Consider the following 143,708-nt stretch of genomic DNA (forward strand, 5'->3'; position numbering starts at 1 on the left):
CTATAATCTGTATTTAATAGCTCTGAAGGAATACCTATTTCCATCTGCAAAGTCCTCCAACTATAGATTTTCTTGGGGAATGAAGGACACTGGGGGACATCTCCTTTCTGCAGCAGTGGTCTGTCTTTCCCTCGGCTACCAAGAGCTCGGGGTCTTTACTGAGTCCCTGATAGAAGGGGAAGGCCAACGGTTGCATGCACCCCATCCATGCTCCTTGGAAAACCTTTGAGCAGGACAAGTCCCATGGTGGAATTCTTTTATCCATGCTGTGGGAAGCAATATCACATCCTCCCTTTGGGATGGGTCTCCTCCTGAATTTTTAATTTTTATACACAACTTCAAGACCTAAGATGAGAAAAATCATTTCCGTGTCGGGCATGGAAAAGAACTGCACTGTCGGCACTTTTTCTCTAGATGGCTCATCCAAAGACATCCATTTATTTACCAAGGTGCTTTTTCACTGGAGTGTTTAATACTGTATTAATAGGGGAACTGAATACTTCTCTGGCAATATTTAAGAAACATCTCCTTACCTGAGACAGCACATGCTTCTCTAAGGCTCATTAAGCAACACCAACTTCTCTCCACTCATCCCCAAGAAAATGATGTTATCACCAGGCCTGCAGCGCAGAGGCTCAGATCCTGCTTGCGAAAGCATTGCCAGGGAGTTTGTCTCACCCACTGTGAGTAATGATCATAAAATGACATTGAAACGTCACCCCAATTCCCTCATCCCCACGCCATGCTTCAGCTGTGCATCCCGAAGAGAAACAAACCCCGCTTGACTAACACAGGAAAAAAGGGGAACTGCAGTTTCAAAATGATATTGCTCATTAATTTCCCTGGCTGGAGACAACTTCTTAATGCCAGGTAGGGTTTTTTTAAGCAACATCACCGTTTCGTTTCAAATCTCTCTTAAACGACTTCTGAGTCACCGCGATAAATACTCCCTGCGCTTTCTTTCTGCTTCAGATACCTTATAACTGCTGATGGATAAATTGCTCGAGTTACCCAGGATAAATCACGCAGGATAGCCAAATCTGTAATTAAAATGTCTCTCAACTCCTCCATTAACTCTGACTTAGCGGGACCAGATGCATCGTGGCTGCAGGGAATAACCCGCTTGGGATTCGGCTCCGAAAAATGGGTTCTGGGAGGGAGAAACTGGATCTGCAAGTGCCGACTCCACGTGGTTCACTTGGGAATACCGTGGCGCACTTCATCGCCCATCAAAACGATTTGGGCACCAGGATCAATGGTACAAGTGGAGAGTTTTTCACAGCCTTTTCTTTTTTGCCAAAAAGGAGCTTTTATGCATGCCAGCACTTTGCATGGGCTCCGACTTGCCCATAGAAAGCAACTTCCCTGAGCAGAGCTGGCACGGAGCTGGGTGGTTTCTCCATCCCAGTTATTGCACTGGGAGGAAACAAAAGGGAAATAAAATGAAAACTGTTTTGTTGTTGGGTTTTTTTCTGGATTTTTAGACAGATTTAAATCTTTTTTGGATGTTGCTTCTCAGGAAAAGCTACAAGAAGAGGTAGAAAGAGATCTTTAAAATTCTTTCTCCCTAAGACAAGTTCCCCCTCAGGCTCACAGCCCTGGCCTCAGGCCTTTGCTCCTTGCTTTCATCAGCTGAGCCACAGGAAGACCCAGCCCTGGGGCTGTTTCTGGGCTCTGCTTTCCCAGAAAGTCATGTATTATGTTTCCAGGGGCCTTAATATCAGAAAGCTTCTCAGTCAGGTTGCTCTGAGCTTTCCAGCTGAATTTGGGTCTGGCCTGGCAATTTGGAGGCCAAGAATTGAGTATTTGGGGACAGGGTAGGAGCCGGATCCTGCTCATCCTGATGAAGGACACATCACCCACGGAAACATGCCCATGTAGAAAATGGTGCTTCTTGCAAATCCTTCATCTCTGGAAAACAACACTGACCCACACCACAGGGCAGGGGCACCCAAGGGTGCCGGGCAACCCACCTCTCAGGGTTTCCAGAGCATCCCCGCTGCCTGCAGGGACACAGCCCCATCCGTGAACCAGGGCAGGACAAGGGGACAACAGGGACAAGCACCAATGCCACCTCAGCACTGCAAGGGCATCACCCAACCCATCATCCAGCCCGTGCAGTCCTCAGGGGCAGGCAGCAACACGGCTCAGCATCTCTATCCTTCCCACCCTCCAGAATTAGGTCAACAGAAGAAGCAGGAGCCTTTTATTTATTATTGATGGGAAGAATCAAGCCGCCATCGATCGGCACTGGGGAGAGACTCACCCCGGCGCTTTCTGAAATAACCTGACAAATGTGATTTTTATATTGTTTTCTACCCATCAAGGGTGTTTGTATGAACTCACAGCCTCGCCTGCTCCCGAGAGGGATGAGAGCAAACACAAGCAACCTCCAGCAGCTGAGCTGCTGCCAGCTCTCAGGGCCGGGTCCTGCACGCTCTGCATCCTTATTAAATCCCACTTTCCCAGCTGCCAGGTTCACTGTTACCCAGGAGCGGGTGGAGAAGGATATTGGGGCTTTTGGGGAATGGAAAAATCCCTGCAGAATCACACCACAGTGTGATGGCTGACCAGCCTTGTCTCCGCCTGGGTCTCACCCACAGCATCTATAAACCAGTGTGTTGGATTAAGGAGACCTTGAAGAATAAGATGGAAGACTTCCTCCCCCAAAAAGACCCATCCTCTGGACAGACTCAAAAGCAGAATGGCACCTGGGGACAAGGGGACAACTAAGCTCCTCCTAGGGTGCTTTATCCCATGCTAAAGCACCCACCCCAGGACAGCAGTGAGCTGCTCAGCCCCAAGAAGCAGCTCACAATTCAGTACAGCTCATCAGCCTGATCCAACCTAAGCAACGTTTTCCCTGGGCTGACATAGCTTAATTATGATTTTCTCCCTTGTCACGCTCAGGATCTCCCTTCCCTGCATGGCCCAGGCTGCATTTTGCAAAAAAAACCACCTCAAATCTGCCCAGAGAAATGCCCCAGAAAGCTCCCAGCTGGAGGAGACATCCCCAGGGATGCTGGCACCATCTCAGGACCCTTAAAGATGTTCTGGACATGTGGACAACTCATCCTGCTGCCCATCAAGGAGCTGGGGGTGGTTAATGGCTTCATTCCCCCAGCCCAGCATCTGGATGATAAATAATATTAATGGTACCTTCTGGCACCTCATTAAAAATTGCAGCAGTGCTTAATTCAGGCTGTAGATCAAACCTTCTAAATGAAATCACCATCCATCCCCTCCCTAATCTGAGTTTGATTCCAGCATGCTTTCCCTTTGCTCACTTTTAGACATATTTTTCTACTGAAATGGAGAGCCTGGCTTCATGCCTGGGGAAGGACAAGTAAAAATAACCCTCTGTGGATGACTTAGGAAGGTCCCTTCCCCACCAGCCCCCATCAGACCCCGCTTGCATCCCATTGATGGGATTAACCAGCCTGAATTTTGGAGCGATCTCAGATGGATGACAATGTCCTTTTGGGATTTTGCTCTTCATTCTGCTGCTTAAGGTACTAAAATAAAGAGGAGGGACAAGGGCAGGCATCTCTCCATCACTGGAGCAGTTTTCTCCCCATGCTGGGTGATGCATGAGGGTGGCAGAGTGCAAGGTGCCACAGTGGCAAAGGGGACCAAGGGACAAACAGGACTGGGCTGAAAGGGGAACACAAAGGTTTCACTCTGGGAATTTCAATATTTAAACTATTTACAAGCAAAGTTGCATTCTGGAGACCACACCAAGCCTTGAAAGCATTGTCCAAAACAACCCCCAGATTTATTTGTCAAAGCACAAAAATCCCTTTCAGATTTTGGATTTTAAATAACAACAAAAACCTGAAGAGCCATAGAGGGGCACAGAGGGGACTTCTCCACCCACCAGAGCGGGACCAGGGACACACCACCCTGTTCACCCCAGGAGCCTGGGTGCCCCCACGCACCCTGCAGGTACCCAGCAGTGGAGGGAGAACCCCCAGAAGACACACCAGGGCAAAGACCCCTGATCCCACGGGAAACATGAGGGCTCAACCCCACACGCTGGCCAGGTCTGCCCCCACCAGTGCTTTAGCCCCTAAAGCATCAGCTTCGTCACCATGAGGAGGACAGGGGGGCTTCACCTGGCCGGCAGGTCCCCCCAAAGCCCTGCCTTTTGACCCCCCTCCCTCAAAAAATCCCCCGGGTTAATTCAAGGCAGGGGATAACTGTCCCGATGGGATTTTGCATTTAAGGCAAAAATAAAAGTCCAACAGGAACCACAGTGGTGCAACATGAAGAAATAATTGTCCCCATATGTCCCCAGAGCGGTGCAACCATCCGGGCCAAGAGCACCAAGCTCTGTCTCCTGTGCCTGGGGGTCCCACAGGTCCCATCCATCTTCCCAGAGCCTCCTGGGCTCCATCGGTTGCTCCCAAGGACCTCGCTGAACCCATCACCCCTCTCAAGGTCTCTAGGCTTGGAAAAGGCACCGAAATTTGCCCTGGAAGACACCTGGAAGGTGGCTGGGCTCGGCTGCAGCCATGCAGGAGCAGGCACAGAGGGGGCTGGTGGGAATAGTCGACCCTGGCTGCTCTCAGCCCCACATGGGGATGGACAGACGGCCAGGGAAGAGCATCCACCCCACGCACACCGTCCCCGGGCAGGATGCACCCATCTTCGGGGCTCACCGGGGATAAAGAGACTCAGCCTCTCTCCAGCCCCAGGGCGCCCCAAAGACGTGGCTGGGGAAGGAGGGTGACATGGCCAGGGACAAGGGGTGGCAGCAGGTCTGTGCCCTCCCCAGGGGACCCGGAGTTCATCCCCACTGGGGACATCTCAGCTGGTCCAGGGCACAGGGCGCTGTTTGGGGGTGTCCCAGCTCCCGTCAATCAATTTCTTGCTCATTATCTGGGGAGAAAAAGAAAAAAAAACCCTAAATAAAAATTGGTTAAGACATTAAAAAAAGAGTAATAATTCGCGGGTCCAAATAAACGGTCCAGTTAATTTGGTTGCTGGCAGTTCTGGGCCATCCTTGCCCTGGAAAACTGGGATCCCCACTCCCAGGGCTGATGGACCCTCAGGAAAATAAAACTAGCCACATGTAGGTGTGTTTTTATCCCTCCATCCATCCTTCTGGCTAGAAAACCCCCTGCAGCCAGAAAACCCTGGGAGATGTTATTATTCAAGTTTCATTTTCTGATGAAAAAGTGGTCGATGAGCAAGTGGGTGATGTCTCGCACATGGAGTTAAGCAAACAGGCTGCATCAGGGATGAAAAGCCAAGGGGCTGGGAAGCCAAGCACAGGCTGTGGAGGCTTGTGAGGGGGAGATAAGGGCATGAAGGAGGAAAAAAAAAAAAAAAAAGAGAAAAGCAGAGTCAGTTGATGCTTCGCTAAACGTGTGAAGGGGAAGGAAGAAAAGTCTTTTAAAAACCTATCAGGATGGGGGGGAAATGGCACTAGTGAAACAACAGGGCTGTAAATAAAAGATGGAAGGGTTAAATTAGCAGCAATTCACCAGCAGCAGAGGCCAAGTCTCCGCCTTTAATAAGAAAGGAAATAAATTAAAAGATTGAGATCTTGGGAGAAAGATGAGTCGGGGAGGAACAGGGCTGACCAAGCATGGAAAGTGCTGGAGCCCATCACTGGGCTGGGATGGGTGATGGGCTGGTGGCAGCATCAAGCCAGGAGGCTGGGAGCAGTTACTGAAAGGCAGAAACGGGAGCTAGGACTCTTAATTCTTATGAATTTCCACCATAAATTTGGTATTGGGCTGCTAGTGGGGAATTTTGCATAGGGAGGGATGAAGCTCACGCTCTCCGCAAGGCAAGGACAGACCCCAGCAATTCCCCTCCTGTTAGAAAACTGATGGCAACGCTCAAAACTCCCAAGTTCCTTGCAATGACCCAGGTTAGTGGCACAAGGCTTTTCTCAGCCCTGAGCTGCCCAAGAAAAGGAAGGATAAGAGAAGAATGGCCATATCAGAGCTGTCAGTCTCATTGCTCCATTGCTGCTGGGAGACAGGAGCAGCAGCCAGAGCAAGCACAGCCAAAACTGGAGTGCAAACGGGTGCTGGGAAATAATTGATCTGGGAAAATGTGATTGAAAACTGAGGGGAAATAAATGAGAAAAACTGAAAAAAAGGGTGTGGGGGGTGGGGAACCCTACAGAACCCCAATGATGGATGATGGAGATGCAATAGATGCTTTACACTTAGATCTGAGCATCATCTCCAGCGTGCTTAGGAAGAAACCTTGACCACGAGCCAGGTCATGGTCCTGCGCTGCTGCCTGGCAAACGCACTCACCGTCTTTGCTCTCTGCACTCTTCAGCGGCTGCAGAGCTGTGAAAAGCAAAAGAGCACATGGTCAGTCCCCACTGCGAAGGACAGAGGCTTGCAAGGGGATGTCTCCCCAGAGGAGCCCCATTTTGGGGAACCAACCCCAACAACTGCACCCACCAGTTTCCATCACAAACCAACCCCTGGTCCCTATATCTCCCCGGCAGAGAAGGAGTTGGCATTCCAAGCAGGTTTGCTCCTGCACCAGCAGATAAAGGCAATCACTGGGCATATAATTAACCCGTTTGATGACAGCAGAGCATCACAAGTGCTTTTTTATTAAGAGATAGGGTGGCTTATCAGAGAGCTGCCAGCCTGAGGGGGTGCAGCAAGAGCGGGTAAGCACGGGGAGGGCTGAGCACTGATGGAGAGTGCAAAGCACGCCAAGGTGTTTGCTTACGTAGGGGACAGTGGCATGAGCACACTTACAACGCACTCACATATATAATAAACAAGAACCACGCACCCACCTGTCTTGGGTTCTTCCCCCTCCTCATCCTGCTCCTCTGTCCCTGCAAAAAAGCAAGCCAGAGCATTGTGAAGCATCTGCCAGGCTTCACCCCAGCACCCACCCTGAACCCCACAGTTTGGTGGATGCTTCTCATCTCGCCGCTGTCTCCGGCTGCTTGGAGCCACCCACGATCACCACATATCCCGGGGTCTGCTCAGGACCAGGCGCTGCCAAGCTACTGGCAATGCTAGGGGAGGAGATGACCGGTACCCACCTGCACCCAGCACCCCCCTCCAGCACCCCACGGTGGGTATTTCCCCCAGCACAAGGCTGTGCCGGGGTGGCACATCCCCTACAAGACAAAGCAGAAAAAGCCACAGCTCTGGGCGACGCAGCACAGCCACTTGCCTCCCTGTTTATAGCACAGCCACCATCTGGAGCGGCGCTCGGTGAGGGGCTTAGCGGGGAGACCACGGATCCCCCAGCATCTCCAGGACACCCCATCAGCACCGAGGGATGAACGTCCCCTTCTCCCTCCTGCAGCACCCACCATGCTGCCACCCTGCCATGGAGCCCAGGAGCTTTGCACCCCATGGGTAAGATCTGCTATGATGCTGTTCTTGGCCAGAAAGACCAGAAAAAATTGCTGTTCCTGTTTCCCGTGGCTGCCAGGCTCATGGGCAGGGTGTCTGCCTTGTTGCTGGCTACTAAGAGTCACAGCAAAAGGTTATTTCTAAGGGTGTGAAGCCATCGGGCTGGGAACTGTGTGTTGATGCTAAAGGACTGATGTCAGCTTGCCCAGGGCCATGGTTGAGCATCACAGCACTGAAAATCCCCTGACTAAGGAGAAAATACTCTGTCACAGAGGGAAAAAATATGTTGGGTTTTTTTCTTTTAATATATCCTGCAGATGATTCCCTGGGATCTGCCAGAGAAAACCCTCTCAGTCCCCACCACGGGGGACACTCAACAGCCAGGCATCATGGTGATGGCATTGGCACCGACACCCTCCCGGCAGAGAGCGCCCCTGGGGAGGGAGGCTGCGGGTCCCAGCCCCACAGCACAACGCTGACAGGGAAAGGCTTTGGCAGAGCAAGTGCCTCAGGAGTCAGCGAGAGAAAACAACCAGGGAACGCCACTCTGCAGTCAGTTTCGGAGCACGGCAGCTTTTTTAAAGCAACAAAGCTCCCCCTTTTTGTGCAAACACGTCTTCACAAGAAAAAAAACCCACACATCGGACAGAAGGAGGATGCAGAAAACAAGAGCATGGAGCACCTCTCATGCTATTTCTGCTGGTCAAAGAGTTTGGCATTTCCACAGTGGCAAGCGCTAGAGGCACCTTCTCGAAGGAGATGTGCCACACACACTCGGTTGTGGGTACCAGACACGCAGAGGATGACCGCAGCAACAAGGTGAAAGGCAGAGATGTGATGGGTGGCAGAATAACCAGGTGTATGTTTGAAAGAGCGTCCTGGAGCACTGCATGCAGCCAGCACAAGCTCTCTGGCACAGATCTGCTGGTCCCTGCCAACCTTAGCAGCTCCAAGCATCCCTTCAGCCTTTAAAAGGTGCCACCAACCAAGGCAAACCCGTGGCGGTTAAAATTTGCGCCATCTCCCCCCATCCATCACTCTCCATCTGTCACCCCTGGCAAACCCCATCCCTTTTAGTGGAAGGTACCCACCACATTACCTGCATTTTCCTCCTCTTCCTCCCTGCTCTGGCGGATTTTCTTCTGGCACACGTACAGCAGGACAGCGAGCAGCCCCACAACGCAAATGGCAAGTCCCACCGTCAGCCAGAGTGCCACAGCGGGGAAGGCGAGGTGTTGGCCTTGAGGGAAAGACAAATACCACCACGGTGAGCACCACTGCCTGACCAGGGGGACACGTGCCCAGCATCCAGGACCCCACGGTGGCAGGGGCACGTCCCCATGGAGGGAGTCAGTGGCACCAGGGGTGGCTTTGAAAGTGAAAACTCATCAGTGCCTCTAATTATGGCCTCCCCCAGCTGGTCTGGATCCAGTCAGGGAAGCAGCAAGTCAAGTCACTCCCTAAAATACTTTGTTAACCATTTAAATAATTGCACTAATAAAATCAAATGGCAGGCTGACCCATGACTTACTAAGAAGCTCAAAACCAGCATTAGATGACCTTCTACCCGCTCCCTTTCCCCTCTCATCTCATGCCACGAGGTCAGGAAGGATAGGGACACCTTCCCCAGTGTCTGGGATGGCCTGGCAGGGACCACCAGGGCGTGGGGTCCCCAAGTGCTGGGAAGCTGATTTTTCCTCATAATATTGCTCCTTCTTCAAATAAAGTCTTACTCCAAACCCTGCCCGTGCACTGACATCACCCCAAGGCTGACCACATTTGCTCGTGTGCTTGGGAGCCCAAGTAAAAGCCACTGCTCTGTACCCAACCAGCATCCACATGAGTCTTCTGCAAGAGTTGGATGCATCCAAACAAAAAGGTTATGCTCCACTCAAGAGGTTATAAAGAGCTCCAGGAGGGCAGTGAGAGGAGCTTGGAGTGGAGCAGTGAGGCTAAAGGTACTTGATGAACTCCTCCAGCCTGTATTTCTGAAGCAGGATTGTTGAAGCTGGAATGGAGAACCCCAAATTGTGAGCATCCCATGGCCACATAAGGAGAAGACAACTACCACGTGCTATGCCAGCTTTCTGGGGTGGTTTAGACTGGAATGGGGCAACTAGCAACTAGCAAAGCTAGAGACTAAGAACTAAGGGTGCTGGTTCCAGCTGGGAAACTGGCATGAGGTGACAAGGGAGGACAGAACAGCCTCAAGTCACCCGTGTAGATCCCTGGGGAGAGAGGTAGAGCGGAGATACAGGCTAGCCACCCCCAGGGGGGCTCTGTGCCATGGATCCCAATGCCACCACAGTCACCATCTTCAGACAGTCCCGTGGGGTTAAAAATAGCAAACTAAACTTATTTATGCAAGCAAAATAAAAACTTAATCATAATTGATGTGGTGTGACGAGACCATAATGGTGTGATTAGACCAAAGGACATTAACCAGAACATCTACTACACAGTATAAAAGCTATAGCTATTATTTATTATAATTATCATTCCCTAAATCAATAGTTCAAAGCTAGCTTGGTAAGTAATTATTTTATAGAGATTGATGTTATTCACCCATGTTGATGCCTGTGGGAAGCTCTCTTTCACTCAGCCTCAAGGGGTAACCTTGAGGGGTGTCCCCGCTCAAGGGAGGAATATCCAAACACGCTCCACAGGGAGAGGGTGTGTTAGAATCCCTCCTGTTCAAAAGCAGGACTAGGCTTTTATAGTATAAAGCGATTGACTGACGGTCACTTGTTGCCAAGCCAAATCTTCTAGCTCAGCAAAACACTGTCTGTGTATTTTTTTTTCCCCTCTTCCTCTTTCTAGGAACCACCTGGTGTCACATCTTACCCCATAACATTTATTCTTGAGGTTATAATTGAGGCTAATCTTCAATGCTAAGGTAAGCGTGACCCCTCATGTCTGGTAGTTTTCTACCAGAAGACCCATACAAGTGGGGCAAAGTTTGAGACAATGTTCTTATTTCCCCCCAACTTAGGCAGAGCATCCTGCTACACAGACTACCCATCCCTTCCTTGCCCCAGTTTTGGCCCTCGCTGGCTCACCCGTGATGGTGACGGAGGCGTGGGTCTCCTGCTGCAGCACCGGGTTTCGCACCAGGCAGGAGTAGGTGCTGCTGGGCTCCACCAGCACCTGGAGGACACTGTGCACATCAAAGAGACCTTCCTCGTTGGCCACCTGGGATGTGGTGATATTTTCAGTGATGTTGCTGCCCTGGCTGTCCTGCCAGAGGACACTGGCCTCAGGGTAGCCGCGGGAAGCGTGGCAAGTCACAGCCGCCAGATCTCCCGGCTTCAAATCCTTGTTGGGCTCCAGGTTCATATTGGGCTTGGAGTAGGGAGCTGCAAGGGAGAGGACAGCCAGCATGAGGCAATGGAGAAGACTAAAGGATCAGGAGAAACCCAACGAGGCTGGGCAAGCCCCAGGACCGACTCTTCCAGCTGATCAGACCAACCAGCTGAAGCCTCTCCAGCTTTGGTTCATTTATGCCAGGCTTCCAGGTGGCCTCTCAACTGAGACCCTCTCCATCGTGGCAGGGAAGGGACCACACACCCCACAAGCAGTATTCTGGGGAGATGCAGCTGGTCAGTCTCTAACAGAGAGTTGAATTATTGGGGAGACCATGGCAAGGGTGAAGAAAGAAAGACACTCCATGAAGGACCAAAGCATGATGGAGAACCCTTTTCTTTGGGGGATACATGCCAGGGCACCCCAACTTTTCATCTCTCACCTGCCACCTGCAACGTTACGGCCGCGCTGCTGTAGTCCCGGACCCGGACAAAGCAGGTGAAGCTGCCCTCATCCGAGATCTCCACGCGCCGGAGGAGCAGCGAGACGTTGCCCTGGGCCAGCTGGTCGTAGAAGAGGGCTGTACGGTTGGCATAGCCCCCGCCCTGGTCTGCCAGTTGGTCCTGACCACCAGAGAAGCTGTGAACCAAGCGCTTGGTGTCCGTCAGCTGCCAGATGAGGCTCAGGTCATCGAGGCTGAAGTTGGCCTCTGGGGAGAAGGAGCAGCGCAGGGTGGCATCTCGGCCAAAAAGAGCCACCACGGGCTCATCCGGGACCTGGATCTCCATGGCACCTGCAGGAGGGTGGTGAGGGTAAAAGCACATGGTGGCAAGAGCCTGCAGAAGCACCTCCTTAATTCTCCATCTGGATAACATCTATGCAAATCGAGAGATGTCCATGGGAGGGACCCGTGGGCAGATGGCACCTCGGAACCCTCCCCAGCACCAACCCCCAGCCAAGCCCACCCTGCCAGCAGGGAGACAGTCCCACACCCAGCACAGAACCTGGGGTATTGCTGCCCTCAGCTGCCAGCTGCTGCCACAGGCACCCAAACCTGCACCCAAACCCACCCAGGACACGCAGTCTGGTTTCTCCTCACAGGGAGAGGAGGTCAGCAGGTGACGGCAGCAGGGACCCAGTCCCGTGTACCCAGGACGAGCCAGCTCTGGGCAGCGCTGTGGCCAGGCTGGAAGGCGCTAGATGGCACCAGTGCTCCAGCGTGATGCCAACCGGCGTGCCACAGCAAGCTGCCAACCTCGTCCCAGTGCCATGGCACCGTGCCAACCGCACCGCCGAGCCACAGTGGGATGTCTATCCTGCCACCGTGTCAGGGAGCAACACCAACCACACTAGGGCTACCCGATCCTCCTCCTGGGGTGCCCGTTGGCAGCAAGCAGCAATGTCCCCCAAAACAGACCCAGGGCACCACCAGTGCTTCATTCACCAATTCTTCCCAACCCCTAAACAGGGAGGAAAAGGGGGAAATCCTAGCCTTAGACCAAGGATTTACTTTGTATTCTGATGTCAAAACTGTTGCAGAACACAGCAAAGCCATTAACCAGAGAAAATACCTCCCTGGGGACGAGGGCAGCAATGAGACATTAAATTTCAAGCAAGAGCCCAAGCGGGGAGGATGAAGAGCTGCGGGAAGGAGCCGGGCTGGAGGAGACCTGCCAGGGGCTGCAGATGGGCAGACAGGCAGGAGAAGAGGACTCAAGCTGCCTGCCTGGCTCTAGGCAGACTCGAAAGCATCACATCCCCCTCTGGCTAATAATAAATAAACACCAGCAGGTTTTAGGAGCATTACCCAGCCTGGCTGGAACCGCTGCTGACTGCTGAGCATCCCGAAAGGATTCAGTGCCAACATCTCTCCCAGGTTGGGGTGTTGCAATGCCAGAAGGCCAGGAGGTGCAGCGCATGGGGACACACCCAGGTAAGTCAGAAAGCTTCAAGATTTAGTCCTCCCAGGGCTTTGTCATTCAACTATAGCACACGGGAGGTGGTGTCCCCTGCTACGAGGGTGGCCTGAGTGCACCAGAAGCCATCACACCCACGGGGTGATGCCCTGGGCAGCTGGAGGCCCACAAAACCAGGAGAACCATTTTGTGGGCGCTGCCACCAGGAACCACAGGTCAACGGCAGCTTCGTTGGGATGAACGTGGCATGCAGGATATCTCCTTCGGAGTGGTGACACACAGACCACGCCAGCCCCAAAGCCCCCCCAGCCCCACTCACCTGCCAGGCTGAGTGCCAGCACTCCCAGGGCAAGCAGCGGGCAGCAGGGCATCCTCGGCGCGAGCAAAGGTCGGCTAAGAAAGCAGAAGCAAGCACGGCCCCAGGTGACCTTCTTATGGGGAGTCTTCTCTCTCACCACAAGTGCCCTGACCTGAGGAAAAATAGAAGAAAACTCTAAGATGGTCCTGGGAACCAGGAGCAGAGAGCAAGAGAGGCCATGAGACCAGCATTCCCCAGGGCATCAGGATCCCATGCCAGACGTCCCCTCCAGCTGCCACATAGCAGTCAGAGCACCCACCCCATCACAAAATGCAGGAGGGGTTTTGCCTCCAGCCTGGCACCAGCCAAGGGACCGGTGCATCCCCTGCACCGGGGACATGACAGACCCGGAGGCAGCACTTGTGCCGGAGGCGCTGGCTGGTGCCCAGAGGAGCCACGTGAGCCTCTTCCCTTCCTTGCTGCTTCTCCTCCCCTTTTGTTTCTTTCTTTCCCAGTTTTTTCCTGCAGCATTGGGCTGTTACATCCCTGTCCTCCAAGAGGAGGCAACTCGCTCCTGGTGTCCAAAACGGCTCAAAAAACAAACAAAAGACGTTTGCAGATTTCTGGCTCCACCAACGGCTCAAGGGGTGTGAGGTTCATCCCTGCTCACCACAGGAAAGTCTCCGGCATGAGGTTGCCCCAGAAAATGAGGAATAAAATCAGAGCATCTAAGAGCTGGCTGTGGGGAGAGACGAGGGCAAGCTGCCCAGAACCGCTGGCTACTGTGGTTTGCTTCCCGAGCATCCCTCCCCAGCCATGCCAAGAACTCACCAGGCCCCTCGTGATCCGCGTTCCTCCCTCAGAGCATAAATGAGCCCCATATATCGCAGCCAGCGCTGCTGTTTCCGTGTCCCATCCCTGTCCCAGCACATCCTAGAGCCCCACTGTCCCACCTGGAGCTCTTAGTGCCGACGGTTTTCAGTGCAGTAGTTGCATTTGCAATAAATCCCAGGCTGCAGCAGGAACGACTTTGGGTGTTGGTGCCTTCCTCCTTTAACTCCTTTACTGGAGGAAACAGCAGCCCCGAAGCTCTGCTCAGCTCAGCGCCCATGGGGGAAACTGAGGCACGGGGGGGTGGAATTGAGGCACATGAGAGGGAAGAAACTGAGGCATATGGTGGGGTGGAGAAACTGAGGCACACAGAGGAGGGGGAACTGAGGGGGAAACTCTGCCCTAAGAGCTCTGGGGAGGCTTCCCCTCTCCTTCCATCCCGAGCACAGGGCTCCTTTGGGGACAACAAATTATGCAGCTTGTTTTCTTAAACCAAATCCCTGACTCTCGCCTTTTCCCAAGCAGACGAGCCCAGAGCCAGCCTGGTGCCAAACCCCAGGCAGCTGGGAAGGGAGGGAGCCACGGCGGGAGAGGGTGACGGGGCATCACTCAGCTGCCTGGGCACGGGAAACCGTGACTCATCTCCCTCACGCTCACCCTTGGAGCCCTTTCCTTTTCCTGGTGATGCTAAAATAAATTATATTTTTATAGGCTTCGTGACTTATAAGTCCTGCCAGGCCGTCTCAGAGGTGTCACAGGAAGGGGCACCCATGTCCCCCACCCTCCTTCTGCAGTCGGGAGTCTCAGTGGGCCTCTCACCTTTCTGTGCCTCAGCTTCCCCACCCCTGTGGGCTGAACCCCAGCCGAAGGACAGGCTCAGCCCCAGACCTGAGCTTTTGTCACGGGTGGGATCTAGAGAACCCCACAAACACGTCCCTTGGAAGAGGGATGCCCTTGTGCATGGCAAGAAGCCTCCCAAGGGTTATACCCAAGGAATACCATCTACTGTTGCAGCAGGACCCCAGGGACCATATGTCACCCGTTCCCCATTTAATATTTACTATCATGCAGCCAAAATGCTGCTTTTTTATAATATCCAGATTCTCAGCTGTCAGATTGTCACCCTTAGATGGCTGGAGGTGTGAAGAAAACATCCACTGGTCCAGGGAAAAGCCTCACTCACCAGTCCGGGTCAGTCTCAACTTTTGTGGGTGCCTGGGCTGAAGTCCCCCGCTTTGCTCCTCTCCCACCCAGGGTTTGTGCCAGCAAAGAGCCCAGCTCTGCTCCAGACTATTTTTAGTCCCCGCTTAACTTCTCGGCGCACAGCAGAAGCTCCCCACTTGAAAGGCAGGACCGTGCAGGGAAGGGGGGCACGGCAAAGGAGGGGTGGAAAAAAGGGGTGCAACACCCAGATCCCAGGCTGGGGTTTGGGGTGCGATATTTGGCGGTGGAAAGGAAAGGATGAGTTCTCCTTTTGCTCATCCCGAGGAAAAGGGAAACAATCGCTTCCCCTCGGAGCTCGGGCTTTTTGTCCCACGCGCGGGGTGGGGTTTAGCTCTACCCATGAAATCTGGCGGTTTAAACCGGGCGGATTTAGGAGCCCCCGGGGCCGGTGCCTCCCCTGCATCCGCACGGGGAGCGCTGGGGACACCGTCCGGCCCCCGAGAGCCCCCCGAGAGTCCCCCGCTCCCCCCAGCAGCCAGAGAAGGGGACCCCCACCCCGGACACCCGCCGGGGGTCCCCGAGCCCTCCTCCCCCCGGCTGCCCCGGGCTCGGGGGGAGCCTCATTCATTTCGCCCTCACGGAGCCGTCCCACGGGCGGGGAAACGGGAGCGGCGGCGGCTCCTACCCCCCCCCGCCCCGGCACCCCCCGAGGGCCCCGCGCCCCGCCACGTCCCCAGCGCCGCCCCCCGCCGGGCCGGGCCGCGCCGGGCACTTACCGGAGAGGCGGCGCGGGACGGGCGGGAGCGCGCGCTCCGCCGCGGGCGGGCCGGTCCCGGGGCGGCGGCCCCGGCCCCTGATTGGCTGCGGCCGCTTCCGGCGGGGGTCCCGGCGGCGGGGGGAGGAGGAGCCGCGCCGGGGCCGGCCCAGGGGCTGGGGCGGAGCGGGGAGTGGCGGGGACCGGGGAGCACCGAGGCTGGGGTGCGCGGGGCTGGGCGTCGGGGGCGCCGAGCCGGGAAGCACACCGAGGCTCAGGACCAGCGATCACGGAGCCAGGGGACCCGGGAGCACAGTGCTGGGGGGTCGGGGTGCACGGAGCCTGGGGGCTTGGGCGTACGGAGCTAGGGTGTGAAGGCCTCAGAGCTGGGAATGGAGTGGGGTGCACGGAGCCAGGGATTTTGGAGACCCCTCGAAGCAGGGGGACTGGGTGCCCAGAGCCAGGGGATTGGAGCACTTGTACCTGGAGGGCTTGGGGTGCACAGAGCCAGGCCGGGGGGAGGCAGGGGGGCTGAGTTCTCTCCTCCGGGAGAACAAAAGGCAGCGGGAATTTCCCATGTGGCGACACCGACTGCTTCCCGGGGGAAAAACTGGCTAATGATTTACACACCACCAGCTGCCCACATCCCGCTCAGCGAAAAATGCTGCTGGGGCCTAGAGGGGGACCCCCAAAGAGCTGGGAGCTGCGGTGCTGGAAGGGTACAGCCAGGAGGGTGCCCCGTCTAGAAGAGGAAGACTTCAGGCACATGAGGCATCCGAGCAGGCTCCCTCCTGCATCAGCCACCCACAGGGACTGCAGTTTTCTTGGAAAACCCATCTCACTGCCTTTTGGAGTTGGCTTTTCTGGGGGTGCAGCCCAGCTGGGCTCTGGGGGGATGCTGCCATCACTCCCACAACCCACTGGGTCACTTTTGGCCGGGGCAGGGCTGCAACGCTGATCTTCCTCCCACGCTCCCACACACAATATCTCCTTTTATACGGCCTGGGGCAGGCAGACACTCAGCACCACTCCTCGACACCCACGGGGGTGTATCGGGAGAGAGACTGCGGAAGGGAGCACGGCAGGAAAAGAAGAGGAGGAAGAGCTGTGCTCTTTTCAAGGGTGATTTTTTCAGCAGCGCACACACACCGGATGCTTCCCCAAAGGAAGCAGCTGTTTAACCTGTTTTTCAGAGAGGGCCCCTCAGCAGGGCCAGCTCTCGCCGTGTCCCCGAGGCTCTGGTGGCTGCAGGCTGCGCCCCACAGCCAGGTGCTGGCGTGGGAGGTCTGGGTCTTTCATCACCCCAGAGCAAAGGAAGCTCCTCACCCTTTTGATTACAGAGGAAAGCTGGAACAACCAAACCTGGAGAGCTTAAAATTAAAAGGCAAATAAAAATAACCTGAAACGTGCTATATTTAAAACCATTTGATTTTTTTTTTTCCCCTTGCAGGCAAAGGAGGATTTTGCAGTGACAGAGCTGGTAATAAGGCTGCACGCCTTGACCCAGGCACCATCGGTGACAGCAGCAAGAACAAGAAAGGATGAAGTCGATATACTTCAAATGCCTGTGACTAAATTGGGAGCCCTGTGCTCGATTTGCAGATGTGCCCTGCAAGTCAAGAGGATTTCTCTTTCTGTGCCCAGCATGGCATGGGTAGTACTGGATGTGCAGAGCAGCTGCATGATCCCAGCCTGTGCTGGCTCCATCTGAGGAGCTCCTGCAGACCAGACATGAGCCATGTCAACCCTGCTGGCACATCATCCCCATCCTAATTTTGGGGGCTGATGGAAAAGATAGAGCCATAAGCCCCCTGATGCTGCAGCAGGGAGACAGGAGTGGGTTGGAGGGACCCTTCTGCGTGAGATGATTCCCTCTCCAAGGAGCAGTAGGCCCATGGGCATCTCCAGCATCAAAGCTCAGCAATGCAAAAAAAAGCAGGTGGAACCCAAGGTCTTTCACAAAAACTCCCCCCCAAACAAAGAGACACAAACTCCCAGTACTGCCCAGGGCAGGGCTTCACACCATCACAGCTTCATCACTTTGTCCCTTCTCCTAACAGCTCATACGATAAAAGCAGCATCACAGCTTTGATATCTTAACTGCAAGTGCAACTCCACTCCTGTTAGTCTTTGAAGATACAAAGTGAGCATCTGAGCACTGGGAGCTGTCTTAGTGTTAAATAGAAACACACACAAAAATGTAAAAACTAAGGAGCTTGGAAATAAAGGCAGATTTTTCAACATCAAAACTAGCTAAAAATGAAAATACCTGCTGCTTGCAAGCCTGCTCATAATTAACAATGAAAGGGCTTCCAGGAAAGAATTTAAATATGAGGAGTTCTCCATCCCAAATGATTATTTTTGGCTAATTTTCCTTCCTCACACCCTGCAGTACCCAAGGTATGTACATAGGAAGTGTGCATAACGATGACCAAAAAAATATAGAAAGGCAATGAAAAGGGCTGCAATTTGCAAGTTTAATTTCATGCTCAGCCAGAATTTGATCAAGGGGAGGAGGGATAGCCAGAGAGGCTGGATGGAGGTGCTGGGGAAAATCCAGAGCCTTCTGACAAGGTGTCTGGAGCACGTGGGTCAACTCTGCACATCCCCGGGAGGTTTGCATGGCTGCTTCTCCTTCCCATCAACAGCATGGAAATACTGCACAGCCCCAGCAGTTACCAGCTGCTAACAGTGTAGAAATCAAATATGCAATGCCCAGGAGGATCTCCTGGTAATTCCTTCCAGCACTGGGCACCTGGCACACATCATCTTCATGATCAATTCAGTACAAGGCAGGGGGTGGAGGGTAAATCCCACCTTGGCTACATGCAGATTTCCATCCCCAAAAAGCTGTCAGGATCATCCGTTTTGGAGCACTTTGGAACTGAACATCAGCTGGATCCATGTGGTAGCAACTGTGTTATCTCTATGGGTGAGTGGCTGTAGCTACTCCACTGCAGGATCCTTGGACACAGGGAGAACAGCTGCAGGCTCAAACGAGTGCAAGGAACAACAGAGTGGCAAAAAGCAAAGGATCTGGAGGAGCAGGGAAGGGGGTTTTGAGGCTGCTTTGAACCAAGAGGCATAGCAGCGAGCCAGTCCTGAGAGAAAACAATCACCACAACGCTAACCTGGGACTGCCAAGCCTTTTTTTGATGAGGCTGTGCTCACTCAGGAGCAATAGAGCTGAAACACTTTGGATGCGGCCATCCCGAGATGCAGGGTCAGGGCTGGGGACGGTGAGTCACTCGCCACCGCCCAAGTGCATATGTTTTAGGTCTGTGCGTGTGGCAGGATGCTGCTTTGGAGAGAGCTCAGCGTTTTTGCAGCACACAAGGGTCATTCATAAGCAAAGAGCTCAGCAATGGACTCCAGATGCAGAACCACCCCAGTGGGATGCCAGCAAAAATCGGATGAGTTCCCAGACGCGGGTGTATTCCTGGCCAAGCCCTGATCCTGCACATGGGTGGCATCCAGGTATGCACCAGCCCTTTCCCCTGTCCTTCCCAGGCACAGACCCAGCAAGTCCCCCCCACCAGGAGATGCTCAAAATGCGGGCTCCAGAGCCTTCATCTGTCCTTCAGCTAGTGCAAGTGGTTCCCCTCTAAATTCAGGGGGGCTTTACCCATCCTAAAAATCTGGATGGGACATAGCTAAAAGTGCTAGAGGGCTGGGTTGCCAGTGTGGTGCTCCCACAACTGCAGATGAACCAATCTTGCTGACTTTTATTTGAAAAGTTAACAATTTATTAGGATCAGCACTCCAAATTCTCACCGGGGAACCCCAGTGCAGGGAAGGGGGGGGAGCAAGCACTGGGGAGTAGTTTGCAAACACTGCAAAAACTTTACTTAGTTTTGTCCAAACTGTTATGAAATTGCCCTGAGGGGTCTTCAAGGGGTCATAAGGGAGGGTGAGCACAGGGTTGCCACATGACATGGTGGGCTGCACGCCCCCCGGGAAAATGCTTACGAAAGCCTGTGTCAGGAGAGCTCTTCCAGCACATGTGCGTGCCCAGGGCAGGTATCTGCCTGCTGTGCTCACCAGTCAGCCAAGCTCACACAGCCTTCCCAGTCACAGACCTGAGGGTATTTATTTTTAAAAATGGTATTAAATTTGCAACAGTGTTGGAAGCAATCCTTGCACTGAATCCCTTCGCTAGACCCTATCTCTGCTCTGCTGGGCACAGCTCAGGCGAGATCCCCGGTGGGGCTGGCCACTCCCCAGCACAAAGCTGGAGCACACTGAGGGGGTTTTTGCTCAGATCTGGGCTCCAGGGGTGTTTGTCTGCCATTGACACCCTGAAACCATGTCACTCCCTGCCTCCCCACTTAACACAGGGGCTCTCAGGAGCAGGAAGATGGAGCTGCCCTGTTTGCAGAGGTTTTTCTGCAGCCTGCTTTGGAGCAGACACTGCAGGATGAAAAGGGTCCTCTTTGTTTCAGCTGCATTGCCTTTGAGGCACATAGGGACAAGGAGCAAGCTCTTAGGCTGAGCTGTGTACCAGGCCCTGGGAGGACTTCCCCTCCCCCAAACATGGAAAAATGAGGCTTTTTTCCTCCTCCTTTCTTCCCCCTTTGCTTCCACATCCCTTCCAGGCATCCCCCAGTCCTTCTACCCAGCCTTGCAGCTGTCAGCATCTACAGCATGAAGCACCTCTCCTGCAGCCACCATCTCTGCTCTCCAGCAACCCCACTGGACTAAGGGAGGCTGGGACTCACCAAACCAGCAAGGACAGTATGAAGAAGGAAAAAAGGTTTTTCTCCCAAATCTAAGAAGTGTGAGAACTGCTTCCCTAAAAGGCATCAACCCTCTGTGCTCACCTCCTTATCTGTCCCCACAGCATCATCTGCTGTCCCAGAGCCTCATAGTGGGATAGCCAGGGCCTGTCCCCCCACACACTCCTCCAGCCAGGCTGTGGGTACATGCAAAACCCAAGGTCAGAAAAATACCCCCAAGTCTGACACTGACAGCTTTGCAAAAAGCACTGCCCTGTCCTGCAAGTGTCTGGGACCACTGAGCACCCCAGCCCTGGTCCTGCCACATGTCCTCTTTAATGTATGCTGAGCTCGAGGTGCGGGCAGAGGTGGGGAGCTGCAGAGTCCACCCTAACATGGGGTGCAGGTCCCACAGCACTGGCAGCTCCCTCTCAAATTTCACAGTGCAGAGGTAGAAGGAATCTCACAGCGGGGTGTCCCAAAGGTCACATCCCTACATTTCTCCCCTTACCTGATGGATACTCCCACTAACCCCCACAGCTTTCATTGCTTTCCAACAACAAAAAGCAGATGTAGCTTTCCAAATACTTCCCCCGGCCACATGCTTGCCATCAGCCCTAGCAGGCATATTGACCTGGTGTCCCTGTACCCCTCATCACTGTCTCGTGGGCTCTGTCTCCCGACCACACCAAACAAATTGCCTGTTCACAGAAAAGCAGACAAGAGCACAGGGTTTCCTGTTCATTTACAAAGCATGTACTGCATTTTGATCTCCCAGGAAATTAATTCAGTTCAGAGCAGGCTAGCTATCTGTAAATATTAGTAAGGTATTTTCTTATCAGAGAAAAGTCACAAGGCTTTTCTTTTCCCCAGTAACAACTCTGCAAGATTACTTTCACTATGACTTTCATCAATTCATGATTTGGGAAAAAAAAGTTTTATCTGTAAAGCCTTTCCTTAAGGTGTTTTCTTCAAGAAACTCAAAACCCCACATTGCAACAATAAGCAAACTCCACGTCAGCAGCACAGCAGCAACAGCACAGCCAACCTCAACTGCCCCCAAAATGGAAATCAAACAAAATAAATACCTGGGCAGTGCCAAAGTGGAGCCACAGCACGGGATCACCACGTCCCAAGGAAAGTCGTGACACCGCATTCCAGCCATGCAGAACTTCAAAAGATCTTGCACTGATAAAGAACAAACCATGTCTGGGCCATTAGCTACTGAACCCACTTACACGCAAGATAAGCTGCAACGGATACATGGTGCTCCCAATTTGTGCACACACAAACACCAGGTTTGCCTAAAAACTGCACAGACTCTTAAAGCAAACTCTTAGCAGTTGACTCGACACTTCTGTTTACAATTATGAGGTATGTGAATGTGGCTGAACCTTGCAGCAGGGCACGACTGAGCTAACGCAAAGCTTTATGCTATTCCCCCACAAAATATAACCTTAATCATTCATGGGGCTGACTTGTTGTAAGCAGTGGGGAGTCTGTGGCTGCATTACATTCTAATACTCTTTGGATCTCAGCTCCTGCCCTGGAGATGCCTACCAGAGACCATGGTCTCGCTCGACAGCCTCCACCACCCCCTTGTTGCTCACCATCTGCTGTGCGAGCTCCTAAGCAGAGCAGCCCAGACCTCTCCTGAGCAGCATCCCCACTGCTCCAGCAAAAGCCTCCACAGCACAGCAGCATCCCTAAAGTCAAGGGATCATGATGCAATTAGTGTCCCTGCTGCTAGACTTACCAAATATCCCTTTTAAGCTCAGTTTCCTAGTTTAAGCTAAGTACCGATCACATTGCTGGCTGTCCCTCTTCTCCAAGAATGCACTAGCACACTTTACCTAAGTCTGAAACGAGGTCAAAGCCTAAGGGTAGTTTGGTTTCTACCAGCTTGGGTAGAATTTCAGCAGAAGGAGCCAGAGGAGCGCACACGGCCTGGGGTGGCAGCCAGCTGGTGTTGCAGCACATGTCCTGGCTGCCCATCAGCTGCTCCATCCTAGCCATAATCTGTGTCATAGCTGTCCCAAGACATCACAGGGGGGGAAGGAGCTATTACAGAAATGGGAAAGGGATGTTCTGAAGGAAAATGAAGCCTTAAGAGGGAATAACCCTCACACTGCTGCTCCTGGAGCTGCTGATTTCAGGAAGCTGAACACTAGTGCACCACATTCCCAGACTCACCCACAGATTTTTGGAGCCCACCCTGTGCTGCACAGAACAGAGGCTTTTCCAAGAAAAGCCCTTCCCAAAGCAGCTCCATCTCGGCACCATCCTCCTCCTCCTCCTCCTCATTCTCCTCTTCCTCCAAGACAGCTGCCAGCAAGGAAGAGAGTACAGCAACTGCAGAAGTCACCATGAAGCTTGTCTGCAGCTGATGCTTTAGGCTTATAAAGTGCAGCTGTCCCGTGGCAACGTGTCAAATGCATCACGCACAAGATGCTGTGTTCGCACCATTATCCCCATCGCAGTCCTCCCCACTACCATCTGTTTGGAGTTGGGCCCCCTCGACAGGTGGCTGGTGGGACGGCAAGTGGAACCATCAGCTTTTTAGGGGATTTTGCAGCACGGGATACACCGACTTTCTCCCAAATATCCTGCTGCCTGCTTAAGAGCAGTCCCACAAGGAGATTCCCACTCGCAAAGCCAGGCAAACACATTGTCACGACAAGCTGAAGATTAGCTGCTCGTTCCCCCACACTTTTGCGCAGCTTGATGGGCCTCGGGGTAGGTTTGAAGCACAGACTCCCTTGACCCACAGCAGAACCCACCTGGGGATGCGGCTACAGGTCCTACCTGCCCTGCCTGACCAGAGCAAACTGCCCAGGAAAAGCCCCATCAGGAATACAGGTAGCTTCGAGGCATTTATTTGAGCTCGTGCAAACACACTCCTCTAGCAGAGTTTTTTTTTTTTTTAACCTTTAGCCTGTGGTTTGTTTGCACTGTGCTCCAATCTAGCCCAAAGAAGGGCAGATGTCAGCAGAAACCTGAAATAACTGCATACCTCTGTACCCTCCTCATCTGCTTTTTCTGGAAACCATGTGGCCTCAGAACTGAGATTTAACCAAAGTTTGGGAACCATTCCCAAAGCCTACCAGCATCGTGGTGTACAACCCCATGTGCTGGAGCCTGGAGACCCTGGGGAGGGGATGGATGGTGAAGAGAGATGCTCCTGGTCGCAGCTGCACAAGCACCTACCTCTGCTCCTAGCACCCCAGCTTTGCCAGGGTACAGCTGTCCTCCACCACCCGCCCAACCGCAGGCTTTGAGAGGCAAACCAGCCAGGACTGCTGGCAAGGGCCTCTGGAGATTTCCAGCCCTCCTGCTACTCTTCAGCCCTTCCCAGACTTGACTCTTGCTCCCTGCAAGTTCAGACCTGGTTCCCTTTCCACACATACATCCCCCAGGCTCAGCATCTCTATCTAAGGTCCCTTCTAACACATCCTTTGTTCTTCTTATGGGTTGCCCTGCCCAGTTTATCATCTTTTTTTCCAAAACTAGCTCTGCCTTCTAAAAGCACAAGGGAAGGAGGTTTCAGACTTTCCACTGAAACGGGCTTTTTCTTCCACCCCTGCTTCCCTAAAACTGCAATTCAAACAACTTTAATTGTACGTTATTTTCTCTCTGAATTGCCCCTATGGACAATTTATCTTCTTTTAGTGTAGCTGTAGGGAGTACAATCTTATCTTTCAGCTCCAGCAATGACGACAATTTCCTATCTTCTGATGCCTTCTGCTCTTCACTATGTTGGGGCTTTGTTATATAGTTGATTAAAGCAAAATTGCTTTTTGCTGCAATTTTACTGCAGTCTAACCCAGAAATGCCCAAAGAATCATAGACATCTTTCACAATGCTCATCTGTTCACTGCTATAAAAGTCATCTCTGCTCAGTCTGGAGCGTCTCTACTTCTGTACCAGACATAATGTTTGCCATCAATTAAACCTCCCCTATTGACACTCCTCAGAGCTTTTGTAGGTGAGATACTGAAGATATTCAGCTGAGCCCATGGTCACTCACTGCTATCCCCCATTGTTAATTTTCTCCTATCGATAAAAAATTCCTCTGCTCAGAAATTACTTTCCTTTTTGCATTTGCACCCAGAAACCTTTCCCAAGCCCTCTCCACCACAGCTTCCTCAGTAGCTTTTGTTTCTCAAAGGCACAAAAAGCTCTGAAGTCCAAACATTGTCCCAAACACACACAGAGCCTAAACCCTCCATGAGAAACCCCTAATTCTCCCACTCCAGCTCATTTCTAGGCCTTAGCAGGGCATGACACTACCCAACACAGCCCCAGCCCTGAATCCAGTTCTTGAGGGTTATACTTTTTGGCTACTCTAGGTGACTCAGACTTTGGCTATCCCCAGCCACCTGGGAGAAGGGTTCTGGAGCTGGATACTTGATACACTTGAGTTTCTGGAAATTTTTCAGCTGCCCCATGCTCCATCCCTGCTCTTCCACCAAGGCAGGGCAGCCAAGCACATAATGAATACAGCCTTTTTCATTACCCTGACAATGCCATGGAATCTCACTGGGTGAGACTATGCTTGCTGTGATGGAGAGCCCAAGCTCCCACCTCCAGGGAAGGGGTACAACAGGCCCCTTGCAGCTATACTGGGGGGCACAGCTTGCAGACCAAAAAACAGAGTTGAGACTGCCCCAGGGCAAGATCCTAGCAAGGGCCTACCAGCTAGGAAGGGACATGCAAAGCCCCATTTCAGTCACCAGCATGTTCCTCCTCACTGATCAGGCAAAATGTCAAGTTCAAGGAATAGCTCCTGTCTCAGATATGAGGGTTGAGGCTACAGACAGCCACCCAGGCCCCACACTAAGTGATGCCCATACAGAAGAAAAGTTGGCCTTTGAATGACAACAGACTCCCTTCCTTCCCCAAACTCCAGTGAAGAACCAAGAGACAAAGATGACCTCACCAACAGGGAGCATCCTGCAGGATCCAAGCAGCACCAATATATCTGTGTTAGGTGTCTAGGCAGGAGCAGCAAGACAGAAAAGAGAGCTACCTACAACAGACATCTAGATCTCACCCCAGAAAGGCCAGCCCAGGAACCTGAGCTAGGACAGACTCACCTACACTCCACCACAAACCAAGAGCAAGTACCTGGCTCTGAGTTTATCCAGAGCAATGGGCAGAGGGTGTGTGGGTGGGGGTCCCAGGTGAAGCTGTGCAAGGTCATTAAAGCCTATTAGTGCCTGCATGGCCGAACCCAATGCTTTCTCATGACTGGTATTTATTTTAGGTGTTTTACACTCAAGGGAGAAGGGAGCTTCAGGTTTCATCAAATCACTTATTAAACCCTTGGAACGTTGACTAAAATAAATGTGCCCCAGGCCAGCACAGAGAGCCCCATCTCAGAAAGCCTGACCAGAGCCGAGAGAACCACTGAGGCTAGAGAAACCCATGTTTAATCTGACCTGCATCACACAGGATTAGGAAAATTGTATCTAATTGTATCATTTACAAAGGCCAGCTAATACCTTTAATTTTGATTTATCTAGTAAAGGATGACCTGCAGAGGATGCTGAAAATAAGCATCATGTACAACAGATACGATAACCAGCACATGTGACACATGTCCTGCCATCACAAGCAACCTGTGCTGCCACAGGCTGTGGTTTGTCAGCTTAATAATGAACTCCTGGCTGGGCTGTTCCCTCTGTTGTCCCCCAAAGATCCAAGCCGGATTGTCTTCATTTCATTTTAATCATCAGCATTTAATCAAAAGTATTGGTGTTTCCGCCTGGTTGGCTGCACGTGGCTGGGACCCAGGGGGAGGCAGTGAGAGGACTGTGGTCGATGTGAAGCCATGATAGCACAGCTGTCATCACCACGTGGGTCACTTGGCTGCCTCCAGCCCCCTGAAACCAGGCTTGAGCACACCTGCAGTGACACCCATATGTGAGTGCTCCTTTAGGAAGAGAGACAGATCGTGGGGGAGCTGGGACCAGGCACCACAAGTCCAGGAAGGAAGAGCAGAGAAGCAGGGTGGCACCGTCACATACAGCCCTGAGGAGGAGACGAGGGACCACGTGGCTCACTGAGGTGTCCCTTGATGCAGAAACCACCGTGCAGTGATTTGGGGATGGCACAAGCTCTTCTACCTCTTGAGAAACCTATGCCTGCAGGCTGGGAGTACTAACAGTCCTCAGCAGCCCCACCTGGGACTCCCACCAACCCCTGCCCATGGGCTTGGGAGCCCATTTAAGCTCAGCCTAGGTTTCTCAGTCCTTGTTTGAGCTGTGCTCCTGGGGTGCTGGTATCCAGTTCAGCCTCAGATATACTTGTACCTAACTATGACTCCTGTTGGTCTGAATCCTGATCCAGACTGATTTTTTTTACCTTAGACCTCTGTGGGGGTCACCTGGCCATGTCTGACCCTGGTTTGATACTGACACCAGGACTGATCCTGACCTATGGGTTGATTTCTCAGCTTGATCTCAAGCCTACCGTATTGCTGTGAACATACCTGATGATTGGGACCCTTAGCTGACCCTGGCTGCCTCCTGCTCTCCTTACTCAAGTACCTTGGGTCTGTCCTTCCTGACCAGCCATAGTGTCCCCCTTGCTTCCCCGTCCCTTAGGGAGCACAACACCCCTCCTTGCTGTGGGCTTGCCTTGAACAAAGCCAAGCCTGATCCCTAGACTAACAAAATGTGATAGGAATAGCTTGGGTGATAAAATGTTTTAGGACACCCGATGCAGAGATGTCCCTGTATGCAATAAAAGAGCCCCTTTCCCTGCTCTTCTACCTCTTCAACAAGATGAAGCCAAACCCTAGCCACAGGTGTTGCCCAGCGTGGCTTGTGCTCACCTCGAGCAAGCCCTGCACTAAGCCATGGGTGCCACCTGCCGTCTACTTCTGATGGCATCATGCAAATTGCTCCAGATGTTCAAATTTTCCCCTGTGCCTACTCGGATGCCTCCTGCTGGGACCTGCAGTGTGTGAGAGCGAGTTGGGGTGCAGCGTGGCTGTCCCTGTGCATCCTGCCCGTAGCAGGATGGAGCTGCTCCCAAAGACAGCAGGAGGATAACGTTATCCCTTTCCTCAGGATAATGAGGTCAGGAAATAGCTCTTGTGTATCTGTAACTAAGATATTGGACCCAGTTCCTTAAAACACTGGGTGGAGAAAAACATTACCACATGGCTGAGCTGGATGAAAATTTTGCAATTGAGAGAAATAACTTTGGGGTTGGGTCACAGAGAGAGGAACAAAAGCATGTTCCTTTCTTTTTGTCTTTCTTGCTCCTTTTCTGCAGAAAATAAGGTTAGGCAAACTTCAGATTTTTGTCAGAACAAAGATGTAATCAAATATGCTGATATTTCTTATAGGACTATTTGTTTATATTGCAAATACTTCTGACCACAATTACCCTTTCTGTCACAATGTTTGTTTTGCGTGAAAAGGCGTTTCTTCTCAGAAAAAAAAAAAAAAAAAAAATCTGTTACAATATTTTGACCACTTCTGACAAGAACACTTGAATGTGTAAGAGGATGGGAGATTGCTCAAAATAAGCAAACTACTGTTACCCAGCAGGGTTGAGATGTGTAAAGCCAGCTTTCTGCAAAATAAGAGAGAATATCTATATTCTCTTCTCATCACTACCCTAGGGTCTTTCCTCTTTTTTCAGAAAGCCTGTTTCTCTGTTTTATGAGCTTTTCCTCCGCCTCTCATTCCTCAGAGTGCTACTTCTTTTTCAGTACAATCTTTCTCTATTTAGGATGAAAGCTTGTAAGCAGTCCCCTGTGCAGCATACCCCTGACTGCAAGAAGAGCCAGAGAGCCTTTCTGGTGACTCGCTGGGATGGGGGTCACCTCTGTCAGGCGGTTCCATTCTGTTATCTGATTAGGTTAATGGTGTTTCCCACCTGCCCTTGTGCCTTTGGGGAGGTTTATAGATATTAATCATATGTATAACGCAAAGGCCAGAGCTACCTCTTGGGTTGCTGTACACCTCTGCCATGCTGCAGGGCAGGCAAGGTCCGCCAAGGTCCGGCAGCTGGAGTTTGTCTGGCCTTATATAATGTATATACATGCACACACTGATTGCATTGTGTTTGTTCATTCATCTCTTCCCCCGAAGGCACGAAACAAACACAGCGCATTATCTTGATCGTGCACTTACCAATGCAGCTTTACAGTGCAGAGATATTCTGGTTTGCAAATACACCATGTGCATGTCTGTCTACAAGCTGATTTGAGCCTGTTGGATATGGATCTGTGTTTTCCCTAGCATGTTGCCCTCGAAGTATGAACCGCTGTTATTCGGCATTTCTCAGCCCTGAGAACAGCTGCAATAGCTGAGTTTCACTGCTAGACGTCAGCAAGCGTTTCATGCTCTACCCTATATTTTCACCTTGCCAATAATAGATTTAAAAGAAGGTGGCTGCAAGTGAGACTTCTAGAGGCAAAGCCTTCTTCAAGTGCCAAAGCATATCAATACATACATTGAAATAACAGGGATCTCTTAAAACACTTCAGTCACGAGAGGCTCAAAGATCATGCAGAAAAAAAGGATGATGCCTCTTTGCTGCTCTGCAGTGTGAGAACTGAAACTCTTTCCTAAATTTGCTGATTATGTTTTGGGTTTTTTCTTCCTCTTTGCTTGTTTTGAATCCAAGCTCTTCTGTCCTGCTCTTGTTGAAGTCCTAAGGAGTAAGCAGAGAATAATCAAAATTAAGACATCCCAGGTTGAAGGTGAGTCTTGATTGAAGGGAAAATGCAGGGATTTTGAGTTACTGTATTTGGAAACTTTGACCTGTCTGAGTTCCCCCTGCCATTCGTGAGGTGAGGAATCACCATACCCACACAAGCAAAACACATCACACGCGAAGACTCAGTCTGGTGGAATACCAGTCTTTGTCAGAAACCTCTCTCCTCACTACCAAGCCACTACGTTGAATCCATTGCTGCCAAAACCTTTTTTTTTCTCCACAATTCCACCAGTGTTAGTGCAACCTGTTGCAAGAGGATGCACTTGTGCATGGTTGAGCAACAGGTTTTTACCCTGTACTAGCCATGGCTGGATACCTGAATACAGCAGGAAGGGATCTCACTATATATATTAGGGATCTGTAGGAGCCCTGTTTATGTTCGCCAAAAGACTCTTGAAGGCAACAACAAGCTTCAGATCTGGTCTATCTGTGCAGTTCTCTTCTGGCCACAGCGATCTTCTGCTTTGGTTTCTTGTGTTGTATGTTCACAGCACCTCTGCATCAACCACAAACCCACAGGTTAGCTCAGTCTGTGCAGTGTGTTTGTTAACCGCTCCGGGTAACTATCTCTGATCAGAGCCTTCGAGGGAAACCCTGGCAGCCACAGACCCACCCTCCTGCAGAGCAAAGCTCCCAGCGAGGGCAGCCACCAGGGTGAAACCAGTGGTAACAGGGCAGCGCATCCCAGGGTTGTCCCCAGGACACAGCCAGAGGAATGCAAACGTGATGGGTGAGTTATGCAATTGTGGGGAGAAGATCTAGCAAAACAACAGTGTGCTGAGCTGGTTACAGAGGGAAAAAAATAAGCCTTCTGCTAACTTCGGCCCAGGCCTCTGGCAGTGTGAGTCACTGTGAGCTGCCATGGTTACAAAACAAGTATTACTGTGCAGATACCAACCATGCTCAGAGGCAAGTACATCACTAACTAGTTCCAAACTTGGAAAACAGTCGAGTGTAGGTAAGGCCTAATACCGAGTGGGTGTTTGCAAAAAGGAGAGTTACAGCAAAATCCTCTGGAGCTAATATTCAGCAGGCAAAGCAACATGCAAAGAGCAGAAAGTACACCACTGTGTGAAATCTTGATTTCTGGATCTTTTTGCCTATTCCTTCTGGTTTGCAAGGGCTACTGTCAGAACTGTTCCATAGAGAGCAGAAAAAGGATGTTTCTGCACCATGGCAAGAAAACAAATAGTAGTGTCAGAGATGATTCAGCTGGCATGAATAGTGAGTCATGGAAATGCACCATGGAAATTCTCCAGCACAGGATCCACAGCACAGTGGAATATCTGAAGCGCATCAAATCTAGCACCACGGCATCCTCGGAGAGTTAGGGGCAGCCAGGATTAGTACAGCACTAGCACATGCCCAAACGTTTCTCACGTGTGACCTCAGCCCTGTGAAGCTGCAGTTGTTAAGCCCACGATCATCATCAAAAGTCCTGAAGTGCTCAAGCAGTGGTTTCACTGGCTTCAAGCCAGTAGGAGGGTTTTTATGAAAAAGGTGTGTCCGATCGTCCTTTTCAGTCTTTGAGTCACACCAACAATAAAAGGACTCTTGGAGTCTGTTTGCTAGCGATCAGCTGAGAATAACCAGGAAAGGGCAAAGGCTGAGGGACGCAAAGTCAAGTGGTTGCTTCAAGGGATGAGGGGGAGCGAGGGCGCGATCTGTGCAGCCGCTGCAGGCCGTGCCCTTGTCAAACAAGCTTCTGCTGCCACCGTAGAGCGGTGTGAGGACTTATGACTGTTTTGGACGTTACCACCATGAGGCAAGCAGGTGCTGCACCCACTCCCCAGTCCATCGCATTGTGGGTTCACCGATGCCTGCAGAAGATTGGCAACAGAAGACTTGGCAGAAAGCAGAAAATCTGGTTTTGAAGTGATTTTCTGCCTTTTTTTTCCCCAGCATCCTCCTCTGATGATCCCCCAGTCTCCTGCAACTCTTGTATCTCCCCACTTTTCAGTGTGTGTTAGAACAAGGAGCAGAGGCTGCAGCCGCCTGTGCCATCCCATGAGAGGGGGAGCAGTCAGAAACCTGGCTTCAATAGCTCCGCTGGGCTTACCAGCGCCAAAGCAACCACAGCGCAAGGAGCAAATCTGTGTTTTACAGACAGGAAAGGGAAAACCCGACCAAAGCTCATCGGCGGTTATTTTTCAGGACACTTGGCAAGTCTGACGAAGCAGGAGTGAGCTTCTGTGCTTTTGGCCCCCAACTCCACCACTAACCTGGGCAAAGACCTTCGCTTTTTGTGGCCTTGATTTCTTACCCATGTGAAAAGGGCAGGGCCCTTGGAAAAGCACATCAGCTGTTTGCTTTTTATATATAAACCTGTAGCGGTGATTGATAGAATGCTTTAAATAATTTTGGTCCTTCATGAGCTGAGCGCTTCGGGGTGGATTTTGCATTCCTATGACACCCTCTGACGCCCGCAGAACAGCACATAAAACTCCCGAATTACCCTTGTGACCACGACCGGAGGCAAAGCATCAGCCCTCGGCCTGCCCATCCCCACCTGCCGGTATCTGAAGCGCCCGAAGAGCAGCAGCGTGGCGCAGCGCGGCGCTCCCCAGACCGCGGCCCTCCCGGCAGGAGGGGCTCCCCCTTCCCGCCCGCAGCGCCCCCGAGGGCTCCGCAGCCTCACGGCGGGGCGCTGAGGGCCGGCGCGGGGCCCGGGATCTCGGCGCCTCAGGAGCGGAGGCCGCGGGCTGGCGGCCGGGCCCACCCGCCGCGGGCGCGGGGGTAACGGCGGCAACATGGCGGCGTGGCGAGCGACACAGCCCCCCTCCGTACCCGCACCCCCCGCGTCGCCCCCCGCCCCGCACGGCGCCGCCTCCCCCCTTCCGCCCCCGCCAACTCTCGCGAGAGGCAGCGGCGGCGTCGCGAGAGCGGGCGCTGCGCTGCGGTAGGAGGTCGGCGGAGAAGGACGGAGCCGCTTCGCTCCCGCCGCCGCCACCCGCCTCACCCCGCCACCCCCTTCCTCCTCCCGCTTCCCCTCCCCGGCCGCGGGCAGGAGGATGCCGCGCTCCGGGCCGCTCCCCGCCGCCCTCTCGCTGCTGCTGGTGACGGCCGCGCTCCTGCCGGGACCCGCCGCGGCGCAGAACGGTGAGGGCGGCGGGGCGGGGGGGGCGCGTCGCTACGGGGGCGGCTGGTAGCTGCGGGGGACGGGGGTCAAACCGGGGGTGCACTCGGAGCCCCGCGGCCGTGCCCGGAGCCTGGGGGTTGGGGGGGCAGGCGCTGGGTGCGGGGGGAACCCCCCGTGTGTTGGATCCCTCAGGGAAGCGGGGGGGGGGCTGACAGGGCCGCGCCGCGGCGGCTTCTCCCCCGCCGCTTCTCCTGAGGCGTCTCGTGCTGCCGGTAAAATGGAACATCTCCTCCCGCCTACTGAACCCGCATCTGCCGGGCTCCCTTAAATCATTTATAATGCAATAAAACCGTAGTTCCTTAGCAACTAAAGAGGTCTCTGATAGGAGCGTAAAAGAAGGGGAAAAAAAAAAGAAACCACCACCCTTCTCTCTTCCATGTAGGATAGCATGAGCTAAATCTAGCGCGGCATGCCTCCTCCCTGATGAGTTTGCAGCCAAGTGCATGACAATTAGTGGCAGGAGGAAGCGGGGCCAAGAGGCTGGCCTAACAGGCTGCGAGCCTCCTGCTCGAAGGAAGGTCCTGCAGCGCGTATAGAAACGCATGTCTGACCGTGCCATCCGAAGGCGAGTGCGAGCCCTGAAGGCGGGTTTTGTCTGCTCCAGGAGGTCCCCAGCGCAGCCTTTCTGGGGCGGCCTCTTATGCAGCATCATGGTGAAACTAATGTCAGGGATGCTGTGGCCTGTAAAAGCTGCAAAGGGCAGGGATCTTGGCTCGCAAGAGCCTCCGGTCTATGTGTGTTGGGAATATTTACCTGGAAAGGGAGGAATACCTTACCAATATACCAATCTCACGCAAGTTTTCATCGTCTCATCCTTCTCTCTCCTTCCTTTCTGCTCTGCAGATACTAGCATCTTCCTTCTAGTGAGGTGAATTTTGCCTTGCGGCATGAGGTCAGCTTTGTTGGCTGTTTGCTCTAAAAGAAACATTGAGGTTTTCAGCAAATTTGGAATGATAGAGAAGTTGTGGATGAAAAAAATACTGTCCCAAAGATCCCAGATCAGAATTATTGCCTTAGTATGTGCAGATTTTGCAGTCTGAAACCAGAACTGAGCCTCATGTCTGACTGTTAACCAAAAGAAGCAGCTTTTGGCATCCACGCTATATGAATGAAAACTGTAGGCTTTCTGCAATATGACGGACTTTTAGTGGTGCCTGAAAGAGTCCGGGAAAATTCCACTGGACTTCATGGGAATTAGGGACCTGACTTCCCTGAGCTGGCAGGAATGTGCTGGATTGTGGATAAAGTCTGGTTCTCAGTTGCAGAGGTGCTGTTTGCTTCCTGTGATAGCTGTGCCACCTGAGCATCACCATGGCAGGGCTAATCTGCCTGTGCTGTTTTCTCCTTGTATTTGGGTGGAGCGAGGTGAGCAGTCTTCTGACAAGTTAAATGGGTCATGTGCCTGAAGCTGTTCCTGGGCAGAGTTAGCAGGCAGGGTGTCAAATGCCGGCAGCTAGTATAACAATTCCAAATAGCTGGTAGGCAGTGCAAACATTTGGTGTTTGACAGTAGTTATATGTCTGGAGGTCAACAATGAAATAAATCTTTGAGATAGATGGAAGGTTTTAGCCTCATGACTTCCATTCCAGACATGAAGCTAACCAGGCAGTAGCAGATCTTGGTATGAGGACTGTGGACCCCAGGTGTATCTTGAAAGCTCATTCATTTTTATATGGTTAACTAGGGTCACCCAAGCAGTTAAATGGTAAGGGAGACTCTGAGTATTTGTACTGCTGTAGAAGTTTACACAGGTGAGTGAAAATCTGCTTTGAAAGAAGTGGAGCACTTTCAAGCCACGTGAAAAGTGGAGATCCTTCTGAAGAAGGTTTGTTGCTGCTGTTGAGTTTTTACCCCAATTCGAATGCTATTGTAACAGACGGAAATACATTTAAAGATTGTAAGCCCTGCTGCAGAGGAACTGTTTTCTTTCAGCAAATAATGGCCTATGAGACGCTTCATGAAACAGAACAATTCCTCTCTTGCTTTGCCATGAAGAATACAACCATTTCCTGAATTGTCTATGCTCCTTGTAAGTCTTAAGAAAAATGGTGTTGTGGTTTGAACAGGCATGTGCAAGTATGTCAGTGACAACTCCTTCAAAAAACAAAACATCTAACACACAGGCGTGTGCTTTGAAGGTATATGGAAGAATGCCAAAGTGTACATGCAAGAATCACATTATCTATTATTGATATGGAGCTGCCAGTGTAGGGAAAGGTGATAGTCCAAGTAGCACCACGTGAGTTTAGGATGATAAAGGAATGGTAATTTACTTGTTGAAACTGCAGGGCAGGTCACTGCTCACCTGGCACAGAAAATGCTCAGTGGCATCCTGAGTGTCTGTGGGAAGCAGCCTTTTTTCTGCTTCTGACAGGAGATCACTGTTGAATTACCAGTGATTTCTCCAGAGTTAATGTAATGCAGAATATTTTGAATCAGACTCACCTATAGATTTAAGCTTACTAAAACTGGAAGTAGGTTTTTGACACTTGTATGGATTATTTTTAAAGCTCTTGCATAAATACCTAAAGATCACAGAAAAATGTGCATGTCAGAAATTTAACTTTTCCTGAACATTCTTCTGAGAAACTTGTCAGGTTCTGTGAGGCTGCGTTTCTGAGGCACGCTAGCTTGTCATTTGTATCCAGAGCATAGTTTAGACAAAGTGACAGAAAGGAGGGTTAGAAGAGAGATGAGGAAGCATGAGGAGGAACAGCTGGAAAAAGTCAGTCTGTCAGGAAGATCTGTGTTAAACCTGTAATTTCCAACTGGTATTTGTTGGAAAATCACTTTAGCGCTTCAAAACTGACAGCATCCTCCTTATGGAATGGTGCTTGACTTGCTGTCTGGTGATGAATAACATGCCTTTTCCAGTTGCTGTTTTTTAACCTTTGCAATATCTTTGTTTCTCCAGCTACTTGTTTAAGAATAAAGGCTTCAGTGTACGAATACTTTCACCTTAAAGTGTTTGGATTTAAAGGAGCATGGCTGTATTTTTACTGTTGTCTAAAATAGATGCTTGGACTGCCCCCGTGAAAGCCACAGTGTTTCTTCAGCACACCAACATGTGAGTTGAATTGCTAGCAGTTCTTCAAGTTCTTCCCTTTTCAGAGCTTTGGTCTGGCAGAGTGTGCTTAAAACCAGATTTTATCATGTATTGTGTAGAGGAGGGAGTTCTTAACCATCATCGCTTTTTTAAAACAGAAAGCTGACTTAATAAAATTGCTTGGGTTAATCAAAGCTAGACATAAGTGGAAATAAAACCAAATTAAGTTAGGTGGCACTTGTTTAGCTCTGCTCTCTTCATTTTCTGTTTGGATGAATGAGAAGGAAATAACTAGCTGGCTAAAAATAGAATGTGGCTTTTCTGTTGGCAGAAACCAGTACAGAAATGACCATAAAATCAGGAAAGACTAGCTTCTTAAAATGAGTTGTTTCTTAAAAGAGTAAGTGAAAAAACATCCTTTTATCCTTGTAGTATTGTTTCTGACTAGTGATTCTTATCTTTTTGCACTGATTGTATTCTGACAGGTTTTTAATGTTCCCCAGATAAAACTAAGAAACAGTTTCATACAGCATTTATGGAGCTGAGTGAGTGTGGGCTGAGGATCAAGGAAAATATTCAAAGTTCTGTTCTTTTTCCCACCGTTGCTATTTCCCTCCCACAACTGCATAGGAAACTTAAATACAAGCAATATGACTAACTTGGATACACTGGAAAATTGCACGTAATTCTGACAGATCTCAGCTAACAGGTAAAGAGGCGTTAACTGCTAGTACTGACATTTTAAACAATAGTTTCAATTACGTCAAGAAACAGTTCAAAGCAAGGGCCTAAGTGGAACTGCTTTTCAGTGATGAAATACACTGGGAGTGTTAACTGTCCTTACAACGTCCTACTGTATGAAGATGACTTCTTGTTACATTCATGAATGAGGTGCATTCTCTCCTTCACAATGAGCTGTTTCTTTTGCTGTAAGTACTACTTTAGAGGAGGCAATTGTAAAAACTTGCATTGTGAAGGACAATGCTAGCCTGTGATTCATCCTTGGGTTGTAAAGCCGGAGTGTTCAAACTCTTAACTTCAAGTGCTGGAGGTGCTGCAGCTCCCTGTTAAGACTGAAAGTCAGATAAACCGTTTCTGCTTATCTGTTCGCTGGAAGGTTCTTCTGTAAATCTAACCTAAACCTGCTTTCCTATCGTTTTAGGCTTTTTATACCTTTTATCCATGCAATTTAGAGCGGGGTGGAAGGTGTTACATTCCCATCAGCAATTCCTCTCTGTACTTCTCCAGGTTAATTGCCATGGTCATTCTTGCTAAGTTGTAGTTTCCTGGCTGTTCCTGGTGCTTTTTGGAGCATTTTAAGTCACGTTTTCTGAAGTGTGATGTGTAAAACTAGATACACTTCCAGTGGGGACCAGACCAAGATTCAGTGGAGTGGGAGGATCACTCAATGTGTCTTGCGTATGGCATTCCCGTTTGCATCACAAGACAAATGGTTTCTTACAGCAAAACATTTTTAACTCATGTCCAGTGGGATCGTTTATGGTGGTCGGTACTGCTACTTTGTTATTCCTTTATGGCCTAAATCGAGTAGGTCTTCAGTGTTCTTATTTAGTGGCATCTCACCTACTTCTGATGTCTTCTGCCAGTTGTCAGAAGTTCTGACTTCTGGAGCATGCAGGCCTTTAGCTTGCTATGGGTTTATCAGCTTAGGAGACCCTCTAGCCCATCATCAGTCTTGCTTCTTTCTGTTTTCCATCTACTTGTTGGTCTACTGTATCACATAAAAACACGCACATGGTACACCAAGCTACATTAATGAGATTTTATTTCTGGTTGTGAGGCTCTTGTATAGGGCAGTATTAAAAGCTTTACTAAAATTAGGAAAATGCGTCTGCTCTTTCTCCTCTAGAGTCACCTTTGGTTTTTATTAACTTTATAGTAGAAGATCAGATTGTCACGGACAAGCTGGATCAAACCACACATAGGCAATACAGCTCGGTTCTTTCCTCCCTCAAGCTTTTCTCTGTTTTTCAGCACTGCCAAGCAGATTTCTTCTGTTCCGTCTGGAGACTGAAATTGGATTGTCTGGTCTGCGATTCCACAGTCTTTCCATTTTAATGTTTTAAACATGGGCACTGCCTGCCCTTTTCCATTCACCTATATTCCACAAGTACTGCAGAAGGCGTTGAATTAAACTCGGCAGCTTGATGCCCCCAGACTTTCCAAAGCAACCTGTCGTCTGGTTTTAGAGCTCTTCCCTGAGACTGTTTCTCACTATGATCATACTTCGTGTTGAATGACGGTGGGATCTTCTACCAGTCTTTTCTGTGCACCTGAGCTTTCTGCCCACACCAAAGTTGTGCTGAGGTTGTTTGCAGAAACCCACCAGTGCTTAAGGTGCTGTTCTTGCTGCCGGAGCTGGGGGCTGAATGTGCAGATTTAGTATCTGATCCTGCATGCAGTTCATTAGATGCTCGAGGACAGCTTGTATATGTTTAGTCAAACTTCTTAAAACAAGCTGCTTATCAGTATTTCATAATGATTGTAGTGGCTTGTATTTTTTCACAGTTAATTCTAGAATATGAAACCTAAATTCCATAAAATTAGAGGGAGAATGGCTGTTGAAACATAACTCGGGAGTTGCCAAAGCTCCATATCAAATATAATACCCAGTCGTTGAAAGATAATTATCTGAAATGTTATTTGCGTGCCTTTAAAAATCTTACTTGATATGTTAAATCTGTTTTCACCCTTAAGTTAAACACTTTTTTAATGTCTTCTACTGCATGGTCTTTTTTTGGTGTTGGAGGAGATTGAGTCTAAACTAAAAATAATTAATTTCAACCTTAATTGAATGTCTGTAACTTTGTCAAAACTTGAAGGTATTTATCCCCTAGTGAGATAACTGCTGTAGACTTTTAAAAACTCACGCCCCATTGGTAAGGTTGAAGCTTATCTGGGTCATCCATGTGGTTGAAGTCACCACTTAGGCACTGACGCAAGCTCATGCAAGGAGAAAGACAATAACTTTTGAAGCTGTGAAGGGTTCCTTATCATATGGTGTCAGAAGCTGTAGATCTCTGCTATAATTAAGAATGAGAAGGCTTTTGAGAGCAAGATCAGATTTTTTTCACCATCCCTGTTCAGAATGCACCATCGTGTCAGTGTCAGTGTGGTAGTTCAGCTGCTGGAAGGTGCGTATGTGTGGGGGAAAGCGTGAACAGTGGGCTCTGATCCTGGGAAGCAGATGTTGAGTAAGTATGACCCCAAATGGTAGACTGTTGAAGAGCTGTAGGATAGGAAAGCCTTTATCCTTAATGGCTTTGATGTTGAAACAGGGTAGGATAGTAGAGATTTTTGCTTTGCAGCTGCTTTTGAAGGAGGGAAGAAGAGGCATTGTGTCTGTCTTCTGCTCTTCGAAGGTGTAGTTCTAACTTGGATATGTAAGATGGAGTCTCAGGGACACAGTGATTTTATCAGCTGCGTTAGCTTTTGATATCATTTTGGAAGCCTTTTGATACATCAAAGGAAAAGCAGGGGCAGGGATGTTCTGAAAGAACAAATTTTCCAAGTGAGGAAGAAAGTGCCCGAGACAGTAGGTGACTAGCTAAATGGATTTGCATTGTGAGACCTTTTTGTAGAGGAAAATTAGATCATAATGTCCCGTTCTGGTTTGAATAAAGCATAAAAGAAGGTCTTAGATTGCGCTAATTTGTACAGGCTTGTTTTACATTACATGTTTTAAAATCCTGCATTAACGAATCTATTGAGCCAAAGTGCTACTTAGTGTAGCTAAGTAGTTGTAGCTACTTCCCACATTTTGTGAATTATTGTTAGCTTTGAGTACACATAGGGATCATGGTAGCTTTCCCTAGAGCTTGTGTGTTTGTTTGGAAACCTAAACTAAATGTATTCTCTAACAGGCATATAGAAGACATGAGAAAATAAGAGGAAGGGGAATATAATGGACTAGAAAAGGGAAGGCGTGAATAGATGCAGTCAGTCCAAAATGTCAGCAGTCAAAGTGGGTGGAAAAAGAATTTCATTCTGGGAGGTTGGTAAAACTGACAAAGAATATATTTTAAATTTAAATTTAAAAAGAGAAAATTGAACTTAAATGCCTAGAAAAGAGCTTGACAAGGATTTTGGCAATGCAGTAGGCTCCCAACAGACATCATGGCAGACCAAAGGCAGACTGAAATAATTCAGTGAAGGCATACAGCAGGAGTTTGAAAAAACAGATGCTTCAGTGCATTTTTAAAAACTGAGTAGATACCATATTGACTGATCATTCTTGGAGATTTTTTTTTTTCTGGCCTAGTTAGAAAAGCTTTGTGGTGGTTAACTAGGATAATCTACCTTAGCAGGTTCAAATTGTAAACGTAGAAGTATTTTAATTCCTCTCATATTAATTCAGAACTCCTAGTTAATGCTAAACTGTTTTAAACAATTGTAAATTGGAGTTCAGCTGCACTGTTTCTGTTTGTTTTGTTAAACTCATGCAAGTGTTAAGCTCTTTTCTTTCCCTGATGCTAAAAATAGTATGTAATGACTGACATAAGCATTCAAAATATTACATGATACCTTCTTGCTTGAGGAAAATCTGAAATTAATATTACAGTCCAGATCTTAAAAGAACAATAAAGGTTGCTCCAGAGTTGGTTTGGTAAATTAGGGTTGCTTGAGTTGGAAAGGAAGGGAAGGTAGGTGCCTTGATACAGGATCTGAGATTGTAAAAGACATCATGAGACTTGGATATGGATGGGTTTGGTTTTGGTATTTGTTTAAATTGTCAGTACAGTAAAGGATAATCAATAGAACTGTAGTCAAAATGTACAAAATAAATGCTATGTAGGCATTACTTTGGTCTGTGATACATAGCTTTTCATGGCACCGTGGAAACTGGTCTCTTCTCTTGGGCACAGGACTGACAAGATTAGCCAGTCTGCTATGTGTGCAAGGATTATTTTTTTCCCCTGAATTATTGGTGGGATGAGGGTAACCTGGTGCTAAAAGTCCATAGTGTTACAGAAGGTGGACTGGTTTTAATTCCCTGTTTGAGCGGGTTAGAATTATTGTTATGGGGAGGTAATGCAGGCTGACAGAGCAAAAAATTAGAATATCCATGTCACACAGTTTTGCGGTATGTTGTTAATCTTGTCTTCTGTCTTTCTTCAAGCAAGGGTGACAGATTTCTGTTTGTTGTAGTTAGATTGTTGATTTCTGCTTGAGGTATTTTAACCTGTCTATACAGATAGTTTGCTTAAAGCAGCCTTTTGCAGGGAATTTAGTATTATTTCATCCTCTCTCCTTTGCTTTGAGCATCCAAGGTTGCAGGCAGCTGACTCCCACTCTCACATTTTATAGTATTACATATGTGTATGATTTTTATAGAAGTGTGATGGCATTAATTGACATTTTGGGGGTCTAGTTTGAAACGCGAAGAACTTATATTGCAGTACATAGCTTGAAACGTTTCTTAGCTCTGGACTGATTCTTACTCTGTGCAGTCCAGTGTAACCTTTATTTAGAAAGGGGAGGGTATAGCAGGAAAGGATTGAAAACTATTCCAGTGAGATTTGAGGAGAGTTAAGATGTTGAGATCAAACAAAGCCAGGAATAAATGACACTGAGGGGAAAAAAAAAAAATATATATATATAAAGCAAGTCTGCTGGATTTAGCATAGTAACAAATGTGGTAACAGGATGTACAAATTGCAGTTTTAAGCCAGATAGTCACTAAATAAGCAACCTTTTATTCTGAGCGTGAGGCATTATCCTATTTCTCAAGTTTGTAGCTTGAGACTTGCAGTGTAGGTTCTATCAGGCAGTTTAGTTTACGCTTGTGATTCCCTTAATGACTGTGGGAAATAAATAGGAAGCTCATTATTTGGAGATGTCATTTTATTCAGTGTTTGCATATGGCAAGACAAGTTCCGCAGCTAACTTCTTCCTCTTGGTATGACTGCCAGGCTACGTAAACAGTGAGTTCAGCAGTAAGTTGAGGCTTACCACTTCACTGGAGAGTTGCCTTGGGGGAGTGTTTTCAAAATCCTGAAGCAGTTGAGCATCTTGGTTTTGTGACTCAGCCAGTCTGCACCTGGTGTTTGGAAGTCTCCTCTGGGTGGACTCTTCCCTATTTCTGTATGGTTGGAAGGCTAAGGCATGCCTGGTCAGGCTTCCCCCTGCCCTCTGCATTATCCTGCTGAGGGGAAGAAAAACCAAGTCTGACAAAGTGAGCAGAGCTGTTACTGTCTGCGACACTGTATATGACCCATCCCATTAGAAACAAGTGACTTTTATTTAACCTAATGGTAAAATCTGAGTATGTCTCATACTAGATGACTTGGTGCAGATATATCCAAATGGCAGGTAAAAGGATTGTCTTTGGCTGTTACTTGAACAAATAGACATTTTGGTTATACTTGGAGAGCTTTTCTTTTGTACAATTCTTTTGCTTTAAATCTGCACTAACAGAAAAATACCTTCAGGTTGTCATCTCCTTTGTGCTTCATTTTACTTTAAGAACTAGTGTGGTGCCTGTTTGGTTCCCATAATCTAGAAATTAACACTGCCAGTTATCTCTATCTGGTTCCATTTGGGGCGCTTGCCCTTCTGCACTTGCAAGCTCCACCGCTTTGCACAGGCCTGGGGGTGACCATTGGTCTCTGGGCTGACACCAGTGTTTTCAGAACTGCCAAAAAAAAGTTGCATTTCACAAAATTGTCTTCTCTTCCTTCTACTACATTTGGGTTTGTGTTTCTGCTGATGACTAGCACCCATCATACAGTGCTTTAGATTGCATTCACCTTTTGGATTTCCTCTTCCAGTGTAAGTGCTATCACTTCTGATTCTTGTATTTTTGGAAGTATTTGAGTTTTATCCTATTTGTCAATTCTTTCTTTATGGAAAATGGTTGGGAATGATGCTTGAGTACCTGGCTATAACCATTCGGTACTGTGGAATCTTTTCTGTTTGTTGTCAAATGTGAAGGTAGTATAAACGTTTTAATTTCCTTTTGTTTTGTTTTTTGTGTTCAGATTTGTTATGGTGCAACTCTCCTCCTTTCTTCCCCTGTAACTTTGGGAGAGGGGGCAGCATGTGGTAAAGCATTCCCTTCCTGGCTCTTTGCTTCCAGAAACAAAACTGCTTGATGTAGACGAGACAGTTCACATCTCTCCCCGGTTTTGAGGGTACTGAACCTAATATGACACTTAGATAGAAGTATCGATGGTGAACTTTCAGACTTACTTGTTTAATTTTTAACTGACAGGTTTTTCAACACTTTAGTGCAAGTTCTGTTGTGCTCAGTAGCAACTTACAGTCTTAATTAAGGGTATAAGATAGTTTTAAGCAAAGCTGCGTGTTTTGAGTCTCAGACTTCCAAAGCTCCTATTTTTATCAATATGAGGATCAATTTAGTGACCCAAATATTGAGCTATATGGAGTAAGAAAAAAAAAAAGTAGTTTTTGTTTCTAGGAGGGAAATTAGTTGGGAGAATGGAGCAAAAATGACAGGACAGAGGGAACTAGCTTTTAAGGAGCTATAAATAATGACCAAGGCAGGAATGGTGAAAGGGTGTGGGTGAATACAGGCCTGTTCAGAGTATTCTCTTTCCCTGTACCTTCATCTTCTCAAATCTTGCTTTAAGTAGCTACAATAAGGTATGTGGCTTCTTAGTACACTATTAAGCATCTGGGAGTTATAGTTGTTTGTCAGTGGCCTATGTTCCTGGCTTTCAGCAAAGCATTACTGCATTCTTTTTTTTTTTTTTTTTTTTTTTTGTCCCATTATTTATGCTTCTTCTAGGCAGCAAATTAACTGCAGATATGATTTAGCCTTTTGACAGCACCTACCAAATGTTAACCTGCATCGGCTGCCCAGTCAGTACCAGTATGAGTGTGCCTTGCTCTGTGTTGCTGTTCTCCTGTTTTGGGGCCTCAGTGTGACAAAATGAGATGGATTTATAATTCCCAAAGGGTTTACTAAATATTACGTTGTCATCCTCTTTTTGCAAACTGAAACAGAGCTCTTGCCTCTCAGAGATGAAAAACCACTAAATAAATATTTTTTTATTTCTTTGTGGAAATGTAAACTTGCTTTTAAGATGGCAATGAAAACATCGCTTTTGGTTTAGGAAAACCCTCAGCAGCAAGCTCTTGAAGGCTGGCAGAAGATTATTACATGTTTCCCCTGTTTGTACGTTCTTGCCATGACCACCACTGTTAAAGGCCTGCTACAGGATAAATTCTTTCAGGGCTTTTGTCTGGTCTCTAGTAAGGCATTTTAAAAATATCTTTTAATGGTGTTGTAAAATGACTGCACAATTGAGTGTAGTCTTTGGTTCAATAGCATGTGAAAGTCTTCTTAATGTTGTCATCATGTTAAGTGTGACAGCTCTTTAACAATGCTGATACAGAATAGGAGTACCTTTTCACTTGAGTTCAGGTAGATAATTCAAATCAGGTTTTAACCAAATTGTTTAGGTCACCATTTATACTCTTCTTAAACGCACACACAAAAAAATCCCTAAAATGTAATTAAACACTCTTTATAAATACGTCTTGTCTGTGGTTCTGGATTGCCTGATATCTTGGGTAGGCTGGACTTGAGTTCTCATGGTTCAGGCATGCCTGATCTTGCCACTGACGTCTGTGTAGTACTTCTTTTATATCTTGTCAGTTTTATAGTGAAGTCATCTCAAACCTTTGCCTTTCAAGCTTCTAGCTTTCACTCCCATCAAGCTGTCTGCATAAATGTATTGTATCGGTGGTGTGGTGGTACTGCTGCTGAGTTCAAAAAATCAGAAGAAATTCTGAATTAATGTTTAAAGTCTGCTTAGTGACCTGTTAGGGGGCTTCACTTGTTTCATTCTTGCAGGAGCCTTATAGCAGATACAGGTTTTTGTTGGTGGTTTGTTGTTGGCTTTTTTTCCCTCCTATAATTAGTATTGGTAGCATGGTGGTGGTGTTTTGTAATTTTTTTTATACTGAACAAAGGAACAGGTTTCAGTATTTTATGTCAGCTCCCTTTTATGCTGAGTCCAACTATGCTTGGCCTTAATTGGATTGCTTCTTTTGCTGCAAAAGAACTAGGAGTAGGGCAGCCTACTCAAGAGGTCTCTAGGCTGTTTTTAAAGCTGTAAGACTGACTCCCTTAGCTGTAAAACCCAGAAAGTGAACCCCTTTATCCACAGCTGGCATTTCTGGAGGTGTTGTTGCCCTTTCACCACGTAATTTGTGAGGCGTGAGGGCAAAGTCGGAGATCAGAGTGGCTCGGTTCCCTGTGAAGAGCAGCCTTTTGCTGCAGGAAGGTGGTTTCTGTGTGTGGGTTAGGATGCACAGTGTGGGTTGCATTAATCTTGGCTGATACTGAACTTGAATTTCATGTCATAAACAGTGATATTTGATGCTGTAGAGGAGCTGCCCTCAGAAGTGTATTTTTGTACTAAGAATCTAAGCAGTGTCAGTAGGCCATCAAAGAAATCAAACCCTGAGTCCAGGGAAGGATCTGATTTATAATGTAACCCTGATGCAGCTGCGTGTACTGGCACAAAGCGGTGGGAAGGGCAAGGCTATTTATGTTGGCACGTCCTATATACAAGTGGTAAGTGTTAGTAGACAGCTTGATGTGGATGTCCGAGCTAGCAAAGCTTTCCTGTGATCATGCATGCTTTAGAGTAACAGACGTGTCAAAACAGAGAGAAGCTGACCTGTGTTGTAGAAATGGCTTGGGATAAAGGGTTATTCAAAAATACAACTCAGAACAAGCATCTCTCAGTTTGCAAAGGAGTGTAAAACTGGCAAATTATGGCATCTCTGCTGCTTATTAATATATTTCCTTCCTGCCTTCCCCTTCCCTGGAACTGGAATGCTATAACGGTGCTCTCCTGGAGGAGAACAGGCTCTTTGGGCTGTCGGCGGCTGCTTGTGTGCACTGCATAGCTTGTCTGACCAGGCAGATCGAGACCTGACCTGCTAGAGATGTGTTACTCTCAAGTTAGCCATTAGTAGGCAGTAATTCTCTCCAGTCGCAGAGAGCGTAACCTATTGAATTAACGCATCTCTCCTCTAACCCCATCTCCTGCAGTGAGGCCAGTATTTTACATATTGTTATTAGGCAGATCTTGCACTATTAAAAGTTGAACTCCGATTTATATTTGAAATTGTATTGTACCTAAAACGTATTATACCTTCTGCAAATAGCATTTCTTGTGCACAAAAAGGAATTTTTTTTTTTTTCCCCTGAATGACTTGTTCTCAGCCCTACCTCAGATTGCATGACCTGTTACATAATCCAACAATTCTGCAAAGGGCATTTCTTTTAAAAGGTCGTTGTATTAAAATGCTGCTTCATCACGAATGAGATGGAGCAGCTCGTACCTGCAGAATGCATAAAAGGGAAAAAAGAGGCTTGCCATTCAGTATGTGTTTCCTTCATGCTAGAGAGAAATGTAATCAGTCTCCTTACAAACACACGTTTGTTGGATCAGGAAAGGTCAAAGCAAAATTGAGGAATACTTTAAACCTTTAGCTCTCTCTAATGGCATAGGCTGAGGATTTTAAATAACTAATCTGAACGCTAGATATTTATGTTATCCTCACCAACATTTTGTAGTGTTTTCAGTATTTTTAAGATGCAAATGTAGTGCTCTTAAATTTTTTGACATCTCTAGCATGTAGGCTTCAGTTGCTGTGTTACATGTGAACATGGGACACATTGCTGCATTTCTGTGTTAGAAAGCTGAATTTCTTCCCCCTTATTTCCAGGGAGTGGGTTCTTAGTTATTAACAAGTTATTTTTTGGCAATATATGAGAGCCTCTTCTGCTCCTGTGTCATTCTCCTTTAGAGAGATTCTTGTATATTCCTTAGCTGCAACAGTAATATTTCTGTAGTGACTTTAAAAAAAGTAATTAAAACTAATAAATGCTGGCTTATTTAGGTTTTTTTGTCTCCCTGCATGGATGACTGAAGTCTTTATGTCCCTAAGTTGTGCCAGGGAGAAGCAAAAATGGAAAGATCAGGATAATAATGCCTGCCTTTTCTGAGGATGATGCCAATTTAATTTTTGGAAAAACACTTGAGAAAGTAGTCTGCACATTCTCCATGGAAGGAAATCTCTTGCCATAAATGCTTCTTGATGTGCTCAAACCGGCTTCCTGACAGCATGTGCTCTTCAGAACAACCAGGCATGCAAAAGCAGCATTTGCCACACAATTACATAGTTTTGAAAAGGTGTGGTGTAGCATCCTGCGCCAGCCAGCGTCAGGTAAGCAACAGTCCCAGCTCCTTTGGGTGATGAGGTTGGGTGCCTGATACCAACAGCCAGTTTGAGTGTTGTTCTGTAAGTGTCTGTGGATAAGGGGATTTTTTTGCCTTTGGATTAGAATAGTTTATAGCTCAAGGTCTTACTAGAGGGAGAGCATGAATACATAATGAACATGATTACCACTTACATGTCTGCTCTGCATCCCTAATCAGTTGACTAGAGAATGAAAACTGCCTTGAGTCACTTGACTCTTGCAGCAGTCCTCCAACACCCAGCCCTTCAGTTCTAGTCAGCCCAGGGCAACATTTTCTAGTCATGTATGTAGCACTCGGGAACCCGATGATGACAAGCCTCTTTGGGTTTTAAGATATTTTAATATTAAGAATGGTGCGTCTTGCCCTGAATTGAGATGCGTGTCCTCTGTGAGGAACAACTTGCTGTTTTCCCGGAATCGCTCAAATGGCTTTGTCATCCACATTTAATTGCTGTTACATAAGTTGTTGGTCTACATGAACTGCCAAATGAAGTTACCCGGACTTGCTTTTTTTAAAGCACGTGATTGACATGGTACATAGCTAAATATAATTCTGTTTAGGATGTTGTCTTCTGTGCTACTTGCAGTGCATGTGAGCTACTTCAGAGATGGCTAGGAGTAGTTCTTGAGCGATGTCCTTTAATATTTTCTTTGAAACATGAAGAAATGTGCTTTTTTTAAGGCATTGAACAAGTGCAGGGACTTGCTGTTGATCCAGATACCAGTAGCTGTTTCACAGGCAAGTTAACACATGCTTCAGATTGATCAGAGCTGGCTTCATAATGACTCTGCCAGCCTCTTGTTTGTTTGGAGAGTGTTGGTCCAAGCGTTATAAGCGAATGAGAGATTTTTCCATACTTCCTATAGAAGTGAATGCTTTGATACCATGTCTGCAATGATATTTAAAAATGTCTCCCCAACCAGGATGTCTGAAGCAGAAAATCACTTTAATACATAAACTCACAGGGCAGAGAGGCTTGGAGCATCCTAGTTTATGCTCCTTCAACTCCTCTAAGTGGATGGGCTTAAAACAAAAAGCAGGATTTGATAAGGAAGAAGCTATAAATTGAAGATAGAGCTTGCACTCAGTAGAAAATGAGCGATGATAGAGACTGCAGAACATGCTTTGGGGATAAGCTTGTGCAAAAATACCATCTTTTTACCCCATGTCTGCTCCTCACACATCATCTGAATAGTTTATACATGCGAAACACTGCTTTAGTTATCAGCATGTCTTAAGTCCTTTGCAGAAAGATACAGGAATTGGCAAGTTAGAGATCTTTAACAAAGACAGCAATTTGATATCGAGTTTGCTTACTGTTTTAAAGTGGAATGTAGTACAGTTTTGTTTCGTTTTTCCAGTAACTGAGCGAAATACCAAGTTTCCCAGCTGTTTGTAAAAGACCTAAGTCAGTGTTCCAGTTACTTCTTCAGACTGTGCTCTTTTATAGCACCAGAGAACTAGAACTTTGTTTTTTCCTAGTTTTTTAGCTAGAAAGAAGATCTGCGGTTTCCTACACTTCAAAATGTGGCTATAGCCAGCAGGCTGACATCAATATAGAGCTAAAATGAGGGGATAGATATTAATTTATTGATCTGACTTTTCTTCTTTTGCTGATATTCCAGGCTCAAATCTATTTTCATGCCATCTGCCATATGGTATCAAACATACAGGTATGGGCTTGTGGCAAGAGTAGAAGAATTGTAAACACTGTCCACAAGTCATGAAATTGTGTGTGAATGAGAGAGATGTCCAGAGAAGATTTCTGAACCAAAACAGTTTATATAAATGAGAATGTATTTGGGGTGAAAGTAACTTCCTGAAATTGGAAGTACTTAGCTGTAATTGCTATGACACGCCAGTGTCTTTTCTATCCAGTAATATTTCTATGAACCATGGTTTGATGCATTTTTTTTTAGTGAATTATGGTTACTGAGATCAGTTTTTGCACAATAAAAGCGACCATAAAATGATAGTTACACTTGAAAGTCATTGCAGTGTGAAGTTAAGCATTGCTTTTTTTATTCGGAGGAAACTCTTGAATAAAAGCATCCATGGTGTGAATGTATGTGGGAGAAGATGAATGGATAGCTTTAGGGCCTCAACCTGATCTAAAGGTTTACGTTTTGGGGAGGCAGTTGTACCAGAGGACCTTCAGAAATCCTTTCCAGTCTGAATTCTCTGATTTATAACCCAGAAGCTGATCCTGTGTCCTTTGTCCATCCGTCTGTGCAGATAAGTCACATGGGGCATATTTCCCCAGTGAGGGCTGTGAAACCATTTAAGGACTCTGAATTTTACTTCAGCAAACGAATGACATTAGTTTGTCCATAAATCTTTTTGCATGTCAAACTAATCAAGGTTTTCTAATGCGCAGAGAAATGAGGAATGTTGGCCTGAATCCAGAAAATATTAATCCTCATGTCTGTGGACCCTGGAGAAAGTAATCCTTAGGTTTCCCTCTCTGTGAAATGAATCTAATACTGTATCGTGGGCTCATGCATTATATGATGCTCTCTGGGTAACGTTTTGTGCTGTAGTAAGTCATAACCTACCTTCAGCTATATAAAGCTGTAAAATGAGATTGCAGGAATTACTTTCATGTATTGGTCCAGTTCTCAGTATGCTTATAGACAGTATAGACTCATCTGGATATCTGATACACATGTCAAAGTGCTCTTTTTAAAGCTGCTTCTATAGTTGGCTAAAGAATAGGGCAAAACAGAGCAAGAAAATTAACGCCAGTTTTTAGTTTATGGAACTGGTGTGGGTGCATTTTGGGGACTATAGCCAAAGGTGGTCTGATGTGGCATGTGATGGTTATGGGCGCTGTGGCAGTGGGTGAGTCATACCCAGCACAGAGGAGAGGGAGGTGCTGCAAAATTTAAACCCAGCTCTTATCAGTGGTATTAAAAATCACTCTCTCTAGTGAGAAAAGAATGGGAAACCATCAAACCTGCTAGCTGATAGGTGAAAACAGGCAGGATGCTTTAAGTGCTTTCCGTGGAATTGAGGTACCTTCACCCTTCTCCTCCAGCTGTGTGCCAGCTGTCACTTTTTTGTAGATTAGACTAATTTCAGATACTTTGGTTTAGTAAAGGTGAGCATTGGAAAAAACCTAAACATTAATTAGGTTGCCTTCCCCCCCCCTCCCTTAAATGAAGTAAATATGCAGTACTTTGACAACGTGATGGTGGGTTTTTTCTGCCCTCAAAAAATTCATCACTTAATTAACACCCTTGGCTGAAGAAGATAAAGGTGTTAATTAGACAGAGTACCAGTTTAAGTAGCAGACACCTGGTGCTCAGGTTTTCAAAGTCCCGATGATGGGTGCAGTAGGAAAATGGAGAGAGGGGAGGAGGAGGGCAGATTCTTACTGTAGTTTTCTTTTGATGTTCTGATGAAAGTTATAAGTGAGACTGTTGCCATGTAAAATAAGCTAAAGTGAGGGCAGAGCAAAGCCAGCGGAGGAGTGCAGTGTGGACTGCCCAAGATCGTCTGTGCTTTCATATTTTAATAAAGTCGTTACAGCTAGCATTTAGTTTCATCCCCTTTTGTGAAACTGCAATAGGTTTGGTCATTCCCTTAAGTTCCAGCCCCACTTTGAACCCCTGAGTCCCTGATATGAGTCCCTGATATGGGGACCAGACTTCCCTTGGAAGGAGGTGGTTGTCTCTGAGATGGTACAAATGCAGCCTTTGAGGAGCATGCGAAGTGTTTGAATCTGCTTGTATTATATTCTTCCCTTTTGTATCCTAATAACTGCAGATTTTTTCTTAATTCCACTACAGAAGATCAAGCAATTTATCTAGTTGCTCTGAAGCATGTGCCTGTGGTGGTAAAGCTTTGTTTTGTTTTACCTGTGAAGACCTTAAGGTACTTGGAAAAGATGGAAGATTTTTTTTTTTTAAATTAAAAAAAACAGGCTGCATAATCCAGAATACCAATTAAGAAAAAGGTGTGAAAACACTAATGAAGAGACCTCACTGAAAGCTTCACCCCTAATGCCTGTTTTTGGTAGCAGAACTTCAATACCAAGGGTGGTGACATTTGCTAGAGAAACATCAGTATCTCACCTAGAGCATTTTGCATAACACTGATCTATAGAACACATAAAACTTCACTTTGGCAAAGATATTTGACTTTTTGCTATTCCATTTAGGAAGGGCATTCCTGAAGGCATGTATTTATGAAAATGAATAACACTGTATTAATAAGGAAATTTAAAATGGGTTTTCAGAGGTGAAGAAAAACAAAAAAAGGGCTATCTTAGCTCTATTTTATTCAGTCTATAAATAAGTGGAATTGCAGGCAAAGGTCTCAATCAGTGCACAGAAATAAATTCTCCAGAACTGTGCTAAAGGCCTGAGAGCAGTGGAGAAGCAGTGAAATGCAGACAGGTGGTGGGCTAATAGGACAAATAGGAAACAGCCTCCTCCTGTGTATGTGATGGTCTTCATGGTAAATATAGACAAGCTGTAAAGTGTTCAGTCCCTAAGCAGTCTACACTTAACCTGTGTTTTGTGGGTTCATACTGAAAATCAGGGTTATTTTTGCACTGGTTTTGCAAACTCTTATTTTGACCTTTGAACCATGTTTTCTTTCTTCATATAAGTGTAATTGACCACAAGCTAAAGATGGATCAGGATAGGATAGGAGACTTACCTTGCTTGATGGAGATGTGCACTGCTTTGCCCTGACTGTAAAATTGCTTTGTGACAGCTATACTTCTTCTGGTTGAAAACGTCCTTGGAAATACACTGTTTCCTTCATTTGGGTCACCTCTGGATGTTCTTGTGCCTGTGTCCTGCTTTGAACCTCTCCAAACAGCCCCTTGTGCGCTTGGGCTTCTTGTTTCCTGATCTTTGCAGACTTTTTTCAAGAGAGTCTCCTCTTGCTATTTGGTGTTGATGGTCTTGCGCTTGTTCTCAGCTTTAATCATGCTTGATATACATAAAGCGGAGAGAAATTAGTTTGTTCTATGTTATTACAGCTTTTTGCAGTACCTGCATTTCATTTAAACCTGGTTGTTTCTGTCTTTGCTGGGACTGCTTTAACACTTCCTTTCCTCAGCTAGCATTACCTATGTTTGCTTAAGGCAAAATGCAGCTTTATTTTTTAAACCCCTTTCTTTAGACCAGACTTTAACTTGAGGAGATCAATATATTCTCCCTGCTTTGCTTCTCCAGTGCCATTGTCATTGATTCTTTTGCAAGCTGCTGCATCTTGTGTTAAATTTCAGTAACAAAAGGATATTTAAATCAATAGCGCAATCATTTCTGCAGGTCAGGGATGATTTTTTTCATGTATTGCTTTCTATATATTCTTAGACTGGTAGATCACTGCTAGCCTATTTTATAATAACTGTTCATCTCTCTATCAAGATCCTATTTTGTGTGTTTATTCTAGCAGGCGAGGAAATTGGCAGTTTCTTTGGTCATTGCAGTAGTGGTTTTAAGCTATTTGGGGGGGGTCCAGCCGAGGTGGAACACAAGCTGCTCTACAGCCTTCAGAATTTGGTCAGAATTACAGTGAAGTATTTCTCACATGGTTCTAATATGTATAAATTTCTAGTTGTATGCTGTATTTAATCCTACAGTTCCGTGATCACGTCAGCAAGTGGGGAAGCCTTGTTCTGTCTCCCACCCGCACTTCTTCCAGAGGTACTTGGTTACCGACTTCTGGCTTTGGTCAGTGAGGGAAATAGCTGCAGTTGGAAGGGGTGCTGCTACCATGTGAGGTTGGAAGGGGTATTACTATTATGTAAAGCTGTGATTCGTTTATATGCCAAAGCTGGAATGTAGCTTGGCCTTGCTTGCTCTTGGCCAACAGGTAGCTCATAAATACCGACAAACGAAAAATTGATCTGAAAAGGTGTCTTTCATGGATAAAGCCTCATTAATGAAAACAGATTGCTCAAGAGCAGTAAAGCCAGGCTTTTGTGCTCATTTGAACTCGCCATTTTTAGGCTTCTTGTCCACTCTCCTCTTCTGAACTCTACATTTGTCTAATATGGAGCTTTTCCAGCTTTCTGGCTCTGGGAGTCTGCTGTACGCACTTCTCTTACTGCATATGGAAATTTTTGGTTGCCCTTTTTGAATAGCTCTTAGCTTCTTCACTCACCACTCCCAGTTCAAGTGCACCTGTCTTTCAAAATGCATTTTGTTCTTAAACTGGATTTAGTGGTTCGTCACTACAATACAAATTTTAACATACAGAGTTGCAAATGTGAAGAGCTCTGCACACTGGATTTCATTAGTCTTTGACAGAATTGTATGTGGAGACTAATTTGTTTTCCTAACTTTAGACCATTAATCAATTGCTTTCCACACCTTTATTCTCACAATTGGTAGATGAGATCAAATCTTCAATAAACAAACATCACTCCAGAAGTGATTTAATGTTACTGCTGCTTGTTCTTCATTCTGTCCTTCAGGTAGATATCCATCAACTAATAACAACAACAAAAAAATTGGTTGGAAACATAATCATGTACTTAAATAGTTTCACTTTCTAGACAATTGTGCGTTATCTTTCTTGCATTCTGGTATATTGTGAAAGCTTGTAAATACTTTGCAAGGGATATTTAACAGTAGGCTTTCCCTTGGTTTTTTATGCATGATAGCAATTAGCATTAAAAATAACCAAAACCTGAACAACTCTCTGCCTCAAACACCTTTTTGTTTTAATGTGGGGAAGCTCACTGTGTAACAGAATAACTCATGACTGTAATGAAATAAATACAGCTGTCAATATAACGAAAATTACGTATCAAAACTTCATAATAATATTTTCTTGTCAGCACTTGAAGGTGCTTTTTCCTATTGTATTTGACATTAGGGGTTCACTTAAGATTTGGGCTATTCTGCCACTTCCCATGGGTCTGTATGATCTTAAGGTGTGATCTATGGATTATTGCCTCCTTCCTCCACACTCCCAAGAGCCCTGACCTTTGTGAGAGCCTTTAAATGTTGGCTGCAGTTTTTCTCTGCTGTTTTGTACAGGGCTGACACTTGTAAACTGAAGCTGAAAATTATTATTGCAGCCACTGCTTCCTACAGTTTAGACATTGGAAAATAAGACAGCTGTAAATTACAAATAAGGGCAGGTTTTCAGTTTTAAACAGACAATCACTTTAACAAAACCTTGACCTCTTGGCTTGATCTGTTTGTGTTTTGGTAGGTATTTGTTCTTTTGATGCTCCAGTCTCTAGAATTGTGCAGAACACAGTAATAACAAAGCAGCAAGTACTGTGCTTGGAAAAGACCAAGTAAGGAAACTGTTGGGTTCCAAAAGCCTCTTATGTAAGCAATGAAATCTGTACAGTATCATTTTCTGTTTGGTTTTGAACAATTATGGAAATCACTGACAATTGCCAAAAAGCAGGAGTACTTCGGTTTCCAGACTCCTGTTGTGTTACAAAGAGCAATCTCTGTAATATTTAGCCTCTTTTTTCCTTTAAACATGTTGTCTTGGTACTGGCAGAATTCAGCTCTTTCTGCAGCTTCTGGCTAGATATTGGAAATGACCCCCTGGCAGATGTACGGTGGCTGGAAGCGTTGCCTCAATTTACTGATACTGTTGAATGTATTGCCTTTGCTATTTCTGAAAAAAGCCTGAGACTCGTGTAGCATTTTCAATGGCACCGCCAGTCCTGTATAATGCCGTTTTTATTAATTTGTATATGGATGCTCTTCTACCGTCTTCATTCCTGTTTGTCCTTCCAGGAATTTATTCTAACCTAGAATATCTTTTTAAAGAGCACTTTTATCTCTTGGTGGGGTGGGGAGGGCCACCAAATCCAGTTTGTGTTTTTTCGTTGCCATCATGATGGAGTTATATGTGCTGATTACATGATTACTTGGATGAAGATAAAGTATTGCATTGAAATATATCATAATTTGAGACATTGTTTTCCAAGAGGTTTTGAAACAGATGGAAACATAGGGTTTAAAACTTAAAACCTGGAGAATATTTACTAAAGAGACCTTTTGATGCAGTTGTCCAGTTTAATCTTTTAAAATTATTTTTAGGCTTTGTGCAAAAGTTTATAATACTTTTAACAGCTTAGTGAATGCTGAATCAGATTGAAAACTGAAAGCTTTTGACAGTTTGTTTTAATCAAATTACTGATACTCCTTTTAATAAGAGGATTTACTGTATTCTTTTATACCACATATGTCTATTGTGTAACCTGAGTAGCAGTGCAGCTCATGGCTATTTGAAAACAATTACACCCCTTCATCCCTGCCACAAAGGTTAGGTAAGAAGCCTTTCTTGCAGAAATGGTTGCTTACTAGCCAGAGCAGCTGGAGAAGTAGGACTGAATTGCAGCTTTAGGGTTTTGAGTCACTTGGCCTTTGACTTCAGGGATGCATTTCGCGGCAGGGGAGTTAGTTCATCGTCTTTGTGCATCAGTGTTTAGTGGAAACTGGGGACCTGTAGAAGGGGGATCGTTTTCTGAGCAGTCTGCCCTGAGCTACTGTCATCTCTTTGGCTGTGAACGGTGTTTCAATATTATGATGGAAGGTATGGAGAAAAAGGCTGTAGTATAGGAGAACCACTAAGGAAAGGAGCTAGCTTATGCTATATGCTACTGCTTTAGCCTATTGCGTCTAGTAAACCGTGCTGAGCTAGATGCCAGTCTCGCGCTCTGATTTATGCCTCTATGGGAATACAAAGTCTTCCTCGTTCAGCATCCCTTGGAATGGGGACAGTCCAGCAGAGCAAGATCATAACCAGGTCTCCTGTGTTACCTCAAGCAGCAGTGTGAAAACAGTGTGATCCTTGTTAACCTCAAGGAAAAACAACGGTGGTCTTAGTGCAGTTTGTAACTGTAATTAGGGCACTTCTAGTGCTTTTTCCTCGCTCTCCCTGCAGCAATGGATTATTTGCTGTGGTATTTCTACTGAGTGTAGAGCTCGCCTCCTTTAGTGCTGGAGTACAAGGCTGGAGAATCCTTATCAAATGAGTTTGTAATTGAAACCATTTCTGAGGTTAGTATTTTTTACTTCTGAGTGTTTGTTCTTGTAGCTGTTACTTGCAGCTATGGCACAGTTACTCTTCAAACAGGGCTATGCCATCAAGGAACAGTTTCTCTGTGTGCTCTAGAGACTTTTGGTCTTGTTTTCCTGCCCAAGTGATTATTTAGAGATGCATCTATAGTGCAGACTTCCTATGTAATTGTCAAACAGTGAAACAAACAGTTATATATACATTCATGAGCGTGGCCAAATGATGTGGGGAGGTGGGAAGAACTTAATGAGTGTGCATCAGAAAATTTTCCAAGGCTTTTAAGTCCACTTTTCCATTTTCTAAAATCTGTAGAATTCTTTCAATCCTCTTCGTGAAAATAAGCCGTGAATTTGAGGAAAAGAATGAAACAATCAGAGTTTTATCAGCTGTGTGGCCCTATTAGCTGTGCTTGCTGATGAGAAGTCCTGCTGCCCAGGGAACACAGCAATATGATGGGTTTTGCTGCATAATCTGTCTGGCCAGCTGTATTCTAATCTTCTAGTTTTGGGGGGGGCTGGTGGGGGAAGAGACCAGTTTAAAGGCAACACTTTTCAGTAGATACCTTTGAAAATAGGATTGAAGGACAATTTGGTATGTCTGTGCTTTTAACACAGCTCTGAGGCTGGTAAGTATTGAAGGATTTCATGCCATAATAAGGATATTTTGGCCTGATCACAAATGTCAGCATGGCATCTCGTTTCAGAAGGTAGAAATTGTGTGGTTTGTTGAAGTCCCTTTGATGCTGTCCTTTTCTGAACTAACAAAACGATCTTTTGGCCTGTGTATGCATATACCACTGAAATTCCCGTTACCTTAGAAGGTTGTGAGACTGGAGCTGTGGTGATCCAGCTACTTCAGGAAAGTAGGTCACTTGTATCTTGGGGAAATTCCCTGCCTCTGAAGTCCAAAATAGATGGAATAAAAGGTCAAATCAGAGTTCACAGTTGCAAGCTGCATAGGGCAGAAGGTCAGGGTTTTACCCATTTTTGTCCCCCTGTAGATAGGTCGTATAAAGCAAGAATTCTCTTCAGAGGAAAGACGTCTGGCCATGAACACTTAATACTTGCCGATTACAAGGTCCACACATCCAAAAAAAGGCTTGAACGCCTGTCAGTCTGCTCAGCGGCTTGGAGGTTCCTCCTCGCTGGTGTGCCTGGCAGCCTGTGGCTTCCCAAGGGCAGCTGCCACAGGTGGATCCCCCAGAGTGGCGAGGAAAAGCACCTCGTGCCATGAAGCTGTGTCTCCCGTCAATACTCTGAGTGGAGCGCGCTGCTCTCAAGCTGTCGACCTCCACCTGCAAGTGCTCCGTGTTGTGTTTTTTCAGTGAAAGTTCTGTTATTGTAGATGCTAATGTCTTATCTAATTCTTTGTTTTCTGCACCTCATTGCTTTGTTCTTTATAAGATCTCTTGTTTTCTGCTGCTCTGTCACTGCATTTCTGCTGCCCCTCCCTCTAGCTGGGTTTGTCAAGTCGCCCATGTCAGAAACTAAACTCACGGGGGACGCCTTTGAACTGTACTGTGATGTGGTTGGGAACCCCACTCCAGAGATCCAGTGGTGGTACGCTGAAGTCAACCGGGCTGAGTCTTTCAAACAGCTTTGGGATGGCGCTCGGAAGCGCCGTGTCACCATTAACACTGCCTACGGGGCGAATGGGGTGAGTGTGCTGAGAATAACCCGCCTTACCTTGGAAGACTCTGGGACTTACGAGTGCAGGGCCAGCAACGATCCCAGGAGGAATGACTTGAGGCAAAATCCCTCCATAACGTGGATTCGAGCCCAGGCTACTATAAGCGTCCTTCAGAGTGAGTCCGGCACCCTACAGTAGTGGTACTGTAGTATCTAGAGGCAGTCTAGTGACCCTTTCCCTCCTGTTACCCTGATAAACCCTCTGCTACCTTGCCCTGATGTCTTGAACCCCTTAGACTGCTCCTCCACCTGTAGTGCTGCCGTTGTCTGCCATCTGTGTCTCTTCTCCTTAGGATCAAAGGACTTTGGAAAATCTGTGGATCTGTTTTATAGCTTCTGTGTGAAAACAAGCCCAGTGTTGAATTTGTGTTTCTTCCCTACCCCCTTTAGTTTTGTAGTAGGTTTCCAGTCACCCTAATGCTATCTTCTCCATGAGTGCCTTTACATTTGATTTCTGTGTTCTTCCCAGGTCTGACTGTTTTTTTATTTCTCCTGTTCTCTTGGAATTCCTCTGAATGCCTTCTTACATGGTTTTGCTTGCATATATGCTTCTGTACAAATCCTTCCCTTTCAGTTATGTGTGACCTTTAAATGTTTAGATTTTTCCATGAAGTCGTGGTGTTTATTTTCCTTTCTGAACAGCGCCGTTTTCCTAATGAGTTCTCTGATGCAGCAGCACTGAGCCGATGCAGCTATTCTTAATCCAGCCTATGAAGGGAGGGAGGGGAATATACTCCCCCCTGGTACTGAACTAATAACTTTAGCTAAATTACTTTTGGCTGAGAATTCAACTTCTGGCAGCAGAAAGGCTTTCAAAAGCAGAGAATATGGTTGACCCCAAATCACTTTCTGTTCTTTATTATTACAAGACAATAAAGTGTTCAGCTTGCTTCTAAAGCAGTCCCAGCCAAGTCTGGAAGTTTGTATCATCAGAGTCAGTAGAGAAAAACTCTGTTTTATTTTGCATAAGATGAAAAACTCCTGCATTTGCTAACCAGACGAAGCAAATCTCTAATGAATTATGGGTAGAGTGAATTAAATCTGCAACGTGAGCCTGGTGCATGGAGGTACAGGAGAACTTGCGTTCCCTGTGATTTCCCAATGTCCTAAGGTGGCAAAGAGCAGAGAATAGGTATTGCCTTGCTGTTGTGCTCTGTGCATAAATAAATCTTTTATGTACCACTTTGAGTTTTGTCTGGGTACAAAAATGTCAAACTCTGTAATTATGTCTCAGTTATGTTTTTGGATGCCCTAAAAAGCCCCCACCAATCCAACCAGAAAGTCTTAAACTCTCCCTAAGGTGTGGTGCTGCAGTTGGCAGTGCTGGATCAGAGAACTTACCTCTGGAAAATGGAAACTACAGTGATATATGTGGAAAAATAGCCAGTGAACCCCAGTGATTTGGATTGACTTGAAAATTTAAGTGGCATTGGGTGGTTCAGCTGAAACCTCCCCAGCTTTCAGTCCTAATGCTTGATTCCTCCTTTGTCCTTTGAGGTCCCAAAGGACTCAGATGGGTAGATTGCTTGCATAAGTGTAATTTCAGGAAATGACACTACCTTAAGACAAAGCTTAAAAATTTGTCTTCTAGGGAGTAATATTTCCTGGAAATCCCCTCTGCCCCTGTTCAGACCTTTAGTTTTCTTGAGTGTGGCAAGTTTGTGGTCCTGTGCTTCTCTCTTTTTGTGTGCAGTCAATTTTAGTAACCTACTGAGGGAGAAAATCCTTTTCATATGAAAAGTCGTCATTTGGGAATGAATTACTGTCAAGATGTCTCCATATGGAAAGGGGGTTTTTCCTCTCTTAAGCCACTGATACTAACCTGATCCAGGGATTGAAGTTTAACCTCTCATCTTCCTCCCCAGTTAACATCATCTTGTTGCATCTGGTGCTACTAATTCTGGGGTGTGTATCGTGACTTCATTGCTAAGTGCCTTGTGCCCAGGATAATTCTTCTGCTTTTGTGTTTTACTCATGGAGGGGGAAATGTTGAACCAAATACTTTAATGCTTATATTCTGTAATACTGTGTATGTTAAGAGATCTGACCAGCTACTGCTTGGGGAACAGACCACTTGGACATCGAACTCCTGTGTGACCATGCTGGAAACAGAGATGAGGGTGGGAAGCAGGTTTCCAAGCTGTCCCTGGAAGGTGGAGACTATCTTCTCTGAAGCTGCCCAAAACGTCTCAGCTGCTCTGTTGTGTGCATGAGCACAACTTATCTTTGAAACAGGAATTTTCTGACGACAATGTTAGGAGTTTCCAGCTAATGGTGGCCATTTTGCTGCTGGCCTTATTTGACATCAACATTAATGAAAGGGAACATCAAATGTTTCAAAAGAGCACAACCTCTTCACTGTCCTTAAATCACAGCTTGTTTCAGATACTGGAACTTGAATGCAGAGAGGTCAAGTACAACTTGATTTTTACACGTTAGCACCCAAGAACTAACATCTGGTTCCTGTCTCATTCCTAATTTGGATAAACAGTTTCATTTATTAATGGTTGGGGTTTTTTTGGTTGGTTGACTTGTTTGTTTAACTTTAAAATGTGATCTTGCATGAAATAAGCAGTTTAAATGATGTGTGAAAGAGCAAGATGCTGAAGAGTTTTCTTTTTAAGTGGACATCTTTCTTTGGATGTTACTGTCCCAGTAGTATTGCATTTGAAGCTTGTCTTCTAGAATTAAATCAGGCTAAGACTGCCTGATTTGTTTTCCTTTTTTTTTTTTTTCTTTTTTTTAAAAAAACAAATTGAAGTGACATAAATGCAGGTTAAATATGTAAATGAGACTGCAGTTGCCTTTCATTTTCTCAACCTAAAACTTAAAAAAGTTGCAAGTCAGACACAAAAGACTGCAGCAAGCTCCAGCAAAGCAAGCTTGAGACAGCTGTAAATATTTTCTGGACATCACAGCTTAGCAGAAACATAGGTAAGAATAGGTATGAATTAGCTCCAGGCAAGCTTTTTTTGTATGTTGAGGTTCATCAGTATTAGAGGCTGAAGACTCTGTTATCAACAGAATATGAAAGCCAGAAGATTACCACTGTCAAACCCCTTCTGGATTAAGTCTTTAACTTCCTGGTTTCTGTAGGGACTAGATTCATGGTTTTTTGGTGACTTTTTCCTGTTGCTGGCACTTGTGTGGTGGTTTCTGATGACAGCATGTATGCTTTCCATTTCCAGGATCGCTGCAGGCTGATCACCACTTCAGGCTGTGTGTCTGCGCAGCACAAGGAGCATCGGCGTCTGTTAAAACAGCGCTCGCTAGATGCGTTGCAGTCTCTGTTACAGCACCCTGAAGCCTGTCCTGCCAGTGTCCTCCTAAAAGGAAAACCACTGCATTTATTTCACAGGCTACAGAGTTGAAGACACTGTTTTCATCAAAGAAAAATGTTTAAAAAAACCTCCAGTACGATCAGTGAATCCTAGCAAAAGTTATTCCTGTAGATAAGTGTTCTAACACTGAATTATTATTTCAAACAATACTAAAAGTATTTCCAAAGCTCTGTTAGTGCTTTTCTGAGAGCGCACAGAAGCTTTTTCTTGGGCATGGAGATGCCTGTAGGGCTGTCCAGTAATGGTATGGCTTTAACAAAACAATTTTGTACCTCATAAGACCCAAACAGATCCTTGCATGGTTAAAATTCCCAGCATGGGAAAAATGAGGCAGAAACACAGTTGAAAATGTGTGTTAAGAGCAAAGTGTCTGTGAAAAGTGTCAAAAAACCCCTCCATTACTACAGTACCTACCAGTTTTTCTGCAGTTAAATGATAGTCCTGATTTTAAATAGCTTTGAAAAGAAGCTATGTAGCCAGCCTGCTGAAGAAAGGGGAAAAGGATATACAGGAGTCAAATGGCTTTGTCAGGTCATTAGTAGGTAGATATTTTTTGTACCTACCTCTCTGGGCAATAACTTAAATACTGTACTATTGGATAGATTAATGTTTTATGTAGTGAAAAATGCAGCGTTTCTGATGGTATTTTCCACTTCTCCTCTTCAGTTTCATAATTTGTGTCCAAGTGCTTTTCAGATGAATATCCAAAAGACTGCATGGATATGACTAAATTTATATTGCAAATATGTTACCACAGAGCATAACAAAATTTACAGGATTAAAAATCCTTCGCTCACTTGGCAAAAATCACAAAAGACATTCATTAGTGAGTGACTTCCTCACCCTCCTGCCCTTTGCCACTGACCAGAATGTGGAGGAGGCAGCCCTTGTGCTCAGAGAGGTTGGTGCTGTAGGAGCGTGGTTGGTGAAATGAGCAGCTGGCAACAGCTGCTTTGGAATTAATTTCACCCTTTAAAGTAAGGAAATGTATCAAAAACAGAGAACGCACAGCAGGTTTACTGCTATAGTAGTGGCCTTTGGTTCAAGCTGTAACTATAGCCAATACTAAATGAGGATATTTTTTGAAGACTAATAGCAAGATTTCTTAAATTTCCTTTAAGCTCTGTCATCCTGTGTTAGGGTTTGTTGGGTTTTGGTTTGGTGGTTTTTTTTTCTTTTTTGGGGTTTGAGTTTTGGGGGGTTTTTTTGGTTTGTTTTTTTTTTTTTTCAGAATACTTGAAACCAGCTGTGAACCATGAGACCTTCAATAGAAAGGTCTCTTTTCCAAGATCGGGAAGAAACTTGTCTCTGATTATTCTAAAAATTCATCAGCCTGTTTTGTTAGAGAGTAATAGCTATCTGCACGATCTTAAGAAAACATGGTTATCAAATGTAAGGACAGTGCCCTCATACTAATCTTATGACTTCTGGAGGGCTTTCCCCCCCCAAATGTGTATCTGGTATTAACAGGTAAGATTGTAAAGTGAAACAGCCTTAGTTTAGTTCCTAATGCAACCAGCAAAGTATGTAACTCTTGTGGTCTGTTTATGCAGTGAGGCTCACAGGTTTTTTTCTGCGTAAATGTTTATGTTTAAGGTTACTTTAGAAACAAAATAGTTCCTGACTCTAATTTTAACTTGGTGTGTATTCTTACTTCTTATCGTTAAGCATTAAAGACTTCTTTCAGCCATTCTTCATCAGATTTGTGCCTTATTCACACTGGGTGCTTGCTTGAATTTCAGACATCAGGAAAGTTGTGTTATTTGGAATATCTTGTGTGCACGGGATATCTTCCTTAGGTAGATGTTAGTCTTTTTGTAGGGGGAAGTCCACAGATGCTATTCAGAAGACTATCTAACTTTGAGAGCTATTTTGTATAGAAAATGGGTTTGTTTTAAACCTCAGTGTAAGTAGAGAAACCAAGTAATAGCCAGAAAGAAGTTGCTTCCAAAGGACCAGCTGATCTCTCATGTATCGTCGCAGGACAAGTGTTTTCCCATATTATGGTCAGTAGTGTGTAAAAGATGATTAATGGTGTTACACAGAAATCTGTAGTGATGTTAAATATTAAAGTGACCAATCTAAACTAAATCTCTTTTTTCCATGTAGGGGTGTTGATCCATAAGGTGTTGCCTTCACTAGTGGTCAGCTGTCTTACTGTGACTTTCTTGATGTATCCCAAATTAGTGCGGTGACATTCCTTGTGTAGTCTTTTTCCCTTCCCGATTCCCCTTTGAATTTTAGGCTAGTGGGGCAAAATTGCCAGTGAAGATTTGTTGCTATTTAATGTGTCCTTCGTTTCAGAGCCCAGGATCAATGCCAGTGAGGATGTAGTCATTCATCTGTACAGTCCTGCCGTCACATTGCAGTGTAACCTCACCACAAGTCCCAGCCCCCTTTCTGCCAGTTACTGGGTGAAGAACGGAGAGGAGATCCCTGGCACTAGAAAATCTTCAAACACTACAGAATACAAGTAAGTCTCTTTGGAATAATCTTCATGTTACGCTGGTGAATGACAAACTTGGTAGGCACACTGCTTTGGAATAGATGGGATGTTGGGACTCCAGGGTCCCTGGTGTTCAGCTTCACAGTGGTCAGACAAAGTGAGTTGATCTGCATTAGCACACAAAAAGTACACATAATAGAAGAACAATTCTGGGAAAAGTGTTGTCCCCAGTTGTCCCAACTAGCTCATGTAAACATAACGTCAACAAAAACATTCTGTAAACTTCTCTTTTCAATCTAAACTAATTTAGTTCTTCTCTAGAGTATGCATGATGTATGGACATAGGCACAGACACATAGTCTAGTTGTTTTTTCCTCTGAGTATATTGTGCAGTCTCTGTCTTCCTTATGTCTACATAAGGATGGATCTGCAGCTGTGCGTTTTTATTGTGCAAGGAAATGCAGTACATAAATCACTGAAATCAGCTGGTTTAGTCATTTTCTGGCCTTGGGAGATGAAAGACGGTGTTGTCTGAGTTGTTACTGATGAGTTGTCAGACCACTACTATGAAATTACACCAAATCTTGATTAAGCCAGTACAGCTGTATCACTTCTTATTTGTCAGTACATCCACATGTTCAGCATTACTCTGTTCCATGTGCGCATGCTCTGGCTTTGTTTCTACCTTCCATCTAAGGGTGTGAAGGAGAACAGAATGTGTACAGCCACCTCTTTTGTTTCACTGTAGCTTGCACCGAACGGAAATCCTTTGAGGGTTTCTGTATACCTGAAATGGGGCTTTCTTGCCATGGAGTTGATGAGAGCATATGAAAATCTGGTTTGTATGTGTAATTTTCTTGTTTTGTTTTTTCCCCCCCTTCCATTTTCTTCTCTTGATGCCAGAATGGATAGCAAATACAACTTTCCTTTCAGTGTTAAGCTAAGATGAAGATCACTTAAGGAATGTCTTTAACACCACCAGTGATAACGTACTGGAGACGTTAGACCACTTCTAACCCTCTTACTCAACTGTTATGTCAAAAAGAGGTGCTTATGCCTGGGCAAGGCCCACTATATTGTAGTGCATCTGGTTTACTGTGCCTTATCTCTGCTCTAAAGTAAGGAAACACACTCAACTGCCCTTTTTCTCTCTCTAGCAGAGCACCATGGGCTCTTTACTGCACTAATGTTGCTTACTGGCACAGGATTAAGAAATATGCAAGGTTTTCATTTCCTTAGCAAAGCATCCTTTTATCTGCAGGATTATGGAAGTTGTGTTTGATTCTGATAAAGAGGTGTTCAAGTTTTTCCTTTTTGTTTTCCACTTTAGCTCGCTTTGTTTTATCTGTTCAGTTTTGCAGTTAAAAATAATAGTCTAAATTAGTTCCATAATTACATCCTGTTATTTCCTCAGTACAATGTTTAATCCTGGATCTGAGTTTTAAGGCTCTGCTTTCTTATCTAGCAATTAACTTGATGAGCAGCCTTATCCAAAATCACCAGCTTGAGTGGTACAGAAGGTATCTTGCATCAAGATTACAGTATTGAGGTTGACTTCTCTGTAATCTGTTCCAAGCTAGGTTGGATTTTTCCTTTCAGATTCCTCAGTAAAGGAATTAAATTTGCATTCAGTTTTAACATCCTGGAGAAGGAAGAAGTAAGGTGGGCAGACTGTAAGACAATTAGTTTGTTCCCAGTGAATGAAGGATTGGTAGAGCATGGTGCAATCACAGGACAGCTTGAGAATTTGGGAAAATTTGTATTTGCAATGTAGATCTCAAATTCCCGCTCATTTATAATCTGCTTTGTTGTATCTTGTGGCTTCAGACTTTCTGTGGCATTTCTTTGTTGCATGTGGTCACACTGCATTTGATCTGTTCATTAACTTCTAGCTTGATTTGGTTATTTTATTTTTTAGATCCAGAAATACCAAATTCATGAAAGCAATGTCCACGTAGTTGTAGTTAGAAGAGGTTATTTAAGTTCAGCAGTTTTTACATGATTGATTAATCTTTTGCATTCTACTTATTTTTCTTAAATAAAAAATGTTTCAAGATGTTGTATCTTGCTAGTGAAATGTAGTTAGTTCACGAAAATTCAGTGTTGTTTACCATTCAGAATGCTTCAGAATTTGTAAGTTAAACTACATACCTTAAAAGTCCTGCTTCAGGCAACAGTAGAAGTTTAACATATCTTTCCTAATTCTTCATTAAGTCTTGATGTAGCTGCTCTTGCTGGAAGGCAGCTATAGTCAGAAAGCTCAGAGTTAAGTACAGGTCTTTAGTTCACCATTTTAATTAAAAATGGGCAAGAATTATTTGTAGTTTATTCTTTTACAAGCAGAAAGTGCCTGGAAGTGGTTCTGGCCATCCTGTGCTTTCATTCTGGAGACCTGTCCCCTAATCTACATTCATAGTTTAGAGGGGAAAAGTAGTGAATGCTTTCTGAATTCTTCATCGTTAATTGAGTTGAGTAGCAGGTTACTGAGCTAAATAGAAGAAAATGGTGTCTTGGGTGGTTTTGCATCTGCTGAAAAGTCTGCATCTACAAAATGCTGGGCTCTTCCTAAAACCGCAGGACTGAGGGAACTTGTTGGCTGAGCAAACTCGTTTCATGTGCTTGTTTGTCTATAAAACTGCAGCTGTATCAACTTACGTTTGCTTTAGTGATTTATGGTTATAATACTCCAGTAGGGCTGCCATAGTTTCACACTTTTAAAAGCAGCTTACATAGAGCTGAAAGAATACAATGTCTGTGTCTTTCACCCCTCTCTTTTAAGCATTGACTGTAGTGGATAAAAAGCAGTGATCAGAGTATGATTATCTAACTATCAAGGTCCTAAATACTGTTAACTGAAATTTGGGTATTCTCTGCCTTCCCTGGCTATTGCAGGGTCTTAGGATAGCTTAGTAATGCTTAGTTGGGTGGGTCTGGCCCATTGCAGCTAGGCCAGGACTGCACCTTTGCCAGCAGCTTCGGCAGGCTTCAGGGTTGCTGTGTACTCCTGAGGATATTTACTTCCCTACAGCTTAAACACAGTTATCGCTTTGATGTTTGATACTAAATGTCATTAAGATAATCTTTAACTCTGAAAAGTGGGTATGTTATTATCTGACAGATACTCACTTTATGACTAACTATAGACTTTCACCAGTGACTCTGGAAATAAGTGCTGTAAACACACTGAAGACTTGAGTCAAAGTATTGTGCTAAACAGCAGCTTTTTCCACCTGTCTAAGCAGTTTACATGTGTAATTAAATTATTTTGTTACAGTGCTCTTCTGCAGGCTTTCTGTTCATCTGCATGCTGTTTACTTAATGTGTTTTTAAAAAAAGCCAAGAAGCCTTTCGGTAAAAGGAGGGGGGGATGGGGAGAACTACCTTATTCTGTGCTGTGTGGAGATCTAAATTATGCGTCACATCATCCTGTGCTTCTCTATCTAAGATGTCTTTTGTAGGTGAATATCTGAAGAACTTCGGTGTAGAGCTTTTAAGACATTTGTATCCAAAAGCTTTTCAAAGTACAGCAAAAGCTGGTGGACTTGAAGTTAGCACCATCTCAAATGTAAATTCGTTTTGGTGGTGGGTTTTTGTTCTGTGTGGGTTTTGTGGTTTCTGTTTTGGGGTTGGGTTTTTTTTTTTTGCATTTGTTGCGGCTCTGACTTTCTTCTGGCTGGCTTGCATCTGTTTTTCCCTTTACTGGTTGTTAATGCATTTCTTAAGTAGCAGCTGTTTCCTATGTGGTGTTTTCCTTCATGAGTTGACCAGCTTTTGCAGATTTTCCACATCCAGTCTGAATCGGAGAAAACTGTTAATGGACCAGTCTCCTGTTTGTTATGAAAAAAAGAAAACGGCTTATGAGATGACAGTGTCGGCCTTGATTGTATTTGTAGTCTGTCTTTCCAATTGACCATGTATGGTTTTTTCAATGCAGTTAGCACATACAAATCCTGTTCCTCCCTCAGTGGGAGGGGATATCTGCCTAACGGGCTAGTGGATGACTTACATCAAACTAACGGTGTCAGGTGGCTTCTTTGCTTTTAAACTAAATGCAGCCTCTTCAACTAAATTGGTACTGACTTTCCAGGGTAGAGCTCACCTTTCTTCCAGGCAAACAACATCCTTTATTTCAAGTAGGTTCATCTGTACAACATTACTTTGAATTAACAAGTAATAGCTCTGAATTCAGTTAAAAGATTAAAGGGGGGTGGGGGGGGTGGGGGGGAATAAATTCCTAGCCTGCTCATTTTTGGTTGCTAACACAGTACTTACCACGGCTCATGTGTTCTCTCCCTGTCTACAGGATTTTGAAGCCCAGAGCAGAAGAGTCAGGGGAATACTTGTGCGTGTTTGTGTTTTCAAACTCTCCTATAGCCAACGCCACTATAGAAGTGAGAGGTACTCTTTTTGTTTTGTTTTTGTTTCCTCTCCCTGAAAGTGAAGTGCTTTCACTGCCTCTGCCATCTTGCTCAGTGTCTGTACAAGAGAGTTAACTCAAGAGGCCTTTCCTTGTGAAATAGAGCCTGTGTCCAATCCTTGGTTATAATTTCAGGGGAAGTCTTGCACCCAGTCGAGGGGAAGGATCTCACAGATACAGACAGGAGTATGACCTTTGCACTTGTGATCTGTACAGAGGGTGCTAAAACACCTTCTTGCACATGCTTCTGCGCTCCTTTGGTAAATCTGTCTGCCACGAGAGAACATGACTGTCCAGCAGGATAAAAATTGCTTTAGAATATGTCTGTGCTCATGCAGAGACAGCTGTGGTTTCCTCCCTGTTTCACAGCAAATGAGGCCATCTGAATGTATTCGGTGTACTTTGAATTTGTATGTTCTGAACAGGAAAAATGTAAGAACCAGTATCTCATGTGTGGCAGCTTGGAACTGTGTTTTGTCTGCAGAGACTATTTCAGTTGTCAGGAAAGCCTGGGTTCTGGTTAGGACAGATGCTCTGCACCAGATTGGGCTTTTCTACATTCATGCACCTTTTTTTATGTATTGTCCATTTTAGTAGCCTTCTGACATCTTTTGGACCCTAAAATCATGGCTAGAAGTTGCAAAATGTGAAAGATGTGCACTGAGTTTTACTGTAGTTGTTGAACAAAAGGACATCACTTCTGTTAGGTGTACAACATAGAGGTAAAGTGGGGATGATGGGATTTTATACGGTGTCAAAATGCTGCCACAGTACAGTTTTTTTGCTCATTGAATAATTGTGGAAATCACTGACCCACTGCTTTGCAGTAGCCGTGGTTTGCCCCTTATGTGCTGCAGTAAGACAGAACTGATGCGTTGTAGCAGCTTTGCTAGTCAAAGGCAGATGAGTGCACACACAAAAAAAACCATTAAAAAGTCTTACAACCATGGGAAGGAAAATGCTTCACACTATTTCTTAGCATCCCTGCACAGTGATGCAGCCTATCCTGATCCATATTGTGATCATTACCGTTTAAATTAAGTACCAGAGATCTTTAGTGAAAGCTGAAAGCTGATCTCTTCCCTGGGGATTTCTGGTGCCTCACTGAACGCTGATGGTCAGGTTCCTGAATCCGAAGTGAGGAAGTGGGAGTAATTCAGCAGTCTGTGTGAAATGACAAATGCACAGTATTATCCTGAATGCCATCTTTCTGGAAAGCATCATCTTTTGAACCGTACAAAGAGTTTCTTGGGGAAGAAAAATTTTGCCATATAAATAATCATCCTGACTGATTTTTGTACCAAGAAAAGCTTGCTGATTTCCTGTGCCGATTTAAAAAGATTTTTTTTTCAATGATCTTGCATAAAACAACCGATCAAAATATATCCAGTATTTAACCAGATCTGGTGCAGAAGCTATCTCTGCAAGGAGAAAGGAAATCTAAAATATGTGCTCATGCAAATGCACCACAAGTTCCTGTTGGCCTAGGATAAAAAAAATCTGACTGCACCTCTAAAAATAATTACTGCCTTGCTTACAGCAAGTTGAATTCAAACTTGGGTTGTACTTCTGGTGAGCTTGTCTTCTGGGTGTTCAAGGTACATAGGTGTGAATTTTTTCTTGGATTAGAGGGCTTTTTTAGCATCCTGCTCTTATGCTGTATCTGCTAAATCTCCTAATATTATCTTAATGAAGATTTAAAGTACTTTCTACCTTCTCTAGGTTGCTTTGGGTGACAAACCGCTTCCAGAGACAGGAAATTTGACTTTGGTAATAGCTTAAGACCTTTTCCAGCTCTGTATAATCTCAAAAAGCCTTTTAGAAAAGTTTTTTAGGGGTCCTCTGCTGTCTGGTGCCGGGTGGGACACCGAGAGAACTTGGCAGAGATATTTTACAGAGCCCTGGGATTTAACACTGTAGAAAGAAAAGTCAATATATCTGAAGTACTGGCACAAAGGGCGGAGCGAGGATAATAACTAATCCTACTAACAACTTTTCACAGGTAATTTACATATAAATACAGAGGAGTAGTCATCAGGTAAAAGTTAATGAGCCCAGCACCACTCTTGGGAGGTGTTAGACCCGCAGCTTGTTCAGCTGCAGTCACAGTTCCCGGGCTCAGTAACCCTGGAGTAATTCTCCAGCTCCTCCTTACAGCATCACGAGGGTGGCTGATGGGCCTCGGATTCCTCCTCGGCAGAGAGAAGTACCAGGGGTTGCGTAGAGTGGGAAGTACCTTGTCAAGTCTTCTGCAAAGCAAACTGGAACTGAAAAGAGGCTTTCCTACCTGACTCCTGTTACTTGGAAACTTGTGTAGTAATAACTTGAGACTGCATTTAAAGCACAAGTTAGAGAACTTGGTGGTCTCCTTGCGGTTCTAGTGCTGTACATAAATTCATTCTGATCAGACTATTCATTTGAGTTACTGCTCCTGGAAGAGCCATATAGCTAAACTGGTATTGGTATCGCACATATTTTCTTGGATGTAAATGTCTGAATAATATCCATGCTAGTTGCAAAGACTACACATGCTTTTTTTTTTTTATTTTTTTTGCTTTGCAAAGGAAAGCATTCTCTGGCATTCCTGCAGTTTGGTGTAAATACCCAACACATTCTGCCAAAGCAGTTCTGGTTCTCAAAGCAAACAGATTTTTTGATACTACTTCATGTGTAGAGATGTTACCTAGTTGTTAATCATGGAATATGTGATGTATCAGTGATGCATGAATCTTGTCTGACCATGCAGCTGCCCTGATTTAATGCTTACCTACATGTGTGGCCTGTCACAGTATTTGTGGTTAAGCAATTGTGCACAAATGTAACTGCTTAATTGCTAATTGTAATTATATTGCAATTTTTAACTGCCGATGCACATAGAAAAGATGGTTCTGAATATGAAAATGCTTGTGGACCAAAATAGTGACTTTCTGACAACTTGTGAACAACTTTAACAAATGCCTCGCAGCAGATGTAATCCAGGATATACCAGTACCATTTGCCTTTTATGTAATGTTGCCTATTTCTCTACATGTACTATGTAAGAAGATAAAAATGCAGAAGCATGAGCACCACTGTTAGAATTGCTAGGTGTGCGTGCATATTTAAAGCAGATTTTGTTGGTAAAAATATTACTAGTGTGGCAGTAGTATAACAGCAGTTGAAAATACTGGGGTTTTAGTGTCAGTCTCAGGGAATTCCTGGGAATGGCCTAAGTCTGGCTTCCCTCATACAGCTTTTGGATGAAGTGTCTGGTGGAGACTTCAAATATTCTTGCTCAAAGTCTCAGAGCTGTTAGGGGCACTGCGTGAGTGCAGCTCTAGGCCTGAAACAACAGGCTGAGCAAATGCTGATATTGGGAAGATTCAGCCTTGAAATAGGGACCTTCTCCCACACTTTGCTTTCGCAGTGAAGTCAGCCAGCTGAGAGCATTGCAGGTAACCAGCTCGTGATGTACGATGTGGTTATTCTCAGCAGAGCAGTGATGATGATCCTGCCAGGCACGAGCCAAGATGCAGTGTGCTATTTGCTCCCTGTCTGGAAGTAGGCTTTGTTTTAATTGCTCTGTTGCCACACAGTGGAAATACCTGCAGTGCTTTTGCGGTGTTGTGATACTGGAGCTCTGAAAACTTGAAGATTAAAAGGGGGGGAAGCAACTCTGAAGAATTCTGCCTCTGCAGCCTTTCTACTCTTATCAAGATCTTGGGAGGAGGAGGAAACAAGTTTGTCTTTTTGTCTTCTAATACTCCACAAACTATCGTCTGGTGCAGAGCAGCAGCAGTGAGAACCAGATGGGGAAGAACATGCTTACAGTTCCCTCTGGCTGCCTGGAAGCAGTGCAAGAATTGTGACTGATGGAGGGTGTCTGTTCCCTCTGCCCTGCCTCCCCATCAAAGGCTCCCTTCTTTCCATGCACCTGGACAGGTAGAGCTTTGTAACGCCTCTTCCTATGAGGCCTTTCTGCTGTTAGGTCATCAAGGGGATTCTTCTCACTTCCCTCTTCATATCCCTGGCTCATTTTGCACCTTCCTTTTCTATTCTCCCCAGTTGCTATTGATTTTCCAATAGCAAGTGCTCAGACTGGTCCCATTTGCTGCTTCTGAGAGACATAAAACTTACTACTTTTGAAAAATGCTTATTATACCCCCGAACTTCAGCTGAGCTAGAGGCTCGTTTCACATGCAATACCTGGACTCAGATTGTTACTCTTCCACTTTCACTCTGGCTCCAGTCCAAGCAGGATGCTGGAAAACGAGTGGTTATTTCAGCAGCCTCAGAAGATACTGGTTTCTTGACTCCTGTCTGTCTTAAGAAACCTCTGCTGCAGTTTCACAATGCTGTACCAGAAATTAATTATGAAATCAGGCATTCTCTTAGTACAACTGCATCTGAAATTGATCCAAAGTGTTACACAGAAAATGCGTGTCACATTCTCCCTTTTTGTGGTACCTTTTGGTGACTTAGCTCTATGCGCAGGCTATAAAGGTAGACAAGGATTAGAATTATAATGCAGAGAAATAAATCTTCCAGAGCCTTTTTACTAGGTCACCATAAGACATAATAGTTTTTATGTTCAAGAATATTTTTAGGTGCTTTTGCCCTTGCTTTAATTTTGTCTTTTAATGGGAAAATTTGAAGGGTTTTTGTTAACTGGGACATGGTTTGGAGGTGTTACACATACTAGTTCTTTGCTCCTTTTTAGTAATGATAGTAAAATATCTTGAAAACACCTGGAAATTAAGGGCTGAATACCTCCTGTATATGAAGAAATGACATTGTATGCCCTGTAACAAGAAAAAAACCCAACTCTCTTCGGGGCTGTATTAAAAGCACACCATTCAGAAAGTTGCTGCACAGTGTATTTTGTGCCTCTTTGGTACCTGCAGCATGGAGGTCTGGTGTTTACTCTGGCACAAACTCCCTTTCTGTTGTGATTCAGTTTAAAGCTACCAAAAGAATTATGCTTATCAGAAGTTTACTTGGGTCAAGAATGGCTAAATCTGTGTGTATTTTGATTATTTTTTGGTAGCAATTAATTTAAACTAGCCCTGCCTCTTTTTGCTCTTCCATATGCTGTTCCAAACAAACCTTCAATATTTGTTTTTCCTGTTTCATAATGTAAGAATAAAGAACTTGCTTTCTTCTGTCAGGGACGTTATCTTGATTTTGCTGATGCAGGAGCTGACGTAGCATGTTGTGCCCATGTCTCCACAGCCAACTGTATCTGAACAGAGATGTGGATTCTGCTGCTTGAAAGCTGAAGTGAAATCCTAATCCTTTCTGAACAAAACCTGCTTTATTCTGTGCTTTATCTGTTACTGGCAGTGGAGCAGAATGGTGTAAGAAAAATCTTGACTTGAAAAGCTTCACAGGAAAACATCGCTCTGTTGCTAAATCTGTGACTGAGGTCAGTTACAGTGATATTTTAATTGTAGTTTGTACAGCTGAACACAATTCGTCGAGCAGTTTGGTAGAATAAGTACTGGATTAATGTCTCAGCTATAGCTTGAAACTGGCTAGCATTATGCCCTGAAATATTAATATTCCATGTAGTGCTCCCCTCAAACTACATATAAAAATAGTCCCTGTCCTAGTAGAGCTGGAAATGGCTGCTGCATAACTGCCCAGCAAGGAAAGAGCACAATGTATTCTTGTCACTTACGCTCTCATTTGGATAACCCGGCGAACATGTCCTCTTCTTAAAAGAAATATAATTATCTCTTGGCTGTAGGAGAACACTAGGTCACCCTGCAGTAGAAGTTAAGGTGTCCTAGAAAGCTTGCTTGCTTTCTTTCTACATGTCAGCAACCTTGTAGAAAAAGTGGGCCAGCTGCAGAGTGCTGACTTACTGTACCTTTTTCCCCTGCAAAGTTCTGCTTTGACTCGCTGTCTGCTGGTAGATGGCAATGAAAAACTAAGTGCTGACAGATGGAGACTGTGTGGGGCTTCAGCTTTAAGGTGATGAATCCTATTTCTTCTTTTCCTAATGGGGGTAATTTGCAATTGCTTTTGACAGCCTGTCAGTGCCAGTTTTGGGACGGTCGCCTTGCCACCTTAAGTCTGTCTCTTGTGCTCTGCTGGTGCTGGCCTTTTGTTTTCCTTAGGTTGGCTGAGATCTCTGCATGTTATCCTCAAGCAAAAACCACAGCGAAGTCACTGGGCTTACTGACTCCTGCCTAAAAGAGAACTTTCCGAGCCTAGCAAGGAAGAAATGACACCTTTTGGTAGTTCACAAGATTAAATGAAATTCTTCTTGAACTACCATCTCTTGGAATAAATGTTATATTTCTCTTCGAGGCTGCAGACAGTCTTTTCAAAGGACATTGCAAGTGCATATTGGTGCTTAGTATCCTGAAGATTTAATGCAACACACTCAACCTTAAAGTGGGTTTATTTTCTGCTTGGAGACCTTCAGCTTGAAAACGGAATTTCCTCCAAGTATTATTGCCCCTTGTAGGCACAGGTGGTGTGTGATCACTTAGCCAGCATGGAATGTTCTTTCCTTTCCAGCTTGCTTCAGTTTCTATACCTGACAGCTTCTTTTTGCACAGGGCCAGTGAATTGTTATGATCTGGTGCCTTCATTCAGTTCGTGTTTTATGTCTCAAAGTATTTTCATGTTTGATGTGTAAAGATACAGTTTAGGTGTCAGTTTTCTTAAGGATAAATAAAACCCCTAGTGCCTTGTTCTTATATATCATGCTTATGGTTAGCATCATCTCGCAATTAGTCGGCACTTGTCTGGCTTCATCCACTGGTCTTACTATATGATCATGTATATTGAATGTTGTTAGCAAAGCCTGTGTGGATACTTACAGACTTTGATCAAGTACTTCCTTTACCTTCTTCCTTATGGGATGATACAAGCATAGTATTTTTCTTAGATAATGAGCTCTTTTTCAGCTCCTTGCTGAAAAGATGTTTAAAAAACAGGAGGAAAAAAAGAAAAGAGAACATGCTTAACATACTACAGTTTTAAAATGTCATCACTTCCTTAAGTGTTCTACCAAGCCCTGGAGTTAGTTTTCATTTCTGGCAGGCAGTATCTCTGCTAAGGAACTGGCCTCTGCCCCAGCATCCAGCATGGAGGATCTGTTCAGCTTGTCAGTGTGTACTGACAACTCTGGTGCTTCCAGAGTTGGAGTAAATCATGCCTCAGAAAATGCAACTTAGAGTTAATAATTCTGTAAGCAGCAAGTGCATGTTTCTTGACACAGCAAATGGTCAGAACTTGTGCAGAGCTCGCACGTGTGTTGGAAATCCTGTTTGAATTTACATAGGCATTTTGAGAAAAGCCTGGGTTGATCGGCCTCCCCTGATGGTGTCTTTTCAGGTGAATACACACATGCTAAGGAACACTGTACCTTAAGTATTCTTAACAACCATGATTTTTGTGTTGTTCAGAAGTTTATTTTAATTCTGCCTCTTAACAACATTATCAATCTGCTGCTTTACTGTCCATAAAGAATCTTGCAGGGGTAAGGCGTGGGATGCTTTCTGTATTTGAAAAGCCTTCGAAATATGATAATTCCTTTAGCACTTAAACTTGCTGAACATTTTCCTAAAGAGTTACGATGTAATTTTGGGGAAGAGCAGGTTCAGCTGATGCTCTCTGGTTGCACAAGATGTTTTGCTTGTTTCTGTTCACTGCGACTGGTGAGAACTGTGAAATTTGCTTAATTCTTCCAGCTTGCAGCTGCAGATAAGCTGTCACAAACCTGTACTCCCTCTTTATATCTGTATGTAGGGGTTACTAATGATAAAGGGAACTAACTCTCCTTGAATAGATCCTTGTAATAAATTCCAGTGCCAGGGGGTCTCTTCCTGGAGCACTCGGATTGGACTTTGACTGGATTAACAGATCACCATGCTGTGATCACACAGCAGGCCATGTGTGACATAATTAGCAAGCTAGAAAGCGAATGGGCTTTAAAGGTGGTCACTGCAGCACCAAAGCCATCTGCTTAAGTGAAGGTTCAGCTCGGGCAGTGCATTGATCCATCGTAATCTCTTATGAGGTATTAAGCTGCAACGGGCTCCTGTGACAAACGTGGCAAACAGCAGTAATGTTATTTATAAATTGATGCAGAAGATCTCTGCTGATGTTCAGGGATGTGTTTTGCTTGTGGTTGCCCAGCTTCACCTGCAACCCTCCTTAGAATCTGTGTATTTGTGTATGGTCTAAAGGAAATTATTCTGCTGCGCTACAGCTACCCAGGAGTAGTGTCACTGTAAGGCGTAAGTAACAAACATAAAGAGTAACAAGTCACAGCATGTCTGTGGACCAAATCTAACATCTTGCTGCAAGGAAGAATATCTTGATTCAGCTCTCAAAAATTCGTGTTAAGACAGCATCAGTTCAGAGTCCTGACGCGATGGGCAAGTTGTAACCAGACTCTCTGACAGCTCTGTTTCGAAGTGGAGGGTGCTGCAGGGGCCTCCTGAGCGGTGGGGAGGGAGATGTGGATGTTTCTCAGCTTCCTGCACTGGGGAACGGCTGGGCCCATCTTAGTTTTGTGGGGTTTTGGTAGATGACTCAAGTCTGATGTTGAGACTTCTTGTCCATCAGTTTATCTGGCAAACCAAGCCTGAAGGACATTCTTGCAGATCTTCAGCCGAGGTGCTGCTTGGAGAGACGTGGGCATCACAATTTTTCCTCTGTAAGATAGGCGCAGTGTGGGAAATGAGCAGTTTCCAGGGAACTTGTCACGTATTTTCTGTTCAGATTCTCAGAGCTTGAAATGACTCTCTCTTTAATGAGCAGCTTGTAAACATGGAGTTTTTTCTTTTGTTTTGTAGCTACTCCTGACATCACTGGTCACAAGCGAAGTGAAAATAAAAATGAGGGGCAGGAGGCACTCATGTACTGCAAGTCTGTGGGCTTCCCACACCCTGAGTGGGTGTGGCGCAAGAAGGTCAATGGAGTATTTGAGGTAAGAAAACTGGGTTGTCAGGCATGTGTTAACTTGCCCAAACCCCCAGTAAGGAAGGAAACAAGCACCTTGGTTTTAGGGATGTATTATTTAGGGTGCCGTATAACTTTGTGAAATGCAGTTCCTCAGAAGTTTGATACATTAGTGAGTGGAGCTGCAGTGAGTGTAAAATTGTTCACACGGCAATATAAATAACCGAGTTGCTCACTGCATTGCTTCTGGGCAAAATTACAAACTGTCCAGAAAGATATGATGTTCACAGTATCTGCTACAAATTGCAAGATGTGAGTTATGAAATGTGACTTTTTAAAAAATGCATTTAGTTATAAATTTCTTAAATTGCTTTCCAGTTTTACTGGTTGAGCTCACAACAATACGAGGATGTGGCAGTGATACCTATTAGTGTTTAAGTGATCGTGGTTTTTTCATGTAGCAACTGATCTAGTGAGCAAGAAAATTTGACCAGCAGTTGGAATAGCAGAAGACAAGCTGGAAGCTGCTAAATCCTTCACCCCACCTATTTTTATGTTGCTCTATGATCTGCCAGAGAGGTATCAGTTTGATTGATAGATGAAGAAAAAACGTTAAGCAAATTACAGTATGGGTTGATTGTTCAGCTAAGCGTGAGCTTAAATTTTTATGGGACAGTGCTATAGGAGTGACTTACCAAGCACTGCGAGTCATCAGAATCCTCTGTGGTGGTGTGCAGATTTCCCTTCACACTGTCTTTTCTGGTGAAGTTACTTGATAAATTGATCCAAGATTAACTTTCATGAAGATCAGTTTTGCTCCTTTTTTAATTCTTTAAACCTAAGCAACTCTGGAAGTATGTTTTTCAAATACAGAAAGAATACAGTGCCTTGAATTCCAGCTCCTCTAAATATTTCCGAAGTCAGCGGCTTAGGCTGCCCTGACCACAAATCTGTGAGCAGTGCATGTTTCTTTTAAAAACATAGCAAAGGAAAATTTTATTAGCGCCATCATAGCATTGTCTAACTATTTAAGGTATCTAATACTGCGTAGAATAATCTTAACCGGTACTGCTTTCCCTTTTCCCCTTTCCCCTCTATGTTGAAATTTTTTCCCCCTCTATGTTTTGTCCCCTTCAAGGGAATGTATCCTCTTTCTTGTTACTTGTTTCATCCTAGCTCTGTTAACTGGTGAGTGGAGCATAACAGTTTCTCTTGAAGCAAAAGTCCCAGAACATAATGTGGTAGCTTATGTGATCACAACCACCAGCATTTCATGGCCGATACTGTTGAAGGAGGATGAAAATACAGGTTGTCAGTTAAGCTGATGGTTTTTGTTGGTGTTTGGAAGCACAGCTCACTTTACTGAGAAACGCAGAATAAACGCTAGTAGTGGTCTTTTCTGTTGTGTTAAGGAAGCAGCCTCTTTGCAGGAATCCCTCACATCTCTTCTAGTTTCCATGATGTAGAAACGCAAAGTACCAGAACTTACTAAAGCTCTTGTTCTTTTCCTCTTCCTCCTTTCTCCTTTTATCAGGACATCAACAACTCCTCCGGCAGATTCTTTATTTCAAATAAAGACAACTACACTGAGCTCAGCATCACAAACCTACAGATAAACGAGGATCCTGGCGAGTACCAATGCAACGCAACCAACCAGGTCGGCTCTGTCTCGGTCACAACCATCCTCCGTGTCCGCAGCCACTTGGCTCCCCTCTGGCCCTTTTTGGGGATCTTGGCAGAAATCGTTATCCTCGTTGTCATCATAGTTGTTTATGAGAAAAGGAAGCGGCCGGATGAAGTCCCAGACGGTAAGTGTGCTCAAAGCCACTTATGAGAAAAAAAAAACAAAAGGCAAAATGACCTTGTGGAAGCAGAACGGAGTGGGGCTTTGTGGCAGAAGGATCTGTAGCCCAGTTTGCTCAGCTCTGAGCTCTTTGCTTTCTCATCTGTTCCCTCTCTGAACATTAAGCCCAAGCAAGTGCAGAGGGTCCAAGTGCTGTGCAAAGTCCTTACACTGGATTTCTCAAAGATCTCAGACTATGGGGTGAGAGGGTGGTTATTTCAGTATCTTTAAAGCTTTTGTTGCACAAGGGCTCTAGTGCTCCCGTCTCTTTCCTGCTGTAGTAGCCCTGAGAAATCCTGCCCGTCAGCCCGGAGGAGGGTAGGGCAGCACAGGGGGGGAGCTGGAAACACTGTAATCAGCAACGGCACCCCCTCCTCGGTGTGGCATCTGGATTGGACACAGGGCACGTTTTGTAAGGAAACATTACCTTAAAGGGACCGAGACCACAGAGACGCTTCAAAAATAAAACATGTTTTCAATGTTAAAGAGTGGGGATAGGGCTGCTCTTTTGTTGTGCAACTGAATTTGTATTTAAGGAATGCTTTGGAAACTGTATCTAATTGTAATAGCCACTGACATACTTTCTAAAGATTAGGATTTTATTATCAAGTTTGATGGTAGTACTAATTAGTTAAACTGTGTTTAGTACACAAAAAAAGTAGTAACTGGTTGATCTTTGAGCTTCTTTGCATACCTTCTCTTTAAAAGATGGGGGAAGGGGCAGTTTGAGGCTAAAATGAGTATTTGAAAGAACCACATTGAGAACCAGGCTTTAATGTGGCACCTGGCTGCTTACTACAGTGTTTACCAAGAAAACCTGTTTGAGGAATCCTGGAGAAGTGGCTGGCATGCCATCATGCTGTAGGAAAACGACGTGTCTGAGTAATGGAGCAGGTGCTTTAGAGTATGTGGAGGGCAACATGCTGACTCAGGACGGGAAGCACCGAGTCATTCGTGGTGTCCTGGGTTGGACAAGCCCTCTAGCATGGTAGGTGACTTCCCAAGGCAGCTGTGTTGTAGCTTGTGCAGCAAGGACTAGTTGTTGTTGAGCTGCACAAGGGATTGATCACAACACAGCCTGATGTTTGCCTTTTGGGATGAAAATGTAGGTGCTGAAACAGTGATCTGCTTGTGAAGCTCGGGCAAAACCAACTTTGTGGTTCCTGAGCTGTGTTTCAGAGAATGAAAAAAAAAATAATCTGACGAAACAGATAATAAATGTTAATACTTGGAGAATGGCTGAGGCTTGGATCACTTTTCTAGCAGATCAAAACTGTCTTAAATAGTGCATACCTAGAGGAAACTAGCTTTTGATCTCAACCACTTGAGTAGCATTTACTAACTGCTTATTGAGCATGCATTGAGACTGGTCTAGGTGTGTATCCAACAAAATCTAAACTGTGTAGTGCATGTTCCTCTGCATAACTAACAGCTTCACAATTGCTAAGGGGTTTATACTGCCAGCAGTTTGTCCTCAAAGTGGCTCTCAACCAGCCCAGAAAACTTTGAAAAATAATTGCCACGTTGGCCCAGCTTTGATGTTGGGATGGCCAGGGAGACTCTCATCTCTGGTGGCTGTTCAGAGTTCCCTGCATTTCAGAATTTCATCTGATGAAGTTTCACAAGGACCTAAACAAGATATCAGATTGTAATCTGATATGTAAACGCTCATTTCAAGCAGTCTCAAATGGACTTAACGTAATAAAAGTTGGCTTTGACTTGACCAGATTGCATGCAACCACCATCAGTGCAGTTAAACACACGCTGGAGGTGAAGAGTTCACTACCTGTGCTTCAAAAACTGAAGTTTTCCTGGCTGGTCTGGCTGCTCGTCAGATGCCTGAGGGATCCAGGCTCATCATCTCTGATGGAGGTGTCCAAGATGATGAGCCAAGTAACTGAGGTTACTAAATTTGCTTGCTCGGTCTGCTATTATTTTAAAGGCAGCAAAGCTTGAATCCTAGAGTGATGAACCTCTGTGGTGGGCATATGTTTTCTCTGTTCACTTTTTTGGAGAACAAAATCCAATACAGTCAACAGCTGTGTATTAGGTTTGCTGGGATGAAGAGACACAATCGGCATAACACCTTCTGAGGTAAAGGCCAACTTGAGTCCTCCATTCCCTTGGATACTCTTGCATTTCATAACGGCATTTGAAGCTTTCTGTGATATTGTGGTGGGAAACACCCTGCAAGCAGGGACATTTTACAAATGTGTATGTGAGAAATCGTTGATAGCCTGCTGATTTCCACACTTAGATGTTTTACTTAGGTTATTCTTAATTTTATTATTTTAAATACATTGTTACGAAATGCCAAAGTTAATGTAATGCAATGGCGTACTTATAATTTGGAATTTAAACTCTGCTTCCAGAATCACACATCCGCCTCTGCATGCTGCAGTGAGCTGTAGCGGGTAACATCAGCGAGCCTATAGCTGAGCCAGCAGCTCATGCAGATATTAGTCTGCATATTACCATATTACTTAATATAAATATTATTTGGCAACAGCCACAATCTCTCAGCTATCAGCTGTTTTTCTGATTTTTTTTTTTTTTTAAAGTATTGGTTTTGATGTGTTAAGACGTAAGGACAAGAGCTGTGGCTGCCAGATCTTCCTGTGAAGCTGCTGCAGCAATGATGATTGAGCTGTTAGTGCCTCCTTGCTAGCAGGGGAAGAAACTGGTAGCCTTGTCTGCAGAGTAACCTCACTGATGGCCCTTCTTGCTGGATTGTGAATTTTGTCCCTGGAACACTCCACATTTTTCCTGAGACACTGAGATTCCTTCAAACTCCCCCACCATCACCCCACCATCACCCTGCTCCCCGTCTTCCCATGGCGGAATAACTCTGGACCTTCTTTAAGTCACCAGATTCTCTGCTGTTCTTCCTTTGCTCTGGCGTAGCAGGTAGAAGCAGCCAGAAAACTCCAGCCATGTTTGAGGATGGATGGCTGTTTTGCATCTTCCTCTGGACAGCTGCCCAGCAGATTGTTACCGTTCGGCTTGGCACATCCTCCTGCTGCAGCCTGTCTGTTCCTGCAGATAAGGTGCTGCTACCGGTAACCAGCCTAAACGTTGGGGTGCAAGCTTTGTACCTGTAGTCCCACCCCTCTGCAGTGCTCCAGGGTGGCCCGTGGGGTGCCACAGATCCCACCTGAGGGAGAGGCGTCTCCCATGTTCAGTCAGGCTTTCTTTCCCCTGGAAAATCCTCTGACATACTGGCTAATGTCTGTCCTGTTGAGAGGATCTCAGGAGAGGGGATTTCTGCATAGACCTAGTGCATACACCTAAGGTGACTTATTCGAGACACTTCAAGGTTTTATTAAAAAGTTTTTGAGAAAAATTGTGGTGCTAAACGTTGTAACTTCCCCTGTATAGAGAAAAATCAAAGCCTTTGTGGAGCTGAAGGAATTGTTAATCAATGGTCTAGAAGTACACCTGCAGCCCGTGCAGAGCCTGACTGGTCACACTCTAGGATGAAATGCAGCTGAGCTACATTTATCTTGGGTCTTGCTGGGAGGGGCTGGTGCCCATGCTGAGCCTTGTGCAGTACCCAGGTGACATCATTTCTAGGCCTGGCTTAGTTAAGCCTGCATGACTTAGAGGCAGCCCTTTGGGGTGTGCTGTGTTCATCCCCTTGGACAAAACCAGTCCAAGCTGGAAGGTGGAGCAGGATTGCTCCAGACCCCACTAATACCAGGCACAGTTAGTTTGAGTCCTTTTGCCTTTCCCAACTGTACTAGCCCTGCCTTCACTGAGGTGCCACCTTCCAGAAACTGCTCATCTTTCTGCTCTTTTTCCAGGAATGTATTGAATGACTTAGCATTCCCACATCTCCAAAGACCCCTCCAATTCAGTGTAGCATAAGGTACTGAGATGGCAAATCCTGAGGGGTCCCTCCACTCCACTCTGGCTGACAAACTGTTTATAGAGGAATATGATGTTTCTCAGGCAAACCTCAGACAAGTATATAACCCTTTGACAAATCAGGTCAGTAATTGCAGTGTCCATATTTGCAGTGCACTTGTATACACACAAAAAGATATTTTCAAGAATTTCATAGAAAAGTGAGTGGTCTTACAGTTGCATCAGTCTAAAAAAAAAAAAAAAAACCAAACCAAACAAACCCCCAAAACCCAAACAAGCAAGGCTTGGGGGCTGTGCCTTTTTTTGGTGAGTCTAAACAAAGAAAGGCCAAAAAACTTTTGGTAACTGATGCTGAACAGAAGCACCTAGTTGCTAGTGAGGAATATGACTGGAGAGGAGAAAGTTATCCCTGTCCCGAAAGGTTTCTGGGATGCTTTCCAGAAGGCTTGGGAACTCTACCTGGCCAGCCAAAATAAAGCCAATTGAATTAATTCCTTTTCTCTTTCGCTCATCTCCATGTTCCACGGGCTAAAAATTACCTGTCTTAGCGTGCCAGCTACCTCATCTCTTGGCAGATGGGTAGAGTGACCGATACCTGGTTAAATTTGGAGCAGTTCTTCTCAATTTACTGTTTAGCTGCAGTGTGAGGCTGCTTAGGTTTCAGAGTTTGGGGGATAAGGGGCTGTGTGTTACAAGACACTTTCCCAATGTATTCCCTGGCTTTAGGAAAGGTGTTACCTTTGCCTGGAAGTGCTGCCATGCTGAAAAACAAGGACACTCTTTTAACTTTGGCATTTCCTGACTGCAGGGTTGGTTTTTTGGGTTTTTTATTTTTTTTTGCATGGACTTTGCTTTTTGTGTTTAGTCAGATTGCTTTTTACGCCATGGAACAGGGCTGCTCAGTAGCTCATTTGCTAATAATTCCTCCTTCACATAATTCAGATTTGTGAGTCTATTCTTTGGTGTTTGGTTTGTTTTGTTTTTTTTTTCTCTTTTCTCCTGCTGCTGTAGAGCAGAAAAAGGAACTTTGCACCTGTGAAATCTGTATTTCCACCAGAAATGGTGCAAGGATGGCATTAGTGGATGCCCGGTGCAGGTTCTTGCTGTTGCACCTATGGACTAGGGGCATTCTTGCCCCCCTGGGCAGGACGGTGACTGCAGCCAGTACCTCCAGTAACCCTTGCACCCAAATTATGTGCTGGAAGGAGGAAGGGAGGGCAGATTGCACTTGAATTTCTGCATCCTTTTAAATTGAGAGTTTTGACTTGCTTTACGTGTGGTGAAGCAACACATAGATCACATACCTTTTCCAGAGAGCAGCTAGGTTTTGTAAAATCAAGAGTGGGTGAAGAACGTGCAGCTTCCAGTGGCTTTTGGTGATGAAAGCTGCATGAATGTGGCATGTCAAGGCCAGAGACGCTGGCACATCACTGCATGTACAATGGGAAGCGGTTTCAGCAGGGGACTGCTGATGCATTTTGCTCAGAATGCAAGTTGCTTGGACTTCCCTTGACAATAAAAGGAAGCAAATAGCTTTTCATTCCTCTGTGGTATAGCTTAAGCTGCTTATTTTTGATAGACTTAGTGATCAGCCATTGTGACCTGAATATAGTATATCAAAGATTCCTGAAGAAAGTGTTTTTTCTGTTGTTGTTGGATCAAATAGCCTAAAACTAGCAAAGCTGCTGTTTTAAAGGGTGTGTTCTGGGGTAAGTAGAAAGTAAAAACTTCTTGGCTACATTCCCCTGTAGGAATGTAAACAGTTTTTACTTTAAAATCCATATTCTACATGATCTTTAGTTCAAAGCCATGAGGTGACTGGGTTATAACATGTCCTTTTTTCATTCTTCCCTTCTCATTTCTCAGCTTAATACAAAGACTTTCCATAAATGTTTTTCTGCTCCGGCTCTGCAGAAGCTCCATCCATATCCCCACATTCTTTCTAATACTCATTTTTTTTTCTTGACTTTCCCTGTTCCTGCTATTACTGTAAGTAATTTAAAGAACAAAATGTTTTTGCTGAAATGGTTTACCTTGTAACAGGTTAATTTTTTTGAGGTGTTTTTTTTTTTTTTTTCCTATTACCCGCACCTTTCTCTCTCACACTTAATATTCATCAAGGGGAGAAAATTGTCAGACAGGCCCATTGCAAGACTAGCTATCAGCTGTACCTAACAGCAAGCATCGTTGTAGCACAGTGGTAATCGAATAGCTGGGCTCCTCTGGGCCTTTATGTACTAATTCATTAGATGCCATTATAGGATCAGAATTCCTCCAGGCTGATGTAAGCGGTCTTGGCCAGAGAGTCTCTGTTACTATGCTTGTGCCTTCATTCCATTTCAGAGGAACTGCTTTATTTTAATTGGTTTGCTTTATGGAGCAAGGCAACCGTCTTCATTTACCTCTTCTTCTTCCTCCTCCCTCCAAAATATTCCTGTTAATGGAGTCTAAGAGAAGAGCGTTGCTCCGAACCCGATGTGCATCATGGTGGTAGCTGCCGCCTTTGAATCTTCGTGTGCAACCGCAGCTCTGAGTGGTTAATGCAGGTTGTAATGTTGTCCCTGCCAACAGCGACCTTCTTAGAGTGTCCCAGTCCTGCGTGGCAGTGGACTGCTTTGGGTGCTCGATGTGCGGCCTTCTCAACGTTTTACAAGTTAAGAACTGAAAAATTTATTTTAAAAAATTTTTCCAACTTGGCCCAAATCTAAATTCTTCTAAATGTTCTTCTCAAAAGTTTTCAAGCCACTGTCAGATTGTATCGTCCCAGAAAGCAAAATCATAAACTAGCTTTTAAATCCAGAAATTTCCCAGCAGTCTCTGTAATAGTTCCAACAGATTGCTTTGCAGACTGTGGAAGTGGTGTTGTAACAGGACCCCGAAGCTGCTACAGATGTTGGCTTTTCCTTTTGAGCATCTGAATAGAATTTGAACCTAAGTTTCACTTTAAAAATGCTCCAGTTCACTATTGGTCTGTAAAGGCAGGTCTGAGGGTTGCCATGTGCCAGTGTAAGAACCATTGCTAAAGCTGCTGGTGTTGGCTCCTCTCTGGGTAGATTTCTTTGCAAGTTTTAAAGCACAACCAGAAATGGAGAGTCCCTTTGGATGCAAACATTTGAATCTTAGTGCTGGAAGTACCCGTTAGTGTTTCATTTTTAACTTCCACCAGTCATAAAAGGCTACGCAAGATTAATTTGATATTAAAAATAAGTACTGTAGCTTTCCAAATGAGGTAAAAGAAACCGAGTAACATCTAAAATGCCTTATGAAATTAAGGCTGAAAGTAAAGGGGGGGGGCCACAAAACAGTCCCCTTCTCAGACTGCTGAAGCATGACTTACATTCCCAGACAGTTAATAGAGCAGAGGAGGTAAAACAAATCCATTTGTCATCATCTTGCAATCTTAATGTCCAGATATTTTTGCATGGAAGGACTGATTACATGTGTTACACGATGCGTTAAGACAGCAGCAGTTCTAACCTCTCTGTTCAGAAATGTGCTATTTCAGGGCACCACAAAGCAGACAATCACTATACCCACAAGAAAGGCTTGGCTGGTTCGGTTTTTAAAATCTTGTATTATATAAACAATGGGGATTTTGGAGTCTGCAGATCCCCTCCAAATTCTAAAGGAAATTCCTGCAAAAGGACGGGTTTAGCATGGTCAATTATAAAATTACAGCTCACCGGGCAGCATTTTGGGAGCCCTGCGGGTACAGAATGGAATGAAGCAGCATACTGGGAGGATGTTCTCTGTGGCTGTAGGTTTTACATACTATTAAAGACAATCAGTTACTAGAGCAGGTCTTCTGGCATAAAGGTTTTGAGTTATATTGATATTTGTCGGTTACTATGACTTCTTTTTTTTTTCCCCCCTTCAATTGCATCATACCCTTAAAAAAATGGTGGTAAGTGAGAGATCTGCATGCTTTGGAGTTTGTTTTAATCTCCGCTTCAGTCTATACAATGCACAAGTCATAATGTTAACACTTTTTCTTAAAACTTCTTCATTCACGTTCACAACTAATTTGGATTTCAGTTTGCTGTTTTTAATCTTTATTTAGTCTAATTTTGTACTTATTTTTCTGTTGTTCTGTTGCCCCCTGATTTCGCTGAGGTTTCGGTCTTTGTCTGTACTGTACTGGGGATGCTTTTCCAGCAGTTAAATGCCTGACCAGGATAGTAATGCACTTGGTCTATTTTTTTCCCCTGTTTAGGTTATAGATGGGAAAGAGACGAGTGGTGGTATTCCACTGTATAATCTTAAGTATTAGGTATTTTTTGTTGGATCTTTGTTAGGAAAACCCCTGATGGCAGCCCTTATAGATGTGAAGCTTGCTTTTTTTTAAATGCACAAACCTACTTATCTGAAATAGGCATCTTAAGTATTTTAACAGTGAAGGAAAAAATGGGTATTTTATAGCCAGACAGCTTGTATCTGAACAGTGCAGTTTGCTCTTTCTGAAGTCCAGCCAAACACACTCTCAAAGATGTCGATGATGCTTGTTGGAAAGCGGAGATAACCGAGTCTCAAAGCAGAGTGGCATCGGTAGCAGTGCTGGTCCGGGGGTGGGGGGAGCTGGGGGTTTGCTCTCTGTCCGGGGCTCATCCCAGCCAGCGTGCGGAGCGCGGAGCACAGCCTACTTTAAGATCTTTTGTGAATCGAAAGATGTTTCTGGAAGGAAGTTCTAGATTTACTCTACTGTGCTTTGTGTTTCAGTACCTGATGTGTCTCTGTATATCGCCACTGTATATACAACAGCACATTGATGTCTGGTTGTCCTTACTAGTCCTAGTTCTCTCTGTATCTTGTCCGATAGTGTTACTGTTGCTGGTAATGGACTTCTGTGGACACTGGTGTGTCGCTAGTGTGTTATTTTGGCTGTAAAGCTCTTGGTTTGTGGTTAGTTCTTTATTTTTTTGAAATATTTTTTTGTTCCGGTCACTGTCTGTGCTAGCGGTGGCTTTGCCTATCCGTTGCCTTGAAGGTACAGGTGGAGTAATGTCCCCTCTGACCGACATTACTCCCAGCGTGTGCTCATGCGGATGCCTACACTGTTAAGATCGTAATTTCCATAACTGCTTCATGTGCACTAAGCACCCTTGTGGAATCCTGCTGAGAGTTTCTTAAAGACTTCAGTGAAAAATCCCTCTCGCATGAGGTGGGAACAGCAACTGTTGAGTGCCAAAAACAGCAGGTCCTGAATTGGTCCCCCCAAAATACTTTTACAGGAGCGTTAACTTGCTGAATTGATTTCTGTGCTGCTGTTTAAATGCACTTCTGTCTTCTGTGCTGCAGCTTGGGAGCAAAATAAGGTGTTTTATAATTCAAAAAAATGTTCAGTTGGTCATGAAAGACCTAATGCGAAACATTACTCATTGGCAGATTTTTTTTTTCCAATTTTTAAAAGAGAATATTTTTGCCGAGACACAGACAGAACAATGCTGTCAGTCTTCTGTAGCTGAAGTCTGTTGTGTCTGAAGGTATTACAACACCCCCAACTTTTCCTGGTGTTTTGGGCCCTGTGCTCTGTCGGATACATGTACAATGCCTGCTGCTATCCAAGGACCACGTTTGGGTACTTGAATCAAGTATTGCACCTTCAACCTCCTCCTGACCTGGTCCGTTTTAATTAGACATTGAGAAAAATGGATTATGTAGAGGTTGTATCATGCATGGAGGAAGATGAACATGTGGTGTATATACCCTGTTGTGTATATACCAGTAATTACCCATCAGCAGTTGAAGAATGGCTAAAAAAAAAAATTTATTTTTTTTTTTTTAAAAAAAAGCAAGAAAACCACCAGCAGGATTTTACAACTGAAACGTTGGTTTGTCCTCTCATCTATTTTTTATGAGATTGAACCACTGGAACTTGGGGACAAGATGAGTCTGACCATATTGCAACAATCTGTCCGCTACAGTTGCAGTTCTTCATGACAAGCATTCAAAGTGTTAACTAAAACCATTGAAGCAACATACCTGCCATTAAAACTTGAATCCAGAAAAGTAACTCCATGAACCTTTGCACTACCAAGTGGAATGGCCTTTAATGCTGTAGATAGATCGGTTTGCTGTTTGCAGTTCAGCTGGTGTATGGGACAAAGACTGACTCTCTTCTTCTTTCCTTCCCTTGTCTTTCCCTGGATCGTGTCGGAATTCTTGCTGCAGATGATGAACCAGCTGGGCCAATGTAAGTGTGTTTTAAGAAAAAAATACTACTGAGCTTAATCAGAGGGTTAATGGGAGTTTACAATGGGTTGGTATTACGTGTGACATGACTAATGGTAATGGACCCTTTGGTTTGTTGCTTGTTAGCACTGGAGTAAAGAAAAGTGGCACCTGCAAGGCCCTTCCTAGAAAAACAAATATTGCTGAAGTGATGTGTGGACTGCCTGGCATAGCCCATTTGATATATTTTTACAAATACCGTAAGCAGGGAAAAAAAAGCTTCTTCAGTTGTGAAAAGGAAGCAGTAAAACTAGGAAGCAGATGACAGGTATAGGAGGTGGGTTGCACTGGGCAAGACGTGGCAAGATCCAAGGTCTAGAAGCTGTGTTGTCCTTAGCCGCTTGAGGTAGGAGGAGGAAGAATGAAATGCTGTTTCACTTGTTGTGTAGAAAGACTTTTTTTTCTCTGCTTGTGATTGATTTTGGTGCATTTTTAATATTATTTTTCTCCAGGAAAACCAATTCTACAAACAATCATAAAGATAAAAACTTACGCCAGAGAAACACAAATTAAAAATGCTTATCATGTAAGTATGACTCGCACACGTCTCGGAAACGGTCAGGCTAAAGTCCTCCTTTTTCTGTAGTGGTTGGGGTGTGTAAACGTAACCTGTTCCACCTATTAAAAAGTTCCCAGCTGCTCGGAGGAGGGCACGAGCCTTCCTGCCACGCTTCGAAGAGCACTGGGGGTTCTCAAAAGATCTTTGTCATAAAATATGCAGGTAGTTTAATGATCCAGTAGCTGTCAAACTCAGTGTAATAATCACTGCTATTGCTAATAAAATACACCCCAAACCCTTCCTCAGTCAGTCTTAAAATCTGGAAGGTGACCTTGGTCGGGAAGCCTGTGTCTTCGTTTAAGACCGAGACGGATGTTAAGCGCTTTGATTGCACGCTGTTATGGCACATGATGTTGAAAATGCTGCCAGGCATTGACTAGCACCTTTTCTCATTTCTTTTTTAGAGCTTTAAGTTTCTGAGAGACTGATGGCAATATGACCTGCTAAATTTAAGGGTTGGAACTCTTGGTTCTAGAACTCCAGTTCTGTCTGATTTTTTTCTTTTCTTTTTTTTTTCTTTTTTTTTTTTTTTTTTTCTTTTCAAGTGAGCAACAATATGACTGTCTAAAGCATGCCTTATTTAGCCTCTCCTGTAAGGATGACCTAGCCAGATAAATTTTAATAATGCTTCAGTGTAGAAGGTGTAAACTATTTTGGGCTTGATGTGCTGTGAATGTTGCTTTTTTTTTTTTTTCCTTAATCTATTTAAACATTAGTAGTAGTAAGTCAGATCACGCATGCGCCATTTTTTACTTCCTGTAGCTGTTAAAATTGGCAAAGCTCTAAAACGCACTGCTGCCATCTAGTGATACTTTTTGTAAAGTACAGCAAAACTTAAAAAATATATACAGTATATATTTATATTTGGGGGGAGGGGGAAAACCAAACTACAGTAATTGTGTTTCATTTTTAAGCTGCTGATATTCATTCCTTACTGTATGTCTGAAAGATGAGAGAATTATACTGTTCTGGTACTTAGAGAAGTAATATAAATTGAAATTATCTTAAGGGCTTAACCTATATAGAGAGACTTGGGTGTCCTATAATCAGACTTCAAAAGCTGGAACGCTTCGACGTGGTGGTGGAATGCAGTTGAAAACAAAAACAAAACTTCAGTTTATAAATATATATATATATGATTGCTTTTTAAGTGAATTTTTTTTTTTGTTAACTCATGTAAATTCTCAGATCCTTTTGCACTGATGTGTTCAACATATTCTTGTACATTCAATTCAGGCAAACTTTTATAATTTTCTTTTTTTTTGTTTTTGTTTAAATGATGAAATGTTACAGCATGGTGATATTCTATGCAACTAGTTATACTCTTTAGTTTGACACTGTAATTTCTCATGATTTAAAGATTGTAGAAATAGACCTAACAGGGTTCTCATGATGTGCGTAACTGTAGATGCATGAACTCGTGTTCTGTGTATTTGTTGAAGTGCAATGATGTATAAAAAGTGGATTCACCTGTTTTTAAAAATAAAACACTGACAAAAAAACCGTGTGAGACTTTCTCAAGTATTTAATCACACGTAAGTTTGTGTATCCCAAGTGCTGGGTATCCTGGAGTGTGTATTCCAGTGGCAGTAAGCTGGTATTTCTCAACCTTCTGTGATTTTTTTCAATTCCTTCTCCACATCTTCCACAAAAGCTGGGAAGTTCTGATCCATGAGACATAAGCGAATGAAGGGCCCCAGCTCCTGTGCACGCCACACTGCATGCCGATACACAAGGGGGAGCTCAGACTTCTTTTTCAGCACAGACTGTGAAAGTTAAATACAAAGGTGTTGCACTGATCTTGGCACCGTTACATGGTTTTTGTAACAATGCAGCTACGTCAAACTTTTCCTTCAGCATTTAATAAAGATGCACCTGCCTTGTTAATAATGCTGTTTGAATACTTTCACTTGGGTATGATTTCTATATGTAACTTTTTCTCTGATACCTGGCTCGGATTTCAGTATAGCTTTTATGCAACTTTGAATTCCTTCGCAATTATTTGTCAGAAATGCCGATTGCCTGGGTAACATCCATTTTGTGTAAGAGAAGAAGATCCTGTATGAAGCATATGGTTATGCTTACACATTTCAAGTGGCAGTACAAGTACACAGTTTTAAGCTCTTCATTTTGCAAGAGGGCTTCTAGCAGTAAATTACAGGGCTTTTTAAGCGTGAAAACATCCTTTTCAGGCCCGTTTAACCCCAGTGTTTTCCCTTGGTGGTGGTGTGCACTGCATGCATCATGTTGCTTTTCAGTGTAAAACTGGTGGTGGCAAAAAAGGACCCTGTGGAGGCTGAGGAAGCCCCGACCACTGCCACCCAGCATCCCCAGGTGCTGCTGGCTCATCCCCTGGGCACACTGGAGGAACATGCCCGTAGGTTATTAGGCACCTCCTGAGCACTCTATGCTGTTGTTCCTATGACAACGAGCTGAAGGAGCTCGACAAAAAACTTCATGGCGGCAGCTGCCAGTGGTCCTGCTGTATGTGAGCCACCCTGACGATACAGTGACTTCACAGTTCTGAGGCCCTACTGCAGCCAGGCCCTTGTAAACGGCGTTATACCAACATTGTTCCATTGTTCAGGCTGCGACTGTTCTATAAACCCCACCACCCACTCGGCCTTTAAACTTCTTTACCTGTCTGTGCTGAAGTCATTAAACCTACAGCATCAGTTACAGATGCTTTTTAGGTACTTTGCATGAGAGAGCAGAAGCAGAGAAAATCACTGAAGTTACTTTCATGGTGAGGTAAGTATGATGTGCAGAGGCGGTGAATGGTTTTGTTCCGGGGGGGAAATGCTGAATGCTACCTAGTCTGTATCTGCCTTTATAAAACTCCAAATGTTTGGCCTTTTTTTTTTTTTTTTTAAGTGCTGATAGGAGCAGCACAGGCTAAACCAAGCCTCTCCATCTGGGAAAGGCAGAATTGCTGTTCCCTTCAGTCAGGCCCCAGCTTCTGCTGCTCAAACCCAAAATGGTGTAAGCCAGCTGGCAGATGGGCCAGGCGCGCCGACAGCTGGAGCGTAGCTGTGTCTGACTTGTGGGAAGGAAAACAACCACCTTAATATTTTTGATAATCTTATTGTTGGTTCACATTGCACTATTGCTCTTTTCCTGGTGGAGAAAAATATCTTTAAAGATTGTTGAGTGTCTTTTTTAAAAAAAAAATCTGCAAGAGAATACTTAAAACCAATGCTTCCTGAAGTGGTGGAAATGGAGAAATTTAACTCCAGAGTCTTCTAGAGCGCTAGCTCGAAAGTTGAAGCAGGGAAAAGAAGTTCAGCTCTGAGCAAACTTTGTAGGGCAACCCGGTGGGCCAGGGCCTAGGAGATCCCAGCTCGGAGCACAGTTGTGTTAAGCTGAGTAAGAAGTAAAAGGGCAAGTAAAAGAGGATGTAGGAAACTACTGTATCAAGGAGTTTTCTTTCTGCTGGGGAACTGTAGTAATTCAAGCAAGAGATGGATAAATGTGTACAGCAAACATAGGCCTCGCTGGCAGAAAGCTTTGTTTGAAGCAGGTATTGTGCTTCCTCCTTACACAGGGACCACAGAACGGCAGTTTTTAGAAGTTGTTTATAATGTGGGTAGTAATTTACATTTGCTAGTGTTACCTCTTAAAGCAGAGATTGGTCATGAAAAATACAGTTGCTAAAGGCAAAGTGTGCTGTTTGATCGCTCTTGCTTGTTGATGCACTCCTGCTGCATTGTACAAGGACGGTAACAAAACTGTTGTGAATCAAATAGCAGGGCATGTAATACAGCTCTTGCCACCCAAGGAGGGTAGGGGGAGCTCTGCTTTCTGAAAATAGAGGTGTTTAAAAAAGGCTTTTTTGGGTTTAAGAGATGACAGATTTGTAATAGGCAGCATAGGAATTGTCCCTTAAACCACTGATGTGAATAAACGTTGACTTGATGATCCTGTGAATACGGAAAAAGGGTAAAACAGACCCATAGAAGCAACAGCACAGAAAGAGAAGTTGGGAGGAGTTTTATCCTCAGTCATCTCATCCTGTACTGCCCCAGATTCACAGTAAACAAGCAACAGTTAACTTCCAGGGATTTTTAAAGATGGCTTTCCCCTGGGCTGCACAGTGAAGCTGCCAGTTGGACTGGGGGATCTTTTGCAGTGGGTCAAGGATGGTTGGTATTTTCAGACTTGAGCTATGACTCTGCTTTCTGCAGAGCTAGAAGAGCACAAAACCATTTATTTGGATGTGACCTCAGGGTATTTGTTTGCTCTCAGTATGTGGTTTGTTTTTATGCAGATGGGGTAATTACACTGAAATACCTGGTTTTGCAGCTTATTTCCTAGCTGCAGATCATTACACAAGATCCTGTGTTTTTGCTGGTATAGATGACAGCATCCTGATGTTCAGTGAAGACATTTACCAGATGTTTACAGAATAGGAGATAGCTTGTTCTCTCTCCATGCCCAGGAGATTCAGTTACAGGATCTAAATATTAGATTTTAAAAATTTATTTATTTTTACCTGTGCTAGCTGTGTTACAGATCGTCTATCTCCAAGGCTTGTACAGGAATCTGGTAGAGGCTCATCTGGCTAGAAAATACCAAATGCAAATAAGGGCTTATTACCAAGCAGAGTGTGGGTATGTGCAAGAAGGGAAGTCGTTCCATTTTTAGAGATAACGGGAAGAGAATGTGCTTAGCTACCTTATGCAGTAAAAAGGCATCTTTTTATGGAACCTGAATGCACATCTGCTCAAATCTTTAAAAATGAAAGATGTGAAATAATGGGCCTATAGTTAAACTGTCACATCTAAACTAAGGTAACTTTTAAACTACTTACTGGAAATAACTTTAAAAAATGCTGTGTATGAATGCTCACCAGGAGCATGCTTTTTGCCTTCCCGTGGGTCACATCACTGTAAATCTTTTCCATCTTTTCTTTAGACAATCTGGTCTAAGTTGTCAATTCTATTTTCTGAGTGAAGCTTTCAGTCTAACTTCTGGAGCAAGAGCATTATTAATACCAACAGTATGAACTGTTGGTGTTCAGTAGTATTCTGTCCTGAAATACTTTCTTTACCCTAAAGTTGCTTTAACTTACCGGGAACTAAACAAAGCCCAAAGTATAGGTAATCTGCTTAGAGAACAAACAGCAACTCTTGAATCAGCTCTTGAAGGTCTCCCATATGCTGCCTTGGAAATGGTATAAGTCAAATCAGCAATATATTTTTTTCCCCCGCACTTTCACTACCAAATATGATTTCATTGTCCAGCGGAGTAGGACCTTCCTAGATTATGCCATGAAAATGATACAGCTGAAAGCTTTGACATTCCTTTTTCAGGGCTCAGTCTTGGTCTTGATACTTTTATCACATACCCAGAGGCTTCCTGGCTATGTTAGCTGCAGGGATGTTTTTTAGAGCTGGTAAATGCAATCCTCTGGATACTCAAGAGAGCATATATTTAAGGATTAGTCACCCCCAGCAACATTAGCTACCATTGCCTTTTCCATTTACCTTCAGCCGTTGTCTTGGAGGAGGTAAACATTCTGTTCCTACCCTGAAATCACTTTTAAATGTGTCAGGTTATCACAAATTGATACAACTGCATATCTACAGTTATTAACACTGCAAAACAGGAGTGAGTAAACACAAAAAGGAGAACAGTTACTTAAATGGCTCTGATCATTTTTCTTGCCCTGTATAATTTTTCTGAAAGTCTGCCAGGTGGTTCCCAGTAGTCTTAGCTGAAATCCACACTAATGAAACTGTAGATGTGTTTTTGGCAACTATTCAGCTCTCATCTGCTCCCTATTCTTGTTTATTAACCCCTCAGCAAAAAACATTCAAGCCTTCCACCAAACCGTGCCACCATCTGATTGGGAATGGGTCAATGATACTTGGTGGCAGCATTTGCTGCCATTTCTTCTCATGGTTGATCACTATCTGTGTTTGCCTGAGCCCTTCATTTCCAGGCTCCCTAGCTAAGGAAAAGTTGAAACCCTGGAATAAAGCTTTTTTCTCCCCTATAAATCTCATTCCATATGCTTGCTAATACTCTTCCTATGATCACATGCAATGTGTATATTAATTTTGATTATTAGTGATGTCTTGGAGGCCAAAATGAAGGCATCTGCTTGCTCTGAGGCATGTTACATTAAGCGTGAGGAGCTAGAACCACTTTTTTGAGATACGCTAAGAAAAGGGGAAGGTGATAGCCAGGTTCAGCAGCTGACTTCCTGAATAACTCTAGCCTTGTTCACTAGCCAGGTTTCCCTGCATGTAAACTGAATTTTGGGTTTCCCAAATTGTATTTCCTGTAGATGATCTCATAGTTGCAAAAAACTTTCTTCAGAAGTAAAATTCGTCAATTTACAGATCTAACATTAGTAGTTCGTTATTATTCTGTTTTTCAGTCTGTATGTTCTTGCTTACTTACCATATATAGTACTGATGTATTTTGTTCAGTGTCCTTCCCTTCGTTGTCACCACTAGGCAGCTGACTGAGACTGTGATAGAGATTCTGGCTTTGTTCATCAGTTACTTGAACCGGTACGTACTCTGCAAGTTTCTGAACGCAATTGCAGCAGTGTTCCAGCATCTGTTCTTTTGACTCTCCACCAAACTGAACACGAAACATGCGGCATTCATTCTGCTCAAAAACCAAAGAGAAATTAAATTAACTGTGAATCCCCTCAAACTATTTTGATTTAATTAAATTCCTACTTGTTAAAGTTAGGAAGAAGGTGATAAATTTTTGGATCACTGCACCAACTTAAAGACAAAGAAGCAACTTTTCCCTGCTGTATCTTTATTTTGCCCAGCAGCTAAAGCAGATGACTATGAATCCCAGTTCAAAAATCAGTTAAAAAACCCAAAGAGAAAATGGTGAGTGAGTAGAGCCACTTGTGAACTAAATGTCTAGCCAAGTGAATAAACCTCACCAGGATGACAGTTTTTAGACAGAGAGCAGGGAAATTAAGTTCTTGTTGTTGCTGCAAGTAGTATCCCATATATACCAACTCTGAACAGTTATTTGTGACAAAAAAAAATGATACTAAAGTAAGCAGAAGTTAACTTTGGAATCTAACCTAAAAGTTCCGGGAACTGTATGTTCCATTTAAGATTTATGTTGCTGTCTGCATCAAACTCAGCCTTCCCTACCTACCTGGTCTGCCTGCGTGTAGCTACGCATACAAATTCAGTTTGGCACCCCAACTGGGAATGCTGCTGTTCCTTGAATAGAAGCTCACACAGTCAATCAGGAGCGCAAGAAACTTGAATGCATTACTTTAAATAGTGAAATACTAAACATAAAAAAAACCTGGATAGCTCTGACATCCCAGTATAGGTTGTCAGGCTGTACCATAATATTTTAAGTACATGAGGTCCAGCAAGCTGCACTGAAAAGGGAGGACTGAAGAGTCCGTCGTGCATGATAAGCTTGTCCCAAGCACACTGAACTGATGAAAGGCAGATACATACTGAATGCTTTTGTTTAGGGAGTGAATTAATGGGACTGTTTGATCTTGAAATTCCAAATTTAAACCACAGTTAAAGTACTAGAAAATAAGTAAGTTTTCTTTGGATTGACCTAGCTTATTTGAGTCTTCATCCTTCTGAGATTCCAATGTCAAACCCATTTTTTAAATGACTAGACACACAGCTAGACTGCTGATCACAGGAATACAAGGACATCTTTCACTTTAAAGATTTTTGTCTCCAAGATGAGCCAGCTTTTCACGACAGCCTGCATGTTTACATGCACGTTATTTTAAGATGCTTGTATTGCGTAAAATGATTTTTAAGGCACCATAAGCATAAAAGCTTGTCTCAGTACCTTTTAAGGGGAAAAATGTCTAATAATTCAAACTGTAGCACTCATTTTACCAGTGCCCAGTTATATTTCTTCTAATTAACTAAAATGTCAACTGAACTGGGTCAGCTTCACATAACTGAGAACTGACTTGTGGGTATGCCAGACAGGTGAATTCTCATTAAAATGACAGAAAGGTAACTTGCATCTTCATTTGAATTCCTTCTGCAGACTTTCAAAGAACACTTGTTTTAGTTACCCTTACAATTCCTACATCCTTTTTCAGTCTGAGGTATTTGTGTCAGCCTCTGTTTTTTCACAAGAAATGTTAAATACTTAAGATTGCAGTTTGTTTTCCTTTTGTAAAGAGAGCGAGCACTCAAATTCAGCTAAGATGATGTAAAGTTTTAGCATATATGGAGTACTGGACAGTGACACCTGAGCCGTGCAAGAGCTGAAGTATTGAAAAACCTTGAGGTCACTTGGGTCATCAAATTTGCACCGCTTCCCATGCTGGGCCACAGGGGTGAGCTCAATGAAAACAGTATGAAGGGAAAGGAAGAATGTTAAGAATGTTAAGAACATTTGTTTTGCTACTGTTTACAGATTGTTTAATATAAAAATTTTTATCCATAGAGGCACATCAAAGACTAATGGGAGAGAAGCAATTGCTAGAGATGGAGCTGTCTAAAGGGCAGTCACAGCCATGCAGCTGTTTCTTTCAGCTCAGTGTAAGGCACCAGCATGCACCTGACAGGTACGGCTTCAGAATCACAGACTCCTGTGCTTCATGGAGTAGAATTTCCACTAGTACAGCTGAGTTTCAATAGTGATCCGTGACAGGCATCTTCTCTACGTGCCTTGTTCCTTTAAGTATGTTAAAACTAATCTTCTCAAAATACAATTTAGAAACTCATTGTGCTAGCTAAGAGTCCACAGTGCCCTATTAAAGTCATATATCATAAGAAATCGGTAAGTTTCACTATAAATGCAATATTGATGATTTCTTACAAAAAACAAGGAATACGAGATAAATCAGAAATGATACTGTAGTATTTAGTTGCCCATGCTCCTTAGTTGCCCTGGACAGTCAGATACATAGGACCTGGCTTTTGAAAACCTAGTTTGCCTTTCCTCAGGTTAAATGGTTTCTGCTTGACTCTTTCCTTACTTCGGTGTAGCAGGGTTGAGACGTAACCCCTTACACAGTATGGCTGGCTTCCTGAATTTTTAAAAATATTTTTGAAGATCAGCGCAGAAGCCATATACACTGATAACATTTAAGAAATCAATTCAGCTACAATTTAGGACATAAAGTAGAGAAACTCTATGATAGGACCACTGCAGTACCACTAAATCCAGCTAAGTTGTGTGAATTCATGGTAAATAAACATTTAGATGCACCAAATTCATTTAAGACTATGCTAATACTCCTCCTTTTCTGAACTGTCCCCTAGAGCTTTGTTCCAGCCTTACAGTGACTGTGATGATTTTCTGTTTCTTGTGAGATGCAGCAGAATCCCTCAACTCTGGGCTGGGGAACTGGTTCTATTAATAAATGCAAAGGAAACTGATGATCATCTGATTCATCAGAACTAATTACTGCAACAGTTCGATAGTTGTCTTCAGTGATAACATTTTATAAGAATCTGACAAAAACAGAGAGCGAAGGTGCTTTGGTTTCAGGCAAGCATCACCCATGAATTTAAAACAGTTTAAGATACTTATTTATGCAGTTCCTAGTGCCACCATTAGACTAGGCTTATTCTGAAACAAGATGAGTGCTTATGTTTAGACAATGTTTATTATGCCTCACATCTGCATTTATCTTGCAATTAACAAGGCATTCTCCCCTCTGCAAACTATACTGTTTATAACATCCTGTAATGAAATATTTATGTCTTTCATAAAGTAAACCAGATAAAAGATCGAAATACAACTAAATAGGAATTTTTACAGTTTTCAGCTATTCTGGATATTGCTATTATCTGCAGTTACAATAACCCAGTCTGTACCAGAGTTCCTGTCAGGGCAGAATGCCAGAACATTTCAGAATACTTGAGATATTTTTATGTCTTAATAGTTCTGTGAACAGGGCAAAGAGTTAAAACTGATCTCTAGCAGCTACTGAACAAGGGGCCCATCATCTTTTTCCAGAATTCCCGTTTCTAACAGAAATTACTTCTCTTGTCAAGTAGAGATAGTTAAAGTAGAGGCAGCTGTTTCTGCTGAAATAAACAAAGCCTAGAAACTATCAGGGGAGAAGGGAGAGCTATGCTCATTTTGAAACAGGCTCTGTTTCTGAAAAACTTGGTGAGTGGTCAGTGTAAATCAATCAGAAACTTCTCAGAGTTCATCTAAGAACCAAGAAAACTGAGATTTATAAAGAAGCTGGTAACAAGCAAGTGCCATTTAATTATTTAAAGACTAATCAACCATTTCTCATGAGATCTGAGGGCAAGACCAGAACTCTAGGTCCCTTTCATTGCCTTGAACCCCAAATGCCTGGATCACCAGCCTGCCACTACTGTGCCAGGTGTCAGGGGCCACAAAATGACTAAGTAATTGTTTCTTTAGATATTTTGTTTGCCGAAGTGAAGCATGACTCATAGGTAGCATGCTTCTGTACATCTAAGAGAATCACTTCATCTTTTTAACTGTTAGCCATGGCTGATAGGTTCCAAAATAAATACCAGGCTAGCTGTTTTAGTAGCTAACTCTCAGAAAGCAGTCTAAAATACCTATTTGCAGTTACAAAAGACACTAAGATGATTCAATCCATTCTTGTTTAATATCTAAGAGTAAAAAAAATAATTTATATAGATAGTTTACAGTATCTCAGAACTTCTGGTTTAATTTTTCCAGTATTAATAAATTTAATACAGAACTGTGTTAGATATCAGAAATATTAAAAGCAGTTCACCTTTGACTGTGCACGAAGCAGTAGGCAGTCTGCTCTTCTTACTATCTTTAGCCACTTGTGGGAATCAATTAATGAAAAGCCCTCCTGAAATAAAGCAGAACACAAGCTACTTGCACAACAAACATGCAACACTCAGAAGTACACACTTACATGATGTAATTTAATCCCAAATGAAGATTACGCATCTGCAACTTCTGCATCTGTCAAACAATTGCCAATATGTAATTTTTACAACACTAGGATTTAAACCTGAATCTGTAGCTCCAGTAGCAACACTGTGTTAAGGTACATTCTAATTTCTATATATATTTTACATTTATATTTGTGCAGATTATTAAAGTCTCAATGAAACGCATAAAAAACAGCAGCAGAGAGCTTTAAATTCTTCCGCATTCCATGAAGTTGCCCGAGAGGGCAGCAGAGGGCAGGCAAACCTGAAGAATGGGAGAACAGTTGTTTTATCTAAGGCCCAGAGAGGTATTTTTCTCCAGATGGAATTCGGGTAAACAAGAAGCAGCTTTGATAACTTGATAAAGATGTTTTTATAAACCAGTTGCATCACCTGTCAGTTTCTTCAAACAAGATGGACTGCTCAGCATTCTGTAAAAATACCCCAGGAAGCTGAATACATCACATAAAAATTGCAAGGCAGTGGATTGTGTTTACCAAGGTACTTCCCACAGACTGCCACATAGTCATTAGTTAGCAAAATCTCGGGGAGGGAGGGAACCAAAGAAATTTAAGGGCAGGGAGGAGATTACCTATCGGTTCTATCTGAACTCGTAATGCCTTCAATGACCATGGGTTTTCGCATAGGCTGCTTTTCATAGGTGTCCTAAGAGTCAAGAACCAAAATCATGTCCATCCTGGACCACCAGCAGAGTGTTTTTGCAAGTTACTCTCCATCTTATGTAGGTCCAGGCTGGAAACCATCTGCCATTCTATTTTGGTACAAGAAGTCAGCCCGCTAAGACACCGCTCTTTTACTCTGCTGGCACTGGCTTTATAGCCTCATGGAGCAATTCCATGTAGATTTTTAACTGCACTTTTATAAGAGGAATGTCTAGAAAGCATTGAAGAGCTGAACCAAAGGCAAACTGGATCACAGACACAGACGCAGAGCTGATTGTACACCTGCTCTGATAACTCCGGAATGGTAAAACAGCATGAAAGTATAATTCCCAGAAGATCTGAAGTCAGAGGGAGAAAAGAATTTCCCTCTGCACTGTAAAACCAGGTGCTGACAGCAGGTAAGACAGGCCTGTCACTTGCAGCATGTCTGTTTGCACTGAGGACATTCAAGATGCCAAGGAGGACTTGCTAAGGTGTGAAAGGCCTCAAGGTCAAAAGAATAGGAAGACCTCACTTTGTGACTGATGGGAAGCACCAAACTAGCCTCTGCTCTCACAGAAATCAGTAAAGAAATCTGGATCCTAAGTGGGACGAACTGTAAATGAAAGACCTTGCAAGAGAAAAGTGCTTCTTATTTGGTATATTGGTGTGTTTTATATATATATAAATATATAAAAACCCATATATATATGTCCAGCTATACTTCATGGTGCAATTAGGCTGCTGAAGCAGTGCAGGAGGCTGTGTCCAGCATGCTGAGGGCACTCTCCCTCCACACACAGACAAACCCCTCTCTGATATCAAATAGGAGGAGTCTCTGAAGAAGGTCAGTCTGTCACATAATCGGAATTTATGCTTTACACAGTAAAGGAAGTAAATGCTCTCACTCCTCTGTACCCCTGACATTTTAGCACCCCTGCCTTTGGGGTGTGCAGTTTCAGCCACTTTCACCCAAAAAGTCTGGTATACAGTTGTTAAAGTTGGGGCAGGGCAGGGGTGAGAAGATACTTAACAGAATGCCAGAGGAATGAGATGGGATTAGTAGGCTAAGAAAGAGTGCAGCACTGGTAGAACACTTCTAGAATAATCAGTAGCACTTACATGTCATATTTTCAATTGCATTGTAGAATATATTACATTGTAGAATGTATTACTTTGAAATTTGGCTAAGGACATTAATGGCTGTGCAGTTTGGCCCCGAAACATTGTTTGATGCTGAAAATGTAAAAGCATCAGCAAGTTGTGCTAGCAGTTGTGCACAGCAGAAAGTTACGTCAAAAGTCAAGAATTTCAGTCATGCCAACAGGATGGAAATAGCAGCATCTGCAAGAGCCAAAATCCAGCATTAATTGTGCATCTGCATTGCAAAGAGGTCTTAGTACATGGCTGTACAAAATACAAAAATGCAGATTTGTTTTGTGTACATGAGCAGTACTTTAGAGGAGACATGGAGTGACATCCACCTACAATGCTTATCAGCTTGTGCACTGCTCGTGCAGCCATAGTTGCCAGAAGGGATCTACTAAGGAAGCAAGCAAGGAAAACAGAGTTGAAGTCAGAGGAGTAAGGTACAGCTGACAGTGCACTCAAGGAGGGAAACAACTGGTTGCAGAAAATGTATGTAGTGCAGGAGAGTTTGAATGGGCAGGGGATAGGCTCTCAAGTTGGAACAGAGAAAGATGGGATATGTAGAACTGAAATATAAAGCAGAAAAAAAATATTTTAAATGATCTGAAAGCAAACGTTCTCACTGTTTGGAATGCAACAGACCAAGTGCATTTACATTTATCTTTGTGAAATAAACACAAACTAACCTAAGGTGAATTTCATCTCAGCACAAGGACTTCTTTCTCTCTTTAATGCAGTAAATATCAAACCTCTTTTAACTTACTTAGCTTGAGGGGTATGTCCATACCTTCTCAAAACACACAGGCCAGTTCAAAACTGCTCACTCTGGATAAGCAGGCATGCCGAGTTCCGGGCAACCAGCCAGCCCAGGAGATGATTTTGTGTTGGAGTGTGACAGCTGCTCATGCTTACACACTTAGTGCTTCCTGCCATAGGGAATTTCTCCACTGCCACTTGGTCTTCCTCTGATTCCACTACCAAGCCCAAAAATGTTAGTGAAGCAATTCTAATATCGCATTCTTTCACTAGGCCGCTTTAACTTGTTGCCACTTGTGCTTACTCTGTTTATTTCAAATAGTTACTGGTTTTGATACACACCAACTGTTTCTATGTTCCCGTATTAAGTCTATTTTTACAGTGTTTTTCCTTTCACTGTAAGATGAAGGTTGAACAATGTTGTCTCTTTAAAATAATAACTGTTTTCAAATAAATCATAAAAGGCAGCCAATGTTTAACTTTTCTACCAACTATTTTGACATTCCCCAGGTTGTCATCCTTTTATATATTCTGTTTCTGAGGTAAAGCAAGCTGGAGAAAAACAGCATTTGGAATTTTTATTTATGTACTCCTAATTATTCAACTCCATCCCCAAAATTTGCTTAACTGAAATTTAATTTACTTCAAGTTTAATTAACCGAAGAACAAAGCAGAAGGCATTTCCTTTCCTCTGGCACATTCGATTGATTGTATATTGCCAAGCAGAAATGAGTAACTAAGAATAGCTAAAGCAAACAGCAAAACTCAGGGCAGTACTTGAGCAATACAACAGACCTGATCTGGCACAAGCAAGCTACCTGAAAAAGGAGAGGGAATGGTTTAGACAAACTCAGGTCTGCAGAACTACTCAGACTGAACTCCATCAGTAAATTGTTTATATCAGTAATTGTCATTACAGTCAGGATCCTCTAGATTTTCCTCAGTCCTAAGCAGTAAATAAACCTGATTTTGCACCATGTTGAGGGCTATTCTGTTCCTCGTGGCTTTTCCATGTTACCTCAATCAGCATAGACTGTATTTGAGACTGCCTGAATAAGACAAAATAAGATTATTAACAGTGACAGGCCACAACAGTAAGAATCCTCTCTTTTGTCAACAATGAAATAGTTACGAATTTGCATATGAAGTTAGGTCAATGAATTCAGAGCAACAGGAAGACCACAATAAATCCGTCCCTTGTTTCATCACTTAAAGTCAAGAGGATCTCTGCCAACACCCAGGAGCCTGGTGTGGGGTGGATCCTGGAAACTGCATGGCAATATATTTGAGATTATAGTCCATTTGTGTCTTCTGAGAGCTAATGAATTGACTCTAAACCTGCTCTGGACATATGCACCGATAAAGAAAAAAGTAGTACTCCCTCCAGACTGCTGCTGCCACCACGCTGACAGAAATACAGAGAACAAAGCAGCTGTGGTCACTGTTCCCCTTGAGCAGGCAACATCCCTACCTGCTTTACATTCGGAGTTGGTCATTGCTGAGCAGTACTGGGCACGAGCAAAGACATATGACAGTATAAGATTAATCAGGAATATAGAAAAAAAAGGCAACCTAGAACTGGTTAGGAACATAAGACCTCAAATGTTTACAATTTGAAGAGATAAATGACAGCGCTTTTCTAAGTTTGATCATTAATGTTCAGTCATGCATATACTCCTCCTGTTGTTCTCCAGGATCATACTTTTAAGAACACTGTATTAAAGGAAAACAGTTTCATGCATCTCTGACAAAAATCTGAGTCACTCAGAGAGAGGACCCTGAGCAGAATTAAGCTGAAGCAGAAAACAAAGAAAGACATTTCCCAAACATTTTGGAAGCAGGCAAGATGTGACCACACCTTACATGAGGCAGAGAAGCCAACAATGGTCTAGCCTTACAGCCATCTAGCTGGTCATTAATTGGAAAATACTTTTGTTCTGATTTCACATTTCAGCATTCAAAAAGCTGCTGGATAATAAGGCCTGTGAGCTATGTTGGAATGTACTGCATTTAAAAAAAAATAATTATTAATATTTTTATTACTGCATCATCTCGAAACCCTGTGGTGCTAAGCAACATAGGAACACAGGAACAGATTATCCATTTTATGTGAGATTGCAAGGTGTTTAGGCAACCCTATCTTAACTAAAACTTAATATATATTTAAGAAATGTTATTTGTGTAACAGTTCAGCTATGCTGGCTTGCATCAATTAGTTTGGATTCACTCATTCATGAGACATACGTTTTCAAATGAAACTTAACTGTGTAAACAATATCTTAGGAATAAAACTTTGTTTTTTCCACAAACATTATATACTCTGCCCTTAAATTACAACCAATATTAAAAAAGACAAACAAAAACCCAGAATGCCACACACAAAGCCACACATTCTCCAGCTTTGGCTGCTTCTTACAATAGGGTCATGAAATGCAAATAAAAAAGTTTGTTCACAGTTCAGAATGAACATACGTGTTGTATAACATAGTGGATTAAGGAGTCAGCTGGGTGTCCCACAGACTGGGAATGTGCATTTGTAAGAAATGATGAGTTCAGCATGAGATCAAATGAATTTTATGGTATTAATGAATATCCCAGTGCACAGATGCCAGAGTGGTCCTGTCTGGTAACTGAAGCAAGATGGCAGAAGCGAGAAGCTAAATGCCTCGGACAACACTGCCTGCCTGCACTAGTCTGATTCAGGCTGGGCAGCACCATGGCACACAATTCCCCAGAAAACAGAGCAGTCTTCTACTTGCAACAGCCACGCTCAGTTTCCAGGGAGGCACGTATGACAGTTCCTAAATGCATTCATTTCCCAAGGTAAGTACCAAGATACAATTGGGAAGCAAAACTAGCACAGCATGCTGCACGGTGCCTTTGCAGGGCGAAAGAAGAGATTTGGGGAAAGCACTTTTCTGGGGAAGGGTAAAATGCTCTGCTGCTCTGAGCACCCCACCTGCAAGCTCATGCAACACTGCACAAAACCCACAGGGATGGCTTAAATAACCTGCCGTTTTCCCCAGATGGAGAGAGGCACTGCCCAGTTACTGTGTTGTCCCATCCAGAACTCCACACCATGGTTCTACTCACCATGCTGAGGATATAAGTGACAGTGAGAAATCTTTTCAGAAAGAATATTCACTGTCTAGGTTTAAAGTGTAATTTGTAAAGTTAGAAATACCAACATTTTTGACCTCTAATATTCCAGGTACTATTATTATTTAACAATTATACTGATTAACACCTTGCTTATTCTCAGAAATTACTAATTTGGCAACAAAGGAACGGTAGTATTATTTCTAGCTATCTACACAGTGTGGTAAATACATCTGGTAAAAGTTGGCAACAGAATAGAAATATCATAGTTGAGAACACTGTTATTAAGCATTATCTGAAAAAGCTTGTAAATTATGTTCAAGGATTATACTGAGCACTAAAGTAGAGGCAAACTGTGATGTTTTCAGAAAACAAGTAAAACTGAAAACATGTTGTTCACAAGTGTTTGCTTGAAACCTGACATAGAGATTATAAATCAAATGCTTGCATTTATCTGAAAAATACTGATTTTTAACTCATTGCCTTCCCAAAAAAGAATGTGAGTTGCCATTTTACACTTTTAAAATTAGAAAACTGCTTATTAAAAAAATTGAAAATTCTTCCTTTAATTAATGACTGTAGAATAAAAATGTACTTCCAGCTTCAAGTTAGAAGTTGTGAAATTAAACTTTGAACATAATTCCAATCAAATCTTCATTATTACCTTATACCACACCCCAAAGTATAAATTTTCCTTACTTGAATCTTTTTCCAAGATCTAAATAAGGCCAAATACATTAGGTTTTAGTCCTGCAGCATGAGTGGTCTTGAAAACTGTATCAAGAGTAGGAGTGTCAACATGACCAAGAAAAATATCCCCAAACATGACAACTTGTACAGGAAGCAGAAAGTTGTCCCTGCAAAAATTTCCAAGCTATATGTCAGTATCCAGATGAGTCCTGTGTAGCATCATTGGGAAGACAGAAGCACAGCAGAAGCCATGCACTTCACAGGCTGTATGCAACTTAGACTTCAGTGTAAGCATTAGCTGTCTCAAAGAGATCTGCAGAATATAGAATAGAGAGTGGAAAGAGGTGAAAGGCCAAAAGCAACCCAACCAACCAAGGCTGACAGACAGCAAGCTAACTGGAATAAGGAATAAGCAGATGTTAAGCTCTACATTATATTTTTGCATGCTTTTTTTTTTTTTTTTTAAATCCCCAATCTCTTGGAAGCCGGGTCTTAAATGTTGCTGTTAAGCTTGTTTGATTGTGGAAAATAACACACTGGGGCTGAACTCATTTAACAGAGTGCTCTGTCTCTACAGAGTCAGGAAAGCTAAATGAAGTAGCAAATACAGGACACACGCAGCCACCCTTGAGACAGCCATGCCCAGGGGACTCAGCTACCGGTATCTTTTGCCAAAGTGCAGAGTCTTAGGTGCAGGAACATGTGCTGCCAGGTGTCAAATTTCTAGAAAGAGTTCCCCCAGATGGGTACAAACTACAGCTCCTTGAAGGAGTGAATAGCAAAGATAAGCCTCTAACTCAGGACAAACCTTGACATTTCATAGTGAGAACCTGACTTCATTTTTTCCTATACTACACTTTAAGAGCAGTGACACTAAACCAGTGACCTGGATGCTCTGGCTAAAACTCTCCAGGGCATCCCATTAAGTCATGTTAAGCAATTTTTAATTCATGATACAAAATATATACTTCCCTAAATCAATACCATATGTTAAACTCTATCTTTAGGGTAAATACATTCATTAATAGGTATCACTACTCTTTAAAAACTATTCTAATAGTTGGGTTTAGAAAAATTGGGGCAAGAGAAAAGTAAAGATCAGAACCCCTTAAAACGCTTTACTGCTGCCAATACTCAACACATAATCCTTACACAACAGGAATGTATCATATCAAACATGAATGGGGAAGCTAATGCAGAAAGATACTCAGCTTGTCCAAAACAATCATGTCAACAGCACATGTTCAAATCAACTAAAATAGAAATTTTGGAACTACAATTGTGGCACTGAAAAAGTCATTCTATTCTTTCAAATAGCAATCAGAGGACTTTTATTAAAAAAACAACCTTCCTCTAGCTTTGCAATGTACTACCACTAAGCAGCATTAGCAACCTGCTCACTTCCCTAGGTTTCTGTCAGATGCCCTCATTTATTGCACAGGGACCTTCATCTACCAAAGGCACTGTTGTAAATATCATCTCAAAAACTTGGTGCCTAAGTTTCAGGCACTGTAAAAAGAGCATCAAGAACATTGGAACGTCTCTGAATGCTTGCCTAATTAATGAGGTCAGGATCTGCTGTATCCTAAGCGCTGCTCACTTAGAAGTCATGAGGGGACCAGGAGGGCACTAAGGACATTTACGCTTTAAAAGATCAGGTCACAAATCAATTACTCTGGATTAATTTTATCCTATTAAATAAGTCCTCTTCACAATTTCAATGTTTAATTTGTAGGATATTAAGAATTCTAGCACTGGAATTAATTGCATCGCACAAAACACCAAAATATAATTTTCATGATGTGTTAATTCAAAGGAGGGAAAGGAAATAAGAGTTGTGGTAAACAGAACATGATGTATCCTGAGAGTATGACCAGAAATTGACAGAGATGCTGTTGAGATATTTCTGTTAAAATTCCATTATCTACAGAACGCAAGAATGAGATTCTTCTGCCATAAAATATACAGTCTGTTAGGCAACACTGCAGCAAAAACAGGTCCTAAAAATATATTATGTAATTTATTTCCAAATGAAGAATTTTATTTAAAAGAAATCAAATCAAAACACCCTTTGATTTGCATTACACATCAGGGATTTTTATGTTCCACTCTCTGAAGTTCCATTTACCCTCCTCTTCATTCCGTTTGGCTGATTACTGGAAGTAGATTGTATTTTTAAAGAAAAGTAGTTAAGATAGTTTCAAATGTGTGCCTGGAAGTGTCACTAAAGAATGTTTAAAATTATCTTGAATGCATACCCATTCCCCAAAAGTTTACTGATAGAATCACTGAACATGTCCACAATTATTTGTTACAGTAGCATGGAAGTACTTTAATGACCAGTTCTGGAGCATCCTCAGATACCATAATCAATTGTTTCAAACTTACGGCACCTCACCACATAGTAGTGTGCCCAGCACAAGGTATTTACTAACCTGCCTGGTTTAGAAATCCTGAGGCTTAGTGTGTACATTGTAGCGTTCTTTTCGGAAAAAAAATAGTATTTCAGCTTCCATCAGTGAAAAGACTGCTAGAAGGGTATTCATTAAATATTCTACTATTTTATTGCTCATGAAAATAACTCTGTAGTCTTCTGCTAAAAAAAATAATTTTTCGTTTTGCATTAAGAAAAGTTTTTAGGATATGTGAATATTTTATTGCTATTTTATAAATGCTGTTCTTAGAAATGGATAATAGAAGAGCCATAGTCTCACTTGGTTCTAGATACGACCATTCCTTAAGGAAAAGAAAAGCTTTCTTAACACTCCTGCTTTAAGAAAATAAAAAGGACTAAGAGAATACAAAAATAAATCCATTATATAGAAAATATTTTGATATCAAGTCAGGAACACTTGAACATTCTTCCTAGAATGCATCATGTAAATCCAACCATCAATGAAATAAAGATTTCCATTTCTACACACCTTCCACCTTAGTTTTGTGCAAATGGAGTTGTAGGGAATGTTGTACGTAGGTGAAAGGTAGACACCAAAGAAGAGGATTCGCTAAGTAAATAACTCACACAAACATGATCTTCACACTATAAATTTTCATACTGGCAGGAGAATACATTACAGAAAATAGTTTATGTATTTTAGTATTTCATAAATCATTACTTGACATGAGAAAAGTTTGATGAAAGAATCACTAGCAACAGAATAAAATGTGCCTTCATCCAAAAAAGGTTTTTTTGTAGGACCTGTGCTCACTAAAAGAGCCAACATTGGGAGCTATCACTAGCACACTGGCCAGCCGAGATTAGTTTAGCAGAAAACTATGAAGCTGATCAGCACTGAGTTCATGCAAGCATTAGTTCAGTTAACATCACTGTAAGAATGAACAAAGGAAAGTTCTATGTGAAATACAAAACAGCCAAAGTCTGGAAGTTCACACTTTTCAGTATGTGACTTTGATTTTTTGCTGGACTTTTAAAATCATCCGCCCACAGTATTATCAGCATAATGCAGAGCTTGCTGGCAGCTGAAAAGGTTCATTTTGGCTATTGTAAAATGTACACACCACTGAAGAACAGATGCACTCTGACTTTTATCTTCCTGAAGAAAATAGAAGATACAAACCAAGATAGTTTGCATCTATTAATGCACTGATTTTACTACATTCCTTGCCAATTTAAAACCAAAAGAGATAAGAATATATCATACTACAGTACTACTCACTCTAAAAGCATCCAACTAGTAAGTTTTCTTTGTTACAGATATTGGTTGAAAACTTCCCTTTTTTTAAAACTTACTTAGGATGGTTCACTTTAAAAGTCTTGGGGTGTGACAGGGGTTCCTGCTCTACTATTACTGCTGCACTAAAAAAAAAAGTTAGGAACATTTACTACTGAATGAATTCTTGAATTTAATTAGTAGTTCAGTTCATTCTTGGGTTACTGTGAAGAGGGGGAAAAAAATCCCTTTATTATTAATCCATGGAAATTTTACAGAAATACAATAGTTATTCAAGTTGAGAAGGAAATCGTGTCCCTGTGACAGATTTGAGACTCACTTTTGATGTACTAGAGGCTCCTGGTTTTGAGGGAACTGCATAAAAATTATTGTAGCTTTGTACCTTGTTCCTATGCAGAGGTACAAGGTACAAAGCTACAATAATTGTTACCCAGTTCCCTCAAAACCAGGAGCCTCTAGTACATCAAAAGGTCTGAAGAGTGGGGATTAGAAGACAGATCAAAAGACTAGACATCAACAACTTAAAGGATGCAGTCACTACATAGCAAGAAACAGTTCTGTAAGTACATCAGAGGGAATTTCAATGCAAGCGAGTAAGGCAGCACCTACGTGTTGGAGAACACCTTGGCAATAAAAAGGAAATATCCAGTAGCTGAGGCCAGCAAGTAGAAATGAGTGTATACAGTAAAATCACGAGGTGAATCATTCCAACAGTTGCAGCATTCTATCAAACTTGATATATTCCCTCTGGAGCAGAAACTTGTGCATTATCCTCTGTGACAAAATGTCCATTATAATGGACCCCCAGTGAGAGGATTTGTTCTGTGACAGATTCAAAAGAACTATATGTACTTAGTCGTGCAAAGCCTGTTTAAATATTGTGACAGGTTTCTGACATCTCCAGAGAGCTGGAGACTAGAGGGAGATAGAACCAGTGAGATGAACCATTTCTGCAGTCTGATTATTCCTACAGCAATAACATAGACTGCACAGGATTGCAACTTTTTTATTCTTTGGCATCTCAGCAAAGAGCCTGCAAAATTTCACCAGTGGCCTGTGCAGTTCTGGGTAGCTTTGAGTCTACAGCCTTGTAAGCTGTTATCAGATACTGGCCAAGAGCATCACTGCCTGTGCTGTCTCCAGCACAGTCCCTGTGCATCACCCTTCTGTTTGATGATAGTGGCTGTTTTACCAAAGAAATCCCACAGACTGTTCTTCAACAACTGAAAAGATACCTGTAGATTAGGACTGTCCCAGGAAAAAGGATTTTATCATGGCATATCAGTCTTACATAGCATTGGGAAAGGGATGCATTTCTGGGAGAGCAGGTGCCTCAGGAACAAGTCTAAGCAGTAAAACTAAGCCAGATGTGCTGGACCATCCCTTGTAAAGAGGAAACCTGACAGAGTTCTGAAGATGCCCACCCAGGTTCACAACTAGCTGATTGGGTATTTGCTAGGTTTTGAGCAAGCCAAAACTAGTGTGGCCAGCAGGGACAGGGAAGGGATCTTACCCCTGTGCTCAGCACTGGTGAGGCCGCCCCTCGCTGAGGGGGTTCAGTTTTGGGCTCCTCACCCCAAAAAGGCCATTGAATGACTCGAGTGTGTCCAGAGAAGGGCAACGGAGCTGGGGCAGGGTCTGGAGCACAGGTCTGCTGGGGAGCGGCTGGGGGAACTGGGGGGGTTCAGTCTGGAGAAGAGGAGGCTGAGGGGAGACCTCCTGGCCCTCTGCAACTCCCTGCCAGGAGCGGGCAGAGAGGGGGGATGAGTCTCTGGAGCCAAGGCCCCAGCGCCAGGCCCCGAGGGAATGGCCTCAAGCTGCCCAGGGCAGGGTCAGGCTGGCTCTGAGGAAGGATTTCTGTGCAGAAGGGGCTGTTGGGCGTTGGAATGGGCTGCCCAGGGCAGGGGGGGAGTCCCCATCCCTGGGGGGGTTGAAGAGTCGGGCTGACCCAGCGCTGAGGGATCTGGTGGAGTTGGGAACGGTCAGGGGAAGGGTCATGGTTGGACTGGAGGAGCTGCAAGGGCTTTTCCAACCCTGATGATTCTGTGATTCTGTTAAGTCAAGAACACTTAAAAGCTGGGAGGACTGCAACTGCTCCAATCTCTGAGAAACATAAACAGGCATAGGACATATTGTAGCACTGTATTTCACACTAGTTTAGTCCTGCATGCACAGAACACACCTGCAGCATGATCCCAATTACATGTATTTGAAGAGGGCACTCAAAGGAACTGGCAGTCAGGTTTTAAAATGCATGACATCAGTTTTGTATAACTTTTCTGTAACACTTAAAATGTTGTTAGTGTTGGCCTTACGGTTGGTATAGAAGCATTGCCAAAATAAATGTTTTTTAAAAAATCCCAAACAACTTTTCTTCTTTTAAAATCTCAGTATTTCAGTCATGTTTACCAAGCATGTCTGTTCCACCTCTATTCTGCACTATTCTTAGGCTGTGATCATTACCGCAGTATTTTAGTGTCTCTTAGAAGCTGAAACAGACCTGATAAATCTCAGAAATTCCTCATCTGGCATTTCAAGCAAGACAGCTGCCTGAAAGCTTCGCTAGCCACTAAACCCAAGAGCTGCAAGCAAGTGCTTTTCTCAGCCAAGTCTTTATAAAGCTCTTCTTATACTTCCTGCACTCATCCCTTACGACAGCACACTTTTATCTGCCCATTGTTACTTGCCAGATGCTGTCTTTGCCAGACACAGTCCTTGAAGAGCTACAGCTTTTGTCTGTGCCTTTTTTGCTGTTTAGTTAGTTATTAAAACTTACTTTCAGCTGTGAAATAACACGGTTATTTAAAGGACATTCTACCAAGTAATATAAGTCTACTAAACAGTTGCAGTCACCTCATCAGGATACTGAAAACAGGACCAGCCTCAGGAGAGGTGCATTCTGCACTGATTCATTCTGAGCAGAATTTGGTAAGAGATGGCAGCAAGTCTCATTTCAGTTGCATTTCTTTTAACTATCTTGACTTTCAGCTACTTCATTCCTTTTTGTTATTCAACACAACTGCTACAATACTCTCCATGATCTGTTTTTACCTTGTCCAAGAACATTCAACTTGTACTCACTAAATATGTGAGCCAAATGCCATGTCTTGTATGAGGGGTATCCAGACCGACAGCTGACAGCTCTCTGTTAGCTCATTCATTATCTATTCAATATTCTTAACACACTCAGAGAGCAAAAACTATTCAAAATATCCTTGGTTCTCCCCTTATACTTAGAAGACATTTCTGTGAGTTTAAAGACCTTTTAAGAGGGACAGTAAAAAGTAGTTTATAAGCTTATACATATTAAAAGCTACAGCATACTCTTACATATTCTGCATCTAAAAAAAAAAAAAAGTCTGTTTTCTTATTACTGCAGCATCTTCCAGTGGTTTGTAATAGCTTTCTAATATATTTATCAGCCATTTCCTAGTTGTTATCATCACTGAGTATCGGTGATATGCACTGAACAGACTTGAGACTACTTTCCAGCACAGGCCTTCTGTCAGGAATATCAAACCAACTCCTTCTAGATGGAGTGTTGCTTTTAACTTCTCTGGTGTCATTGTTAGTAGCTGCTTAGTACGGGCTACAGGAAAATCATCTGACACAACTCTGAAGTTGTTAATTTCTCTCCATGAATGTAAATTGTACGTTACATCATATTGCCCAATGTAGAAAAAACCATACCCTTTGATAAGCCAAATTATTAAAACCAAATACTAAGAGGTCATTGGCAAGAAGCTAGATGGATCATATAGGAAAATACAATTATATTTTAACTATTTAACAGTATACTTTCTGTTTTCTTAGGCAGAAGAATTGTGAAAAAATCCCACATATCCTTCAACATCAGCAGACTTAGTATTACATCTAGATTTTTAGAACCACAGAAATAACACTCTTCCTCAGTATGGAATAATGCATTTATTATTATTCTGATAAATGTAAGAGAGAAAGGAGCACATGAGAATTACCATGAGCAAAATATAATTAGCAGGTTCCTTTCAGTGGGAAAGAACTTTAAACTGAAAAGGGCTATGAAGTTAATACTGATGCTAATATGAAAGGAGAAATGTTGTTTATATATGAGAAACTTACCAGTACTGTTCGCCCTTGGGAAATAAAGAAATGGCCAGATACAACAACGGTAAGGGTAAGATGGCCTGAGTCTTCATTTGATTCAAAAACCTTCAAAAAGATACACAAAAGAAAAATCTAGCCCTGTAAGTGCAGAATCCACATTTTTCCATTTCTAGTGCAAAATAAAAGGTTTCAAAGGTCACTGCTAATAGTCAGGTCTATAATTTGCCTCTCAGGAATGCAACTTGCTCTCCACTCCCAGAGACAGGAGGCACATTTAAAATTTTTTTGCTAATTATAACTCCATATACAGATTTAACTACTTTCAACAACCATCTAGACTATTTCAACTTGATCTATAGCTTTTAATACCACAGGTCACCGCTGAAGGAAGGAATTAAAAAAAATGGGCCACTACTTATCATATCATTGATGTGTTTACATTAATAATTCATGAAGAAAAGTCTCTCCCGATTCCTGCATTAGCTCTGGACTTGCAAAAAATATACCTGCAAAGGCCTCACTTATTACTGCTTGCTACACAGCGGGCTCCTAGACCCCACTGGAGGCAGTTACAGCCAAACAAGCAGCCAGGGCCCCCACGCCGCCCATCACCTTCCACGAGGAGGTGTTGTGTCCTTCTTCGTCACCCTCCGTCGGGGGGAGGAAGCGGCCGTAGCGCTTCAAAGGCCACGTTGTGGCGCTGCTGAGGAGGGAGGTGTCGCCGGCGCCGCCCGGCGCAGAGGCGTGCCTCGGCTGGGAGCTGCGACGCCCGGCAGCCGCCGCCATGCCTGCGCTGGGGGCGCTGCGGCGCGGAGCGGAGACTACAGCACCGCGCCGGCGGCGGGCAAACCGCAGCCGAGCGGGAAGCGGGAACCAATCGGAGGGAAGAGAGGGCGCGTGGCGGGAACTGCTCACCAATCAGCGGGCGGCAGAGAAACGAGAGCCAATGAGGTAGCGCGCTCGGGCGCTCGGTGTCCCCCTCGAGGCTCTGGGTGTACCGGTATGGCGGGACCGCCCGGCCACTTGAGGGGGAGAGAAGCGCCGACCCCGGGGCACGCGTGGCCGCCATTTTGTGGGGGGTGAGGGAGCACCATCAGGACAGAGCAGCGAGAAGGAGGCGGTGGTGTAGCTGCCCGCGGTCCGTTGCTGCGCTCAGTGAAATCCCCGCGGAAGCTGGCCACGATGCCAGCATGCATCTTTCCTCAAATGAAGTGTGTCCAAGTTCCTGTAGAAAAGCTGACCTAAACTCTAAAATTGCCTTTTCATTTCTTGGTGCCAGGTGCTGTGCTTACCTCACAGAACTCGAACAGTGCTTTTGTGGTAGATCCCCCACTGAAGTGGGATCTGTGTTAAATGTCAAAAAGCAGCTCACTTTTCAACGTGTGTTGTATGGTGTTAGCCAGCCCAGTTTGTACAGCTGGATTAATAAAAATTTCACCCTTCTCATTTTGGTTCCTCTCTGCTATTAGGTTGCTCCTAGAATTACGTAATGCTACACTTTCTCTAGAAGAAGAGTGATGGTGAAATGACTCATAATAAGATTGCACTTAGGTCTTCCATTTACAGTACATATCTGGACCCGTTAACAATAAAAAAAAAAAGTGCATTAGCCATGCAAGGTCATTGAGGGAGCATAGAAGAGCCAGTTACAATTCATAAAGATGTGAATGAGAGTATACTGACCTGAACGGACTTAGGGACGCTGGTCACCACCAGCCACTGTTAAACCATCTGCATGCTTGAGGGTACTATGCCAGTAGCTTTAATCCCAGTCTGAGCATTGCCTACTGCCAGCAGCACATATTTGACCAAGATAAAGCTTGGCTAAATAGTCATACTTCTTAAATTAAGCAAAACAATGAAGTTTATGCCATTTTTTTTTGCTTTTTGTTAGTTTTATGGCTTCCCTTATGATGCTGGCTTAGCTGATATAAGGTTAAAATGGAATGAGTAATTACTGTCTCACCTGAAATAAAACTTTCAGGTACAAGGTTGACCTATTAGTTAAACTGCGATGGTTTAATCTGATAGAAAATACTAGATTGACATTTATGACATGTGACGGTTGTGTTTTTCATCCGATGTTACACCCTGAGAGCCAGATTAATATCTGAGGAACTATTTCCATAATAAACAATTTTACAGTGTTTTCAAAAGGAAGGTGTTTATCTGAACGTTTTGCAAATAAGGAAGCACAGGCAGGAAGGCATTAAATGCCTTGACAAGGTCATCCAGAAAAATGAGTAATGAAATGGGGAATACAACGTGGGCCTCCAAGCTGCCAGTTGCCTTTTCTAATCACTGCTTCCCCAGGAGGATTTCTCAAGTTGCGCTTGTCAAACATTCAGAATTGGCCTGTAGACTTGGGACATTCTTGGAAACTACAGAAGAAGCTAAGTATTATTGTCAGAGAAAGATAGTGTGAGTACATATATTGAATCTATTTTTGTCCAATTCAGCTGAAGTTCTGTGGAAAATATTTTGTTTGCAGCATCTTCTAGTGTCTAGTTTCAAAGAGTGATTTCTGGCAGACTTTAGGCTGCTGCAGGAGGAAAAGAAAAGCTTGTTCTTTTACCAAAACAAAAATTTCAAAATGTGGTTTCAAAAGAGGCAGAGGTAAACCTTGAGCATCAGATACTTCCATCAAATACTTTAATAATAAAGTATCATTGAAATGTCACATGAAAAGGAGGAGTTAATAGGGGGACAGGGCACTTCGGCAGTGTGTGCAGTACCTGCAGTTTATTCAGACCAGAAGCTCAGCCAGGGGAACTCGACCATGACTGGACAGTGTCTCATGCTACTTTCATCTAGATGTACCAATCACAACCATGTTTACTTTGGGTGCTGAACCCTAAACATGATCCTAGCACTCTTTAATTTTCTGATCATAGGGTTTTGTTTGACTACGGTCTGCTAGTTTGCTTTTAGTTTTTGGACATGAATGCATTATTCTTTTACATGTGTATAAAGTAAGGTTTGAACCAGGAAAAATGAGCATTGTGTTAAGACTGATAGACAAGTCCTTGCTGATTCTGATTTCTTTGGGGAATTGCATGATTAGTTCTGTATTCAGAGAGTAGACATGTAGAAAGATGGTTAAAATGTTGTTTTTTTTTTTTTGTAAAAGGCTATAGAGGTTGCCAATTTTAAAAAATTACAGAATAGACTGTAGAAGAAGGAGACTGGTAGGTGAGCCTGACAGATTAAAATGTGTTTCATCAGAGATGAGATAGCAAAGCCCATGTACGTGCTGAGGGTTTATCATTGTGGTGTACTTCAGATTTGCTTGAGCCTACACAGACTGCAGTGGTAGAAGTTAATTCTCTCACTGCAAAAGTAAGTAGTCCTGTTAATAAGTTAGAGAAATTCTGCCAGAAGCAGAGAGGTCCATGCAGGAAGAAAGGTCTGTTCTGTTCCTGCACAATATAGATTTGATCATGTGCTAATAATTGTTATATATATAAAATAGTTGATTTTGGTACTAGGCATTTTGCTGAGCCATCTACATTACTGATTTTTGATAATAATGGTGGTGATAACAGTAACAATAAAATCACATTACCATACCTTGATTATCAAGTGTGAGTAGATTTGCCACAAGTGCCAACAATGGACTGGAGTAATTTATACAAATTGGACAAACAACCAGATGCATGAAATGGATGAAATGAGCAACAAAAGGTATGTTTTAGAAATTCTGGAAGTTTCCCTGTGGTACTGACAGTGTACCATCTGCTTCTACCCAGCTGTGTTAAAGGGGTAAATAAGATTACTCACAATGGCATAAATAACAGGCTACTGAAAATGTTCTATTCAGAACACTTGATTTATTGCTTTGATTTTTATAATAAACATCATTACCTTATGCTTTAGTTGCTTTGTTAGTAGTTGTGGGACTTCCTCAGTAACTGACAGGTTCATTCATCGATCAGTGTTTCACATAGTTAGTTGTACCTACTTTCATATGAATGTGATCTGACAGTTGGCAACTTCACTGCCCAGATCTCTCAGTGCTAATGAAATTACAGCATCTCAGTATTTGATTATTGCATAGCAGTTCTGTACCCATCACAAAAATATCTTCATCCAGTTCTGTCAACATATGTCAGCACTGAGGGAGATGAGCTTAGTTTTCTTACACAGAAATGCGAGGCCAAGGACCCTGTGGCGTTCTGGGCTCTGGTATGACAGCCTCTGCTGTCCTGGGGAGTGGCAGATGTTCACACACCTATTAGGAGACCTCATTCCCCAGCTCTTGTGAATGGCAGTCACTGGATTTTACTCATTCAGTTTTATCTCATTTCACATTTTTCTTGCCATAATCTATGCCTTGCAATGAGCTTTACCTTTTTAAGTCAAAACCAGAAATCAAATCAGTGCATTTGTGACTGAATGTACTTCAGGTATTGTTGTAAGGTAAGAGTGAAGTCTGATGACTTGTGTAAGGCATCAGGCTCAAAATGTAATTTGCAGTTACACTTCATAGTCCACCTCTTCTCTTCAATGGCCATATCAAGATTAAGATTGGATTGAGCATCTACCCTTTAAGCACTACAAGAATTAAAGGGTCCTTTCATTTCAGTGTCTTCCAGAATCTTAAGCAGCTTTTCCAAAGTCAAAACATTTTCTCCAAAGACATCTTCGATTGTCCCTATTTTTCACCAGTTACTCACTTTTAGTGGTCTCCAGAAACTGATTCCATTCACGTATTTTTTCTGTTTAGCTAATGGTGACATTCCTAACTCGTCAAGTGTTGGGTACCTAAATGACACCTTTATCTTACTCTCTAAACTGTATTATTTGTGAGGATGCTTGTGATTCGCAAAGAAGCTGTGAAAGCTCATGTAGCTGTGTATGTTGATGTGCACACTTAGTTATGTGACAGAAAAAGTAGCTGTGTAGTTCTGTGGTTTGCCTATCTTAATTGTCCCTGCCATGGGATTTGCTGGAGTGTTTCAAATTAAGTCAGAAGCTTTGAACAAGTAGGTGGATACAGATGTTAGCAAAGGTCTGTGCCACTGGTGTGCAACAAGTGGAAGAGCCCTGTGCCAGTTGTTTTTTGAACAGCTACTGTGACAAAAAGCAGAGCTTGTCCACAGTCAGCAGGGACAACCAAAAGACTGTTCCATAAAGCCTTAGACTTTTTCTAGGGAAGGTCACATTTATTCAAAGCATAATTTATTTGCATTCTCTTTATTTCCTTTTAAGTTTTCTAACTTTAGCACTCATGGCACAGATGAAGGAGCTTCTGCCTCACAGATTTTCCATTTACATAAAAAAAACCCCACCCACAAACACCCTTCACTGTCAGTGCATCCATTTTGCTGAGTGCTTTTCATTTTCCGTGACCTTGAAAACATAAGGGCATTAATTAATTCAAATTTACAGATGGGTGGAGAAGAGAATTGCAGATTGGAGATAAGCAATTTGTGGCATGCCCCTTATTTGATGAGGATTATAGCAGGAGAAATAGTCCTCACCATTGCCGAGATTTCCCATCTAAATCAACTGTGTTTTTCATTTAACCACTGGTTAAATAGTGACCCTAGCAGGAAGGGAAGAGTCTGGACTTAGAGTAATTATTGTAAACTGAATTCCTGACGGTGTTGGACATGGACAGGAGCTGTAATTATCTCTGCTTTTTTAACTCCTGCACTGATGTTGTGGTTTGAGCCCAGAGAGCAACTGAGCACCACACAGTTGCTTGCTCACTCCTTCCCCCTCAGGAATAGGAAGCAGAAAATAAAGTAGAAGGATCAGAATCAAGATAAGGACAGGGAGGGATGATTCATCCATTACAGCCACAGGCAAAAGGCAGACTTGTTAGGGGGAGGAAAAAGCACATGAATTTATTTAAAACACCACCACCACCACTTAACAGACAGTAGGACAGTGAGAAGCACAACCACATCTTAAAAACCCCTTCCCCTACCCTTCCCTTCTTCCTGGGCTCAGCTTTGCTCCCAATTTCTCTCCCTCCTCTCCGCCAGCAGCGCAGGGGATGGGGGTTGTGGTCAGTCCATCACCTGTTGTCTCTGCCGCTGCTTCCTCCTCAGGGGAGGACTCCTCACACTCTTCCCTTTCTCCAGCGTGGGGTCCCTCTCACAGGGAGTTTGTGTCCTCCACAAACTCTCAGTCCCTCCCACGGGCTGCAGCCCTCCCAGCAGCAGACTGCTCCAGCACAGGCTGCCCTCAGAGTCCCGCTTTGGCCTCAGCCCCCTGCTCTGGCACGGGGTCCTCCCCGGGCTGCAGGAGGGCATCTGCTCCCCCAGTGACCCCCATGGGCACGGGGCAGAGCCGGCCCTCTCCCGATGGGCTGCAGGGGGGTCTCTGCTCTGGCACACCCCTGCCCCTTTCTTCTACCAACCTCAGTATTTGCAGAGGTGTCTCCCTCACAACTCCATTTCCCCCTCCCAGGTTCCCCTTTTTAAATCCGTTATCACAGAGGCTCAGCCACCATCACTAATTTGCTCAACCTGGGCCAGAGGTGGGTCCAACCTGGAGCCAGGGGAGCTTCAACAAGCTTCTCACAGTGGCCAGTGCTGTAGCCCCTTCCCCCCGTGACCAAAACCCCCCTCCACACACACAAACCCAGCACAGCTGATTAGCTCTGGGCATTTCCTAAAATAAGCCTGTATATACTGCTATAAACACAGCAATAATGGAAGGGACTTCTCACTTGTACACAACTCTGTCAAAGTTTGTTTCTGCCCAAACAGATACCAGACCATTAAGAGATTTTGGAAAGAAAAAATTAGATTTTTTTTTTTTCCTTTCAGGCTGCATTTAACTGGTATTAGCAGTTCTTGGCAGTGAGCTTGTAGGGGAAAATGCTTCTTTGATTCTTTTAAGTCTCATCCCCAAAGCTGATATCGGTGAGAGTTATGTGTGCATAAAGAAGAAAGAAAATACATCTTGAACTTTTGTGCGTTCTCAAAGAAGGATATTCTCTCCCCACCACCCACCTTAATTCTGACTTCTTTTCATAGTCTGCTGGATTATCATGTATTCAACCTAGGATTTAGGGGAGCAGATGAATAGAGGACTCTAAATATGTCTAGCTAGTGTAATATATCTGTGCCTCTTTCTGTGTGACATAATAGAATAGAATATTTCAGAATAGAATATGAGAAGAGAGAAGAGAAGAGAAGAGAAGAGAAGAGAAGAGAAGAGAAGAGAAGAGAAGAGAAGAGAAGAGAAGAGAAGATTTCAGTTGGAACAACCCACATTAAAACCACTTAACATTTAATGATAGGTCCAGGACTCAAAGCATCCTGTTGGAAATACACAGCCATTTAAAGTAGAGAAAAATCTTTTCTAGCTATTAATGACATGAGATTTTGACATGCAGCTGAACAGTTGCTGTGCTTTGCAATAAAAAGTATACCATGTGGTACACTTAAACCCACCTTGCTCCGTTCAGGTGCGCCTGTGACATATAATCTGGAATGTGTGTCACATGAGAAGGAGCCTCTAGTCCCCTGAATCCCACACTGTTTAAGAAGCAAACAGCAGACTGCTAATAAATTTAATTTACTTATTTAATCTCCCCTGTGTTTTGTATTAATATGAATAGCATTATAGGAGCAGGGATGTGCTTATATAATAAAATGTTCTCCTTCAGTTTAAGATTAATGTAGTTACTCATATTTAACACACATAAAATGGAGGTCTTAATCTCCTGCAGCAGGAAACAAGTAACTTCCATGACAGTTAGTTATATTCTGTGCCAGGAGTCTCTGAGCCAGGGAGTGGGATATCAAGTATTTGTAGTTTCCCCAAATCATGTAATATTAAATACTGGAGACATTCCAGTCTCACCAAAGATGACAGAATCAGTGTGTGTAGAAGAAGAATATTGATCAGAAGCATGCAGTGTTAGACAGGTAATCTTTGTTTGCTCTAATAACCTAAAACAAAAGTTGAAGAGCTGTTCTTTCTCCAGGCCTCAAAGACTTCTGCTTTGATATTGGATTGCATATGGTGCAGTGTAGAAATTATGCTATACTGAAATGTACACTATTGTTTTCTTGTTAATTAAAATACGTGAGATTCATAATTTCTTCCTGTCAGCCCTTTGGGTCAGGTTCTGTTTAGCCTACATTGATGCAATCTCACTGATAATAGTAGACTGAAACAGTGTTAGAGTCTCTCAGCATCTGACTGACTCAAAGACATTCAACATAAGGGAATATTCTATGAGATTATTTTTTCTGTATCAGTATCAGGTATACGATATCTCCCTGTTCTTGGGTACTATCTTCCTGTAAATCATAAGAAATTAATCTGTTAAATTGTGGTAAGTGCAAATATCAATCTCTTACGCTCCCTTATGATACGGGTGACCAAACATAACTCTCCTGCATTATCCCCGATTTCACTGGGGACATTTGCCAAATAGGCAAGCATGATTAAGCTTTGGACGTATCTTCAAGATACAGTTTTATAATAACCCATTTTTGTCTCTGATCCTACTTTAGTACCTCTTGGACAAGAGCTGCTTTTGTTTTCCAATATTTTTACAGAGCCAAGCATGGTATCACAATTTCATAAATATGTAATGTCTTCTCTGTATCCTTAAGTTACATTTTCATTATTTTAACACAGTAGGCAGCTGCTTAGTTCAGTCTAATTTAGTTGCTGCATGAAAACTGAGAGATATCTATTGTCATTCTTTGCAGAACCTGCGTATGATTCTGATCATCCGGAAAGTTCACAGCAGAACAGTTTTGCCAGCTTCAGCTGATTTCTGTTTGATATTCTTTGACAGAAGGTAAAAATGAGAGCCTCTCTCAGTCTTATTTGTTGTTGTTACACAAGACCTGAATAGACAAATAAACGCAATCTTAGTTGTTATTCTCAGCAAAAAAAATCAAGTCTGATAGATGGAATGCCATTTGTGATAGAAGATACTTTGTTTTCCTATCTTAGCATTCCAGAGATAGATAGGGTATTTGGTAACATTTAACAACGGCCTGATGTCAGTGGAAAACTCAGATGTCATTTGACATAAGCTCTCACAGTAATCAAGAAAAATGTAATTTTTAAGAGCCATTTCTTCTACCTGAACAGAAGTGAGGCTTAGGGTCACAATGGAAGGTTGGAGATCATTCTCAAGCTCCTTTTTCTCCTCACATGCTGCAAAGCAATGTTTTTCAAAACCACCCCCTTTCCAAAAACATTTTCATGGCTCCACTATATTAATTTTAAAGCTAGATGTAAAAATGTCTTAATTACAACCGTGCTAATGTCAAATAATTGGTTTGTGTCTGTGCTTTAAGAGACTGACAGAGAATATTTTCACTTGAAGGGTAAAGGACTGGAAGGGAATGATTTTATATTGGGCGAACATCTCCGGTGCCTCAGAGTCTGTTTCATACTATATGTGGTGCAACTCTCTGATTGAAAGCCATTGCTGTAGAGAATCTACAAATCGCCTGAGCTTTCTACTGGTTCAGAATTTCTTCCCCCAAAAAGATTATTTTGATGTGATTTCCACATACCCTTCGCCATGGATTTCTTCGTGCTGCCTGGGTGGTCAGGCAAACCTGTTAGAAGTAAGGTGTCATAAAGGCTACTGCATTAAATTACCTTCAAAACAGAATGAAGCTTGCTGACACGCTGGTGAGCTTGGCCTATTTGTCTTGGTAGTAACAGCCTGAAAGTTGTTTTTAGGGTTTGTGCTTCTGGCAATGAAAGTCTAGACTAGCTGTATGTATTAAGGATAGTTTAATGCCATATAGAAGGTACCGAGCAAGATGACCGTGCTTTTGTCATCATCTTTTCCACTTGTAGATATCTCACTGGGGGAGTAAAAGCCATTATACCAAAGAAGCTCAGTACTTAAAATAGTAAAATAGAAGCAATTTGAGAGTATTTAGCAGTTTAAAAGGCATTATTGGGCAGCGCACAGCAGAGCATACTTCACTTTGCTTTTCAGTACTGCAGACTCATACGCTTGCAAGTAAAGCTAAGCACTCTTCTTATTGAGAAGAGATGATCCTTTAAATTTGTCTGGCCTTTTCGTTTACATTCAAAGCTGCATAGCAAAGTGACACAATCTGTAGCTTTTCTTCTCCGGCAGGTGTAAGTTTTGCAAGACTGTTGTTTCTTAAGGTTTTGAAAAGCAGAGTAGGCCTCATTAATTTGAGAGTTTCATGTAAAACAAAGAAAAATTTATTATTTCATATGTTTAAAGATTTTATTCTTTTTAAGAAAAATGTATAAAGGTACAGAACACATACCTTTCCGTACATCAGCACACAATTCATCTATAGGCCTCTTTGCCATAGGGTGTTTTGGATGCCAAAAGTTTACATGGGTCTGAAAAGTATTTAGACAATTGCAAGAGAAAAATATCTGTGATGGGCTGTTAAATACAGAGATAGCGCTTATAACCAGAAAGTCCTTGAGACATAGCTTGCTAGAAGCTTTGAGAGTATAGCAGGGAAATGTTTTCATAGGATTTTCCTGTTCTTGTACTTTTGCCCAGAGATCCAGTATCATTTACTCTTCTCATGATTCCCTCCCTTAAGAACAGTCAGTGGCCTTTCCCTAGTGAAAGTGAGCACCTTCTTTCTCCCTCCTTACCTCCAAAAAGCAGGGAGATACAGGAAACAGAGACCAGGAGGAAGTACAAACCCAAATGAGTTCAGGGGACAACAAATAAAAGAAAGAGAAGGTGGTCAGGATTAAGGACTGAAAAATACAGAGACAAGAAAACAGTTGGGGACAGTGAGCAAAACACTCCTGACAGTGCCCACAGCTCCCTCAAGGTATCCCACGAGATGGTGGATTTGGGGCGAGGTTTCACTGTCACTTCCTGGTGTTATGGATGGCAAGCTTGGCAAAAATCAAGAGGCTGACAAGCAGGTCTTCCAACTTAGTGCAATTTTCAATGGGGTGAATATAAACAAAAATGTGAGGGTAAAAACAGAACGGAAAGAAGGCAGCCTGACACGCTGAATGTGTGCCCGTGGTCTCCCTCTTTCTCAGAGGAAACATGAGTCGGGAGACCCTGCATCATGAACATGCCCCACTGGCTGCTGCTGCAGACTGGACTCTAGCTAAACAAATCTTTTATCTGTACCTCTATGTCTGTTCTTCTACGATATGATCCTTTTCTTAGTTCACAGTTATACTTTTCTGGTTGTTTCTTTGAGTAACAGAAATGTATACACAATTAGCCATGCATAATATGCAGGAAATCATTTCAGGCACAAAATCCAGGAACCAATCTTTATCAATATTACAGTTTTGAAAAATATGCTATTCTATTCATCCTTTTAAGAGGGATGAATAAAATCCCTTTATTCATTCTTCAAAAATATCCAGACAACCCAAACTAAAAGAAACTGTCAGCATATCATATACAGCATCTGAGGAACTAGAATTTGATGAGTTTTGCACACATGGACACATATTATTCATTCCACCAGGGTGCATACGTTCATCCTCTGTCTTTTATCTGCTTTCATATAAGCCTTCAAGAAACAAGAACACATGTCCTGAAACAACTTCTGTCAGTTACTTAATTACTAAGTGACCTTTTCTAGATTTGCCAAATCACTTAAACCCAGGCACCACTCATCAGTATTTAATATATACCATGAAGTGCCACTCAGTTTTTAGATACTTAGCTCTGAACTTAGCTCATCTCATACAACTTTTTCACAGAGTTGTTATTTCCATGAAGAATGATTTCCAAATTATTCCGTTGTCAGAATGCAAACAGACAAATCTGGGTAAATCCTCAGCTGTATGAAATATGTCAGGGGAGAACCATTAGAATCACACTGTCATACACTTGAAACTCAGATTTTTATCTTGCCTTTAAATGGTTGAAAATTTGTGAGAATAACCTTCAGAATTAGAGGGCCAGCTAGTGGTGACAGGTATGGGGAGACACCGCTTGGAGTGTTCAGCATGGACAGTAGGATGGGGAAAAAGTCTACCACAGATGGCAGTTTTCTGTAGATCAGAAGAGATCCTTCTGCAGTTCTAACTGCTTTTTACTGCCTATCACACTGTAGGCACTAGCTAATCTGATAGTTGCACATCGTGCACCAGCAGTTTTTTAGGTAAGCACCCCCCCTAGCCTATACCTGTGGGCCAAAGAAGAAATTGGGTAGGAAGTGCTTACAATAGGCAACTTTGACCTGATTCAGAATACAGGGTGTCTTTGCTTGTAATATGAAAGGTAACTCCATGTTGCTGGAATAGGAAAGACAGGAAGAACAGGCGTGTACATTCATAATGGTAACTGAGCAGCCTCAACTTAAGCAGACTTAAACTGTTGGGAGTTTTCTCTAAAGAACATATAAAACAATCTTTTCATGACACAATATCTTTGGTCAGTTTTTAAAAGTTCTGTCCTCTGCTCACGAAGATGTAAATGAATAATATTTTCTCCCTAACAATCTCTCTGAAAAAGTAATAATCAAGAATTGATAGGTGAGACTTAAGGGTTCATCCTACTGCAACGAACTATGAAATTTGTAAGGCTTGAGCAGAATAATGTGTTTGCTTGTTCCGTGAGCACTACAGGATACTTTAGTTAAGAAGTAACAATGAGATGAAAAGACTCAGCCTTACCATAAATTCACATGGAATTGACACCAGCAAGCAGCTAACCCCTTACTCCATTAAGGCCATCCTATCTGCATTTTATAGACACTGATGGACAATTTTTAGAATCAGCATTAGTTCATGAGCCAGTTCATCACCTCTCTTGTTCTAGGATGCCAGTAGGCTTAGATTCTCATAGTGTGCACATATTTTCCAAGCTCTAATTTGCAAGTATAAGGGATAGAAATATCACTCTTTTTTTATAAGAAGAGTGGGAGTATCTGTTAATGATGTGACACTAATAACTAAGGACCTGAGCGTATGTTATAGCTTCTAAAACTTAATCTGCGTCATGTGCCAGAGAGAACATGATACTTATTATTACTGAAGTGTATGGATGTAGTATTGTAAGGGTATAGAAGAACATTTAAGAAAGAAATGTCCAAAAAGGAGTTAAAGTCAAATAGTTACAAAGCAAAATACTGCTCTATCTAGGTGCTTCAACTTCTCTGAAACAGTGTGAAGATCCAAAAGACACTGGCAAGTCATTACTGATTAAAGAGAACAAGTCAGGTTGCTCAGGTTCCAGCTGATGACTTTTCTTATGTGAGAGTTTACAAATTCCGTTACACTCATGTTAACTTCAGAATTGTTCTTGCTGACTTTCTCCATTGAAGTGCATTGCTTGAAACTTGATAAAATAGAAAAAGTAATTATAAATTTGGCTCAGAGACAGACAGCAGCTATGTCTGGTTGGATCTGTGGTTGTTGAATATTCATTTTTCTTCTTCCTTTTGCACAGTGAAAAGACACAATTTATTTTTACAATTGTATTGAGATATTTTGTGGATGTTATCAGATGAGCAATTTAGTTGGAATCTTCTCACTATACCAAGAAGCTGTTCTTGATCAGTCCTTTTATTCATACACCACAGAATTCAGATCTCAAGGGAAAAGGAGGGAAAAGAGCAAACTTATGTGGTCATGTTGCTTAGCATACAGCTGGATGACTGTCAGATACAGTGAGGGAAGCAGTACAGGAATCTATATAACCCACCTGTGCACTGCACTAAGAAACACTACAGTGCAGTTCAGGATACAGTTTCTTGAGAATCAGATGCTCCGTTGGGAACATGTAGCTTAACTGATACACCATAAGCTGTAGAATTTAACCCAGTACTTCTTACTGAAGCCTGTAGATGAACTAGAGCATTTCTCTCAGAAACAGTGATTCAATCTTGTCTTAAAGCCATTGAATGATGCTGTACCATTTCAATTTAATCAACTCAATTATGAAGAGAGATTTTTTTTTTTAAATCACCTTATAAAACCAGCAGTACCTCTTCCTAGGCATAAGCTGGTGATTATAACACTGTATACGAACTCTTGAAGCATTCAGCAGAAGGAGGGTGGTCCTGAGCGGGCCTGTTACTGTCACTGGCTGTTCACCTTCTGTCAAGTCACACATTTCCTGCAGTTGCTGTCAGCACTGCTCGGTGCCATCAGCAGGTGGTATTAGCACTGTGACTGATTTTCCAGATACAAGTTTAAAAGTATCTTATTGTTAATACTCAGGCAATGGCATGTACCTCCTTTGATAGTGCACCCCATATTTCCTTCTTTGGGCTTAATATTCTCAGACTTACCCCAGCAGTTAGAGTTGTTTCATTCCTTATCAAAAGTTGAAAGTGGAAGCATTTGAAGATGATGTTGGAGTTCTTGAATTTATTCTTGAATAAATTCAAATGTGCTTCTCACTGTCAGTCTGGGGAAGCCCTGGCTTGTGACATACAGAGTAGGATAGATGGAGGAGTTTCCCTGTCAGTCATTACTATGGCCAGTGAAAAATATTCCTGCTGAGTTTCATGCAAGTGGCAGGTGCTGGGGTTAAAAAAGGAAGACAGGAGTCTAACAGGGAATTGAAGCAAGAAACTGCAGTGGCTCAAAGTCCCTTTGAATTAGGTTTGGGTAGGAAGGATTCTTCCTGCTGGGTGATAGAGAAAGGTGGTAGAATCCTTCTCCGTGTTGTGAAGGGTGTTTAAGTGCGTGTATGTATATGATGACAGACATTGCTATTGCCTAACCAAGTCCATGCTTACCTGCCACACTTAAAAAAAAAAGACAGATGGTAGAGAACATAACAGGCCTAACAGCAGAGTGAACTGATGGGCCCTGTTTAGCCTGTAGAGCAGGTACAGGTCAAGCTATAGCAACATATACCTCTCTCAACTATGCGTATGCTCAACCCAACTCTGGAGGAGAAAGCAAGGGAGAAGGAATTCCTACACTGGCATGAACAGAAGACTAGCAGTCTGGGACTGTAGTCTGGTTCTGAATTCACCTCTCTGTTTAGTCTGGCAGCCATGGACTCCATCAGAAAGAAGTATCTGCAGAAGGGCAGGCGGGAGGGGAAGATGTCCCTTCCTGCACCAGGCCTTGGTGTGTGAAGCCTGCCACCAGTGCCGTGTCCTGACTGACCTGAAATCGTGACTAGGGGGTAATGGGTGTCTTAAAGAGTTGCCAGCTACACTCCTCTGGATTCCTGCATTCTGTCTGCTCACAGCCAATCACCTAAGATCCAGTTAGGTACTTGCTTAGCCATCCTCTGGCCTAAGACCAGCGTTGACTCCTGCCATAATTTAATGGGATATTTTTACTCTAGAAGCACAGTCTGAAAAGGCTAACTTGTTCTACCATGTATGTCAAATAGATCCGTCTGCTGAGCCACCTGGAAGGCCTCTATTTTTAGGTTCTTTCCTTGGAGCAGTTGTAATTTGAATTGACATATTGTTAGCTAAATGCATGGCACGCTGGGCTGTAATATGTCTGGAGCTGTGCAAGTCATTGATTGTTAACAGCACTAGAAACAGGGGCCCTAGTGAGAGACAGTTTGCTTTTTCCAAGCAGGAAAACAAGCACAGAAGTTTAGCTAGTAAAGGACTTGCTTTCAACAGCCAGAGATGAGCAGTTTGAACACGTCAGTTATTCAAAGAAAGTAAAGGATGAAGGACACATATTTTATCTGTCTGGGAAGAGTTCAGACTGTCAGTTACCAGTTGATACATGAGGCAGACACAGGTGACCAAAGTACACTGTTTAAATTAGGTACCTAAAAGCCTAATCTGTACACAGCAGGTATGCAGTTTTGGCTAACATTGTTGCATTGTTATTTTTCCAAGAATTTAACAGAAGGAGTACCAAGTGCCATTATGAATGTGTTTAATTAGGAAATTATTTCTTCAGCATGTTCACACAGGTTACATGAACTTGATTAATGTATCTTAAACTGCACAACATTTTGTAGATGCGTCTGCTACCTGTACATCCGTGACTGATCAGGTCATATGAATGACTTCTTGCTTTGGCAGTTGCTGTTTTATACATAGTGATAGGCTTCTGTCTGTGTGTACATGTGTTAGTTCAGAAAAGAGGGGGTGTTGGCCTATAGCATTTCTCCCATGAAGATAATACACATTCTACAACTGTCCTAGATTCACTGAAGGGAGAAGCAGAGGGACCATTTCATCCTTCTGTTCCTCACTGAAGGTAAGAAGTCATATCTGACTAAGGCAAACCTTCCAGGAGAGCATCCTGTCCTCATACAAAGTTATTAAATTTACCATCTTCTTTGGAAATTTCTTCTGTTAGTTAGTCAGCTTGTTTTTAAAATGTATTTTCTATTTATCTCCCACTTACTTTGAGATATGTGTTATCTTTATGTCTTTCTGTGCTCACTTGCAAAGTTCTTCCTTTAGTTGTTAGTGTAATACCTTTTTATAAATAAGCACATTGCCTCTTGATCTAAATGATAGATTAAACAGATTGAACTCTTCTCTTACTTTAAGGGGCTTTTTTCCCAGATCTTCACACTTCCTCCTCACTACCCAGCTGCTTATAGTCCATGGTCACAAAAGCCCTGAGCTCATGCGGGCAGTCCTTTTCAGGGCTGCTGCTTTGTCAGGGTACAATCCCCTAATCTGCAGATATTTCCATATTTTGTTTCTACATGTATGATCTTGCATATTGCTGATGAAATCACATTTTGGGAAATAATTTACCTAAGTGCTCTCTGTATTGTGGTGACACAGAAATTGTTATTTATCACTTTGCCAATCACAGAAGGAATCAGCAAAGACTTTGCATGTATGTGGATCCTCAGGAAGTTAGTTTGAATGTCCTTCTGTGAATATTTGTGTGTATGTGCAGATGCACATTTCTGTTTGCTTTGTTATCACTGTTAAATGTTGGATCCAAAGCTATTATTTATGGTCCCTTTTTCACGGATCAGCTTTGACAACAGCTCTACCCAGACAGATTTGCTTGGAAACCTGATTTCCTGTTTGTTCTTCTTCTGTTTTAAGAATAGGGAAGTCTAATTTCTGCCCCAAATTCTAGCTCTGCAAGAATCTATATGCTGAAGCTTTGCCAAATGGAAAAACCTGTGCATTCCCAGGAAAGCAGTAACGCCTACATATGTTGGGTTTGTGCATCACTTGTACAAATAGATGCAGTTTAGGTCCTGGTTTTTGTTAAATTGTAAACAAGGGAGTACTTTGATTCCTCCCAGTCAATTTGCATCAGCCTTTCCTTACTCTGAAATACTCTCAAAATCTCAGTAATCCGTATCCTGGCTCTAAAAACATGCATTAATTGAGTTTAAAATGATTTCCACTTAGTTTTGTGTTCAGGAAGCTGGCAGACCAGTGTATTATCCAGCAATTTGAACGGACTCTAGGAGTTTTCCTCTGTTATACACATCTGCAGCAGTACTAAGGTAAGTCAATAGAGCACTGGGCTGTTTGGTCTCAGACTTTTTGTTGAACTAATATATATGCCCCAGATATGCAATCATATCTAGAAAATAGGTAGCATGAGGCACTTCATTTCTGCTGAAGTACAGAACTGTTCTTATGATGTGGAGGGAAACTGCAGGGTAAAAATTTCTCTGGTATTATTGATACGAGGGCAAGAGAGAGGATTATAAAATCTGCTTGTTGAATAGTTTGCTAGGCAGAGCAGAATGATAAGTCTTTACTTTTCCTGTTCAGATCTCTACTGCCGGATGTTCTTCCTTTAGCTGTGAAAAGACTTCACAATGAATGAAAGAGGATCTAGAACACAGAACTGTACAAAACTGGGGGTCATTTTCTGGTTTGTCCCCAAGCATTCTTTGCACTGAAAATATTATGTATATTGCTCAGTCTCTGCTGTGCCTCTGTTCTCTAGTTTGAAAAGTGGAATGGTATTACTCTGCTTTATGGTTGTGAAGAGAGAGAATTAATGCTAAAATGAATTCACCGTTGTGATGCATTCCTGCTGCAAGGGGATGGAGGGCAGTGTGACTCGATAGATTAAAGTTGCTTCCTAAGTAGCACTAAACTATTTTATTAGATCTCTATTAATTACAAAGAAATCCAGCTCCAGTTGCTTATTGTGATCATAGGAAAATTCAGGAATTGCTACCAATTATATATTGTATCATTCCAACTAGAATGTGTTACCAGATAATATAGCAAATGGTTCCAGTCAGTCAGACACTGCTACTCTACCTCAACTCACCAAACACTGTAGCTGTTCAGAAATCTAGGGTAACTGTGGTACACATTTTGACCCTGCTTGTCAAAACAATCAGTAACTCAGGGAGAGAGAATCTACCAGGGCTGCAGCATATTCCTGTGGGATATGGAAACTTCTCCTCTGTGTAACAGAGGACGTGATTAATTCTGACTGTGTTCACAGAAGAAGGTTATTGAACAGGATTTCCTTGTGAATGGGCAAATACATTCCCAGCAGAAAATCATTACAGAGATGTCAAACACACTCCCATTGTATTCTGAAAACCCACACCAAGGTTGTATAAAAACAGCTCAGGGTGTGTGCAATTAAAAGTTACAGAGAAACATCTACAAACTTGTACATTATCTAGTATTATGTAGCTACAAAACAGTATGGAGAAGACTCATTTTATTGAAGAAAAATATTAGCTCTGCAGCCTTCATGTCTTCTCAGTCCCTGTCTCTGTTTTCAATAGCAACCATCCGTTAGTCTCTAAAACTCTGGGATCATGCTTCTGAGTCTAAAACTCTGGGATCATGCTTACTACGTCCAGAGTGTAAAAGGAATAAGCTTTAGAAATCTCTTTTCTCTTAGGATATTATTAATAGCAGGAATATTAATAAATAGATATTGTTTTATACAGCAGAGTGCTCTAGGAACCATACTAACCATTCAGTGCAGTATGCACAGGTGCTCTAGGAACAACACTGAAGATAAGTAACCATGATGACCGAAGGCTGCATCAGTGAGCAGGGATGTCAGAAGAGGAACCGGAGTGGGACGACAAGAACTGGTCGAAGCTGTGAAATATAATGGACTTTTGAAACTGATGATGAATTCATATTGTATTGCATGTTATGAAGAATCATATAAATATAAGACACTTTTTGTCAGCTGTTGCCACTCACTGAGGTGATGGCCCGACTCTGAGTTGTTAATAAAGCAAGCCTAGAGATACCCACAGTCTGGTAAAATCCTTTAACAAGAGACTCCCACTTAAGGCAGTATATAATCACATTCCACATTTTAAGCAGTTTAACAGGTCACTGGCTTGGTCCACCCTTGTCCAGACACAACTTCAGTACCATCTGGAATGAGGTCAGCCCATAGGGAAATAATAGGTGGCAGCATTAAAGCTGAATGAGGCAGCCGTGGTGCTGTCAGGTAGAGATATCTTCCTCAGTGCTTGTGGCCTCTGCTGTTTGAAGACACATGCCTACACTTGACAACTTAGTGAATCAGGAGACTGGAGGAACCTTTCCTGGCAGCAAGGGTCCAGCCCATTAAAGATACAGATATACACATTTAGAGTGTGGAATTGTGCCTCCATTGATTAGGAAGAGAGAGGAGTAAATGACTCAGATCTACACTGCAGACATCCATGTTTGGTCCAACAAATCATACATCTGGGTGATGCATTCATCACTATTATTCTCTAGAAAGAAACTAAGGACCTTGGTAAATCTGATCACTTTTTGCTTCAAATGCAAGGTGCGCATCATCTTGACATTTGACAACAAATCTGTGCATGAGTAGGTGGGTAACAATTGACTTGCATATACTTTTCCCTCTATTGAGAGGATGTAAGAACAAGTAAGTGACAGTTTATTACTCATGGTGCTCTAAGCGCTGCTGAAAGATATTCTGGTGCGAGGTAATGGATGTGGTATAGATATGTAGAATTCCCATTGAACTCACTGTGATTTAAGTGTGCACTAAAACTGCTTGAGTGCTGCACTAAGGTAAGCTACTCTTAGAGAGCGGTCGCCTTTCTGTTGCTCCATTAAACTCACTAAAGTCAGCAGAAAGACTTGCAGCTATTGAAAGTCACAGAGAAGTGACTGTTACCTCTATATGAAGTTCCAAAATCCTCCTTTAGCAACTGTTGAAAAGCTCTGCTCCTGACTCATAAAGGCTTCTCTTTTTTTATGACTGTTTCTGGCAGGTACATTTTGGCGGATGGAGCAGTGTGTCCTTCTGGAAGGTATAGATAACCGTGAATACCATTTGATATTTTTCTGGTGCCACAGGAGGACTAGATACATCAGCACTAAGTAATACAGCAGTTAACAGTGTTGGTGTGATTGAGGGGCCCTCTTTAGTGTCTGGTTGTGTGCATTCCCTTGGAAGAATTTACTGCTTATCATGGTCATAATACAAAAGAGTGATTGACAAAGCACAAAGTCTCCAAACAAATAAGGAACAAAAAGTTATTATTTCTGCCATCTCATTCATGTATCAGACACCTTCTAACTAGAATATAAAGAGGACTCTGTGAAGAATCAGGACATTTTGTACATTTTCTTGCCAGAAGATGTGTTTGGCATATGGTAGGTTTTGGAATTTATTGATTAACTCTCTGAGTCCCTGCCACAGCTTTCTAGGAGCATCAAGCCCCTTCGGAGATTATCCATTAAGATACTAAATGCTATTAGTGGAAGAATGATATTAGAAATCTCACTGTTAATACAAGTTCAAAACCGCAATGCATAGAGCCATGGGAAAGGAATCAGTTCAGAATGTTTTCTGTTCTCCACAAGTCAAGAATTAGGATATGGAGTTTTTGAACTTCAAGTACTAGCTAATATTTCATATACATAAATGTTAGATATAATCTATGTGTCACAAATTCTTCAGTAGCAACTACTATATTAAACCCTGTAAATACATGAATGAACTAAATTTATGTTGTTGTTAGTGTGAAATCTGAGAATCATCCTTTTACTTGGAGAGATCTTACTGATTGAGTAAGATTTCTTCCAACTAAATACAAATACCAAGTAAATTTTAGTCTTTGTTGCAAAGAATAAAGAAATGAGCAAACATATGTATTGGTCACATAGCACTGCACAGTTATAAGGTATAGAAACACAAACCAGTATAATTGGGTTGTAAGCAGACCTTTAAAAGCAGTGAGTTTAGTCCTTATGTATTAAAAAAGTTAAAATAAAATTTTATTTTCAGCATCGTACTTATAGAATTTCATGGCATTCTAGATAGTTGCCTGATTTATTTATTTCTGCGTTTTGTAATTGGTTGTATCATTCCTTCTGCTCCTGAGGTCTGGAGGTGGAAACTTTACAGCTTAATTAATCAGTGCTTTTGCTATTTTTATTGTCATTGTGGGATTTGGAATTGGTTAGGGTTCTTTTTCTGCTCTTAGCAATGTTTGGATCTATTTGTGTTTTGTCCTGTGCTTGTGGAAGAAAATGCCTCAGGCCTAAAAAACCTGTGTGTTCTCAGAAGCATAGTGACTAATACAATGATTTTGGAATGTACAGCTTTAATCATTGGCTTCAGTGATACTTAACAACTTTTGTAATGCCAACCATAAATGCTAGTCTGATATTTTTTCATCAGTTTGGATATCAAAATAAGCATTTCTTGCTGGTACAACTCCTTTGAAATTCAAGAGTTTAACCTTAAATATTTGCTTCTTGATGGCAAGTCCTCATTTAAGCAGTTAACTTACCTTCAAGAGTGTTGGTGACTGAATGGCTGCTCATTTGCTGTTAATCTTTTCCAAAGCATGGTCAGCTTTTGGTCTGAATATATGGGCTTCAACTCTGCTCTCAGTCTCACTGAGTAAATACACAGGAATTCATCCCAATATCATCAGCGAAGTTACTCTAGAGTTTCTTACATTAAATCAGATTTTAAAAAAGTAATTGTTTGACCTTTTGTTGTGGCATAGGGAATTCAAATTGCTTTTGTCATCTGGAGAGGACAGTTGAATAATTTTTTCCCATGTAAGTGGTAGAAATCTACCAGTGGCTCACTGTTTGAAATCTGGTATATTTTAAGTTTGGCTCTTTGACTGAGCTCTTTTATTGTGGCAGTTTAAATACAGCTTCTTCAACAATATAGTTAGATCTTGGGTTTTTTTATAGTTTTTCTTATAGTTTTTTTCTTTTGAATCTCAGAGTATTTGGTACTTCTCAAATGGAGAAGCTTCCAAATTAAGAGTACAAGGTCTTAATTTAAGATTAAAAAATTAAGAGAAAAAAAATTAAGAGAAAAAAGATTAAAAAAAAAAGATTAAAAATTAAGAGTACAAGAGTACAAATCACAGATTTGTGTTGTTATTTATTTTGGGGGGGTGGTCATGGTAGATAACATTTGTAGATGTAGAAAAACATCAAGTGAATTGTTAGGCAGTCATTGTTTTGAAATAGGTCTCTTGGTTTTGAAGGCCTAGTTTAAAACACTAGAAGTGGTAATGCTAAAGTAGAAATTCTTTCTGAAAAGATACTGATGCTGTAGCTTCAGTATAGTGTAAAAGTCCATCTGAACCTGAGCTAGGCTGTGAGGGCATCTTTGTACACATGTAGTAGGTGGTAGAGAAGTGTGACAGAAGGAGAAGAGAGAATAATATATCAGGTGAAGGCAAAGATATTCCTTAATAACATTAACTTGCTTTCTTTTGGAACAATGAGGTAGCACAGTGAAAGATTTTGAGATGTCATTGACAGTCAAGGAACAAAACTGTTCATTTTGTACTGACTCCCAGAATATTTCTAGTCCATGTTACTCAGCATCACTTGTCTTATGCTACAAGTTATATCTACATGGGCTGGGGGAAGGAACAAGTAGTTTTCTGCTGTGTTGTGAAATTCATGGTTTCACTTTAGCTGATTTCTTTCTGTAGCTGCAAGAAGTAATTTTTTAATGATAGCTGTAGAGTCTGTAGAAAGACTAAATCCTTAACACAGATTCCAAAAATAAGCAAATTCCTGGTATTCTAGATCTAACAAGTGAGTATGAGGAGGTTGTATGCAGCTTTGTTTCACGTGTCTGTCTATCTGAATAGCAGTGGATGTGATGTATGAATATCTAAGTGAAGGTTTTAATAAAAGTGATCTATTTAGATTGGGCACATACTGGATAAGAAACCCTGCCACTGGTGTGTATTTCTTTGTTCATGGCCTATATGCATACATACATATTTATATGAATGTACACATATACATGCACATCTACATAGAATCTAGAAATGAAACCTCAGTTTTGAGCTTCTGTCTTGGTTGCCAGTCTGCTTATGTGATTAGAAGATAGTATGTCTGAGACTTCAGATGCCAGAGAGGGAGCATTCTGTCTTCTGAATGCTGCAATTTCTGTACTTCAGTACTGCTGCTTGGATTGTCTCACTGGTGGTCTAAGAGTACAGCTAGGGTGAGATGTGTTGTTGAGCAGCTTGAGATTGCTCATTGTTAGTACCAGTTAGGGGACTTGCTCTCCTGTATCCCAAGTCAGTAGGTGCCTGAACTGCAAGGGAAGGTTTCATGTCATTCATGTTTGCTGTTTAATGAACATCACACATGGGAGTCCTTTGAGAATGCTGCTGCCATAGCCCCATCTTGGTTTTGACGTGAGATAAAACACTGTACCACCACTCTTAAGATCAGCTTGAGCTAAAAGACCAATTTAGGGAAATAAATACTTGGTAGTAAAGGAGAACAAAAGGAAATGTATATCATACTCAGACCAGTGGGATGTACAAAATATTGTCAAAGTATTTTGCACATACTTCAAGGCTAATATAAGCCACAAGCAATCTCAAGAGCTTCACTTCTGTGGGGAGAAAAAGGTGAGAATATATGGTATAGAAAATGGCTTTTTATCCCAGTCTGATTATCAACAGGGTGCCTCTTTGTCCAAGACATCATCATCAATTACACCTTTTTTCCCCCAGAGCTGTTTACTGTAAAAATCTATTTTCAGAGCTATGTGTAGTAGCAACAACAAGCAGAAGAAAGGCAAAGAAACCCGACATTTTACCCTTCAGGTACAGAGAAAAGGATCTATTAGTGGTAAGGGACGCTATTTTAGAAGCATTACCACTGTCCCACTTATTCACTGGCCTGATCCATCCATCTACCTTTCAAAAACCTGTAACAATGGCAGAGAAAAAAAGCCTTTAGAAATATATGTGTGTCTTGCTCTTGTTTAATTGGTGTGTTGGGTGACCGAGCTCAAAAGCCTTTTCCCTTGTCGGTCTGTGTCCCAGTTCCTGCACTGCTGTGCGAGGCTGTCCTCACCATGTTCCCGCTGTGTGTAACACAATGCTCCAGCACAGCTGCAGAAGACTTTGGGTCCCTCTGCTGTATATTGCTGTCACTGACAGCAGGAAGGAAGATGAACTCTGTTGAAAAGCAGAGATGCACATAGTGCCTTTTTTAACTGCAGGGAAAAGTGTCATTCATTTCTAACAGCAGTGAAGAATTTAAGTACTGTAAGGGCCAAAATCCTCAATCTGTGCAAGCCCTGCTCTACCCAAACCTGCTAAGGCTTCTGTCTAATTTTAAGGCTCCATGTTTTAGGGGCAGGGTGTGCGGGAGTTTGAACAGCACGAAGGTTGTTCTAGTTTACAATGTCCATCAAATAGTTCTAGAAGCTGGAAGTCACTGGAGTTCAGTGCACAAATCTTGCACCAATGCCTTTTATCTAGGCAAACTAGAAGGGAAAGCAAATGGTTTATGAGTGTGTGTGACATAATCCTTACAGAGTTAGATCTGCTCTGGCTATAAGGCAGTTTTGTTTCTGGCAATCTTCCCCAATGTGATAGTTACACTTGAAATTTGCTTAGTAACTCTCCAGTGTTTAGACTGGAAACCAAGATAGTGTAACCTTGCAAGTCATGAAATTGCATATGACCTTATTTGCAAGTTTGTGATATTAATCCTCTTCTTGAAGAAGGTCAAGAAAAAGTATATTAAGTTTCCCAGGAAGAAGACTGCTGTGAAAGTGAGCATTGCTGCGATTCACATGCTTGACTGAGATGTGACTACAATTTGCTGTGAGCTCTGCAGCATTAGCGATATTTTCTTCATTCTGTTGTACTGAGATTTTACACTTCTATTACTTTAAAATCCGTATAACGTGAAGACAAATCAGCCTATGTAATGGAAGCATACTTCAGTGCATACACTTACCCTTTTTAATGTCTTTAGACAGGGGTACATCCCATTGGAAGTAGTTTGTGCCTACATTGTGAAAAGCTTAATATGGGAAATTGAGGCACACACATCTTTCAGATTACTCACCTGCTCAAAAGCTTGTCCCATTTTTCAAATTACAACACTTCTATTGAATATGTATGATTTTCATAATGATAAATATTTAACAGCCCTGAAGAACTCCAGTCTTTTACACATCTATCAAATTATTCAAGCAGAAAGACTTGTCCTATCCTTGCATGTGCCACTCTAGAAAGGGAGAAACTTTGTTTTCCATGGTTCATCCAGTTAGTAATAGGCAAGCCAGTTTCTGTCTGGGAGCAGAACTCACATCATTTAATGCTCTCTATCCAGTAATCAAGGGAAGGGATTGATTCTGACTCTCTACTGATGTGGACATGTGAGCTAGATTTATTCTTCAGGCTCTGGTTACCACTGCCAGTCTCTAGTGACTCTGTCTTTTTTCTAACCCTATCCCAAATTCATAAGACACTCTTTAGCATATACCCCATCCTAGTTAGTCCTGAGACTATAATTTATTTTTGTTACTGAGAATGAATTACATGATGAATGTATGCAAAAGGAGAGAACTATGAATGAGAAAGTAATTGTGGAAGAATTGCTTCCTTAATTCCACCCACAAGCATCCCTGTCCCTCTCATCCACACACGAAGCCCGCAGCTGAGGGAGACCCCAGCACAGGCAGGGCAGCACCTTCCCCAACAGGGCACAGTCCCACAGTGCCTCAGCTGGGCAAGCGGGACAGGGGTGGTGACAGTAACAGATCCCATCAACAGTCCAGCCATCCTCAGGCAAAGAACAAGTCAGGTCCAAGGTCAGTCCAGGAAAGCCAAAGAACAACTCAGGAACAAGCATGGAAACAGATACAGCTACAACACAGGCCAGGCCAGGACTGTGTGCCCAGGCCTGAGCCTGAAGGGAGTTCCCGGAGCAAAGAGCAGAGGATGTTTGGGTAGGGCTGGGGAGGCTGTTAAGGTCTATTGGTGTTCTGAGGACCCTGACACTGCAAGTTGAATAGTGATCTGTCTTTAAAAGAGTGCTCACTTTCCTGTCCCTTCACACAGTGCTGGCTGGCTTTGTGAATGCAGAGCTGCTGTTCCCTTCATTCGAATGAAATGAATCTACTAAAGCCAGTCACAGCCTGACCATTGCAAGCAATTTATGGTAAAGCAATTCTGTTGGTTTCCAAAGTGTCATCACAAGGCAATTTGAGATGCGGGCTTATCTTCCTATTTCTTTAACTGCTGTTTCCTGCAAATTCACAGGATAGAATAAATGAAGAGCACATAGTAATAAATTACTCTTGTTGAGGCTGCTGGGTATCCAAAACTGCAGACAGAGAGACATCACATCATTGTTACGGTGACAGTGAAGTCAGTGAAGAATGATCCTTCCCCCACCCTCAACTCTTGTCATGAAAATTCAGCTATCATATCTCTTTAGTCCGTGATGTACGCCAGCTGCCACTCATTAAGCAGCAGTAGAGAATTTGCATCCATCCCTACCACATATGATTTACTAACCAACAATTGGGAACCTTTTCTAAAGGAAACTTGTTTCTACCCTCCTTCATAAATATAGCAACTTGAGGTGGGCCTATCTTTTCCCCCTTAATTCCTAACTATTTATTTTTGAGACAACCAAATAGTCAACTAATTTTCTAACCATTCCAGTGTCTTCATATCTTCTAGGCTCTTCCATGGGCTGCTGCTGAGCTGTCCTTTTAGACACTGCATCTTGGCTTCTGCTCCACTGGATACTTTGCTCCAATTCAAGACTAAAATATTAGGCTATTCCCCAAAAGAAAAAGTCTCTATTTCAGTCAGATGCTACAGCTGAGAGATGAGTCCTTTCAGTCTCATATAGGAGAAGCACTACAGAAGTTGCTCATTAAGGTAGAATCTATGTTTTTTCATTTGGTGTCATTGTTACGAGATGCTGTTTAGTCATAGGCCTTGTGCCTTCAGCCTGCCTGAGGCATTGCATCTTAAAAAGATGGTTTAAAACTTACTTTGCATCAGATTCCCAAGAGTTAAAGATGATCTGACAACGGTTAGTGCCATAACCGGTCTTCTTTGTGTTCCTTGTTTTAGCACATTCTTAGTAAGAGAGCTTTGTGATAATCTCTCCCTAATCCTGCAGAAACCTGTTTTTTTCTAGGCTGCCACAGGCTGTGATTGGTAGAGGTTGGATTTGGGATATAGATGCACTCAGGAGCATAGTCTTACTTACATCTGACAGGGTCTTCCCAGAAATGATCACTCTGCTTCTCAGCCTCTTATTTTTGACTCTTATTTTTGACTACTAAGAAGAGTCTTTGAAAGCAAGGGATTCTTCCACAGGTAAGCCATGATCATCTTAAAAGCCTATTGGTCTTCCTTTTCCTTTTTGACGAGAAAAGAGCCCCACTTCTACCTTCAGCTTAATGATCAAAGACAAGGCAGCTGCCAGAGCTGCAGCTCACATCCTCAAAAATAAACCAAACATTCCTGTGTAGGTCAATATATTGAGTCTTATACCAGTTTGGACTACAACTGCTGGCCCAAGAGCAGAGATGTGCTGCATCTTTTTGTTCTACCAAGGCATCTAATTTCATAGAAGAGGATATAAATATTAACAAATAATTGGTGTTCTGGTTAATAAAGGAACCCATTTTCCATTGTCCCAGGAGCAGACATTGATTTCTACAGAAATCCAGTAACCTCTGACCCAGAGACCAGATCTGTTCACTATTTATGACCTACACTGAAAGGTTTTCTAAAAAAATAGAGTTGGGGATTTGATCTTGAATGATTCATGAAAATCAGAAACTAGCTGATCCCCAAGAAGGTCTGATAAGTATTTCACCATTGCAGCAGCATCCTCACAGATCTTATTCCTGTTGTTAATGTCTCTGAACTCCTTATTAGTCTGTGATTTCTTTCTGTCTTGCCCATAACTGACCTGACTGAACCCAGGAACAGGCAATTCTGTCACTGTTAAGCTCACAGCATTCGTTTCTGAGTTACCACAACAACAAGGATTACGTGACAAGCAAATGAAGAACCGGTCAGATAATGGAGTTTTTAAAATGGGGATTACTGGTGGTGAAGATGTAATGGCCTCTTTGATGCTGTTACTATCTATAGCATAAATCCTTCTCAGTCTTTGGACTATTGACCCAACACACTGAAAAGGCTCCTTTGCAGCCCCTATTGTCCAAAGAAAAGGAACAGCTTTGAGCACAGACATCTTCAAGGCACAGGAAAAACACAAGGCCAAGAGATAAGCTTGGTAATTTGAAGGCATTTTTTTTTCTTTCAAGCACAATCCCAACGTTTTAGCTGAAACTGATATCCTGATTTTATCTGTGTTGCTTTTTCTCCAAGGTGTGCACTCAATACTTTGTAATTTCTAAAGATATCCTGAGCTGATCTCCTCAGGGCCAGAGCAGCAGCCTTGCAAATCAGCACCTGTTGAAAAGGACTGTCTAATGAGATTTGGAAAAAACTGTTCTTCCTGACACTTTGGCCATTGTACCTCTTGGAGTGTCCGCAGGCCTCTCGTACAGTATAACTGAATATATACCTTTACTACCTAAAAATAAACAAATAGCTGGATTTTGGCATAACTATGTTGATTATTCTTGGTTTGTGAGATACCAGTTGGCGCCAGTGCAATAATTTGTAGGAAGGTGAGAATTTTTAGCCTTTGTCCATAGCATAACGCTAACTCTGTCCAGAGCTGTTAGTGTAAAGAGAACCTTTTCTGAATTCTGCAAACATAAACCCTTTGTGCTTTCATCCAGAGATCTCCGAGGTTTTTAAAAATAGTTTATCAGGTTCATAATATTGTGAATATTGTAGGGGAATTTTCCCTATTATACTGATATAAGGTGAAATTTTTTCCTGAATCAGGGCAACTTTATGTTTTATAGCAGAGTTATAAAGACGGCCTGCAAGAACTTAACAGGTGTAATGTGCTTCACACACGTACACACACACACATGTGCATGCCCTCCCTTGCTAGGTTCTCTGATTAGTCTCTGCTTTTGTGAGAGCTCTGTGGGGTATCTGGCAGTTAGCAAGTGTTGGACCAGTTTCAATTTGCTCTGAAATTGAAAATATGTGTCTAAAAGAAAACTGAGGGGTGAGGTTGAAGGCTACATACATAGAATTGCCTCCCTTGGTTTTGATTCTGCTCCTCAGCTGCTTTCAAGGAACCTGCATGGAAACTAAGAATAGTGGGACTTATTCAAATGCCTTTGCCTATGGATACCTTATCACCACTGTCACCATGAGTCTCTGTTACACAGCAGATGCTGTCACTAGTGCGTGAACAAGCCTCCCGCTGGGGCTAACACATTTGTTATGTTACACTGCCCAAGTTCGCAGAGGCCGGACCTTCCATCTTCTTGTTGCTTGTTTCCAACTAAGGACTGCAAATAATTGTCCAGGAACTGGAAGTAGGTGGAGTGTACTCCTACAGTGACTTCAGTATGTTTTTCAGGGCAACTGTGCTTTCCCTTTCTGTGCTCCAGTTCTGTATATCAGAGCTGTTTAGGCATTTGTGCGCAAGACCTTAATTTTCACAAGTTTTGAACGTTTCTCTTATCAGTTGCACTGTTCATGTAGCAGCAACATCTCACCTGTTGAGAAGCTTTCTTGGGCTTTAGCCTATGCTGCCTTCACTCCATTCCCTTCCCCTTCCTTCTCATTATAGTGATTCATAGCAAACCAGATTTCCCGCCCTCCTTGCATTCAAACCCTCCAGCTATTGGCAA

General features: G+C 43.2%; 3 protein-coding genes across 4 annotated transcripts; 1 reads left to right on the plus strand and 2 right to left on the minus strand.

Annotated features, from left to right (window-relative positions):
* Positions 1-3,773: 3,773 nt before the first annotated feature.
* CD276 (CD276 molecule) lies at positions 3,774-15,717 on the minus strand. The gene is made up of 8 exons (XM_074917159.1): positions 15,644-15,717; positions 12,894-13,044; positions 11,101-11,451; positions 10,415-10,711; positions 8,455-8,595; positions 6,782-6,823; positions 6,279-6,314; positions 3,774-4,881 (listed from the first exon to the last, which is right to left on the minus strand). The coding sequence occupies exons 2-8, from the start codon at positions 12,943-12,945 to the stop codon at positions 4,859-4,861; spliced, it is 942 nt and encodes a 313-aa protein (XP_074773260.1). The 5' UTR covers positions 12,946-13,044; positions 15,644-15,717; the 3' UTR covers positions 3,774-4,858.
* Positions 15,718-31,957: 16,240 nt separating this feature from the next.
* On the plus strand, positions 31,958-90,331 carry NPTN (neuroplastin). Of its 2 annotated transcripts, none has more exons than XM_074916690.1 (9): positions 31,958-32,174; positions 56,999-57,346; positions 62,876-63,044; positions 67,321-67,415; positions 76,230-76,363; positions 77,870-78,143; positions 88,214-88,235; positions 88,726-88,799; positions 89,378-90,331. In XM_074916690.1, exons 1-8 carry the CDS (start codon positions 32,087-32,089, stop codon positions 88,784-88,786), a joined length of 1,191 nt encoding a protein of 396 aa, XP_074772791.1. In that variant the 5' UTR covers positions 31,958-32,086; the 3' UTR covers positions 88,787-88,799; positions 89,378-90,331. The 2 variants fall into 2 exon arrangements, with proteins under 2 accessions (XP_074772791.1, XP_074772788.1); XM_074916687.1 differs by lacking the exon at positions 89,378-90,331 and adding an exon at positions 89,237-89,376.
* Positions 89,484-114,629, minus strand: REC114 (REC114 meiotic recombination protein). Its single transcript, XM_074916691.1, has 6 exons — positions 114,456-114,629; positions 113,859-113,948; positions 99,541-99,624; positions 95,253-95,453; positions 93,325-93,393; positions 89,484-90,598 (listed from the first exon to the last, which is right to left on the minus strand). Exons 1-6 carry the CDS (start codon positions 114,627-114,629, stop codon positions 90,437-90,439), a joined length of 780 nt encoding a protein of 259 aa, XP_074772792.1. The 3' UTR covers positions 89,484-90,436.
* Positions 114,630-143,708: the final 29,079 nt, after the last annotated feature.

This window comes from Athene noctua, chromosome 13 (genome assembly GCF_965140245.1).
Source record: "Athene noctua chromosome 13, bAthNoc1.hap1.1, whole genome shotgun sequence".
Classification (NCBI taxonomy): domain Eukaryota; kingdom Metazoa; phylum Chordata; class Aves; order Strigiformes; family Strigidae; genus Athene; species Athene noctua.

Excerpts from the sequence above, each read along its gene's own strand:
- CD276 (XM_074917159.1), bottom strand. The coding sequence starts at position 12,945 with ATGCCCTGCTGCCCGCTGCTTGCCCTGGGAGTGCTGGCACTCAGCCTG. Across the intron at positions 10,712-11,100 it reads CGTAACGTTGCAGGTGGCAG|CTCCCTACTCCAAGCCCAAT; the intron begins GTGAGAGATGAA and ends TCTCCCTTGCAG. Across the intron at positions 8,596-10,414 it reads CGCCTCCGTCACCATCACGG|GCCAACACCTCGCCTTCCCC; the intron begins GTGAGCCAGCGA and ends CTTTCCCTCAAG.
- NPTN (XM_074916690.1), top strand. The coding sequence starts at position 32,087 with ATGCCGCGCTCCGGGCCGCTCCCCGCCGCCCTCTCGCTGCTGCTGGTG. Across the intron at positions 32,175-56,998 it reads ACCCGCCGCGGCGCAGAACG|CTGGGTTTGTCAAGTCGCCC; the intron begins GTGAGGGCGGCG and ends CCCTCCCTCTAG. Across the intron at positions 76,364-77,869 it reads AGGTCAATGGAGTATTTGAG|GACATCAACAACTCCTCCGG; the intron begins GTAAGAAAACTG and ends TCCTTTTATCAG.
- REC114 (XM_074916691.1), bottom strand. The coding sequence starts at position 114,629 with ATGGCGGCGGCTGCCGGGCGTCGCAGCTCCCAGCCGAGGCACGCCTCT. Across the intron at positions 113,949-114,455 it reads ACAACACCTCCTCGTGGAAG|GTTTTTGAATCAAATGAAGA; the intron begins GTGATGGGCGGC and ends ATCTTTTTGAAG. Across the intron at positions 99,625-113,858 it reads CCCAAGGGCGAACAGTACTG|GAGGGCTTTTCATTAATTGA; the intron begins GTAAGTTTCTCA and ends GCTTTATTTCAG.